The sequence below is a fragment of the Mustela nivalis genome (genome assembly GCF_964662115.1).
Source record: "Mustela nivalis genome assembly, chromosome: 2".
In the NCBI taxonomy this organism is placed as follows: Eukaryota; Metazoa; Chordata; class Mammalia; order Carnivora; family Mustelidae; genus Mustela; species Mustela nivalis.
The window spans coordinates 37,981,121-38,125,299 of NC_139021.1; the positions used below are offsets into that span (position 1 = coordinate 37,981,121).

At 40.6% G+C, this 144,179-nt stretch overlaps 2 protein-coding genes across 11 annotated transcripts; one reads left to right on the forward strand and one right to left on the reverse strand.

Annotated features, from left to right (window-relative positions):
- Positions 1 to 18,746: 18,746 nt before the first annotated feature.
- MTDH (metadherin) lies at positions 18,747 to 77,035 on the reverse strand. Of its 5 annotated transcripts, XM_082722799.1 has the most exons (13): positions 75,752 to 76,506; positions 63,936 to 64,037; positions 51,691 to 51,775; positions 50,821 to 50,997; positions 49,347 to 49,412; positions 47,750 to 47,986; positions 45,092 to 45,178; positions 42,818 to 42,916; positions 36,158 to 36,282; positions 28,595 to 28,702; positions 24,994 to 25,131; positions 22,536 to 22,692; positions 18,747 to 21,878 (listed from the first exon to the last, which is right to left on the reverse strand). In XM_082722799.1, exons 1-13 carry the CDS (start codon positions 76,130 to 76,132, stop codon positions 21,808 to 21,810), a joined length of 1,833 nt encoding a protein of 610 aa, XP_082578925.1. In that variant the 5' UTR covers positions 76,133 to 76,506; the 3' UTR covers positions 18,747 to 21,807. The 5 variants fall into 5 exon arrangements, with proteins under 5 accessions (XP_082578925.1, XP_082578926.1, XP_082578927.1 ...); XM_082722800.1 differs by lacking the exon at positions 45,092 to 45,178 and having other exon boundaries at positions 75,752 to 77,035; XM_082722801.1 differs by lacking the exon at positions 24,994 to 25,131 and having other exon boundaries at positions 20,138 to 21,878.
- A 37,807-nt stretch (positions 77,036 to 114,842) lies between these two features.
- On the forward strand, positions 114,843 to 125,572 carry LOC309858166 (uncharacterized protein). Of its 6 annotated transcripts, none has more exons than XM_082718952.1 (4): positions 114,843 to 114,989; positions 118,839 to 118,898; positions 119,460 to 119,650; positions 125,285 to 125,572. In XM_082718952.1, the coding sequence occupies exons 1-4, from the start codon at positions 114,927 to 114,929 to the stop codon at positions 125,454 to 125,456; spliced, it is 486 nt and encodes a 161-aa protein (XP_082575078.1). In that variant the 5' UTR covers positions 114,843 to 114,926; the 3' UTR covers positions 125,457 to 125,572. The 6 variants fall into 6 exon arrangements, 3 of the variants coding, with proteins under 3 accessions (XP_082575078.1, XP_082575079.1, XP_082575080.1); XM_082718953.1 differs by lacking the exon at positions 125,285 to 125,572 and adding an exon at positions 124,973 to 125,275 and having other exon boundaries at positions 119,460 to 119,672; XM_082718954.1 differs by lacking the exon at positions 125,285 to 125,572 and adding an exon at positions 124,973 to 125,275.
- The last annotated feature ends 18,607 nt before the right edge of the window (positions 125,573 to 144,179 follow it).

Below are 144,179 nucleotides of genomic sequence, written 5' to 3' on the forward strand. Positions count from 1 at the left end.
AATCTGGTCGTGTCGCTCCCTTGCTGGAAACCCTTAGAGGGCCCCCTAGCGTCTTTAAAGCTAAGTCACTCCACAGGGCATACAAGGTTCCTATGAGTCAGTCCCTGCTGCCCCCTGGCTCCATCATTCATGGACACTCTTTGTCTTCCCACCTGGTGGACCCCCCTACCGCCCCGCCCCAGCAAGCTGCACTGTGGGCTTCCTCCATACGAGCTTTCTTTGGCCCATGCTTGAGGCTCCCTTCTCGTCCCCAGGCCTTCTTCATTCACGCGGGTCCCTCTAACCAAATGCACTTCTTCACTTCAGTGATCCGTCTGCCCTGGTCTCGCCCTGCCATCGCCTCCCGAGGCCAGTCTTCTCTGACTTACCCTAATTTCGTTAGGTGCCTTTATCCATTGGCATGCTGTGGGCTCCCCATGACAGAACCGCGGTCACCGTGGCTTTACAGGGTGGAAATCCAATTTCTCTCTCATGTGGAATGGACACAGAGCTGGACGGCCCGGGGCGTGTGGTCCCTGGAGACCCAGGCTCCTTCCTCTCCACAGCTCCGTCCTAGCCTGGAGTAGTACCTCATTGGCCAGGCTGAGATTCTGTTTGAGATTCTGTATTTGCCTGATTGGCCGCTATTCATCCTAAGACCAAGCTAACAGTCAAGGTCATTGGCATCTCCCAGTGAACCAGGGCCCATTTCCTGAACTGTCTCCTTTACCTGACGGTTGCTCACTAGGCTGGTGGTGCCCCTGACCTACATCACCCCAGGGCCAGGGACCATACAACCGGGGACAGCCCCTGCCCCAGAGGCAGCTGGAATTATTCCAACCCTCCAACCCCAAACTTGCCTGGCCCTCAGAGGACACGATCAAGGCTGTGGCTGGTGCTTCCCCTGACACCTGCTTCAGCCTGCCGACTAAAGATGGTGGCTCCCCGTGTGGCCCCGTGCGGTGTGGGTGCCCCTTCTTCTTATCACTGCAAGTCATACAAGTCATAGATTCTTCTGCCCGCGGCATTAGCCTCTCCATGCCACTACTCATCCCCTTTATAAATGAAACCCCAGGCACAGATCAGAAAGTGACTCCCGTCCTTTCAAGCAGCCTTCCCACCTGCGGCACACACAGCGTCCGGCCTCAACCTGTCTCCTCCCGCAACTAGCCCCAGAGGAGGCTGGAGGGTGCAGCATCCTTCCCAGAGCATCAGGGTTCTGCCCCCGTGACCTTACGGTTGGCTCCCCTGACGCTCTGCGTTACTCCGGCGGGGGCTGTTATTCCCTTGCCCTCCGCCACCTGCCTGTTGTTTGTCATCTAGGTTGGTGGGACGAACAATTGATCTGTCATGATGCCGTGGTGACTGCGACATCCCTGTCCCTAACGCAGGACCCTGAGCCGTGGTGACACTTCGAGCCACAGAAGGAAAGCGCCACTTCTTAACTGTTAGCTTGGGAGCACAGGGGACACACAGCGACACTGTTCAGTCCAGCCCACCTTTTTTAGAAAACGGACAACATGCTGAACAAGGATCCATTTATTTATTCATGTGGTCATTGAACAAATACTTTTTTGAGCCACAGAGTCAGGCTTGTTGTAGTTCCAGGAGCCCAAGTGAGCTAACCAGACACGGTCTCTTACTCAGGGCTGTGTCTAGAGCAAATTCCGCCGGCACTTCGAAGCCTTTCTGGGCGCACCTTCCTTTTCCCTTCAGACCTGTTTAACGCTGTGCTTTTTATGGTAAGTATTCAATAAATCTCAATGGAGCCGCGAGTTGGAACAAGAAGGACAGAGTGGGAGATTTTTAATGTCCTCATTATCATCCCAATTTCCTCCTTAAAAATGTTACTCCGTCATTCTTCCCTTTTAAGTTTTATAGCCCCAAAGGAATGAACAATTGGATAATAAGGGCTAGATATAAATTCTAATTCCCTTTCCTGGAATGTGTCTTTGTAACACTCTGTACTGTTTTCCTTTGAACTGTAATATTGTAGAAATTGATGGAGGTTTTTGAAGTGAGCTGAGCCCCACGGTGTCACACAGTGTTATCTTTTCCAGTGCCAGGTTCTTATGTTTAAGGTCTGGTGTGGCGGGAAAGCGCCCAGCTACCATCATCTCTCTATACAGATTCTTTTTCTTTCTTCTTGAGTGTGAGAGCGCTTGGGGTGGGGAGGGGCGCGGGGGCAGAGGGGAAGGCTAGAGGGAGAGAGAATCTTTTTTTTAAAGATTTCATTTATTTATTTATTTACATTTTTTTCCTTTCTTTTCTTTTAAACAAAGAGAGAGCACAAGCAGAGGGAGAGAGAGAAGCAGACATCCCGCTGAGCAGGGAGCTGGATGTGGGGCTCCATCCCAGGACCCTGAGATCATGACCTGAGTCAAAAGCAGATACCTAACCTGAGCCACCCAGGTGCCCCAGGGAGAGAGAATCTTACGCAGGCTCCATGATCAGTGCGGAATCCAACTCGGGGCTCGATCTCAGGACCCTGAGATCATGACCAGAGCCGAAACCAAGAGCTGGATGCTTAATCGACTGAGCCACCCAGGCGCCCCTCTCTGTACAGATTCTTACAGATTTTTTCCCCCTAGAACTGATATCTGAGAAAATAAGTTCACTTCTAATCAGTTATTCAAATAACAGTATTTTTCTACTTTTAATCATATATATATGCACATATATATTTCTTTCTTTCTTTCTTTTTTTTAAACCATCAGAAGGGACTAATAGCTTCTTCTTTTTTTTTCTTTTAAGATTTTATTTATTTATTTGACAGACAGAGATTATAAGTAGGCAGAGAGGCAGGCAGAGAAGGGAGGAAGCGGGCTCCCTGCTGAGCAGAGAGCCCATGCGGGGCTTCATCCCAGGATCCTGGGATCATGACCTGAACCAAAGGCAGAGGCTTTAACCCACTGAGCCACCCAGGTGCCCCCACATATATATTTCTTAAATCTTTGTTCACCTGCCTTTCTTACAGTGGTGGTGATAGAAATGAATTAAAGAACTGTGTCCTAACTTGAAGGTCTCTCAAACAATATGTCACTAGTTGATTAGTGTCTGTGCAATGGGGCATAGAACATGAAATAGGGTCTCCCAAACAAGATAACACCATTTTAATTAATTAATAATAGGGCTGTAGGTTCTAAACACAAAGTGGTTTCATTCGTTCCCTCTGTGCCTTCTGTCATCTGTTTTCTGTTGCTTCCTGCTTTTCTGTCCTGTAGAGACATCCAGAAGATTCCATCATTTCCCAGCCATTTCCAGTCCTTAAAGCTTAAGTTTAAAGTCTCTGTATAGCTCCAATTTAAACTTCATCCCACTCCCTCTTCCCCTTTCCTGCCCTCAGCAGGCTAACAATGGCTGAGGGGTGCGGAGGTAGACAGAACTTGTCTCTGCTTTTATTTCTTTCTTGCTCCCTCCTGGAGGGGCGGAGGGGGCTTGTGATCGAGCTTGGGGCCTCCCCACCAACCATGCTCCAGTTTCTCCAATGTGTTAGGGTGTCAGCTGTGAGGAAAGACAGGCTCTGAGCCTTTTTCCTACTGCTGATCTTCTCTTGGGGGCTGTGATGGTTAATTAAAACGAACCATGGTCTCTCGCCTGGGCTACAGCGCCTGGTTCTTTGGCCAGACACAAGTCTAGATGTTGCTGTGATGGCATTTTTTAAGACGTGATTAACATTTAAATCAGCAGATTTTGAGTAAAGGAGATTATTCTCCATCACGTGGATTGGCCTCATCTCATCAGTTGAAGGCCTTAAGAGAAAAGCCCAGATCCTCACAAGAGAAGGAATTGTGCTTCCAGACCGCCTTTGGACTCAAGACGGCAACATGGATTCCTGCTGATTCCTGCTGGGATTTCCAGGCCGCCCACCCGCCCGCCTGCCACGCACTTTGCAGACTTGCCACCTCCCACCACCACATGAGCCAGCTCCTTAAAATAAATCTCTCTCTCAGAAATGAGCTATCCAGCCAGGAAAAGACACGGAGGAACTTAAATGCGTATCACTAAGTGAAAGGAACCAATCAGAAAAGGCTACATATGGTATGATTCCTACAATAGGACATTCTGAAAAAGGCGAAACTATGGAGACCGTGAAAGGATTGGTGGTTGTCAGGGTTTGGGGTGAAGGGAGAGACGGACAGGTAGGTGGAGGACAGAGGATTTTTAGGGCAGTGAAAATAATCTGCGTGAAACCATGATGATAGGTACATGTCATTATACATTTGTCCGAAAACATACAAGGTCCATGGCTAGAATGAACCCGAAGGTGAGCTAAGGACTTTCAGATGATGATCATGTGTCCCTTGTCCTCCCCCCGCAAGCATACTGCCCTGGTGGGAGACGTTGATAATAGGGGAGTCCGTTCATGTGTGGGCACAGGTAGATGGGACATTTTTATAGCTTCTGCTCAATTTTGCTGTGAACCAAAACTGCTCTAAAAAAAAAAATAAAGTCTGTTTTAAAATCATTTTATAAAATTTTTAAAAGTTTTTTTTGTTTGACAGACAGAAATCACAAGTAGGCAGCAAAGCAGGCAGAGAGAGAGGGCGACGCAAGCTCCCTGCTGAGCAGAGAGCCCGATGTGGAGCTCAATCCCAGGATCCTGGGATCATGACCTGAGCCGAAGGCCGAAGTTTTAACCCACTGAGCCACACAGGTGCCCCTCAAAATCATTTTAAAATCTCATATATGTGTGTGTGTTTCCTCTTAGGACCTTCAACTGATTGGATGAGCCCACCCACATTGTGTGAGTGTGTGTGCGTGTTGTGCAAGCACACACATTTTATTGGTTCCATCTCTTTGGAGAATCCTAAGAAGGTTTTCTCTGCTTCTCTGCCAACCCCAGCTGGTCTGTGCCAATGGCTTCTGTGTGTAGTGCAGGCACCCTAATCTTCAGAAGAGTTTCTCTTAGAATACCTCTTTCTTTGGCTGGGGTGGTGGGGGAGAATGCCTCCTCCTTCCTCCTTACCGAGACGGTAAAGAAAGCCACAGTGCACTGCTCGAAGCCGACAACATTCCACTCTTGTGACTCTCTTCCCATCTCCCCTCCACAGTCTTTTTGGGTGGGAATCAAGTATTGACAACATGGGAGGGCATGGACCAGAATGGTGTCCAGTGGTAGCAGTTCTCTTCAGAATGTGCTTTTTTTTTTTTTTAAAGATTTTATGTATTTATTTTTCAGAGAGAGAGAGCACAAGTAGGGGGAGCAGCAGGTAGAGGGAGAAGCAGGCTCCCTGCTGAGCAAAGAGCCGGAGATGGTGGACTCGATCTCAGAATCCAGGGACCCGAGCCAGTCAGACGCTTAACTGACTGAGCCACCCAGCCACCCCAGAATGTGGGGTTCTTGGTGCTCCTCAGTCCTCAGCTATAGACCTCAGTGGTCAGTTCCAGGACAATGGGAAAACTTTAACTCAGCTTCTGTTACAGTAAGTTTTCAGGATCTGCTACCAGGCATTCTTTGAAAAAAAAAAAAAAAAGTTCCAAGTTCTCAATATATATTTGGGGTAACTAAGTGAAATAGAGTTAAACACTTTAACACAAGGCTTCTCTGAAGCTTCACCACGCTGATGTGAATGGTAAGCTCCTTCAAGAGGAAACAACATGCTGGAATTCCTGAACCTTCACTCTGGAACTCAACTTTGAGACTTAACTAGAAATAACTCCCAGAAGCGTTTCACAGGACACCGGGTTGGGAAATAGGGAGTTAGTGAGGCAGCTGAGACCCTGGTTCTCCTTGCTCCTTTCCAACTGTGCAGCCTCTCTGGGATTTGGGACTAATTACTCGACTTCCTGAGATTTGTGAGCATCTGAGGACAAAGCACAAAGCACATACCAGAGAATCAGTGTTCCCTAAGTGATAGCTATTACTGTGAATAAGATCTGGTGTTCATGGGTATGGGATCAACTCATAACCTGTCCTACCATCAATAGGTATATTTCACCAATGACTCTTCTGTTGTAAGAACAATTGAATGTGAGATGTACTCTTTTTTTTTTTTTAAGATTTTATTTATTTATTTTACAGAGATCACAAATAGAGAGGTAGATAGCGGGTAGGGGAAGCAGGCTCCCTGCTGAGCAGAGAGCCCAATGCGGGGCTCAATCCCAGGGCCCTGAGATCATGACCTGAGCCGAAGGAAGAGGCTTTAACCCACTGAGCCACCCAGGCACCCCAAATGAGTGATATACTCTTAAGGGGTCTAAATTATGAACTGTGGGTTTTTTATTTTCTTTTTAAGATTTATTTATTTAGGGGTGCCTGGGTGGCTCAGTGGGTTAAGCCTCTGCCTTCGGCTCAGATCATAATCCCAGGGTCCTGGGATTGAGCCCCGCATCGGGCTCTCTGCTCGGCAGAAAGCTTGCTTCCTCCTCTCTCTCTGCCTGCCTCTCTGCCTACTTGTGATAACTGTTAAATAAATAAATAAAATCTTTAAAAAAAAAAAAGGATTTATTTATTTATTTGAGAGAGAGAGAGAGAACTCGTGAGTTGGGCTTGGAGCAGAGGGAGAGAATCCTCAAGCTGACTCCCCACTGAGCATGGAGCCTAAGGTCAGCTCATTCTCACGAATCCCCAGGGATCATGACCGAGTCGAAACCAAGAGTTGGCTGCTTAACCGGCTGCACCATCCAGGCACCCTTGAATTGTGTGTTAAGCACATCTCTGCTATCATCACTCTTTATTTTTCTCTGTTTCAAAACTGGACATTGAGGAAATCGGAGCATTTTTCCTAACTCCAAGCTCTGGATAGTTTTTCTACTGGCCAGGTTAACTTTATTTATTTATTTTCAAACTTATTTATTTGAATAAATTGGAAGGGGAAAGGGTAGGGGAGAGAGAATCTCAAGCAGACTCTGAACTGAGCACAGAGTCCAACCAAGGGCTCAATCCCACAACCTTGAGATCCCAACCTGAGCCAGAAGCCCTACCAACCATGCCTCCCAAGGGCCCGGAAAGGCGGGGTTTATTTATTTATTTATATTTTTATCTTTTATTTTTATTTTTTTTTTAAAGATTTATTTATTTATTTATTTGACAGACGGAGATCACAAGCAGGCAGAGGTAGGCAGAGAGAGAGAGAAGCAGGCTCTCCGCTGAACAGGGAGTCCGAGGGGGGGCTTGATTCCAGGACCCCGAGATCATGACTGGAGCCGCAAGCAGAGGCTCAACCTACTGAGCCACCCAGGCGCCCCTCAGGTTAACTTGAAAGAGATCAGTGAAGTCACAGAGAATGGGTTAACTGTTAGAAAACTTGATTTGCTACTACAAACATGCAATGAGTAAATACGATTTCCTACAACAAACAAACCGGTGAAGGCGACAGGACATCCAGAGATAAGAGGGGTTGGGATACAATTACACTGTTCCCATCCTCGGCTCAGCCCCCCTCTCAGGGGCAAGAGGGGGCTCTGAAGGGGAGATCTCAGCCCAGGCTTTGGTCAGATATGTGAAAGTCCCATTATCTTTACTTTTGTGCTCTTTGATGTATACAGATTGGCTGAAAACTAGTGTTTTTTTGTTAGTTTGCAAAAATACCGCCACCTCATCTTTTATGTGATTTATGTGATGAAATATTTGTGGAGTCCACACATCCGTTATTCCTGTATTACACAGCATCGAAGTTAAAAGCTATATAACATTTAATCATTAAAGGTCTCAGAAAGAGAGCTCCTTGTACATAAAATATTTACATTTATGAGGATAGTATACAGAGTACCATACATTTTCCAGGAAAGACTTTTACCCCCAACTGACTACTGCTTATATCCTTGATGTCTTCAAGGCATGTGACTCGTCATATCCTCCAGCCTCTTATCCTCCTTGTATAAGAAAAGGCAACGGCCGGGGCTGTACTTTCTGTTCAGGAGTCTAAGTTTCTCCATCTCTCAGACTCTGTCAGAGACAATCTCATGTTCTCGATTTTCATCAAGGTTGTCTTATTTTTTTTTTTTTAAAGATTTTATTTATTTATTTGACAGACAGAGATCACAAGTAGGCAGAGAGGCAGGCAGAGAGAGGAGAAAGCAGGCTCCCTGCAGAGCAGAAAGCCCGATGCGGGGCTCGATCCCAGGACCCTGGGATCATGACCTGAGCTGAGGGCAGAGGCTTAACCCACTGAGCCACCCAGGCACCCCTCATCAAGGTTGTCTTAAAGATGTATTTATTTATTATTGTGGTAAGAATACAACATGAGATCTACCCTCCTAACAGAATTTTTAAACATTTTATTTTTAAGTAATCTCTATGCCCAACGTGAGGCTCAAAGTCACCACCTCAAGATCAAGAGCCGCATGCCCCCCTGACTGAGCCAGCCAGGGACCCCTACCCTCTGAACAAATTTTTATTTATTTTTTATTATTTTATTTTTATTTTTTTAAGATTTTATATATTTATTTGACAGAGAGAGAGGCAACAAGAGAGGAAATACAAGCAGGGGGAGCAGCAGAGGGAAAGGGAGAAGCAGGCTCCCTGCTGAGCAGAGAGACCAACGCGGGGCTGGATTTAAAGACGCTGAGATCATGACCTGAGCCGAAGGCAGATGCTTAATGACTGAACCACCCAGGCATCCCTGAATTTTTAAGTACACAGTATAGTATTGTGGATTATAGGCACAACACTCTACAGTGGATCTCTAGAACATACTTGTTTGGCATAACCAAACCTGTGTACTTTTCGCCCTCTACCCGCAAGGACGACAAGAACCCTGGTTGGGATGCATCTTCTCTCTCCTTATTTCCGCAAGTCTACACACTTATATACGCTTACATGACCAATCAGCGAGCAGGGTACAAGAGGGAGCGAATCAGGCTGTGCACCTAAACGAACAACTTCACTAGCAACCAATGCTGTTTACTTCCTCTTTGGGCGTTCTGCTTAGTCTCACGAGACAATCCTAACCTGGCAACTAGCCAGGCACCATCTTTTAATGGCGGAGGCCGCCCTGGCCAGGGGCCTGCCTCCGACATGTACTCATTGAACAGTCATTTCTCCCTTCCCCCAGCCTCTGGCAACTACCTTTCTGCTCTCTGTTTCTAGGAGTCTGACCCTTTTTTGTATCTTCTGTAAGTGGAATCAGTATTTGCCGTTCTGGGGTAGGCAGCATTAAATTCAATTTAACATTTCGGCCTGAAAAATATCTTTCTTATTTTGCTAATGTATCTCCAACGCCCACTGTCAGCCCAGAACTGCCTGGCCTCACCACATTTTTTAATCAGTGACCCGTAGGTTGCCTAAGGAGATGACTATTCAGAACTCAGAACGTAACATTCACTTCAGTTATTCTGACACAATCCAGCTTTAGGTGATAACAAGCCAACCAGCTGTCCCTGAGGGGATTTTATGGCCTGTTATGCAGCAGCAGAATCTGTGGAAACTGGAGCGAACCGTAGTCTAAAGTCTTACCTTGGTCGAATTTACTTGAAGACGACACCTGATTGTCAACAGAACTTGAACTTACTTTCAGATTGGCCTTTGTTTTGAAAGCTTTGCTGTTGGGAAATGTAATATAGGACCTCCACTTTGGAAAAAGAGTTGAACAGTTTCTTAATAAAACGAAACAAGCAATTACCGTGTAATATAGTTAGCAATTTCCCTCCTGAGCGTTTAGCGTAGAGGAATGGAAACCTATGTTCACACAAAAATATGGACACAAATGTTTATTGCAGCTTATTCATAATAGCCAGAATCTAGAAACAATCCAACTGTTCCTCAGTGGATGAACAGTTAAAGGACCTTGGTACATATATACCATGGAATGCGGAATGAACTATTTAAAAAAGAAATTTTTTTTTAAAAGATTTTATTTATTTATTTGACAGAGAGATATCACAAGCAGGCAGAGAGGCAGGCAGAGAGAGAGGAGGAAGCAGGCTTCCCGCTGAGCAGAGAGCCCGATGTGGGGCTCGATCCCAGGACGCTGCGATCATGACCTGAGCTGAAGGCAGAGGCTTTAACCCACTGAGCCACCCAGGTGCCCCGAACTATTTTTTTTTTTTTAAATATTTTATTTATTTGGCAGAGAGAGAGAGCAGGAGAGCATAGCAGGGGGAGCGGCAGGCAGGAGAAGCAGGCTCCATGCTGAGCAGAGAGCCGGATGAGAGACTGGATCCCAGGATCCTGGGATCATGACCTGAGCCAAAGGCAGATGTTTAACCGACTGGGCCACGCAGGCACCCCAGGAATGGGCTATTTTTGATACAGTAATTTGGACTGATCCCAAGTGAATTATGCGGGGTGGAAAATGTTACTCCCCAAAGGTACATACCATGTGATTCCATTTATATAACATTTTTCAAATGACAACATTATAAAGAACAGAGCCCGTGTTGCCATGGGTGAGGAACAGGGGTGGGGCTGGGAAAGAGGGTGTGGTTATGGGAGGGGTCGCACGGTGAGGGGCTATTGTGTACCTTGACCGCTGCTGATTTCATGAACCTTACACAAGATAAACTTGCACCGTCATAAATACCCACCGAGAAGAGTGCCTAACACCGAGGGAATCTGAATAAGATGGTGGAGTGTATCAGTGTCCGTTTCCTGTTTGCAATATTGTCACTACAGTTTTTTTGCAAGATGCTCTCTTGGAGGGAGACTGGGTCAAGGGTTCGGTCTGATTTCTTAGGAAATCTTTGCACACAAATCTACATTTGTCTCACAGTAAAGAAGTTTAATTGAAATAAGCCTTTGCTTATTGTCGAAGACCGTGCAGGGAAAGCAATCCCTTAAATTTGATAGACCGTTACAGGGCAAAGGAAAGTTTTCCTCTGTTCTTCCTGAGGAACAGCATGCATTGCAGAACAGAACCATAGGCGTCAGAAAGTCAGAAGCCACTTCTGTTACCTCAAAAGCAATGTGGTATCAGCCTCCTCCAGAAGTCAGTGCAAGGAGAACAGCAAGAGAGGAGAGTGACCTCAAGAAATTCTCAATGAACTCCGAAGATGAACTTCTCAATTACCTTTCTTACTCTTTAAGCTCAGAATGGGACTCTGTACTTGAGCAGGCCCAGACTTCAGACGGCACATCGCCCGGTCTCAGTGTTTGGGCATTAACCAGTATTCTTGCCACTTAGGAACAGTCTATGCAACGGATGGTTCTTCAATTCCTGCCGTGTGGAAGGCACTGCTGGGGGCCAGGGGTGAGGCAGAAAGATGGTGGACAAGGAAGTCTCCAGGAATTTACAGGAATCCACTGAGGAAGATAGGGCAGCAGTGACAAGGAGCGTAATGAGAACACCTCTGGCCAGGTAGAGATGCGGTCCAGGGCTGTGTAGAGGGGGCTGTGGGGTGTGTGTGTGTGTGTGTGCACACTCATGCGCGTGAGAGAGGGAGAGAGTTAGAGATGAGGACTGAGACAAGGGAAGGATTACTGGAGACAGTATTTAAACTGACCTTGAGGAGTGCCTGGGTGGCTCAGTGGGTTAAGCCTCTGTCTTCGGCTCAGGTCATGATCTCAGGGTCCTGGGATCGAGCCCCGCGTTGGGCCCTCTGCTCAGCAGGGAGCCTGCTTCCCCCCCCCCCACCTCTCTGCCTACTTGTGATCTCTATCTCTGTCAAATAAATAAATAAAAATATTTCTTTAAAAAATGACCTTGAAGTGATTGCCTGTGCGGGTCTTGAAACATAACACAACACAACTGAATTAGAAATTCAGTTCCTCAGCAGCAATGGCCCCCTGTTCAGTGTTCATCAGCCCCATGGGGCTTGTGGCTCCTGTGTGTGACAACACAGATACAGGACCTTTCTGTCACTGAGGAAGTTCTGGAGGGCTGTGCCTGCCTCCAGTTTGGCTCTGTGGCGATGGGAAGACAACTCTGGAGGAGGCCGCGAGAAGAGGCAGAAGGGTGGGAGGATAGTGCAGCAGTCTGAGGTAACAGGGGAGGGGAAATTGGAATCCATTTCTGAAGGACCCAAGGGTACACTCAGGGGTACGAAGAACAGGACCTCTCTTTCTTCGTTTGACAAATAGATCCTGGGGATCATACCCGTAGATTGGGACTCTCCTTATTCTTTTCCACAGCTGTGTAGAACTCCACCCCTGAGCGTGGTTTACTCCAGGAGCACCTCTTGATGCGGACCTGGGCTGATTTCCAGAGTCTCACTGCTACCAGCAAATGCTTAATGTAAAAGATACTTTGTATTTTTGGTATTGTCCTCTTGAACCCGGTGCTTCCAGGGGTGGCGCCTGGGGGCCAGCCTAGAACCCACTTCTCTAGCCCTTTCTCATTTAAATAGCAGGGGTGGGGTGGGGGTCGAGAATGCCCTGTGTTCAAACCGTCATCTTGTGGTGGTTTCAGATTCCTTCTGAAGGTTGTTTGTTTTTTTTAAGATTTTATTTATTTATTTGACAGAGAGCGGGAGAGGGAACACAGCTGGGGGAGTGGGAGAGGGAGAAACAGACACCCCCCGACCCCAGCAGGGAGACTGATGCGGGGCTCAATCCCAGGACCCTGGGATCATGACCTGAGCCAAAGGCCCCTCCTCCTGAAGGTTTTAAAATCTGCCCTGATGGGGCACCTGGGTGGCTCAGTGGGTTAAAGCCTCTGCCTTCAGCTTAGGTCATGATCTCAGGGTCCTGGGATTGAGCCCCGCATTGGGCTCTCTGCTCAGCAGGGAGCTTGCTTTCCCCCACCCCTTCTCTGCCTGCCTCTCTGCCTACTTGTGATCTCTGCCTGTCAAATAAATAAAATCTTATAAATAAATAAATAAATCTGCCCTGAGGTGGGCAGTGGCTGAGCCAGGGCTGGAGGCCAGGAGGCCAGCCATGAGCACTTACCAGCAAAACTGCTTGGAGTCAAAGATGTCCTCGGTATCTGTCAGCACCATGGTCTTCTTTAGCTCTGATGAGGGAGCAGAAGGCTGGCTGAAAACAAAGCAAAAGCTGGCACCTTGGGGCACCTGGGTGGCTCAGTGGGTTAAAGCCTCTGCTTTCGGCTCAGGTCATGGTCCCAGGGTCCTGGGATCGAGCCCCGCATCGGGCTCTCTGTTCAGCGGGGAGCCTGCTTCCTTCTCTCTCTCTCTCTCTGCCTGCCTCTCTGCCTGCTTGTGATCTCTCTGTCAAATAAATAAATAAAATCTTAAAAAAAAAAAAAAAAAAAAAAAAAAAGCTGGCACCTTGCACCCCCTCTCCACTGTCCTTGGTAATATGTGTGACATTCCTCAGGCACCTCTGGCTGCCCTAAAAGAAAAACAAATAGTTAACTTGCAGAGATCACAATCCTACTAGGCAGGAGTCTTCCTTGGTTTACAAATGTCCTTGAGATTTACAACAAAGACGTTACCTTATCAATAGCCCAATTTCCAAAGGCACATAACTCAGTTCCTCAAGCCCTAATGTACCCTCCCCTCCATAAACAAAACTGAAGGAGGCTGAGTTAGAAGCAAAAGTAAATAAAGTTAAATTTCTTCTAAACCCAAATCTCACTAACAAGGACGCTTGATAGCAGGAATGTAACATTCAACCAGGAGACTCCCAATTGTCTTTATGTTAGTGCCTCATTAGAGGGAAAGTGGCCTTGGCTTGACAGCAACCAGGCCTTTAACACCCTGACAGTCTTCTTTACCCCAATAGCCCTTCTGAACACCCCTTTGTCCTCACCTACCCAACTCCTGTGTATATAACTAGCCACTCCTCACATCCCCTGGGCAGCATCTCCGTCTGCCCTCAGATCCTGTCCCTGTGCTCTAATAAACCACCTTTTTGCACCAAAGACGTCTTAAGAATTCTTTCTTAGCCATCGGCTCTGAACCTCACCCCACCAAACCTCAACTAGGTTCTAGAACCAGCTCTTAGGTTGGACATGATATCCCACCTGCCCCTCAGCTCTGGGTTTGCATTCAAGCCCAGCGAAGGGATAGCGTGGCCCATATTGGAGCTTAGCGTCTCAGCCGAAGCCTGTCTTTGGCTTTTCTCTCCTGCATCATCCTCAGTTGGATTTCCCTTTGCTTCCTGCCGTGAAGGCACATAAGACGCCCCCCTTCTAACAAGATGAGAGGACACGGTCTTGGTCCCACTCTACAGTTCTCAGGGCACTTTATTCTTCATATCCCCCAAATCACACTTATAAGTACTTTGAGTTGATACATGATGCTATTTGTAATTTACTTTAAAAGACTTTTAGAAGTCCTTCCCTATAGCCACATCATATAGGAATTTGTCCATGTTTTCCTTAGTACTTGAACAGTCTGGTGTCTTACGTTTGGATTGTTGATCTGCTGGGGTTTATTCCTGTGCATGGGATGAGCAGTGGTTTGCAATGTCTATTCATGTGCGCATTAAATACAGAGGACTTGGGGGTGCCTGGGTGGCTCAGCCGTTAAGCTTAAGTGTCTTCCTTTGGCTCAGGTCATGATCCTGGGGTCCTGGGATCGAGCCCTGTGTCTTGAGCTCTCTGATCAGCAGGGAGCCTGCTTCTCTCTCTCCCAGTACCCCTGCTTATGTTCCCTCTCTCTCTCTCTGTCAAATATAAAAATCTTTAAAAAATAAATAAATAAATTTATTCAGCAGGGAGCCTGCTTCCTCGCTCATTCTGCCTGCTTTTCTGCCTACTTGTGATCTCTCTCTGTCCAAAATAAATAAATAAAAATAAATAAATAAATAAATAAAATAAAAAATCCAGTAGTCAAAACATACCACCCAACGAGAAAACAAGCAAATCAACAGACATTTCACCAAAGAAGATTGTATGGATGGCCAATGAGCAGGAGAAAAGATGTTCAATATTATTAGCCATCAGGGAAATGCAAATTAAAGCCACGATGGGGTATTACCACAGCCTTATTACAATGTGTAAAAAAACGACACTATCAAATGGTGTTGCTGGGACGCCTGGGTGGCTGAGTCCGTTATGGGTTTGCCTTTAGCACAGGTCCTGGCATAGAGTCCTGCATCGAGCTCCTTGCTCAGCGGGGAGTCTGGCATCTCCCTCCAGCCGCTGCTCCCTCTGCTACTGTGGGAATGTAAAATGGTACAGACACTCTGGAAAAGGATTTGGCGGTTTCTTTTCCAACTAAACCTGGGCTTACTGTTGGCTCCCCTGGCGCTGTGCGCTTCTCCGGTGGGGGCCGCTGTCCCCTTGCCCACCATCACCTGCCTGTTGTTTGTCATCCAGGTTGGGACGAGCAATTATCTGTCGCGAAGCTCAGGTGACTGTGGCATCCATGCTCCTAACACAGGACCCTGAGCCTTTGAGACACTTTGTGCCGCAGGAGGAAAGTGCTGCTTCTTGACTATTCGCGGGAGCACGGGAACACGCGGCGACACTCTTCAGTTCAGCCCACTTCTTTAGAAAACGGGCAACACGCTAAACACGGATCCGTTTATTCACGTGGTCATTGGACAAATATATATATATTATTTTTTTTTAAGATTTTATTTATTTATTTGCCAGAGAGAAATTACAAGTACACTGAGAGGCAGGCAGAGAGAGAGAGAGAAGGAAGCAGGCTCCCTGCTGAGCAGAGAGCCCGATGCGGGACTCGATCCCAGGACCCTGAGATCATGACCTGAGCCGAAGGCAGCGGCTTAACCCACTGAGCCACCCAGGCGCCCACAAATATATATTTTTAAAGATTTTATTTATTTATTTGACAGAGAGAGATCACAAGTAGGCAGAGAGGCAGGCAGAGAGAGAGGAGGAAGCAGGCTCCCCGCTGAGCAGAGGCTTTAACCCGCTGAGCCACCCAGGCGCCCCTGGACAAATATATTTTTTGAGCAGCCATGTCAGGCTTGTTGTAGTTCCAGGAATCCCAGTGAACTAACCGGACATGGTCTTATTCAGTACTGTTCTAGAACAAATTCTGCTGATACATAGAAGTCTTGCTGGGCCCTCCTTCCTTTTTCCTTCAGACCCATTTAATACTGTTTTTCATTTGTTAGATTATCTGTCTTTTTTTAAAAGGCTTTATAGTTTCCATTTGGTCTTATATCTTTCTTGAAAATTTTGTTAAATATGATGCTTCTAGATGTGATGTAATTGAATTTTTTTCCCACTCTTTTCTCTTGATGCTTAGTCTAGTACAGAAAATTCTATTGGTTTTTGTATATCTGCAGTTTGAGTGTACTCTTTTCCTAGTGGTTATAGCTTTTTATTAAAATCTCTTGAGCTTTGTCAATGTACAATCAGGAATAAATACTTTTTCTCTTCTGACGTTAGGCCAGATTTAAAATTTTCTGTTAATAATTTTGTTAATAGGGACACCTGGGTGGCTCAGTGGGTTGAGCCTCTGCCTTCGGCTCAGGCGATGGTCCCAGGGTCCTGGGATTGAGGGCCACATTGGGCTCGCTGCTCAGCAGGGAGTCTGCCCCCCCTCCCCCGCCTGCCCCCCTGCCCACTTGTGATCTCTGTCAAATAAATAAATAATATTAAAAAATAATTTTGTTAATAATCTTTTAATACCGCTCAAGACAATCTTGGCTAGCAGGTAACCCTGCTTTGCTCTGATTTCAATTTAGAGGACTTTAGTATTTCCCTTTTGTTTTTGTTTCTTAAATCTAAATTGGGAATGGCTATTGGATTTTGTGAAAATATTTCTTCAGCAGTGTCATGATCATAGGCCTTTTCTGCTCTAGGTTTGTGATGGAATGAAATGTGTCACTGGATTTCCTGATATCAGCTCACATCTGGCATCTTTCACACACTAGCAGTGTGTCATTCTGTTGATAAATTATTGGCTTTTGTTTGCTAGTAACAGAAATGCCCCCAAGGTTTTGGCATTTGGGTGACCCCCTTTCCACTTCCAGTACTAAGGTGGGTTTTCTTCCATCTTATGTTACTGCAATCATTTCAATTTTGATGAGAAACGGGAATAGTTGCAGTATCTCCAGGTAATCCTGTATTTTAGGAAGTTATTACACAGTTGCAAAGACAAATCATTCATTATTACACTATCTTAAGTTACTCACAGCTCCTGTGTTGCCAGAAACCCCTTTTGTGGTGTTTGTCAGAATCTGGCAGTGCCTCAAGAAACTTCATAAGGAATTTGCGCTCTGAATGGGGTCACATGCTGCTCTTCTGACTTCCGGGTGGGATGGGGGTGGGATGGGGAGGGGAGGGGGAGCTCCTGCTATCTAGAGCCTTGCTACCCTCCTTCCCCATGGAAGGCTGCTGTGGAGCATGCGCACAACACAGCTCTGGGGGCGCCATTCACATTCAGACATTGTGCCTGCATGTATTTACTGTAACAATTTCCCTGCAGATGGCCGTGGAACGACTTGAGGAAGGGGCGCCAGTGAGGCCTTGACTCCCTTCCCAGACAGGCTAGAAGTTACCTGGACCCGCAGCTAGTTTGGGCTCGAGAAAGGACCAGGGCCAGCTTAGGGCACCGGGGAGCGCCCATCTTCGTCAATGCCTTGTCTTGCCCCCCCACCCTTGAGCCTGTTAAGTGAACAGCAAAAGTCAGGCTCACCCCCCCCAATATCCCCTCTGCTGGTAAGGTTCTAGTTCTTAAGCAGAATGGTGGTTTCAGAGGTGTTCATTTTATTATGCTTTATAACTTATGTACATGTTACATATATTCATTTAGAATGTTTTGATACAATAAATAAAAAAAAGCATACATATACAAGTAAGAATGCCATTATCATGGGGAAGACCTTGAATCTGCTGAATTTTTTCTTCAGTTAGCCTATTTATAAATCTCAGTACTGTAACTATTAATAGCAAACATGTCACAATGTACTTCCTGTCTTGATGCTGAGTTAGAAATCCTTCTCCTATTAAGAGCATTTAGAAAGAATCGTAAGGCTTATTTTTTAAAGATTACTTTATACAGCAGGGCAATTTTTCTAAGGAAACTTGTAACTGATACTTGCAGGACAGGCATGACAGCAGGCTATAGAGTTTCTGTCAGCCTGTCTCTAGAGGACGGCAGGAATTTCTTCCAGAAGGCTATATTACATCTAAGTCTGAACATTCCTTGCTGCTGCTCTTGAGCAGTATCTTGAGATTTCAAAATTTCCGCTTTGTTGGGAACACTACAACCTGACCTCAGAAAGGACGCCTGGGTGCAGGGTAAACGAAGCGAATGTCCAACCCTGTGAAGGGGACCGCCAGCTGGGCTCACTGTCCACCCCACTGCTTCCTCCAGACCGAATCCTGGTTTCAGGACTCACTGGCCCACGACAGCCAGAATGAAGACTAGGACTTCCTGTTCTCTTTGTAGTTAGTAAGATCGCGTGACTAAGTTTGAGTTGATAAGCTTACATGGCGGAACTTTTGAAAAGTGTTCTTAGAGGCAGGGGCCAGAAATGCCAACAGATTTCCCGCTGAGCAGCTAGCTATCTGCAACCTCGGCATAGAAGCCGTGTGTTGACCGTGGGGAGGGCGGGCTGCGGTCCAGGGGACCTGGATTCCCGACCCTGTGGTATTAGAGCAGCCCCAGACCACCTTCCCGACTTTTACCTGCACAAGAAATAAAACTTCTATCTTGTTTAAGTCACTACTGTTTGGGGACACTAATAAATAGTGCCAGATTTGAGTCTCATTTCTTTAACCTAAAAAGCTGATGCAAGTTAAACACTGCACCTGGTGGCGGTTCTGTCCGCTGCTAAGATGACGTCAAGTGGAAGCAGGTTCCCACGGAGAACATCATGCGTCACAAATGGCTATTGTACGAGGTGCTGAACTCCAAATGACTTCCCACTGGTAAAGCCTGCAAATGCATCTATGGTTTTCGAAAGAAGCATCAAGAACATCACAAACTAATTGCCTTTTGACTAGCTTAAGATGCAAAATGACTTAAGTCCCTTCCCATAAGAGAACTATAACGAGCAATTTAAACAAAACAGAAATGATTTTTTTATTTACAATACTCAATGCATTTTACAAATAACATATTTGCATTCCCTAAGTCTTTTGGAAAGTAATTCCAGTTTGTGCAAGGAGTTTACAGAAAAGTCTTAAGACATCTCTTAGACATCTTACACCTAAATTCTCAATTTTGAAAGATATTTCACACGTTAATAGAAGACTGTTTTTAATTAAGAAAAACTAAACTCTGTAGTTAAATATTGCCCTTCAATTATTTTTAACCCAAATACAAACTGGATTAGCTTGTGAAATAATACCATTAGATTTGGATAAATTATTTCCATTGCTCCCCCCACCCCCAAAATGCATGCACAAAGTAAACATGGTAAATTACATTAACGACATTTTATTTCAACACTTTTTTTTTTTTTTGGACTCTCTCAACTATTGTTTTGCTCAGTCTGGGGTACATAGGTAGGATTCTAGTCTAGGGAAATCCTAAACCCCCGCTCCAGGATAGGGAAGGATTTTCAGTAAGCATGCCAGACAGGTCAGGATTAGGGAGATTTCTAAGCAGGTTCTCTAAGGAGGCCTCCTTTGCTAATCAGTACAAGGTTCCCCTTCAGGCCTGACAAAGCGCAAAGGGATCAGTTACCTCCTTACTGAAGGTGTGGGGAGCATCTAATGTAAGTCACCAAAGGACAATAGGCTCCTCCCTTTCCCCCTCCTCCCTGAATCGCTACCTTCATTTTGGTGCCCTTTGAGGTGGACGATGGAGAACAGTTCCTGTGTTCAGACCCAGAAACTGATTTAATGCCATATAAAGATCTGGAACAGGTAAAGAGCAATGAACAATGATACTTTAATTGTGCAAGAGTTTTCATCTCATGCACGTGAAAGAAAATTCCTTTTATCACTCATAGCTGCCATCTCTTAAAACATAAAATTCTTGTCCTCGCTCTGGAGCAGGAGAGGAGAGTCAGCGGCATCTCCACATGGATGTACCCGTTTGGCCACGCCCTCCTCCATCTCCACACCAGCTCTCTCCTCACAAGACAGCATCTCTAACACCCGCTATAGGTAGGTGGCTGTCGGGGAGATACGAAGCCAGAGAAAGGAAGTCCAATGTCTGACACAGCCAACAAAATTCTAAGACAAAGAAATGGTGAGGTAGAGTTGAGAGAGTTCAACTGATTTTTCTGAGCATAGATCTTTTGGCACATTCTAAAATTATACAGACTCCTTCTCAAATTCTCCTCTGTGACACCTTTACAAAGTGCTGGCAACTTCAGGAATCCTTGGATCTAGTTAGGAAGTATCTACGTAAAGCTCACAGAATAAAGTCATTTGAAGAAATGCATTCCTGGCAGTTGAGCTTATTTACCCCAATATTGAAGCAAATAAACACAATGCTATCCGTTTGCTGAATTTATTTAAACAAATCAATTTAGAAATCTCATAGAATGAAACAAGACTTCTGACATGTAAACATACTGCCCTGTTCCTGAAACAGATGGTAACACCTGATAGAAGTTACTAATCGCTTGTTAGGAAAGCTGTCCGTTAATAAGGCCAGTCTTCAGCAGTTACTAAAACCATTGTGTTTCTTCAGCTTTCCTAGTGTGATGATGCAATACTATCAAACCACAATCAGATCTAATAAAGACAAGATTGGATGGACAGATCAGTACCATTGGTTACAGCTGTTCAACAGTTTCATTCTTGGCGCCACGTAAAAACAAGCCAATCACATCAAATAAATCATGGCTTTTTTTCTTTATCACAATTCACTAAGTGATGTTAATTATGGTCCTTGTCAAACACGTTTGGTAAAGACTATTTACAGTGTACATGGCTGAGCATGCACTATTTATAGTTACAAAGATACCTGCCAGTTTATTACAATAGAATTACACAGTGCCTGAAAATGGTGAAACATCTCACACGTCATTTAAATCAATAGTTTCAAGCAGAAAACGTTCCTTATTTGACCACGATTGCAATAATTACATGAAAATTCTTATAAAAACACGAATCCCCCTCAAGAAATTGATGCATATTCTACGCACTATAGGTTAAGGCAGTAAAAAAATGTATTCCTGATAACTGGAGGTCTTGACAATGTCAATTAAAGCTGTCTGACTCTAGTTTTTCATTCTCCATCATATACTCAAAGTTCTGTCTGTATGACTAATTTGTGAAAGGTTTCATTTTTAAAGTCGAAGAAGTATTAGCAATGAAGAGAAGAGTTGACGCTGGAAAAAAGAAACTGCTAGGGAAAGGGAGAAATGTTAAGTTGGACTTGGCCTGGAAGTTTCCAAATTCTAAACAAGAGCATTATTTGTGAGTCTGAACCTTCAAAGTATAAAACAAATACATATAGTTTACCTTTCTTAATTTAAAATATACTGAACTTTGAACAATTCAAGTAATGTAAGACTATCAAAAATAACTTCATAAGCCATACAAGCATCAACTGCATGTTCAATGTTTTAATTAAGAACTTTTTAAAAATTGTAAACTAAACCATGAGTTTAGTTAACAAATGATAAATGACCTTTTATTTGCACTTGTGATTCCTTTAATACAAATCGCTACCAACATATATGTAAAGATATGGCAGATTATGCACTTGATCAAAGCACTTTGATTTAAGCATAAAACAGATTCAAATGGTTTAAGTTCCGTGCATAAGATTGCAGATGCTGCCTACGCACCCGTAGGCAGCTCTCTCTCTAATCAGAATCCTTTATTCCTCAGCTGCAGATGAGACAGGGCACAAGCTGTTGTAAACAGGGCACTGCTGTAAAACCAGGATAGTATTTTTAAATTAAGATCGTTCTTGTTCAATTGAAAAGACTTTCCCCAAGTGTCTTCTAGCACTGGAGTATATTCTGCTGACCTCTGAATTTCATAAATTAACTTTCCTTTGATTCCATTTTTACGGTGGTTGTGTTCACAGTTTTGTTTTAAAAATTGGTTTAAATTTATATAAAACTCTGTACATGTTCACAAATTATTGCATAAACAGCATAATCTTCCAGACAGTGTTTGTAAACACATGTCCAATTCAGGAAAAATATATTCACGTTTCCCGTCTGGCTTTTTTCTTCTTTTTTATTTGTTTGGGAGATTCCCAGCTAGTTTCAGACTTGGCTAAAAGGACAAAAACAAAGAAAAAACAGTAGTAAATACTATTATGTCTCAAAAATACAAAAGCAGCATCAATGAAAACGTGCTTTGAAATCCACTAAGAATGCTTCAACCTTTATGTTTAAGTTTTCAAGTTCCAGAGACATGTTTTGTAGATTACTCTATGGCTGCCATCCTCTCTTCCTTTGAATCCCAATGTATTGTACTGGTTTATCACATGGAAGATATCTCACTGGTTTTGATCTAAAAAACCCATCATTAATACGGCTCAATCTAAGTAATGAAAACGAAAAATGGGCAAAATGGACACTGCAGGTAGCTGAAGGGAGAAAAGGAGGGGAAAAAGGGGCACAGAACCATTCACAGTCCCAAGAACATGCGCATGGAGAAAGGGAGGGACCAGATGGACAAAGGATCTAGCCAATCCTCTGCCATCTCTGTCCCTGGCCACCCCCTCTTGCTTAGAGTGATTTCAGTCCCCTGGCCCTCACAGCTGAGGTCCATAAGGTTCCAGGGAATCTAGCCTTTGCCAAAGGAGGACGGACTACTAATCGATCAGACTTCTAAGATCAGAAATCTAAATATTTCAGACTTCTAAGATATTAAGACTTACAAACAGTACAAAAACATACAAAAGAACCAGAAGTGAGGATTACTTACTCTGTGAAGGAGGCACACTATTTTGCTTAGTATTTGACTTGGATTTATCTGTCTCTTGTAGTATTGGTGGCACTTGGGAAGAGCTCTTGTCAGAATCACTTTTTGATAAAATAACAGATGGCTCGGTAGGAATAGCAGGTGGAAGAGTCTTGATAGGCTATTTTGGAATAATATTATCTTCAGTTCTTTTGTAAAAAGTTTCAAATAAAATTAAATAACACAGGAACAAGTAAACACTAAACGGTTTCCAAATTCACCAGCCGAAGCACTACAACTCATGCCTGCCCTCTAGTGGCATAAACAAACAAATCTTTACCTACAGTAGCCATCAATGTAAGTTGCGATAAAAATGGATGAAAGCATAAAATTAAAAATGTTACAGAATCTCAAACAGGAATGAATAATTCCATTTTCATGAACCTTTACATTTTTCTTTTTCATTACAAATAGAACAATTTTATATTATTTTCGTGATTCAATGTTTTGTGCACTTCTTACCAACTCTTAATTCCTCAAAACTTTTTCATGTGGAAGACAAAAAGAAAAAAAGCTAATTTCTGAACTACCAGTAGATGATGCTTCCTTCTCTGCTTTTAGAAAGGTAAGGCAAACTCAAACAGGGCAGCAATTGCTTCCATTTCCTACCCTTGGAAAGTGATGGGTCTCAGACAAAACTAGGGCTACTACCATTAAAAGAAGCAGTAAAACTTGGGTCCAGATTTTCAGAGTTTTATCCAGTCTGGTAGTGAAATCATAATGCAGAGGGCCTAGACTCTTATGCTCTGCTTCTCCTCTCCAACCTGGAAGCAGAAAGGCCTCCATGAGGCCTGTGCATGGTCAGGAGAGGTAAGGATGGAAACTCTAGTCTTTGGAGTGCCTTGAGGTAGTAACAGAAGAGGAGATCAATTCATCCTTAGCCTTACTTACCATCATGATTGAATATGTAAACAAGGGTAAGTCATGTTTCTCTTGCCCTTTGTTCTTCAGGCTCTCTGGTGTTAAGAAAGCTCAATTGGAAAAGGAACTGAGAGGAGGAAGCTGTGTGCACGCAGGTAATTACAAGGATTCCTTCCTTCTATTTCAGGTACCCCGAAGCTCCATGTGTCTAGCTCGGTTCAGCTTTCTTAGTGCTCTCTATATTTATTTCATACCCAAAAGTTTTAGTATTTATTTCCAGTATTCTCCCCTCTATTCTTTCACTTAATCTATGTTAAATCACAGAAGGACTCAAAACAGTCTTTACAAAATGGCTTCTGAAAATGACTTACTTTGATAAATAAAACATCAAAATGTCAAATTACTCTTTGTAGCCCTACAATTAAACCTATGCATGTACTGAGACCTCATCCTTACATCTCAAAAGGGAACTCTTCTCTTAGGGAATTAAAAGCATAAAAAACAAATAGGAAGTATGGTTAAGATTTTATTTTAGCACAAGACTGTTACCAATTACTTCATTTAGTAACTCAGGTTCTTTTTATTATTATTATTTTTAAAGATTTTATTTTTAAGTAAACTCCACACCCCCCCATGGGGCTTGAACTCACAATCCTGAGATCAAGAGTCATATGGTTTACCAACTGAGTTAGCCAGATGCCCCTGTAACTCAGGGGCCGGTCTGAAGCTGTTTCATTAAATATGTATACTCCACAAAGGCAGAGACTGTTTTCATCTGCTTTGATCTCTGATACATCCTCAAAACCTCAATTACTGTGTGGCATGTAGTGGGTTCTCTACATTTTTTTGAATGAGCATATAAATGAACCATGCAACTCTAGCAGGATTTCATAGATTTCTGTGCAATTCACCTTTTTAGAAATTAGATTTTTTTTTTCCCAAAGACTTTATTTATTTATTTGGCAGAAAGATCATAAGTAGAGAGGCAGGCAGAGAGAGAGAGAGAGAGGGAAGCAGATGCGGGACTTGATCCAGGACTCTGAGATCACGACCCAAGCCGAAGGCAGTGGCTTAACCCACTGAGCCACCCAGGCACCCCTAAATTTTAAAGAACTATGTGTCACTGGCCTAGACCTTTTGTAAAATGGTCCTTTCGGACACATCAAAATTTTTTACCAATGGCACATATTTCAAGAACCTGTTAAACAAATGTTACATTTGAGAGGATGGATTTCAGGAAAATGCAACCAGTGACATTTTCTCTAAGCAATCTATCCCCTGTATGTTTAGGTATTTAGTAGGAGAAAATACACTCTAGTAGTTCTGGTTTCACCACTGATAGTTACGCAGCTTGGGACAAGTTATTTAAGTTCTGCAACCTCATTTATATGATAGATCTTACTTTTCTCATGGGGTTGTTATGAGGGTTAAGTTAGTGTATTTAAAATGCTCAGCACTTTATTAGTGATTAGCAATGCTTAGCATTTAGCGCTCTGATAAAATAGAAGAGTTAGGGCACAATTCTCATCAAAATTTTATTCCTTAAATACCAAAAAATCACCTGGCTATTTTTGATGAGTGCTTCAGCTGGATCACTAGTGCTTATGGTCTTCAAAGAAAAAGTCTTTTCCTGTTTTGGACGGACTTTAGAGGTATTCATTGGAAGCTCTTCTCTAATCTCTTTTTCTAATTCTGTGTCCTACGGAGAAAAGTAGTCTATTATATGATATAAATCACTCTTTTTTTTACTAATTAAAAATCGATTTGGTTTGTAGTATTAATGTGCAGAAGATATTTCAAGAAACTAATTTCACTTCAGTAACTGTCTAAACAGTTTAACAGAGCATATAGCAAACAATCATTAAAGATTTAAAATATACAGGCACATCTGGAACAACAGTGATCATCCCTGCTCTCCCCAGGGACTTAAATCAATTGGAAATTAAAAACCAATACACTCCCATCCCCAAATGTAAACCATTCTAATTTACAAACCAATTCAAACAAAATAAACGAGAATTTTTTTCTTTTAGACAAAATATACAGTGAATTAGGTGATACTTGAACTAAGACTTTAGAAATAACATTTCACTTAATGACTTCTTCAAGGAACAAAATATTTGTACATAAGTATAATCTGTAGATAAATGAGGCTGACATAGCAGAAAGTACATCTCAGTTCTGGGCTGCTGTAGCCTAGCTGTGTACTGTCAAGGACAAATCATTTCATTTTCCTGAACCTTAATTTCTTCGCTCAACTATAAAATAAAATGTGCCTAGATAATTTCTAAGGTCCTATCCAAGCTTTACCATTTCCATTCTTAGGCCTTCAGACTTTATTTTTAAAAATATTTTATTTATTTAACACCGAGAGAGAGAGAGACAGACAGACACAGAGAACACAAGCAGGGGGAGTGGCAGAGAGAGAGGGAGAAGTAGGCTCCCATCCCAGGACCTTAGGATCATGACCTGAGCTGCAGCCAGACTCTTAACCTACTTAGCCACCCAGGTGTCCCAAGGCCTTCGGACTTAAGTTTCAACAAAGCAATTATAAAGCATGTTACATGCTTAGGTATGTGAAACAAATATGAACTAGAATACATTAAACAGGACCATCATTGCTCGTTGTATTGTTCTTTAGTCAACACACACACATGAACAAATGGCTAGGATGAGCTTGAAAGTCTTTAACCAGTACTGGTAGTTTATAAAACTTCTTCAGGATGGTAGTGGGTTTAAACAGTAATGGAAATTTTATTGTGAATTTAAATGGAATGAGTAGCTCTGGAAGCACATATGTAAGATTTGCAATCTGAAAAAAATTAATGTGAGGACATCAGTTAGTTTTAAACTAAGCTATACTTGAACAGTAAAGACGCCCACCAAACATGCATACTCAACTAAAAAGAACAAATTCCCGGGCGCCTGGGGGCTCAGTTTAAGCCTCTGCCTTCGGCTAGGGTCATGATCTCAAGGTCCAGGTTTCTAGGCCTGCATCAGCCTCTCTGCTCAGTGGGGAACCTGCTCACCAACCCCCGCCAACGCCCCGGGCCTACCTCTCTGCCTATCTGTGATTACTCTCTCTCTGTCAAATAAATAAATATAATCTTAAAAAAAGTAAAATAAAAAATAAAAAGAACAAATTCCCAAATGTATTACAGATAGGATACTATGTTCTATGAACCTGACAACAGAATTTCAAGATGTCTCATTTAATTCTCTAAGCAACCTCCACAGTTAAGCCACTGGTGCAAAGAAAAACAAACGAACAAAAACTAGTAAATGGCAAAACTGAAATTTGAATGGAGATCCGACTCCAAAGCCTGTATATCTACTGTTATTTATTTATTTAAAAGATTTATTGATTTGAGAGAGAGAGAGAGAGAGAGAGACGGAGGGAGGGGGAGAGGAAGAGAGAGTTTCCAAGCAGACTCGGCAGAGAGCCGGATGCGGAGCTCAATCTCTCGACCTGAGATTATGACAGAAGCCAAAACCAAGAGTCAGATGCTTAACCAGCTGTGCCACTCAGGCACCCCCATATTCACTGTTATTTTTTTAAGGTTTTATTATTTTATTTAGACAGAGAGAGACACAGCGAGAGAGAGAACAGAAGCCGGGGGAGTGGGAGAGGGAGAAGTGGGCCCCCCGCGAAGCAGGCAGCCTGATGTGGCGCTCCATCCCAGGACCTTGGGATCATGACCTAAGTCGAAGGCAGACGCTTAATGACTGAGCCACCCATGTGCCCCCTCACCGTTATTTTTAAAGACATATCAAACATTTTAAAAAGGAGTATCAGAATACTGAAAGAACTTCCACAAGTTAATGACCTTTGCCAGTAAGTTGAAATATATAGATGACATCTATCCCACAAAATTGCTTTTAAAAGGAACTCACCTAATCCACAAACCAGAAAGTAGTCTTAGTAAAGGCTGTAATTTAAGTCACAGAAGTCCAGGAAGAGTTTGGCTAAACAGAGCTCAGACAGCGCCCTTATTACATACATAGTTTTAGATTTTCACATCCATTGGTCTCAGTTACGTTAACCTTAACACTCAACTATTACTGTGAGAAACAACTAGTACTGAAAATGGATTAGTGTCACTTACGAGGGGCTGTGCTTCCCTCAACAAAAAAATGAATGCAATGTGTATTTCCTTAAAAAGTCTTATGCAGCAACTTTTCCTGAAAAGAACAATAAATAGGAAAACTACTCTGTAGACTATCCTCTAGGAATTCTGGCTATCTCCTACATTTATTTATTTTTTTATTTTTTAAAAGATTTTATTTATTTATTTGACAGAGAGAGATCACAAGTAGGCAGAGAGGCAGGCAGAGAGAGAGGAGGGAAAGCAGGCTCCCTGCTGAGCAGAGAGCCCGATGTGGGACTCGATCCCAGGACCCTGGGATCATGACCTGAGCTGCAGTAAGAGGCTCTAACCCACTGAGCCACCCAGGTGCCCTATCTCCTACATTTAAAGGAATAAAAATAACTAGCCACATGGCTATAGGTAAGGAATAAGGTTTTCCTAATTTGTAATGTAATGGTGATGCTGCTTTCAAAGAGAAACCCATGCATACTTCTAGTAATCTAGTATGTTTGCAATTAAAATAACTTTGTTTCCATCTATACTGTAATTTTAAAAATTTCCGAATAGGAGAGAGCCATGAAAAAAAAAGGAAGGAAAATGGAAGAGTAACATACGTTCAAAGTTTCTGTCAGAAGCCAAACAAGCAGAAGATTCTAAGATGCTAAAAGTGGAGAGCAAACTCAGAGTAAGTGACACTCTACTTGTGACCCACATGGCTATACTGAGCTAAAATTCTAACTTGCTAAATTTGTTTTTCAAAAGGCATTTCTGTATGTGATAAGTATTGTACCTTTTTTTCCATTTCACCTTTATATAAACCAAAATGCATCTAATTTAATTTATTACTTTTGGGTCTACACCTATGGTATGATTTTTTTTAGAGCAATACAGTTATTATTACAATAGGATACAAAAAAATCTTTAAAACATTCTGTGACTTTTTGAATGCTACGCAAGTAAACCTATCTCCTATATTGTGTCTTTCATCTACACAGTCTTAGTATCTACCTATTACCTTTTCACATTTGAGCAGCAGGTGCTTAGCGAATGACATCTGTCGTTTTGATACTATACCTGTGCAGGAGAGTTATCTTCACCTTGCTTCTTCTTTTTCTTCTTTTTCTTTTTCGATTTCCCAGTTGGAAGAGCTCCCTCTCCCTTTTCTTTATCATCATCTGAAACCTGATGTTAAAAGCGAAAGTATTCAAGTGAACAAATTGGTTTAGTTTTCTTTATTCACAAATTATGGCATAATTTCATTCATTAGGCTCAGTCTTTATCTCCCAAACGCTAAATAAGAATTAGTACTGTATAATTCTTATGAATCTAATGATAAAATGAATCTAAAATTACATATTTAAAAAGAACAAAGTAGATGGAACTTCATTCTCTTATTGTCTATGATAGAACACTTTTTTCCCTTACATCTTTCATCCTTCCCTGCACAGTAAATTAGAGAGCTGTGCAAGACTTGGTTTTTAAAAACTCATTGGATAAGGGCGCCTGGGTGACTCAGTGGGTTAAGCCTCTGCCTTCAGCTCAGGTCATGATCTCAGGGTCCTGGGATCGAGCCCCGCGTCGGGCTCTCTGCTCAGTGGGGAGCCTGCTTCCCTCTCTCTCTGCCTGTCTCTCTGCCTAGTTGTGATATCTCTGTCAAATAAACAAATAAAATCTTAAAAACAAAACAAAACAAAAACTCATCGGATAAGTGACTGTTTTATTTCAGAGTTTAAATGCAGAACTATTTGCAATAAAACTGAATTTAACCCTGTTAAGAGAATGACAAGCTACCAAATGGGAGAAAATATTTGCAAACCATATATCCAACGAAGGACTTGTGTCTAAGACTACCTAGAGAACACTCAAAACTCAATAGTAAACAAACAATCCAATTAGAAAATGGGTAAAAGATATGAACAGACATTTCATGAAAAGAGGACAGACAGGTGGCAAAGGAGCACATGGAAAGATGGTTCAACCTATTCAGGCATTAAGGAAATGCAAATTAAAATCACAATGAGTTCACTACACACCTACCAACACCTCAAATAAAAAACAGCAACAACAACTGCTGGCAAGAATTCAGAGAAATAGGATCACACATTCTTTGTAAACAGGAATGTGAAGGGATAGAACCACTCTGGGAAACAGTTTGGCAGTTTTTAAATGCACTAAATATGCAGCTATTACACAACCCAGGGACTGTACTCCTAGCTACTTATCCCAGAAAAATGAACACTTAATGTTCACACCAAAACGTGTACACAAATGTATACAGCAGCTTTTTTTTTTTTAAATATTTTATTTATTTATCAGAGAGAGAGCGGGGGAGAGAGCGAGCACAGGCAGACAGAATGGCAGGCAGAGGCAGAGGGAGAAGCCCTGCCGAGCAAGGAGCCCGATGTGGGACTCGATCCCAGGACGCTGGGATCATGACCTGAGCCGAAGGCAGCTGCTTAACCAACTGAGCCACCCAGGCGTCCCTGTATACAGCAGCTTTATTCACAATAGCCCCAAGCTAAGAACAATCCTGATGTCCTTCAACAGAATGGTTAAATGAGGTGTATCCCACCACGAAGTAAAAAAGTAAAAAAAAAGTAAAAAAAGAAGTAAAAAAGAACCAACTCATGATACACAACAGTCTAGATGAGTGTCTAGAAAATTATGCTGAGTGAAAAAAGTAACAATAAGAAAAGGTTTCATGCTGTATTATTCTATTCATAGAACATTCCTGAAATGATAAAATTATACAGATGGAAACAGATTACTGGTTGCCAGGGGTTACCAGGGGGTTGGTGACAGGAGGAAAGAAAGGGTGGCTATAAAAAAGGACAACATGAGGGGTCCTTGCAAGATGGGAATGTTTTCTGTACCTTGATTGCATTAATGTCAATATCCTAGTTCTAATACTGTACTTAAGTTCTTCAAGATGTTACCAACTGGGGGACGCTGGATAAAGAGCACAGGGGATCTCTCTGTATCATTTTACACAAGTGCCTGTCACTCTACAGTTATCTCAAAATAAAAGACTTAATTTAAAAAAATTGAACTTGAGATGGAAAGGCACTGAAAGTAACACGCCGCATGACAAAGGCAGTGAATTAGACCAGTTTAATTAGTATTCATGACAGCCCTTTACACATACCATATAGTTGGACTTTTCTATGAAGAAAATGCTTTTTGTTTCTTCTGCACAGATGACAGCCAAGATTCCCAGCCTATCCTTCTAGGACAAAATAATGGGGTAACTACAATTTCTCTGCTCAGCAGCATAGTCATTAGGATGACTCTGGAGGTCTTGTGAACCACCAAATAGTTCACAGAAATTACTAGCAGATGGAAAAACAAAATCTTATATAAACTTAGCTAAGAAATGTTTAGTACAAGTTGGTTGCCAGTTGTGGAGAAACTTCCATAGAAGTTTCACCACAAGCTCATAGTGATTAAAATACCATGTGAAAAAATGCATCCTATAAGGAATATTCAGGTCACAAGGACTCTGGTCAGTCTGTTTCTCAGCTAATTAACAACCAATTGTAAAAGAAATGTAGTTCCTTATGGCAAAACACTATTTTTGCTCATGGGGAAGAAGGCTGAAATCAATTCCACACCATATTTTAACTCACACAACAGAAACTGACATTTTGCCACATATATTTTAGATTATTAAACATTAATGATAAACTTAAAATTCCTTTGCACCCCTTCCCAATTCCCATTTCCACACCATCTCCCCTAGAAATGAACCATTACCATAAACTTCTTGTGTGTCCATCCACTCAAATTTTTTTATAAATTCTTGCATGTTCGCACATACAAAATATACAAATGGTATCATACTGTACACCTCTCTGTAAACCTGAGCATCATTTCACGTTTTTGAGATTCTATTCATGTTGATATTAATGTAACTTATTTCATTGATTTTTAACATCTAATATGCGACCGTACAAACCTATCCCATTTTATTTCTCCATTCCTTTACTGATGGGCATTTAAATGGTGCCCCATTTCTGCTAAGAAAAATGAAAGAGGATCTCTGAATATGTTCTCAGAAAAAGAACTGCAATGATATGATATGTAACAGTCTTTACTCCATTCACTGATTCTACTCTATAATTCTGATGATTGGGCATAAGGAAGTTTTAATTAGAGAAACAGATTTTTGGTTGCACATTCACTAAACATTCAACAAATATCATAAAGATTATGGTGTGTTAAGATACTGTACCATGAAGCTTTTTTTTCCTAACAGACTTTATTTTTTAGAGCAATTTTAGTTTCATGGCAAAACTGAGCAGAAGGCAGAGATTTCCATATACTACCTACCCCCACACAAGCGCAGCTTCTCCCACTATCACTATCCCTCCCCAGAGTGGTACATTTGTTACAACTGATGAGTCTACACTGACACACGATTATCACTCAAAGCCTCTGGAGTTTACCCTAGGGTTCACTCTTGGTGCTGTACATTCTACAGCTTTGGGAAAAATGTGTAATGACATGCATTCATCATTACAGTGTCTATACAGAGAAGTTTAACTGCTCTAAAAACCCTCCATGCTCTACCCACTCATTCTTCTCTCTCCCTAACCCCCTCAACCTTCACATTACCTATCACATCCCCCTCTACACCTATTTACACCCTTAGTAATAAATCCCATTTCTTTTTTTTTAAGTGTTTTTAAAAAGATTTTATTTATTTATTTTATAGACAGAGATCACAAGTAGGCAGAGAGGCAGGCAGAGAGAGAGGAAGAAGCAGGCTCCCTGCTGAGCAGAGAGCCCAATGTGGGGCTCAATCCCAGGACCCTGGGATCATGACCTGAGCCAAAGGCAGAGGCTTTAACCCACTAAGCCACCCAGGTGCCCCAATAAATCCCATTTCTATCTCTTCCTTTCTCTGGTCTCTATAGATCAGAGGTACTACCATTCTATTATACTAAAGGCCAACCCCAAATCCACTCATGTCCAAGTTTCCCACACCTCTACTGTCAGGATCTTACTCTATTAACCAAATCTCCCATTTATGTTTAACCTTTACTTTATTCTAGATCCTTTCCCTCTGTGTCTACAAGTAAGTTAAAGCAGGGTTGACAAACTACAAATCTGGCCTGATGCCAGTTTTTGCAAATAAAGTTCATTTCCATATTGTCTAAGGCTGCTTTTGCACTACTGTATGGAACTTTAACAAAAAGTCTACCGACCCTGCACTAAAATCTCTATCATTAAAACACAAACACCAGGTGCCTGGGTGTTTAACCCACTGAGCCTGAACAGTGGCTCAGTGGGTTAAAGCCTCTGCCTTTGGCTCAAGTCATGATCTCAGGGTCCTGGGATAGAGCCCCACATTGGGCTCTCTGCTCAGCAGGAAGCCTGCTTCCCTCTCTCTCTCTGCCTGCCTCTCTGCCTACTTGTGATCTCTCTCTCTGTCAAATATATAAATAAAATCTTTTAAAACCAAACCACACCAAACCACATAAACACCCCCCAACAAAACCCTTCCTGATACTACAGTGTGCTCTCTCATCCACTATCTCTCCTCCATTTCTATCCAAACTTACTTTAGAAAAACCTTATAATTGTCACTATGCTTTCCTAAACATTTACTCAGCTTACTGCAATATGGTTTTTGGTCCAAGATTTCTTTCTTTCTTTTTTTTAAAAGATTTTATTTATTTATTTATTTGTCAGAAAGAGAGAGAGAGAAAGCACACAAGCAGGCAGAGGTGGAGAGGCAGGCTCCCTGCTGAGCAAGGAGCCCGATGTGGGACTCGATCCTAGGACCCTGGGATCATGACCTGAGCTGAAGGCAGCAGCTTAACCCACTGAGCCACCCAGGGGTCCCTGGTCCAAGATTTCTAATAAAACTGTTCTTAATTACCAGGGAGCAAGACTCTCAGTTTCTGTGACCCAGAACTCTCTTCTCTCAGTCTCTTTCATAGGTTTTTTTCCTCCTTAAATGTTGGGAGTTTCCCAGATCCCTATGCTCATCCCACAGCTCTCTCAAGTATGCAGATTCTTCCTAAATATTTCACCTACTCTCACAGTATTTAATAACTGGATACTGATAATGTCTCAATAGATCTTTCCCCTGAGCTTTAACCTGGCACAAAATCGACTTCTCTTAGGCATTTCAACAAAACACTCTGCATTTAACATACCCTAAATGGAACCAACTACCCTTCCCCCAATTAACTAGCCTTTGCTCCTTTATTTTTTCTGTTGGGAGGACTACTTCCACCTTCCCAGTTATCCAATCTAAAATCCTGGAAGTCTTTTTTGATGACATTCAATTCTAATCATACGTTCTGTGGATTTAATTTCAATGTATTTTTCTTTTCTTTCTTTTTTTTTTTTTAAAGATTTAATTTATTTATTTGACAGAGAGAAATCACAAGTAGATGGAGAGGCAGGCAGAGAGAGAGAGAGAGAGGGAAGCAGGCTCCCCACCGAGCAGAGAGCCCGATGTGGGACTCCATCCCAGGACCCCAAGATCACGACCTGAGCTGAAGGCAGCGGCTTTACCCACTGAGCCACCCAGGCGCCCCTCAATGCATTTTTCAAGTCTGTTCTGTTTTCCGTGTACCATTCTTACTACTACTGCCATGGACTACTAAGCAACCTCTAAACTGGTCCTCCTGCCTTTTCTCACATATGCCTCCACTCCTTTTTCTACATGGGCTGCCAGTGTAACCTATTAGAAAAAAACACTTCAGCTTAAAATCCTTTTATTACTTATAGAATAAAATCCATGGTTTTAAATATGACATTCAAGAACTTCTATCATCTGGTCCCTACCTCCCTCTCTAGTTCAATTTCTGACTATTCTTTGTTTCACATTTTGCTTTTACCTCTCGGATGCTTTTGCTAAAACTCTCAAGTGATTCCCTAACCCTCAAGACCTTCTGTAACAGGATTTTTACCTGCTAATGTGCTGGTCTCCTTCCTCTCCCCGCTAGCCAGACTGTAGGCTCCTTGAAGGCAGTAACTGTGCCTTTTTTTTTTTTTTTAAAGATTTTATTTATTTATTTGACAGAGAGAGATCACAAGTAGGCAGAGAGGCAGGCAGAGAGAGGAAGGGAAGCAGGCTCCCTGCTGAGCAGAGAGCCCGATGCGGGACTTGATCCCAGAACCCTGAGATCATGACCTGAGCCAAAGGCAGCGGCTTAAGACACTGAGCCACCCAGGCGCCCCAGCAGTAACCGTGTCTTATTTATGTTTCTCCACTAATACCTGACTCATGGCAGATGTTCAATTAGTATTTGTTGAATACTAACGGCCCTAGAATCTTCAGAGATTCTTTAACTTTTCACTCTTATTCCTATAGCCAACCAGTCACAGTCTGATCAGCAGTTTTTTTTTTTTTTTAAAGATTTTATTTCTTTATTTGATAGAGAGAGATCACAAGTAGACGGAGAGGCAGGCAGAGAGAGAGAGAGAGGGAAGCAGGCTCCCTGCTGAACAGAGAGCCCGATGTGCGGGACTCGATCCCAGAACCCTGAGATCATGACCTGAGCCGAAGGCAGCGGCTTAACCCACTGAGCCACCCAGGCGCCCTGATCAGCAGTTTTGTATCTCTAGTAAACACCACTTTCAGTTATTTTTCAAAGCTATCAATTTAGTTCATTATCTCCTACCCGATTCATGTAATTGTGTCTTTAACACTTACCCCAAAATAGTACAAAACAGCTTCCCAAGCTTTCTTTCCACTGCATCCAGCCAGATTTTCCTAACCCTACTGATAATTAGGTTATTCCTAGTTTAAAAGCTGTCGACAGGTTATCACTTATAAAATTTTACAAAAACGTGGCAAGGTATGTATCATTCCTTTTATTTATTTACTGAGTGCCAAGCATGTTGCTAAACCTCAAAAATAAAAACTTCATGGTCCCTTTCTTTAAGGAACGTATAGTCTAGAAGGAACGTACTTTTCATCAACTGATTCCACAAATGTGTATTATTTACCTTTCCACTAAATGATTTACTATTTTCCTGCCTTGATGGCTTTTTCATGGTGTTCTCAATCTTGTCTGTTGCTACGAAGCCTTCCTAAATCTTTCATTGGCCACCAATCTGTTCTTCTCTAAACACACTAAGAGTTGATATATTATAATATGTATTATTAATTCTGATGAGGAGAGGAACTGTGTTTTCTTTTCTTTTCTTTTTTTTTTAAAGATTTTATTTATTTATTTTTTTGTCAGAGAGAGAGAGAGAGAGAGAGAGTGAGAGCGAGCACAGGCAGACAGAGTGGAAGGCAGAGGCAGAGGGAGAAGCAGGCTCCCTGCGGAGCAAGGAGCCCGATGTGGGACTCGATCCCAGGACCCTGGGATCATGACCTGAGCCAAAGGCAGCTGCTTAACCAACTGAGCCACCCAGGCGTCCCGGAACTGTGTTTTCTTATCAGTGCCTAATAGTGCTTTCCATGTATCAGAAACCTTGGTAATTTGTGGAAAGAGAAAACAGTGATACAGAGAAGGCATGCAGGCATAAGGATTGAAGCAAATAATATCAGAATGGCTCGGAAACAATTCTACCACCGGATGTATTTATAATACAGAATGTAACCCCTAATAATTATAATATAGTTGGGTGCACAGAGAAATAGACATACTTGCCAATGCCTTTACTCACTTTTTGATCATCAGGAATTGGTTCCTGGGACTTTAGAAGTGAAGCTCTTTCTTCATCTACCCAATTTCCCCACTCTTCTGCTGGTGCATTCCAATCAGAGCTGGGATCAGCAGAAGACAGACCATCTAAAATTTAACAGTGTGAATTAGGTATCTATCATTTCTGCCAAAAACTAAAATGCAAAAACTAAGATTCCTTATGTTGAACTAAGCTATAATTTTAAACTATTGTTCTTCCTTCCTTTTCCCAAGCACATATTAAGAGCTAGAAGAAAACCCAGTAATATGATGGTAAAAACCTTTGCCCCACTTGTGCTAGGCACATCATATGGCTAATCAAATGGAATTCCTAAGACACTCTAGGAAACTTAAGAATTACCCATTTAATTTCACTCTAATTCCTTTGTGATCAACCTCCTGAATTTGGTCTCTTTGTACTGTTTATGTCTAACTTGGTCTGGTTCCTGGTCATTTTTTCCCTTTGGTCATTCCATTTTTGTATTTGATTTATTTTCTACGGTATACATCAGTACATATCTTTGACAGCGGTGCCAAAATTATGCCCCCCATCCGTCCTTTTACACTACACCTCCTCCCCTCTTTAGGAGCTTTTTAAGATTAGGTTCTTCTTCGAATTCATCAAGTCATGACAGAATATGTAATTTCTATTTCTAAAAATTTCCTATTTTTTTTTAAATAATTACTTTATGACTTTTAATGGCTGTAACCCCTTCTTACTTTAATATTTAATCTGTACCTTCTTACGTTTTCCAGATTATTCAATGCTACTTTGATAATTCCAAAATATTCAAGTCATATTCAGGGCTTCTATCATCTACCCTCAAGAGTAAATTTTTATTCCAGACTTTTAGATTCCTTTCTTTCACTCTAGAAGGCAAAGAATTTTACCTCCTTTGGGAAGCTATCACTTGCTTATTCTATAAAGGGTAAAATAGTCTTTGGTTTTATCGTGGTTAAGCAGCTCTCAAAGTCAATTCTTCTCTCCTCTTCCTGGATTTCAGAAATGCTTCCATATCTATTTCTGCAATCACTACTTACAGCCAGGTTTCATTTCCAGTGGTTTAAAGATGATAGGAGTTAAGCTCTATTTCTAAATGGAGAACAAGTAATTCCAGCAGTGCTTTTTTTTGAAAAATCCAAGCTTTTTCTATTAATGTCAAATGCTACTTTTATTAACTACTGAATTCTTTCACATACACTTCAGTCTGTTTCTGGAATTTCTATCCTATTTCACTGATATATTCTTGGGATGGTGTGCCTTATGTAACTCTGTATTCCATTTTAGTAACTTGAATGACATCTGCCTGATTCTTATTTTCTTTGCTATTCTTATTTCTTTATGTGAACTCTAATATTTTTATTTAAACAGGAGGTGTTATGATACCTCATGAAGGCTTTAAAAACCTGTGTTTTGGAAGAATATAATGACCTGAGAAAATGCTCACAGAAAAAAAATAGACAAAACTGTCTTTAAAACATGATCCCAAATTTATATGAGAAAGAGATTGAAGAAAATAATATAGTAACAAGAGATATATCTTAATAGTGGAATTACAGAAATTTCACCTTATTAAGCACTTAATATATACTAGAATTTGAGCTGGGTAGGTACTAGACATACAAAAATTAGTACAATATACTCCCTCACCCCCCCTCTACCAACATGGAGCTCCTGGTCTTATCTATTCAGAGATGAAAATAGGTAAGTACAAGAGACATTTACATACAGAGTGAGACTTTCTGTCACAGGTGTATGGAAAGGGAGAAGAAGGGCTAAACTAGTAGAGGATGGAGAGAGACTGAAAACATAAGAATTGATAGTCTAGTGGAGGAAAAACATGGAACAAGTGATGACAACCATGAAGTATGTTACAATAAAGGAAATCCCTTCCTAATTTTACTACCATGAGCAGGAATGCACAGGCAGAACACAGTATTAACACAGGGGTTAAGAGCATGGAGCTTGGAGTCGACCAGATCTACATCTGAATATTGATCTACCACTTTCTAACTGTGATATGGGTCAAATTTCATTATCTTCGTGGGTTATACACTTAACTCTACAGGATGGCTGAGAAGATTATACTAGATAAACCTAAAGCAGTGCTTTAGCAATGCAGTATGTGCTCAATGAACGGTAGGTGCCGCGTTTATGTAGCACTGAGGACATTAACAAGAGAGCCAGTTTCTAAGCTACCAGGCATACACAACTAAGAATTTCTTTTTTTCTTTCTTTTTTTTTTTTTTTAAAGATTTCATTTATTTATTTGACAGAGAAAGACAGTGAGAGAGGGAACACAGCAGGGGGAGTGGAAGAGGGAGAAGAAGGCTTCCCGCAGAGCAGGGAGCCCAATGTGGGGCTCAATCCTAGAACCCTAGGATCATGATTCAAGCCAAAGGCAGAAGCTTGACTGAGCCACCCCGGCACCCCGAAAAATTTCTTACAATCCCAATAAATCTCTCAGTAAGATACATTTGGTGTGTCATAATGCAGAAATCATTTTTACAAGTATAGAGACATCTAGTAGACATCTGGAACCAACTGCTCATCTTACATTAAGCATTCATTAACAATACTGTTAGGAGACCTGAATGTCACAGGTTTTGTTTAAACCTTACAAATAAGAAATGCAGATTTGGAAAACTGCTCTCCATAAGCCAGGTCTCTAAGGCTGCTGGCTGGAAACGACACTTTATTTTCTTTTATAAGAAAAAAAGTTTACATAGGTGGATGGGCAATACACTAACATAAAATATTTTCTTAATAAACATGGTGGTGTGGAGGGATAACAGGTAAATATCTAGTAAAGTATTTCATAACATTACTTTTTCAAAGGCTTAGATAACCAAAAAGGTTGGGGAATGACAGCAACCTATGGTTTAACTTCTATAAGAACATTAAGAGAAGCACAAATCTCTATTGGCTTTATAAAGGTATACGGTGATTTTTTTCCAGGTTTATTGATTTCAGGCTTGTTTGCTTGTTTTTGTATTAATTGGGATCAAATATAACTACTTCATAAATCAAGAGATCACCTTAACATAAAAGTTGTCACCAGGAGACTTCTAAACACATAATTCTTAAGATTCATGGGCCTAATATGCTAATAAAACTTCCTTTAAGGAAACTATGCAGTATAGTTTAATTCACTGGATAGTTTTCTCCATTTATAAACAGATTAACTTTTCATTTCTCAAAACTCTCCTATTGGTATGCAGATATCTTTTCAAACAGCTGTATTAGTGTCTTTTCAAAATGGTAAGGGACTTTAATGTTTTAGGTTTAAGCATCTCATAGCTAATCACTTATTTTATCTCAGTTAAAAAAAATGGCTGTCAGTCATTTTTGGTCATAACTTATTTTAGTATTAACTTTAGTTCAACAAAACAACTATGTTAGAAAGACTCTAGTGTTCAGACAGTACTACTCCACTGAGTAGACAAATGTTGCCCCAGAAGAATATCAATAGCACCATAGCACTGATTGAATATTTACTGTATAATCAGGCAGTGTTCTAGGTGCTATATATATATTTTATCATTTAATTCTCTCACAGCTGTGGGAGAAGTAGTATTCTTTTTACAAATGATGAAACTGAGGCATACAATGACCACGCTACGCACCTGTCTAAGGGTAAAGGCTAAGTATTCAAACCCAAGCAGTTGGTCCTCAAACTCTTGCTCTTAACCCCTTAACTATGCTGCAGCAAATTCATTTGCTCTGGCGTGCCAACAAAAACAAAATCCTATCAAAATCGGACTCGTTACAGGGGTTATGATGATGTTCCTTTACAAAGATCAAGACAACTAATAAAATCAACATTCTCTTTAAAAAAATGTTATCTTGGGGGCGCCTGGGTGGCTCAGTGGATTAAAGCCTCTGCCTTCGGCTCAGGTCATGATCCCAGAGTCCTGGGATCGAGCCCCGCATCGGGCTCTCTGCTCGGCAGAGAGCCTGCTTCCTCCTCTCTCTCTGCCTGCCTCTCTGCCTACTTGTGATCTCTCTCTGTCAAATAAATAAACAAAATCTTTAAAAAAAAAAAAAAAATGTTATCTTGGGGCACCTGGGTGGTTCAGTCGGTTAAGTGGCTGCTTTCGGCTCAGGTCATGATCCCAGAGTCCTGGGATCAAGACCCACGTCGGGCTCCCTGCTTGGTGGAGAGCCTGCTTCTCCCTCTCCCTCTGCCTGCTGCTCTGCCTACTTGTGCTCTCTATCTCTCCGTCAAATAAATAAATAAAATCTTAAAAAATGAATTAAAAAAATGTTATCTTCTGTAGTTTAGAATCAACTTTATATTCAAGCATTTGGGTAAATTCAATGCCTTTTTGTCAGGTAATGATGTTTATGCCTCAAACCAGATGGTCAGTATCTTAATCAGATGACACTACTATATGTAAAGCTAGCGTATGTGTGTACATTCACACACACATACACATACTCTGTGGATTAGTTATCTCAAATACTGAGTCACGCATCTTATAAATTTAGAAGGAATAATTAAGTTCATGGAGTATCAAAATTAGCCACATTAAAGATGATAACACAAAAAATAAAATTCACAGAGAAAAATGAGGTTAAAACAGAGACTTTGGACTTAAAAGACTTCCAACAGCCTAACCACTGAAAGACAGTGTTTCTGATACTTTTATTTTGCAATAGTGTCCTGTGGATATATGCTTTTTCTTCAGTCTTTTATATTAGCAGCCAATCGTGTTTTCCATGTCATTAAGAACTCTAAAATGGATAAAAGTGGAGTTACTCTGTGCAGGCAGGGAAACCTAGAGCCCTGATGGCTTGGATGTTCTCCGCCTCAGCCCCCAGTTGCCTCGCTGCTCTTCTCTAGCATTCCTATAATCGCTCTTCAATTCTATTCTGCACAAAGCTGACCATTCTTCCCAAAGTACAGACTTTTCCCCCCCATAATCGTTATCTTCACATCCTGTAATACCTTAGGGATTTACACGGTACTGTTTAATCTGCAAAAAGCTTTTTTTTTTTTTTTAAAGATTTTATTTATTTATTTGACAGAGAGAAATTACAAGTAGACGGAAAGGCAGGCAGAGAGAGAGGGAAGCAGGCTCCCCGCTGAGCAGAGAACCCGATGCGGGACTCGATCCCAGGACCCTGAGATCATGACCCGAGCCGAAGGCAGCGGCTTAACCCACTGAGCCACCCAGGCGCCCTGCAAAAAGCTTTGATGTTCATTCATTACCACATTAAAACCTCACAACGATCTACAGAAGTAGATAGGACAGATTATTTGCTCCATCTTACAGCTCAATTATCCAGATTCCAAGGTAAGTGCTGAAGTCCAAGCCATAGGAGGTACTATGTATTAAAGTAAGGACTAGAAGTAGGAAATACATTCCCAGGTAGCACGCCAACCCCACTTCCCTAATCTTTAGCCAGCAATTCAAGGCTTTTTATGGCCTCATCTACCCTTTCCAGCTCACTTCCTTTAATCTGCAAGAATTGTGCTTCAGTGAATGTGTAGAGACTAAGTAGTCTACAGACTACTTTTTTGTACTGCATTGCAAATTTACCTCCGTGATTACAATGATCACTAAGGCTGGACCATGTGGTAAGATTTTAAGAGCATAAACTCTGGTGTCAGACTACCCAAGTCTGATACCATTTCCTCCACTAGCTGTGTGTAGGTTAGGTAAGTTTCCTTTGCCTCAGTTTCTTCATCTGGAAAGTGTGGGGAAAACACAGATACCTCGTAGAACTGGTGTAACCATTAAAATAATCTAATAAAATGCACAAGACTTAGACCAGTGCCTGGTACAGTCAGCTATTTGCTTTTCTTATCATTATTACTACTGAACACCTGTGTTTTGTAAAGCACTGCACTAGGTACTGAGGCTCCAGGAGTAATGGGAAGTTCCTAGTTTTAGAGAGTTTCATTTCAACTCTACTTGAAGAAACACAAGATATTCTTCAAGAATTTCTACCCCCACACATGCTGACCAAACAGTGGAGAAGTCCACAAGGTAACAAATGCTAAATAAATAAAAGGATGGCTGTAAAAATTCTGAGAAAGGAGTACATTTTGAGGTTTGAAGTTGCAGGGGAAAAAAATCTTATCAGTTGTTTTTTTTTTTTTTTAAGGTGAAGATGGCGTAAGTTCTCTGAACATAAAATCCATCTTCTTTTCTCTTCCTTTTTTTTTTTAAAAAACAAAAACAAAAACAACAACAACAAAAAACTAACTCTTGTTTTTAACCTTCCTAAGATTCCAGTGGGAATCAGGCTAAGAAAATGATTTTATAATACGAAACTTGCATTACCTCACAAATTGAAAGCCATTCCTATATATTATATTCATTCTATTAGACTAAAGTTAAGAGAAGCAGAACATTCATTTAAAACAAAAAAATTTAAAATAAAAACTACAGAGCAACTATAAGAAAACATCATGTTTAAATATTGCCTCAATCACAAAAAGTATAAATTTAAATTCTACAGATATTCAATCATCAGTTTACAAGTAGTATACACATTTAGTATTAAATTATATTACTATGGCCTAAGAGGTGAAAATTAGGATTAAAATTAAAACATAAAGCATGAATTTAGGGTGCTAGAAAGAAAATTCTGAAAAAACAAAAACAAAAACATAATTTTAAAAGGACATACTTAACCCAGACCATTCATCATCGATATAGGGTTGATTACGGCTAACATCCCACTGATAATCAGAAGTGGTAGAATGAGAAACTGGCTCAGCAGTAGACCCTTAAATGAAAACGAATGCAATAAAATTAAAAATGGAATTTTCTAATGATGCTTTATAACAATAGTTCTATACTTTGCACACGGAGTTTAATTTTTTTTTTCCCCTAAAAGGAAAAATTCAGACATTAGAAAAAGAGTTAAGGAAAAGTAGAATTGAGGGTAATTTCAGATTAAGCATAATTCACTTGATTGAATTAACTGATTGGATAGTATATATTGTCCTTAGTATCAATCCACTAAATTTAGTCTTTTATAATACCTATTTTAAACTGATAATCTACAAATTTCAAGGTGAAAAAAAGTTCTTTTATTTTTTTCTTAATGAAAAATAAAAAAGCATAAAAGAAATCCTGAATGTTTCAGGATATGCCTATAACCTGAGAGAACCTTAAGAGAGAGCTAGAAAATACCTGGGGGTTTGCGGGAATGTTCTGCCTAAGAAAAAGCTAAAGAAACATGATTATCTAGAGAGGTGACACAGAGGGAAGGGAAGCTGGTGGTTCAGAGATCAAGTTACGTTCAGGTGCACTTAAAGAGAAGAGACTATTATCTTCTAAGTTCCTTCTGTCTTCATTTTTGGGGAGGAGGTGGGGTGAGAATGGGGTCACACCATCTTTAGAATCTGATGAAAGCTGTGACGGACTACTGTCCAGAACTTACACAAAATTTTGCAGATAATTTTGGGGGCACAGAAATTCATCGGTACCAGGTCAAAAATCCTTGTTCTACAGCTATAAATTCATTTTAGAATGCAAACATAAAAGCAGGGATTCTCCTTCAGGGATACCTATACCCCAGACCTTCTGAATCAGAATTCCCACATGTACTAAAATCCTTGGGAGACTCTGATACTCACTTTGGATTCAGAGCCACTGATACAAAGAAATGGTTAAGAAAACCAGTTACCATAAAAGACTTATATACACTTATGACCTCTTATAAAAGTCCTTCCTAACTTACACGTTTTCACCTGGTTAAAGATGATCTTACCAGCCTTCTACTAATATAATGGCTTGTTGCACACTTAAAATAGTTACATATTTTTAAATATAAATTTAAACAAGTAGAATAACACTATAAACTCATGTATTATTAGCATATTAGCTGCCTATAAGCACCAGAGTAACATTACTGCTATTTCCTTAGTAGCCCATGCTGCTTTCTCTTTCCCTGAATATATGAAGAGAAGAGCATCTGTGCTGTGCCAAGTCATCAAATGAAAGGCAATTAATTCCTATCTCTGGAACTGAAATGTAGTCTATGAGAGCAAGGGGTTGGCAAACTACGACCCACAGGCCAAATGCAAACACTCCCTTTTTGTGTGACCCATGAGCCATGATCAGTTTTTATATTTACAAATGACTTTAAAAAAATCGAAAGAATAGTATTTCAAAACCAGACACAGCCATCTGTTCATGTATTCTCTCTGGCTGCCTTCCGGCTATAGTATCAGAACTAAGTAGTTCCGCAGAGACAGCAGGGCCCACAAAGCCTAAAATACTTATTACTGTGCCCTTAGAAAAAAAGTCTGCTGACCTCTCATTCTAGTGACTCCAGACACTGTGGAGCTACCTAATTAGTAAACTGGGTCCATGAATTCCACAGTGAACAAAAGGTTACAAGCTAAACACCTCCCACATTTATGTAGTATTTGTTAAGTACATTGGACTTCTTTATGATTAATAAAAGGCACCTCCATTTAAGTAATGCTGAAATGATAACAGATTATTAGTAACACTGTATTTTCTAAATCAACAGATACTCTAAGTAGAGTTATTATGTGAGGGTCTATATAACCTAAAAGGCTTACATGTAAACTCATGATGAGTAAAGGTAAAAATAGAAATTGCAAGCAGAAGTACGGTAGAAATACGCTAGTAACAGAAAAGTATCATGAGCCTGAAGGGAAGGCCTTCTCTTTTTATTTGTCTGTGTGCCAAAGAACTTTCAGTAATGTTAGGCCACAGAATCTAACTATCTTCACAAGAGAAAGGAACCAAGCCACCTATAGTTAAGAATTTAGGTCTTCTTTTCTTCCCTTTTATTAAGGCCTCTGCTACTTTATCTATTATTTATGTTGATAGCAGTACTTGACTATTTTTCAAATAGCATGAGCTAAAAAGAATTTAAACAGAAATTCTTTTGTTAACTAAATGAAAGACTGTTTTCACATACCAGAAACAGCAGAGTTAAGTGTGAGAGATGCAAAAGAAGAATTCTGTTCAGAGGTATTCATTCCCCTATCCACACTAGACCAAGCAGCTGTTAAAATAAAGAACGTCACTTGGAACCTTCAATTTGCAAAAGAAAAGTTGAAAGATACGTACAGATTTAAACTATGATAATAATATTTAAAGATAACCTTAGAAATTAGGACAATACAGCAATAGCTTCTATTTACTGGATGTCTATTATAGGCCAAGCTCTTCATACCAAACACTAATCCTTAGTGTAAGCATGCTAGGCATAATTTCAGAGTAGTTAAGGTACTTTCTGACAGCCAAAAAACAGCTGACCCATGACTGGAACTTAAGCTGATTTCCAAAGCCTATGTCTTTCTCTACTTTAGCAAGCTACCTTATTATTTACCATAATTATGCTACAACTTGGAGCCAGGCACTGCACTTGGTACTTGACATTCATTACAGCCAATCCTCACAACTATTAAAATAGGAGGTTCATACATTGGACTTCTTTATGATTAAAAAACTAAGGTTAAAAAAGCTAAGCCTGATTTCCATAAAAGTTATTATGTGGGAAAACAGGGATTCATTCCAAATAGGTCCATTTCTACTAGTCCACACTCATTCCACTGTATTATACTATTTCCTCAACATTTTCAAGATCTTTCTTACAAACATAAATGAGTATTTTAAGCAATATATATATATATCCATGAGACCAGTCACACCAGTCTTTTCTTAGAGATTCACTATAAACCCAATTTAATATAGTTCCATTTCAATTTCAACAAAGGTACAAATCCACCCAGGAAGGAACTCTAACCTGATGCTTAATTTTATCTGTAGCAACCACTAAGCAGATACCATCTAATTTATGTCCTAATTAGGAAAATGCTACATAGCTTTTATAAGTAAATTGCAAATATCTGAAAAGGCCATAGTTTTTAACATTACTTGATAAAAATCTGATGATCTTTTGTTAAATATGACATTTCTGCTTTCCTCACTATGGAAAATGAGGCTGGGAATGAGGGACTGTCTTCTTCCAAACAAATTTTGGTATTTCTACACAATTTCTGGACATTTCAAGGAAGAACAAACTTAAAAATAATTGTCAGTAGATCTAGAGTTGGCTTCTTGGGGACAATAGTCAACTTGAGTCTTCTTAGATTTAAAAGTGATGGGAAAAGCAAATAACGCTGGGAGAAAGTTTTTTCCACTTAACCACTAAAAACCCTGTAGTGTCTATCACTCTCCCAAATAAAAGAACTAAAACAAAAGTATCTGCAACAAGCACAACAGAAAAAAGTGTACATTTAATATACAAAGAATTACAACTTGATTAAAAAAAAACAAACAAACAAGAGGCCGTTAGACAAATGGGCGAAGAACATGAATAGACAATTCATAAAATAGAAATGATCAAGAAAGTTGTGAAAAATATTCAACCTTGTTACTGATTTTAAAAAGTTAACCAGAACAATTTATGTATTTTGTATCAAGTTAGAAAAGATTTTTTAAATAAGAATACCCAGTCTTGGTCAGCACATGATAAATGGCACTCATATTGATGCTGACAATTTAGCATCACTAATTGATGCTAAATTAGAACTACTCTCTTAGAAAATACTTTGTCAACATGTCATAGAGCACTGTATGTTTATAGTCCCTTAAACCCAGTAACATCACTCCCAAGACTCTATGCTAAAGAAATAACCCAAAATATAGTCAATTCAATGTTATTTACAATGGTTAAAAAACAGAAAAAATTTTTTTGATATTGTGGGAATAGCTGAATAATTTATATGCTATGCTTATATGATATAGGGCTTTCAAATAAATAAAATACAAATAGGAAAATGTTTATGTTACTATATTAAGTGTGTGTGTGTAGGGGGGGACATAAAATTGCATATCCATTTTAGATTATGTAAAACAAAACAAAAACAAAACAAAACCCAAAAAAACTACACGGGAAAAAAAGACCATTAAAAAATAAAAAAACAGTGGTTGTCACTGGGTGGTGTGAGAACAGTGCGGTTTTCCTTCTCTTTAGTTTTCCATATTAAACATGGACTTTTCTGTAACACACACACACACACACACACACACACACACCACACACACACACACACACACTGGAATTTAAGTTGCTTTTTATTTGATAGCTTTCAACAAGAATAAACTTCTCAATTACTGTCTGTATCTTTAAAACCAAAGAGGAAAAATTAATTATAAAAAGGCATTTTGTAGACTGTGAAACAGTATAAAAGTGGATGCTGTAAACTTTTATTATTCTTATTTAAACTCAACAGAAAAACTGTTGAAATTAATTAAAAAGTCTGCTCACACATTACATTTATAACATTACCAAAAACACACAATTATACCCCTTAGTTATACTGATAATTGGATGATAATCAGATAAAAAGTATGTCAGAACACTAAGTAAAGCTACTACTGACTTTTTTAGTTCCCACTTTGCTCTATGTGAAGGATTTGAATGAGTTAGTTACTATTAGTTCTGTATAGCTTTACTCCTATTTTCTACTCATGGGTTTTTTTTTTTTTTTTTTCATTCCTCAAAAATTCAAAATGTACCAGAAAGAAGCAACTGTAAATGAACTTAAAAATTTCCAACACTTCTTACCAATGCCAGAAAATATTGAACGGTCACTCCAACTCCTTCCCCAGTCTTTTCCATTTGCATTAACATCTCCAGTGTCTTGGCCCCAGGCAGATGGCTCACTTTTCCTCTTGCCTGCAGAGGCAGGTGAAACAGAGTTCCACTTCTCCTCACCTGCACTGATCTGTGAGGAGAGTTTTACAGACTTTTCATTCCAGCCTCCTCCATTTACAGTGAGGTTTTCGTTCAATCCTGAAGAAACTTAAAGAAAAGAAAAGAAGGTTAAAAACTGATAAAACTGAGATATGTTCAAATTTCTCTGACTGCCTGGCTTATATTTATCACTCCTTTTATCTTCTACTGTCCCCTAAATAGCTTGAGCTTTAAAAATAAAAATGAAAACTCTTAAAAGTGACATGACCACCATGAATGACTTTTAATTTAAAAACTAAGAGTAGGCTTGAACTTTATATATTACTGATGCTTTCAACAGCAGAATGACTTGCTCAAAGAAAGTACAAAAGAGCAAACAGGAAAACAGCACATATTCTGCTGTACTCAGAATACTCACCCACTAAAAATATGAGCACTTCTCCTTAGTTACATGTTCTTTTCTTAAATATTTATACACACACGTATACACACACACACGAAGTATAAGGCAGTGATTCTGAAACCTGGCTGCACATTAAAATCAACTGAAAAACTTCTTAAAAGTAGACACTGGAGCCTCAGCCCAGACTAATTAAAATCAGAAGCTCTAAGGGTGCTTGGCTAGCTCAAGTCGGTAGAGCATGTAACTCTTAATCTTGGGGTTGTGAGTTCAAGACCCATGTTGGGTGCAGAGATTATTAAAAAAAATAAAAATAAAATTAAATCAGAGTATTTGTATGCTGGTACACGTATGTATGTGTGTGTGTCGGTTTTCAAAGCTTCCTAGATGACTATAATGTACAGCCAGGATTGAGAACCATGGGAATGAAAGGAAGCTGACAGGATTAAAACAAGCCTGAAACAAGAAGGTGCTTTTTCATTTCCGAGTTTATATTTTACTACCACACTTTTAGTTTTTAGGTAAGGTATACCACTCTACTTAATTCAGTCTTTACCATAAATGAGCAAATAAAATGTATTTTCTAATTGTGAAGCATGGTATAACTTCAGACTGTAGTCCCATTTATTGTAAAATATTTGATATCGTTAAGAATGCAATTTGAACAATTATAGGTTTAAGATTTTCTTCCCTTAATAAACAGGGGTAAAATATTTTATCCCATAAATGTTTACATTGAAACCAAGTCCTCCCCCACCCTAAAACTTTCTTTTCTCTATTGGCTTACACAATGCAAGCAAGAATAAAAATAGCATATAAACTATTACTAAAAAAATGTTTTTACATATGGGGAGAGGGAGAAACATACCAAAGACTGTTAGAAGTGGGAATGATTTTTCTTTTTATCCATTTTCCAAAATCTCTGGATTGTGATTATGTTACTTTAGTAATTAAAAATCATTTCTAAGCCTTTTTTTCCTTCTGTATCATTCATGTGAGGAAAGAGACATGTATACAAGTTTCTATTCTGATGGGCCTTCAATTTAAGTTACATGTAATTTCTCTCACCCTGAAGTGTAGAATCTCCTTTTCCAGACTTAAAGTTGCTAACTTGAACATTTAGATGAGAATCACCTGGTTGAAATAGAAATAAAATTTATTTAATACTAAATAGGCCACTATGCACATTAAATTAGGAGTTAACATACAAATTTATTTTCACTTATTAATTTTAAGAAATTATTTCTTCAAGTACTAAATTCTTATATTGGAAGAGAGTGTTACTCACAACATACTTGACATGTCCTTAAGGAACTATGTTCTATAGTTACCATATTCTTAGTCAACGAAAATGGCAATATAGGACCTGGAAAATCATTCAAGTATATGTGGAGTCTGCTGTTCTGTAATGTTTATGAGATTCTTTTAAATAGGAACTGGAGAACTGGGGCTTTGTAATTGGATTCAACTTTGCCACCTCTCAACAATGCCAGCTGCCTTTTCAATAATCCTGGAAGCAAATACATCCAACTTAAAAAGAACACTGCTAGTATTTGGGACCAGGACTTAGGAAATACGGCCAGGGGTACGGCAAGGGGTATGAAAACATACTGTAACAAAGATACCATTTCTCTGACACTAAAAAGCATTTAATGATTACAATGTATCAAAAAATCAGCAAGACACAGGATTGTCCTAGCAAGGAAGGCATGCACAAGACAGTGAAAAAGGGTCATCAACAGAAAGAAGCACTAAAGTATGGCTAATATGTTTAACAGTGAAAAAGCATAAATAGAAGTCATTGCTATATCAAAGCAATAAATTCCAGCAAGTCTTCAAGCAAAAAAGTAAAAGATAGCAAGACTAAGAAAGTGGCCTGGAGACAAATGCGGGGTGAGGAGGCAATTAATAAAAAGGTAAAGAAAGAAAAGTCAATGCCCAAGTTGAATGGTATCACTGCAGATGGCAATGTAAAGAGCTTTAGCTAAGAAGCCATCAGTATTGGATAGTGTGAGCACTTGAAATACTTGGGAAGAACATTAGCTCAACAACCTCGGAAGTTCCAGTCCAGCTTTATCAAACACGTATGGCATTCTCAAAAAGTCAGGGTGATAAGAAGTCCAGATAGAGCCTGCACTACCCAGAACATGCTTGCTTCATCTTGGAATGAAAGCATCCAACATGCAGGATTGGTGTCAATTTTATTTAATAAATGTCTTGTCCACTAAAAGAAACGGAGATGTAAAAGAGCTGGGGCGAAGCAACGCACACAAGAAAAAAAGGCAACATCATTTTCTCATGTGACTCAAGGCAGAAAGGCAATTTTAATTCAGCAGGCCATTCATTGGGCAGTACGGAACAATTAACACTGCTAGTTATCAAGTAAACCAGTATGTGGTCCACAGTGCTCTCACGAAGAAGGGTATATCAGCACAGTGATGTAAGCAGTTCAAAATAGTCAAATTTTGACAGAATGATATTTTGTACATCTGATTAAAAGGAGCTGGATTTGATGTATGACTCTTATGTTCCACCAATATACCTTTATTCTTCTTGGAACCAACAGGAAATGATGCAGTTGTAAGTTGCTCGGTGGTAACTGTGATGGTATTTTCTATCCCAGGGATAGTTGAATCCAATGAACCAGAATCAGTCTGCACCTTATCACGTTTACGCTGCTGTCGTTTCTCTCTGTGACTAATTTTAGTTTCCCAGGCTCCTGACATAGCCCCAGAAAAAAAAGTGTTATTCAGTAAAGGGGAAGACAAAAAGTTGTAGTTTTGAGGGGGGAAATGGGACAGGGCACATAAGATATCATGATAAATTTAGAGAGTAAGCTAAAACCCCAGAGTACTGATTATATTAATTTAATCTAAGAATTTATTCTAGTCCCAATATGTTGTGTTAGGCAGCTAACTGCCATTATTATTTATTCTGGTAATTTTTATCAACTGTCATCTATGATTTAGGAAAAATGAGAAATGTAAGTCATTCTGTATGTTTTTTTATCCTGCTGGAGAGAACGGAGAGTGTTATAAATAATTACTAGTAAGTGGGTTTATTTGGTGATGACAATAAAGGGCTTCCTAGGGATAGTGTATTTAAAAACAAGAGGGGGGAAAAGTCCAAATCAAAGAAACAAAGACAAAATAACTGCCCAAGACACTGAGCTAAACCTTAAATCTCAAGGTGGTTCCCTTCAGGAAAAGCACTATTAGATTCTTAAGTAATTTAGATTAAAAAAAAAAAAAAGTGTTTTCTAACAATGTCACAGATCTGTACATTAAAATCTGTAATTATTAAGAGAAAAGCTAGATACAAGATTAAGCGATACAAATGCAGCTCTTATATAATGTACCATGGTAAAAAAGGATTAAAAATTTTTCTATAGTCCTTTCACTTGCTCAAGTACCTTCATCAACTTCCTTTCCATCATGGCGTGAACTGTTTTGCACTGCTTTAGCATCTGATTTTGATTTCTTCTTATTTTTCTTTGACTGAAAGTAAAATAGAATGTTACTTAATACTTCATTATGTTTTTGAAAAGGTAGGAGTCAGTAAGATACATAATGAAATGTATGATGCTGACAACCAAAAAATTTAATATTTGGTTAAAAAACTTAACATTAAATGGCAATAATAATATGAGGTTACCATTTATTGAGTGGTTACTCTATGCTAAGTACTTTGCATTCATTTTCTTCATTCCCTAAAAAAACTCACTACAGAAGGTATTATTCCCATTTTAGAGTTGAGGAAATGGAGACTTAGGCTGTCTGGGGTCACATTAAGAGTTAGTAAATGGTAGCGTCAAATTAGGAAATAGGTCTATCTGGCTCCAAAGTCTGTGCCCTTAGATACATGCTGCCCTAACTTACATTATAAATAAGGTACTATAATACAATGTGTTCAGAACAATAAAATAAAGACCTACTGTTAATGTTTAGAAAGAAAATGATGCACTGATTATTGGTTTTTGGATTTCATGAAGCACATTGTTGGAATACCCTATTATATAGCAAATTAGCGAGTCAACTGTACAAAGAAGGTAGTATCTTGTCGGTTTCAGAGCAATGTGAAAATACCTAGGATTTGCATGTGGTAGATGGTTAGTAATTCATTAGAGAAAATACCTTTACACACACAAGATACAGATATTTTGAAATAGCCTTCCAATTCCCTTCTGCTAATATTTTCTCCTCTCAAGAGCTCATTAAAACTTTATAAAGCCATGATTTCTATACTTAGATTAGTGCTTCGAGAAGAATACTAACATTCATGAAATAGTGACTTTATTTATAATTTGCATTCACTCATTTAACTATTTGTTGAGACTGGCTACATATATGTATTATTGTACACTATCTGGAAGTTAAGTTTACCACACAAAAAGATTGTATCTAGATAGTAAGTCTTTTTCATGGGTAAAGCAGTAAATGAGAGTCTGACTAAGCAATAAATGACAGCTCTTAACAGTGAATAAAAATTCTTTGACAACAGGGGTATATAATAAACTATTCAAAACCATGTATTTTATTTCCCATAGTTGATTTGTACCTGTTTCTTGGCATGGTCTTATGAACATGTAACACATCTCAGGTACTGCTTTATTACACACACCTACCAAACCAGGCTCATATCCACTTATAAAAATTGAGATATCATCTACATATCGTATTTATCCTTCTTAAGATACAATTTGGTGGTTTTTAGTATATTTGAGGCTATACATTTATCATCATTATCTAATTCCAGAATGCTTTCATCATTCCGAGAAAGAAACCTGGTACCTATTATTAGTCACTCTCCACTACCTTCTTCCCACCTGCAATCACCAGCAGTCATCTTCCTGTCTGTCTCTCACAGCCACTCTTAAGTAAACACAATACATGGAGCACTGGTTAATTACAGCCTAAAGTAGGGGTCAGCAAACTTCTATAAAGGATCAAATAGTAAATATTTTAGTCTATGCAAGGCATACATATTTCTACATGTAGCAACTGAGAAACTCTGCTGCTACAGCACAGAAGTAGCCACATACAATATATAATCGAATAGGTATAACTGTGTTCCAACAAAATTTTATTTACAAAAATAGGTACCTGGCTGGATTTCGGGGGCCAGAGTTTGCCAACCCCTGGTCTACAGCAGTACTGTCCAATAGAAATATACTGTGAGTCATGCTTGTAATTTAAAATTTTCTAGCACACAGGTTAAAAAGCTAAAAGAAATAGGTAACATTAATTTTAACAATATATGTAAATCAACACTTTCAAAATACTATTTCAAAATGTAATTAATATAAAAAATTATTGATAAAACCACATAACAAAGAGTGCTAAATAGCCATCCATGGAAGTAGTTACTACATTGGACAGTACAGACCTACAGGAACTAACTAAAGTTAGTTAACTTTAACTAACTTATGAAGTGTCTCTGCTTCATTATTTTTTAATAATCTTCTAAATTCATGCATTTAATACCTTAAACCTCAAACCTGACAAAGGTACAGAGATCCATTTAAATGAAGGCCATGCTTTCTAAAACATGCCATTAATTCTTCCACCTCATCTTTTAAGTAGGCAACGATTTTTGTGGAATTTTAACTAGTAAAATTCCTCAGTACCAGTTGTTCCTGCAATTGAATCTGATGGTTCTACTTTATTCTGGCATTTTTAACAAATGGATTCACTAAAAACATTTAAGCTTAAAAAAAAAAAAAAGTGACTGTATTGCTATCACTTACAGATCTTTTTAATTAACCCAGTTAAGTCTCAAAATAACTCTATAAGGGGCGCCTGGATGGCTCAGTGGGTTAAGTGTCTGACTTCAGCTCAGGTCATGATCTCAGGGTCCTGGGATCCAGCCCCGAATCAGTCTCTCTGCTCAGCAGGGAGTCCGCTTCCTCCTCTCTCTCTGCCTGCCTCTCTGCCTACTTGTGATCTCTGTCAAAAAAAAAAAAAAAAAAAAAAAAAAAAAAGTATTGAATCTTAAAAAAAAAAAAAAAAAAAAAAAAAGACCTCTATGAGACAGATGCTATTATTCCCACTTTACAGATGAGAAAAGGGAGGCACTCAGTGGTTAACTAGCCAACCCCAAGATCACATAATTATTAAGTGTCAGAGTTGGGATTTGATAAGCATGCTCCAAACCTGGGCTGCCACGCTATTTTTGTTAGAAACAGCTCCTGAGCTGTTAAAATTATGGAGATATGATAATTTTCACAAGTAATAGACAATTTTAATAACAAAATCACACAATGATGTAAACGTCTCAGAATACCCTTCGTTGCATGAATTTCTTAAAAAAAAAATCAGCTACTTTCTGACACATTAGCAGAAAAACTTTAATAAATTTTCTTAACACTGATGGGACAGGTTAACTACAAATTTTTCCACAAAAGATCTGCTAAGTAGACAACCATTTGTCATTATCAAAAAGGTCAACATATTTGAAACACTTGAATTTTAGTAAAAGAAAAATGTGTGGCTTGCTTTTTAAGTTGGTCAGCTTTATAAAAGTATTTTGACATATATAATCAATCAATCTCTTCTTTGTAGAATAAAGAATGATTCCCACCTTGCCCTTACTATAAATTAAGGGCATTTTCCAATTTATAGTCTGGCTTTATACCTCTTTTGCCATCATAGATTTCTAGAAATAATGTAGTGAATGAATTTCATGCATGGTGCTACAACTAAAACTTCATCTCCCTACTCCTCAAATTTTATATTTTTAAATTAAATTTCAGTTCATGTGGGCTCTCCATCAGTGGCTTTTATTTAGTTTTTCACACCAAAAAATTTAAATTAAGTCATCTTTTCTTGAGAATGTATCTTTGTAGGTATTTTTAAATCTTCAGTTGCTCACAAAAGTAGTTCTTCATGCATTTCATTATTGAAATCTAATATACCAAGTTCCCTAGGTGTAATGTCAAAATCATCTGTGCATTTTTCCAATTTGCAATTTGCCTTGCTACTGATTTACTTAATTCACCAGCAACATTTTTATGCTACACCCAACAGTATATGCTGATGAAAGAATGTGTTCTGGTTGACTGTCATACTGTTTTCTACGAATTTTACCATGGCAGAAAGAACAAGTATTTCTCCACATACGTCTTTTCCCCTTTAAATCAGAAACCTCAAGAGTGGCTTCTAAGCATTTGTAACTATATTTAGTGAAATTCTGTCCGACTGGGTACTGAATAAACAATCATCTTTTTAAAAAACTGCAGAGGGACGCCTGGGTGGCTTAGGCTAAGCGGCTGACTTCTTGACCCAGAGTCCTGGGATCAAGTCCCGCTTTGGGCTCTTTGTTCAGCAGGGAGCCTGCTTCTTCTGCTGCTGCCTCTGCCTGCCTCTCTGCCTGCTTGTGCTTGCTTGCTCTGACAAATAAATAAACAAACAAACAAATAAATAAATCTTAAAAATAAATAAATAAAACTGCAGAGGTCCAATCTTCACATTTGGAATGCTTAGATAACCTGCTAATTGAGACAGTTTCAGAATATAATTAGCTAAAATCTCAAGTCACAGTATACATGGTCAAGGTTTCTATTTCAAAAATCTTCCTTGATGATTTCAATTTTTCTGACCAATTTCTTATCAGGTCTGATTAAATCATCTTAACCTCATGATGATGTGGTTGACAGAGGTCTTAGTAGGAATAGCAATGCTCATTTTATCTAATTGTTTATTTGCATTATCATCAACTACAATCTATAGCTTCTTTGCAGCCTGTTCACTGAAGGTTAGTCTAGTTTAAGCTGGGTGACACAATCAAGAAGCCCACCGAGCTGAGCACGTATCAACTGCAATCCGTCAAAATATGTTATGAGAAAAGAACCAATGAGGGCAGTCTTTCCATTGCCGCTTCCCGTTCTCAGGATCTGGCCCGTGTAGCATCTTACTACCCTCTAATATTCCAAATGAGGATGCCAATGACTAGCCATATATTGATACGAATAAAGATTAAAAAACTAAGTATAAATAGAAAGTCTAATATTTTCTTCCTTTATCCCAATGGCTTTTCCTGTGTACTTCACTTTGGAGACAATGGTCTTAAAAAGCACATGTTGAAGTAGTTCTAGGACTACAAGTAATATGCTTCTGAATTCACAGAACTTAAAATACCAAAAAAATTACAGGCTGCTTATAAAAAAAAAAAAAAGACAAAAAAATGACTTCTATAAATAAGCTCATCCTTTACTTTTACCTTCCTGACATGAACGAATATTTTTAGTACAACACCCAAAGTGAACATTTATTAGAGCAGCAAAAAGTATATATTGGCAGCAAAAGTAGATCTACTGAAATGGCCTACTGCTTCTTAGCAGATTTTGTTTAAGGAACTGTGAAATATTAAAAAAAAAAAAAAAGGAGTGTTCAATTCAACTCAACTTAGGGAGCCTAATTTAATATTTGTATGGAGACAAAAACTATTAAGAGAGATACTGTACAAATTTTAACTTAAAAGATAATTTATTTTGCAATTAATTCTTTACACCAAGGTAGGAAGCCAGTTTCTAAATATAATCCTTACTCAATTTCTTAATTGTCCTTAAATACTGGTCCTTAAAATTTTGGTGAACTGACATAACATAACATAAAAGCCCTATAATTATCTAAAGCCACAGTTGACAAAGTCAGGACTGATAAAGGAAATGAAGCCTGAAAAAGAGGAATGCTGAGTATTTCCTAAAGGTTGTAAGTGGATACTATGATGCTTTTGTCTGTGGATGAGTGGCTAGTATGTTAAGATTTTCCACTAATTCGGGGTGCCTGGATGGCTCAGTCGTTTAAGTGTCTGCCTTCAGCTCAGGTCATGATCCCAGGGTCCTGGGGTCCACCCCGCACCTGGCTTCCTGCTGAGCAGGAAGCCTGCTTCTCCTTCTCCCACTCCCACTGCCCTTGCTTGTGTTCCCTCTCTCCCTGTGTCTCTGTCAAATACATAAATAAAATCTTAAAAGAAAAAAAAAAAAAAAAAGCTTTTCCACTAATTTATGGCAAAAACTACTCTGTTTTCCGAGATTTTTGTTTTTTCTCTTTCCACCATGTCAAAACTGCCTTTTTTTTTTTTTTGGTTAATGGTGACGGTGGTTTTATTACTTATTTTTTTTTTTTAAAGGCTGTGATTTTTCTAACATCTCTACAACATAAACTGATAGAACTTTTTTTCTTTTTTAAGATTTTATTTATTATTTATTTGACAGAGCAGAGAGCCCGATGCGGAACTCGATCCCAGTACTCTGAGATCATGACCTGAGCCAAAGGCAGAGGCTTTAACCACTGAGCCACCCAGGCGCCCCGGTGGTTTTAAAAATGTACATACCTGACAAAATTAAAAACCTCTTGGTTGGTGAAATTTGTTTTGAAAACTTCCAACGACTGCCACTTGGAAAATCTGAAAACTACTGCTTCAGATCAATTCCATCCACTTTCTGCCTAAGCAAATATGGCAAGTCCCTATTTTACATTGCTCCGTGTTTAGCACTATTTATTTTTCTCAGTTGTCTCAAACATATAAATAAGCTGGGCATGGTTAAATGGCAAAGGATGGATGGTCCAAAGAGCGTATTACTTACATTTTTCTATACCTGCAATTCTTTTTTTAAAGATTTTATTTATTTGACAGAGATCACGAGTAGGCAGAGAGCAGCAGGCAGAGAGAGAGGAGGAAGCAGGTTCCCCGCCGAGCAGAGAGCCAGATGTGGCTAGATCCCAGGACCCTGGTATCATGGCCTGAGCTGAAGACAGAGGCTTTAACCCACTGAGCCACTCAGGCGCCCCTATACCAGCAATTCTTTTTTTTTTTTTTTTAAGATTTTATTTATTAATTTGACAGAGAGAAATCACAAGTAGACAGAGAGGCAGCCAGAGAGAGAGAGAGGAAAGCAGGCTCCCTGCCGAGCAGAGAGCCCTATGTGGGACTCGATCCCAGGACCCTGAGATCATGACCTGAGCTGAAGGCAGCGGTTTAACCCACTGAGCCACCCAGGCGCCCCAAAATTTCTGCTACTTGTCGGGAGTTTAGGAGCAGAAGTGAGGTTTCTCTGGTAAGATAGTCCCTCTTTTACAGAAAATACTGTGGTCACCTTAAAGGGGACACTGAAAACTAATTCCTTGGATGGGAACTCAAGACTCGAAGCTATAGATTTTGTGGCCCAAGGAGCCTGAAAGGTCAAGAGTCCAAGACCTATACAATCAGACGCAAAGCATTCCAGATAACAAAACATTTTAATGAACCCAAAAGACTATATTAGGAGTTTAAAACAGGGTTTCAGTAAAAAAAAAAAGTCAGGGAGTAAACATTTTAGGCTCTGCAGACTATAAAACCTCTGTTACAACCACTAAACTTTGCTGCTGGAGTACAAAAGCAGCCATAGACAATAAATAAGTAAATAAATATGGGTGCATGTTCCAATAAACTTTCAAAAATAGGCAGAGAGCTAGACATAGCAAATAGGTCATGGTTTGCCAATCCCTGGTTTTAAATTAGTTTCTAAGATGTATTATGGAGGGTAAAACACAAATGTATATTAAGCTCACTGGGCATGCTGGTGTTCTCTGTTTTACTAAGAGCTGCTATACTACACTTGTTTAAAACCTATGATGCCTTGGAACAAGTTTGCCTTTGGTTCTAAACATTGATCACTCCTAGAGTAGTGGTTCTCAAACGTCTTGGATATAGGGTACTCTTAAAACAGACTGAGGATGTCAAAGAGCCTTTGATTATGTGGATTATACCTACTGATATCTACCATATTATCAATTAAAAGTGAGATATTATTTGGATATATATTATTTCAAAACAATAATAGACTAATTACATATTGCATAATTACACCTATACGAACAATAGCAAAAACATTTTACTGAGAAGAGTGGTATGCTTTACATTTTGTAAGTATCTTTAGTGTCTGGCTTCATAAAAGACAGACTGCATACCTGCTTTTGCATTTAATTTTACTGTGTGATACACAATTTGAAGCATATGAAGACAATCTGGCTACATACACATAGAAATGTAACTGGAAAAAGAAGGATTGTCTTCAGAGTTTTTTCAGATAATTGCATTCTTCTTTGCTATTACACCAAAGATTTGTGGTCGACAGGGGCTGGGGCTAAGAGGAAAAGGGGAAAATGAGGCATGACTGGTAATGAGCAGAAGATTTCTTTTTGGGAAGAGAAAGAAGTTAAAAAATTACATGGTGAGAGCTGTACAACTCTGCAGAAACACTGAAATCTTACACTTTCAAAAAAATAAATTTTACAGTATATCCAGGATAAAGCTGTTTAACAAAAACGAAAGACAAAAAACCAACATGTGTGGGCTTAGGTAGGCTCAGGAGTAAGATGAGAGACGGGCAGGGCTTTTAGGTTATGTTCAAGGCTGTGGAGTAAAAGCAATGGGAAGTAGTGAGCAGCTTTAAGCAGAGGAAGGAAAAAATGTTACGCCAAAACTTCTCAAGTGGTAGTTTCTTAAAAATTGTTGCAACATGAAATCTGTATCAATGAGCTTTCCCATACTCTATTGGTCTATCTTGCACTTTGAATGAATCTTTTACACTTGCTTTGTAACATGCAAATGTCGGTCATTTGGAAAATATGGGTTCAGTGAGTTATACACATCTAAAATGTTAAAATATTCCATTATATACAGTATTTTTAAAAATCACATTTATTAACATCACAACTGATCTCATCAGAAAGTCTTTAGGCACTGGGATGCTGTCAAGCTCGTGGTGGCAGATACAACTTTTCCAAATTTCTAATTTTCACTTGGAAATAAATCATTGTGTCATTTGCAATAAATAATAAATATAGTTTTCCTTGAAGTGACAGGATCATCTTGACTGTTTTTGAGAAAATGTCTGCCAATACCCAAGTCTAAATCACCATGGCCTCTCTATCAGCTCTTCTTTCAAGTTAAAATGGATGAAGTGACTAGTCCAGACTACAGCTCAACTGTATGGGTGTTTTTCCTCAGGACAACCCCTGTTCTTCACTACACAGCACACTGTATGTATACTTCCCATTTCATCATATAAAATAATTAAAAGGCAAGTGTGCAAAGGTCATGATTTAATAAAACTAATAATGATCATTTTTACAGCTTAAGGATACTCTTAAGTGAAACTAGCGTTCTTTTTCTTTTTAATTGTGAGTGGACTGCAATAAAGAATCAGCTACTAGTGGTTTGGTGTCACCGTCATGATTTGTGCTAGCAATACCTGCTATTGTTTTTGTACCATTAATGCAAATTCAACACAGCAAAAAAGGCAAATAATGTCTCTATTACTTTGAAAACAGTTTTGTCTTCCAGGACCCAACAAAAGGTCCCTGATACCAGGGGTCCATGAACCACACTTTGAGAAATGTTGCCTGCACAAAATTGAGGGATCGTTGTTTACTAGCTATGTATTGCTGGGCAATCCACTGAACTCTTTAATGAGCTGGATTTGAAGAAATGATTATATTCTCCTCCATCCCCAACCAAGAGTTATTCAACAGGATTAAGAGATGTGCAAATATTTGTATTATTGTAGCATCATAAAATGCAAGAGCTTATTATCACTTATGAGTGACACTACTATTTCAGCAGGACTCCACTGACTTTGTCCTGAAAAACCTGACAGTGACCAAATTTCACACATTTTTGTTTCTATTGTCTCTCTTACTGACAATCTTTTAACCTTCTATCTTAATTCAGACCCTTATAATCACTGATGCAAGCCTGATTTGTTTTCACAAATGTTGCTGCCAGCTGAACACATCTATTTTTATCATACCTCCGCCCATCCTGACCAAACTTGTCTAGGGTTTTCTGTTGAGTATGTCTGAATATGTTCTTTTGCTCCAGCTGAAGTGTGTGATTGTTGTTCATTTGTTCCTCTCACCTGCCAGAAATGGCCTCCTCACTTCCAGTTACTGAAATACCACCCCCAACCTTGAAAGTCCTATTAAATCAATCTTTTCTAGCCTCCCAAATAGGATACTCTTATTCCTCTGAATATCTGGCACTCAGAGACTTGTTACTATCTTTTCTTGTGCTTGCATTTCCTAACTAGACTGCAATCTCTCTGAAGGTTAAGTATGTCTTCCATTCTTATTCCCTTCAGCATCTAGTAGCACAATGCATTCAGCCTAGCTAACGGTACTGTATAGATTCTGCTAGAGACCAGTATCAATGAAGCACTGACCTTCACAGCCGAATAAAGACCTAGAAAACTACTGTACTTTAACTTGCTTTATAGACCCAAGGTCTGTAACCCTTGTCATATATGGTTTTTAGCAATGTTTTTCTCTGTGAGGTTTACTCAAGTGACAGGGCAAGATATTCAATATCACAGCTGAGAGGGCAATTATTCTATAGGCAAACTGTACCTCTCAAATTGCCCAAGATACGGCTCTGAGAGGAAAACAAATACACAACAATGCGTATAAAGGTTTATAAGTAGCTCTACGACAAGCATCTTACAATTAACAATAATCGCGCCTCGGATAAACCTCATTGGCTACGATACTGTCACTGCGCAAAGCTTACGACAAGCATCTTACAAAAAAATAGAAAGTCTTAAATATATTTAAAACACACAAAAACATACACAGTGCAAGAGCATAAAAAATTAACCGAAATGAGGTCTCTTGGACTGAAACAAGTTAAAAAGTGTAAATTCCAAGATGCAGATGGCAAAAAGAAACACTAGCCATGAGTTGCAGCATTTACTATTATGCAAAAAGTCAAATCAAAAAGGCAGCAAACCAAAGGCAGAAGCTCTGTCCTGAAAAAAGCAACAGCAACTGAAAGGAGGCGGTACCATCAAGTGATTCACAAGTGCACGGGCTTTGGCACCAGAATGAGCTGGATTCAAATCCTACTTCACAAACTATGAAATGAGTGAAACTGTAAAATCCCTCTATGCCTCAGAGCCCTTATCAGCCTTGCAGAGTTTATGAAAGGATCAGAAATCATACAGAGCAGTAAAAATCACAGACTTTGAAGTCAGATGGGTGGAAGATAGAACTTTTTTTAGTAACTTTGGTTAAGTTATGCCTCAGGTTTCTTATTTGTAAGATAGGTATAATACCACCTCCTCAGTGCTCTTGTGAGCATAAAGGAGCATATAAATTTTCTGTAAGTCTTAAAAGTACACCCAGTGGGTACTGAGTAACTTATCTCTACTAGATACATGTAAATATACTCATACACATACCTCACCTTGCATAGTGCCTGCCATATCACAGATACTAACAAATATCCATTACTGTAATTATTTTCTATCACTAATTTCAGAATGATTATAAACTCTAAACTGTAGTTTTATATCCTCATACACCCAGTCACTATATGATTCATTAATCAGAAATGGATGGTAATTCATCTATCATTCTAACTACAAATTTTTCAGGGTAATTCAGGAACTAGAAGCAAGAACAAGCATAAAATGCTCGCTAGTAGAGAGAAAACCCAGAAATAAAGAAACTTTAGATGGAAGAAGTATAAATCCATATTAGACATATGAACTACTCATCCTGTAAATTCACAATCTTGAAACTGTATCCTTATTTGCTAATATAAGTCACTTACTATTTATTTTTCAGCCAAAGGCAAAATCAGGCATAAATTTAACTCTTTTCTACAAATATCCTTCATTTTAAGCCATCCTACGTGCAGCTATCGTGGCCCTAGACCAACTGTATCGGATTAAAGGGGAGAAGTGATCTTGCCAGTTTTTTAGACATTTTGAAACTGCAAGCATTAAGAAACTGTAGCAACCATTTCATACTACTATTCCATAGGACTGGAATGTTGCATGCTAATTCCTAGAAATCATTTACCTACCTCTGATTATTTTTTGTTTTGTCTTTCTTGAAAAGGAGTATGCATGTGTAGGGTTTTAAAAGGGAAAGGGGGGTGGGCAAGTAATTAATATACCAAAAGGACTTAAATCAAAGTTCCTCCCCCATAGCAGAACAACCCACTGTTAACAGTTTTTTATATTTTGCCTACTTGCAAACTAAACTGAGTCAAATAAAAACTGGGTCAGTTCTAACACTGAAAACTGAAAACTGAATAAAATCCCAGGAATGTACCATTTATGGGGTATGATAGATTGTCTTATTTGAAAACTTAAGAGTGCACATCTAAACCTTTTACTAATTATAATAATAATGAATATAGAACATTCTCTTTTGTTAAACAAAGTCAAACTGCCTAATAAGAATTGTATCTCCATCAGAACAGAAATTTGTTTCAACCCTTAACACCACAGAACATTTTGGTAAGCTCTTCATGTTAGAAGTGCACTGTTAAGAAAGATAACGCAATTTGGTTTTCAAATAAGAGGGATGTTACATACCTGGAATCTTACTCATAAAAGATGTTCAACACATGAGTAAATTATTTTGGCAAAATGAATTTAATAATGCCACAGCATGTTTAAAATACTTGGTGATATCCTTCCTTTTAAAAGTAAAAAAATAAAACAACTTACTTAGACCTGCGCCACCTATCTGCTATGACAAATTCAGATTATCAGTTGTCCTTAAATGGGGAGTATATGTACACTTTAGTGAAACAGAAAATCATCATTTTTATATGTTACTCTCTTTATAGAGCTTTGCATATAATTTCATATGTTCTCAAGCTTACCTTTTCATTTTTCTTATCTGCCTCTAAGGGCTGCTTTGTTGTAATACTTCGAGGAGTTCGGACAACTTCCTCGTCAGCCACTTCAACAGTCCGTCCATTAGGCTGCACAGGCAACAGAAAGAATCTTGTTATCAAACTACTCGATAGGTCAAACCAAAGATTTATACTCAGGAAACAGAATATACTACAATCAAATTCTACCCTGACCCAAATCTAAAAGGTTTCTGTATAGGCATGTTATGTAAGACCTGGCCTACTGTTCATAGTAACTGTGTTTCATAATAGAATTAATAATGAACCTACAAACAAAACTCTGTACCATAATATATTTTCTGTCCAACAAAAAATAATGGACTGAAAGCAGGAAAACAGGGGACTAACTTGTACTTGCACTCTGCCAATTAGTTATGTCATCTCCGAATGTTTCATTTTCTTTGAATCTTATTTCTACATATATAGAATGACAGATCTGATCTACTCAATATTCGGCACACTTTGTCAGTAAAGGAACAGGAAATATTTTAGGCTTGGTGGGCCATACTGTCTCTGCCGCAACTACAAAACTCTGCTACTGTAGTACAAAGGCAGACATAGATGAATAAATGAATGAGTTTGGCTGTGTTCCAATAAAGCTTTATTTACAAACACAGGTAGAGGACCAGATCTGGTCCATGGACCATAGTTTGTTGGCCTCTGTATTAGATTATCTCTAATGTCCCTTGTAATTCTAATTACTGTAATTTTCTAATGGATCTACTGTTCTGGGGTTAAGAAATTTACCAGTCCATCCCTATAGCTTAAGAAAGGCTACCTCAACTTTGACACTCCTCTAAAATAATGATAGTTCTTACAGGTGCCCATGAATAAGATTAAGTCTGTGAATTCCAAATCTGGCTTTTAATTAGAGTCACTCATTTTGGGGCTAAACCCCACCTACCCCCCAAAAAAACATTTCTGAGCTCTATCACCAGAAATATATTTAGAATGGAGTCGAGGTATCTGTATTCTAACCTCTTCTTTATGGATCCTACTACTACTTTTTACTTGGCTAGTCCCCTCATATTCCAACAGTGAGTTAGTGAATCAATATACATTCGTTTCAGTTGTCTTATTTCCCATTCTTACAGAACAGACTTCCATCAACCAGATTACTCACTATAGCCAAGCCAAACTCAAGAAAACAACACAAATGTTCAATTTTCTACAGCTTGACTTTCCCTGAGTTTGTTCAAAATTATCAGGGACATACAGTTAGAGAAAGAGACCATTAATATTCTAAAACCCAATTTGTAGGCTTCCCAAAGATTTATGGCAGAAAAACCGAAACAAAAGCTGTCTTTTAGCTGATGAAATTTCCAATTAATCCCAATTTAATCAGCTGGCTCTTAAGCAACTTATTGAAGTCAGATGCCAAAACCAGGTCTCTTCATTCTTCATTCAGTTTTCTTTCTCCTGTGCTGTTTTGTCACTTTCCTGCTGCTTCCTCTAATCCGCCTTCCTGTGTATGTATATGTGTATGTTTGGGGTGGAGGGGCAGGGGTACTACAAAGAGAAAGGTAAGAAAATCCTGAAAGGAATTTGGACTTAGAGCCATAACAACAAAAGGAATAGGGGCACCTGGGTGGCTCAGTGGGTTAAAGCTTCTATCTTCAGCTCACATCATGATCTCATGATCCCAGGGTCCATCGGGCTCTCTGCTCAGCAGGGAGCCTGCTTCCCCTCTCCTCTCTCTGCCTGCCTCTCTGCCTACTTGTGATTTCTGTATGTCAAATAAATAAATAAAATCTTAAAAACAATAACAACAACAGGAATATAAAACTGTTTATTTCTACTTTCTTTTTTTTTTTTTTTTAAGGATTTTTTATTTATTCATTTGACAGACAGAGATCACAGGTAGGCAGAGAGGCAGGCAGAGAGAGAGAGGAGGAAGCAGGCTCCCTGCCAAGCGGAGAGCCCAATGCGGGGCTCGATCCCAGGATCCTGGGATCTTGACCTGAGCTGAAGGCAGAGGCTTTAACCCACTGTGCCACCCAGGCGCCCCTTATTTCTACTTTCTAATATCACCATCTTACTTGTCAATTCTCATATGCTAGTTCTTAGTTCTATTCTCTTTAGCCAGACCTTTTCTGATTTCCCATGGTTGGCTTTACCTTTCTATACAAGCCTGAGCCATCCTGCAGCTCCAACTCCAGTTTCCCACCTCTAACTGGCAGCTCGCAAGCTTACATTTCTTTTCTTTCTTTCTTTCTTTTTTTTTTTTTTTTTAAAGATTTTATTTATTTATTTGACAGACAGAGATCACAAGTAGGCAGAGAGGCAGGCAGAGAGAGAGAGAGAGATAGGAGGAAGCAGGCTCTCACTAAGCAGAGAGCCTGATGCGGGGCTTGATCCCAGGACCCTGAGATCATGACCTGCGCTGAAGGCAGAGGCTTAACCCTCTGAGCCACCCAGGCACCCCGCATGCTTACATTTCTAAACACTTCACTTAACTAATCCCTCCAGGAAACTTTCCATCAAAGTCACTCAGACAGCACTTCCATTTTACTCATGTAAATGACTATACTAACTCATTTGAGCTTATCTATTAACTGCTAAAAGGTGAGAAATTAAGTGATTAAAAATACCTAAAAAGTTCAATGCAATTGCTTTGAGATCAACTGCAAACATTGCTGATACAGCTTCCCAAATGAAAGATGAAACATTTTCTCTTAACTAGGAAGTCTGAAGTCCTTTGTCAATGACTTACAAAGGGAACACTCAGTTTCCATTTCATAGATTCTGAAATGACCACCACGCAGAGATGTTGGTCCCACATGGCAGACCTGTGCCAATTTTACTTCCTTCTCTGCAACAGAATAAACTTAAGCAATGGCTGTGACTGTAGCTGTTCCTCTGTCTATGCAGATTTCCCAATGTTACACTAACCCCCCCGCTTTAAATCGCTCTCGCTACTACCAGGAGCAACACCCCCCCCCCCCAAAAGCCTGATATTATGAAACAATAAGCCTCCTTTCCCAAGAATAGAGTCAAAGAGCTCTTGGGCAGCAGGAGAAAAGGATACACTATGGTGGCTATGCCTCTTCTATGCATCAGAAACACTAATATGTCCTCTTACTCCACTAGCTGGAGAAGGCCGCATCCTGGAAAATTGTTAACCATATTTAAATCAGCAAATCCAATAATGGAAGCATATCACGTAAATCTGCTCACATGAAAAATAACTAACTGCAAACCAACACTTTATTTATTTATTTATTTTTAAGATTTTATTTATTTGTCAGAGAGAGAGAGCGCGAGCGAAAGTGAGCACAGGCAGACAGAGTGGAAGGCAGAGTCAGAGGGAGAAGCAGGCTCCCTGCGGAGCAAGGAGCCCGATGTGGGACTCGATCCCAGGACGCTGGGATCATGACCTGAGCCGAAGGCAGCTGCTTAACCAACTGAGCCACCCAGGCGTCCCCAAACCAACACTTTAAATACAACCTGACTTCCAATCTGGGTTTTACACAAAAGTATTATCTTCTCTCATCACGAAGCCTTAATATATATGGTGTGTTTCCACAGATTAGCAACTACATGGGCCTCTTATTGCATGCTAGTATAAAATTTTCTGGAACACTCTGAGGGTTCCTTCCAGGGCCAACCAAGGTTAATTTCATATATAGCATACAATCTATATTTTAAATTAGACAAGAGCATCCTCCAAATCTGAAGAAAATCAACCAGTAACAGAAGAATGACATAATTATTTCGTACACGGATAAACTCCAAGTAGGCATCGCTGTGTCTGTCTTATTATTATATATTCCCCAACTCCCACGCCAGATTCTTTCAAAAAGAACATTGTGTATGTGTGTGTGTTGGGAAGGGTGGGGATAAACCAGAATGAAAATACCTAGCTGACAAGAAAATAAAATGCAGAAGGGGGACACATAGAGGAATAGGGTCTCTTATTTAATAATGCCTGATTTAAAGGAAAGAAAATTCTTCATGTCAGTCAACCTTCAAATTATTAAGTCCATACAATTCCATAAACGTTTATTAAGTACTTAAGTACCAGGCACTGGGCTAGGGACCCCAGGAACAAGGACAAATGAAAGGAATTTGCCCTCCAGGCATGTTGAAGTTCAGAATAAGAAGATATGCTGAACAGACATCTACGCCATTTGAGCAGCCTGCACATATTTGTGGAACTGATTCTAAATTGCAAAAGAATCTACCTCTAAGAGAAGCATATATGAAGTCTAACATTTGACTTTTAAAATGAAATCATTTAGAATCCCATTTTCACTTAGCTATGTAAATTTTATTTCTAGACATAAAATATAAAAACCATGACTTCACATTACTTGGAAACGCCTTAAGTTTAGAAACTAGAAGGGTAGTCTACCAACTACCAAAAAAAAAAAAAAAAAAAGGAATATGAAAAGACCATGGGCTTTGGAACTGGACAAAACTGGGATCAAGACTCAATCTCTGCATTTACTCCTTGTGGTTATAAGCATTTTCCTTGACTTAACACTGGATTTCATCATCTGTAATATTAAAAAAAAAAAAAAAAGTATGTACTTGTCTTATACAAGTTTCTTATTAAAATGACAATAAAGGAGAGAACACGGCTATGATGGCTCAAATACCCATCCCCATGTTCTAGCATTCAGGTCACTTTTCAAACCAGTGAGCTCAAAATAAATGTTAGGTCTTGGTGGTTAAGAGGGCCAACAAACAGTACACGTGTTCAGTACTCCAGACACAAATTCTTTTGGGAAGTTAACAGAATACAAATGATAAGTAAATGTATCCTCTCAGAGGTCAGAAATAGTCCAGACTTGCTCTAGAGACAGCAATGTAATATTATCTTTCTTTAAAAAAATCCAAGAAACTGCTTATAGTTTCACCATTTTCTAAGAAAAGAAAATTGTATCATATTCACTTATGTTCATTAACTCAACATCCAGTAAGTGAACACAGTAGAGTAATATGTAGAACCCTTAAAACCTTGAAACAAAGGTAAGTGAGGCCCAAAAGCTGCCTTCAAAAAGCTTAGAACCTAACAAAGGAAGAAGGTAACATCACATATTAAAATACAAGACAAAAGGTGGGGCGCCTGGGTGGCTCAGTGGGTTAAAGCCTCTACCTTCGGCTTGGGTCATGATCCCGGGGTGCTGGGATCGAGCCCCGCATCAGGGCTCTCTGCTCAGCAGGGAGCCTGCTTCCTCCTCTCTCTCTCTGCCTGCTTCTCTGCCTACTTGTGATCTCTGTCTGCCAAATAAATAAATAAAATCTTAAATAAAATAAAATAAAATAAAATAAAATAAAATAAAATAAAATACAAGACAAAAGGTATATTCTACCCCCTTCTCCCTACCTCTCTAACCCCACCCGTTAAAGGCAAACAGTATGGGTTCTGAAGGCAAGCCGAAACCAGAGTTGAATTCTCAAATGAGTACCACCCTAGAGAAGTTACACTTCACTGGAATTTCAATTTTCTTGGCTTAAAGTTATACTGAACATACAAGAAGCACAAGTGTATATATTACACCCTTCCTAAAGAAGATAAAAGGCAAGATGTTACAGAAATTCAAGGTGCATCATCTTTAGCTGACAGATTAGACTAGAATATAGCCTGACAATAACTGGTAATTTCCAAGTATGTGCCATGTGCCAAGTACCTTGCCAGATGCTTTATACACATCAACTTATCTGATGAACAAGACCTTGCCTCAGTCAGTTTTGGTCTGAAGAGTTCTGATAGAAATTCATGATAGAACAATTCCTTGTCATTTACTTGAAAGCACGAATTTTGTGTCTTTCCTCTGTCTAATGTGAATGTATCAATCACATACACTAAATACACAATAAACTACAGCTTCAGTCATAGTAACTTACGAAATTATTTTTAAATTCAACTCCAGGGCGCCTGGGTGGCTCAGTGGGTTAAGCCTTTGCCTTCGGCTCAGGTCATGGTCTCAGGGTCCTGGGATCGAGTCCCACATCGGGGGTGGGAAGTGATATAATTTACCTTTACTAATACCTGGGGATTGATATAGAAAAACCACTACTTAAGAATAAAAAAAAGTTGGGGCGCCTGGGTGGCTCAGTTAAAGCCTCTGCCTTCGGCTCAGGTCATGATCTCAGGGTCCTGGGATCCAGCCCTGCATTGGGCTCTCTGCTTGGCAGGGAGCCTGCTTCCTCCTCTCTCTGCCTACTTGTGATCTGTCTCTGCCAAAGAAATAAATAAAATCTTAAAAAAAAAAAAAAAAGAATAAAAAAAAGTAATTCTGTTGGAGTATCTTAAAAGATTAATTTATTTAGCCAAATAAACTATCCAATTAAACTGTGAGATATCATTATAGTTACTCTGTTCAGAATTCAGTTCAACAAATAATTATTAAAGGCTCTTACATGGGCTGGGCACTGTTTGCCACTGCATTTCGAGGCCAGCGAGGCTTTCCCCACTGGAGGCAGAGGATCCCCCCCAAAAAATTACTGGATGAGTAAATAATAAGCAAACTGTGATACTTACAATTAAAAAAATACCCACATATCAAAAATTGAGACAGAAAATAGAATGGGATGCCTATGTCAAATAGGGTAATCAGAAAATGATTATCTAGGAAGGTGGGTTTTAAGGTAAGATCTACGGGCTGATTAGAATAGTGGGGGAAAAGATTACTCCAGAAGTGTTCATAATAGTTCACATACAGGCACTGGGTTGTGAAGGAATTTGCGGAACTGAAAAAAGATCACTATAGCTAGAGGTAATAATGAGAGGAAATTAACTTAAAATCAACGTAGAAAGAAACGCAGGTGCTGGGCCACATATGAAAGAAGTTGAGGTTTAAAATGCAAAAGCCCTTGAAGTGTTGGTTTTAGACAAGTGTTGTGTTGGCTTTAGGATTGGAGGCAGCCTGCAGAAGCTATTGCTACAAAAGTGAGCTAAGGAGCCAGACAACAGAACTGAGAGTAAGTAGTCAGACTGAATACACATCTTAGGTGATAAAGTGGATGGTATTTGCTCAAAGATCAGACATAAGGTAGGGAAGATACAAGGTGAGAGAAAGGGAAGAATCGAGAATGATTCTTAGATTTGGGACTTGAATAACTGAATGGGTGGTACTCATTTACCATTTATAGAAATGAGGAAGACCTGGAGAAAGCAAGGAATCATGAATTCTTTTGGAGATGTTAAAATTTGAGACAAATGCCAGATTTCCAACTGGAGAAGTCAAGCAGATACCTAGATATGAGGAGGTGAAAGGAAGGGTCCAATTACAGATACAGACTAGTACAAAGTTGATCCCCATTATTCAGGGATTCCTTATTGGCAAGTTCACCTACTCACTAAAATTAATTTCTAATCCCAAAATCAATTTTGCTTCCCTGATCACTCATGGATGTTGCACAGAGCTGGGGAAAAAATCTCAGTTGCCCTACAGTTACATTCCTAGGCAATGCTCTGTTGTCTTTAGATATTATAATAAAATACAAAATAGATATATAAAAAAGAGACTAACTCTACCTGGGGAGCTAGAGAAGGCTTTATAGTGGAGAGAGAACCACAGCTAGGCCTTCCTTGAAAGATAGGTTGAAACCTTACAGATACAGAAAGACAGACTTTCTAATGGAACAAAATAGTATGAATAAAGAGATAAGGCAGCCTAGCTAATGGTAATGCATTTGGGATAATGGTTAAGAGATAAATCTAAGATGGGGTTACATCATGGCCACCTCATAGATTGGATTTTACTCAACATGTGATGGGGAAACAACTGACAAGGTGTGAACATGAAAGTCATGATCAGAGCTAGGCTTTAAAAGATTTAACTAGCAGGAGTGGGTAGAAAGGAAAGGCAACAGAGACAGGAAGCAGGAAAACCAGTTAGGATGCTGTTAGTATAGTCGAAGCAAAAGGTAATGAAGTCCAAAAGTAGGGCAATGGCAATGAAACTGGAACAGAAGTAAGAACTACAAAAGACACGGCATACTATTAGAATGATTTATTGGCTGTAGAATGATGGACCTCACAAAATTTCAGTCTGAAGAAGCAAACACAGCCATCATCCACTGTAAAAATAAAAAGATGGCTCAGATGGCTGTTTACCAGGCATAAAGAATGGGAATGAGTTGTATAAATACACTGGCAGGACATCTTACTACTTCATGCATTCCGAAATTATTTATTGAGTGTCAAGCACCATGCAAGGTTACACAGCAGCAAACAAGACAAAACACTATTCATTGAGTTTACTAATATCAACAACTGCACTACGGCAAATCTTTATGAGAAATCCTACACTAATATAAAAATAACCTTTTCACTGAAATAAATTTTTTTTTTTTGAAATAAATTTTTATTGAAGTTGATCCTGGGTTATAGGCTTCCAGTTGAAATTCAAAACAATGATTGTTAAAGACCAGTTATCTGAGATCTCATATCTATCTAAAGCACTGCTCAGAGTAAGTCAAGTTAAAAACATTTACTGATTGCCTATTTAATACTCACATTGTACTACATGTCATGGAATCTACATAACAATAATTTCCAAAAATCTCAAGCAATAAGCCCAGAGAAAAGTGCCACTCCCTCCACTTTAAATAGGGAAATAAACTGCATTCATACCTTAAAAAAACCTATGCCAAGGTATTATTAGGGGACAAAAAACAAAGTGATATAAAAATGTCAAAAAGTCTTTATAGGGAGATATTAAAGAGCTAAATAACACCTATTCTACAGATGAAAATAAGTTATTAGAAACAAATTTTAAAAACTTGACTTGCAAAATTTGAAATGGCTTCAGAGAGAACTAAAAATCATGGGATAAAATGATGAACATAAAATATTTAAGTATATATGTAATATCCTTTCACAAACCCATAGTAGTTTAGTTGGATCAGAGTAAGGTATATCCTAAAGTGTGTATCAGAATGATGTAGTAATGAAGAGACGGATTATAAAATTAAACACGATTCCACTTAGAAACCTCTCCTCCTCTGTGGATCTTATGATCCTACACCAATGAGTGACTTTTAAACTAACAGCAAGGATTTACCAAGGCAGTTCATTAAAAATGCAGCTTCACTGGACTCTGTTCCAGAGATCTTGAATTGATAAGATCTTTTTGATGCTCAGGAATACATAAATTTTAATAAACATTCTAAGTAACTCTACTGCAAGTAGTCAGAGATAACATTTTGAGGAATTCTGCAGTATTTTAACTCAAGATTCTCAATTTATATACAAGACAAGCTAAAACAGAGCAAGGTTAAATGCCTTACTTAAGTTTAGTCCCCATTCCTACCAGGCTGACAGAGTGTCTTCCTCTAATGGGCCTTTTCTGTTGCTTCAGCCTCTTCCACTACCTTGCTCCTACTCACATTCAAAGCCAGATTATATGATAAATCCGTTCACAGCATCCTGGGCCCATAATGGGTCTGCACTGTTAATTTTTTTTTTTAGTGTCTCTTTTTCCACAACTGGAATAAAAAGCTCCCTGGGGAGTAAGTAACTGAGCTTTTACTTTTGTATCCCCTTCACAATGAGACATATGAATATTGTATTCCTTTATACTGCCTTCGATTTGCAAGCAGTATGCTGCTTTTCTCCAAGTAAATACTTAGCACAGTGCAAAGCGTTTGAGTACTGCACAAATGGATACTTTCACTTTTCAATCCCATAGAGCAGTAATTTTCTGTGGGTCATACCTTGCAATGAAATGTGAAGCCAATCTGATGGGTCACAAATATCATTAAAGAAAAACAGAATGGTTTGGTTTGTTTGTAGGGGAAGGGTAGAGACAGGTACTACAATGTAAAATGTGTTTCTTACTGTAAGCTGCAGTCAAAAAAAGTTTGAAAACTAGAATTCTGTTAATGTTGACAAGCTTGTCCAACACCTCTATACCATGAAGTAGGCAAAGATATTTTCTCACCCAATTAACATTCAACCATTTGATCAGTCGTCCCATTCTCCACTCCCCAAAAATATTAGATTTATTTATTCACTCACTTCCCCATTCCTTAACTAAAATGAAAAAGAGAAGCATTAAGTCCTAAGTTTGATGAGTCTTTTTCACAGGACAAGTTTCACAGAAGCCTGTTCCTTCTTCAGACAGGTCATCTGAATGTTATGATGCACTTCAGATGGGATCCCGGGGCACCTGTCTCTGCACTCAAGTCTATCTGAAATTCTAGACATCCCAAACAGGGCTTTGCAATGTTCACAACCTGCTTCATCCACACAGGGTTTAGGCTTACTAATGTATGTGGTTTTTTCAAGATCACCTTCTTTGCTTATTTTGGAGCCAATTTCTCTGTGTTCACCATACATTACTTTCTGGTAACATTTGATGTGCTCAACAAATTTAATTACATATGTTCCAAATCAGTTCTATTTCCTCTTCTAACTTAAGGCAGACTTCATACTGACAAAGCTGTACCTTGCCCAGATTTTGTATGTATTTTACATCCTCTTAATCAGCAGACAAAATGTGATCATTTACCTAGGTCTAATAATGCACTAGCCCTGTCACTGCTCCAATACTGACTTATTCTTTGTACTGGTACCAACAATACTCTCATTGCTTTAGTTTGAACTCAAATCCCACTTCTTCCAATCCCTTCAACAGAACTGGTCTCCCACATTCCAGACCTCATTAACACCACTTGGGCTCCTACAGCACCTGTTTATGTACTACAGGCATGACTTATGAATCCGTCTCCTACACTAGTCTCCAGGATTGACTCCAACTCCTGTGTGGGTACCTCCCACTCCCCAACACAGACCACAGTGCATTTCACAAAGTATGGCCTTGGTTACATTTATTGTACTGAAAGGCAAAGAACTTAATTCAGTGTATATAAAAATGGGCTAAGAGCGGTTTCTAATCCTGCACATCCTCCAAACTCTGCTCAACTATGTTTAAAAAACAAAACAAAACAAAACTATAAAAGATATCATGGGGAAACGGCAATAAAAAAAATAAATAAAAGAGAAAGGCATGATAAAATGGACGTGATGCTCTCATTTCCACACGTGGTCCGGTAAATGGGTGCCTAAATCTCTCTTTCAGACTGCACCATTCTGCTCTGTCATCCCCTTTTACTCTATTTCAAAACCTGAATGCGGTTTCACACCGCTGAATGGGCCTGAGCTCGCTCTCATGGGGCCACGTACCCCAAAGTATATACGGCAACCGACTCCCTCCTGCCTTGCCTCCATCGGCCACATTCACAAGAACAGGAGTGGGCAACCATTTCCCTTAAACAGTCTAACTAAAATGGAAGCGCGTCTAGACCTGGGTACTTTTAATCCTCCGTAAGCCCCAGATTTTTTAGGTCATCGTATTTCCTCCACTGGCTACCGTCTCCATGTGACTTGACGCTGTCTTCCAGGCGCAGTCTTTCCACAACTTCCCAACACCACCTTAAGGTCCCATTACTCTCTACACACGCAGCCTACCCCGTAGGCCCCGAGAAGGGCTGGTATGTATATCCGGCCGTCCAGGTCCCCGCAAGCTGCTTGACCTCTGGGCGCTTCAATTTAAACGTACCCCCACGCCGTCTAACTTCCCTCCTCGAAGCTGGTCTTCCCCACCCGTCCTACACTTCCCCAGTCTCCACGATTCCCCAGTAACGTGTCCAGATCACCTCCTCTGGCTAGAGAGATCAGAGTCCCAGCTCTGGACTAACCTCACTCTTTCCTTTTCCACTCCCGGCTGGGGGCGGCTGGGGCTCGGCCGGGGTCGGCCTCCCGCTCTCTCGAGGCTTTCCACGCCGGCCCCTGGCCCCTCGTCTACCGCCGCTCCAACCCTACTCACTTTGGGCTTCTCGGGCAATTTCTTCCGGTTCTTCTTCTTCTGCTCCTCGCTCCTGAGATTCTTCAACAGGGCTAGATCGTCAGGGGCCGAGGCCGGCACTGCCGCCGCCTCCTCCCGCTTGCGGGGCGGGCTCCTCCGCTTTTTCCGGGCGCCGGCGCAAGCCGCGGCCCAGCCGTAGCAGAGCAGGACGAGCAGCAGTAGCCCCAGCGCGCCGGTGCCCACCAGAATCACCCAGCCCGGGTACCGCTTCGGCTCCAGCCCCAGGTCGAGGCCCAGCTCGGTGCGCAGAAAGCCCAGGCCAACCGAAAGCATTTCCCGCAGCCGAGCCGAGCCTTCCTCGGCCTGTCGGGCCAGCTCGTCCTGCCAGCTCTGTGCAGCCATCTTCCCTCCGTCAGCGAGACTCGCAGGATGACGCCGGGGCGCACGGACGCTGTACAAGAGTCAGGGGAGGCGAAGAAGGGCCGGGCCGGACTGCCTCAGGCTGAGCGCATCGCGGCCGCCCCTCGCGCCGGAGCCGGGGATCGGCAGCAGCCGCCGCCAGGAGAGGGGGCTCCCAGGTCCCCCTAGTCAGCCTCGCTCCGCCGCCGCCAAGAGGAGGGGGGCGGCGGGAGGGAGTGTCTCCAGTGGCGGCCGCTAAGCGGCGTCTCGGCGCCAGTGCCAGGCCCCGCTGTCGTCCCTCGGCGGAACAATGGCGGCTCCGGCCGCGATCCACGCCGCGCGCGGGGATGGCCGCGGGTCACGTGGGCGCCATGGGCGGGTCGTGGGTGTCACGTGGGCCCGGGCGGGGCGCGGCGGGGCGGGAGCCGTTGGGTCGAGGGCGCGGCTCCTGCAGTTGGCAGTGACCCGTCGTGGCCTAGGGGAGGCTCGGAGCCTGGGGATCGCAGACCTGGGGCGGGAGTCTGGGAGGGGTTAACGGCAGGAAGCCTCCGCGGGGTAGCTGGTGCTTCGGCGTTAGGAGACGTGGCGCTTTGGCTGAGTCCAGGGGAGGGGCTTTCGAGGAAGTCGGGGGTGGGGGGGGAGGGGAGAGGGTGAAGAGCGTGAAAGCGGGTCGGGCGGGTGTTTAGGTCTAAGGCGTCCTAGTAGGTGTAGGTTTTCTCCATTCTTTTTCTGGGAGTGGTGTAAATGGAGTCAGCGTTTTCTCCCTGGGTCACACGGCTAGGTTCTTCCAGAGTGGGCTTAACCGAGTATGAAGCTGGACGTTCCTCTTCCAAGCCCCAGGTTTCATTCACAAACTGGCTTTTTCTCTTCAGGGCCAACCAGCACGCCGCGTGCCTATCATTCGCTGGCCTGGCTGGGGCGGTTCGCATCAATTTCGCTCATTCACTCCTGCTCTGGGTGTTCCCCGGAATTCAAAACTTGCGAAGCCCGTGGGCGGCACTATTTTCCTACTAATTTGTAGCTTTAATGAGAAATAACAAGAGAAGCACATTGGACTGTGTTTACGCGTCCTTGTTTTATTTTAAGCTTTCATTCAGGACCACAAAAGGAGTTTGACAAAATTCTATTTTTAGAATCTGTGTTGACCATTTCTGGGTAGAGTTAGGAAGAAATGAATTGCCCTTTCGGATTTTGATTACAAAGATGATGTTTGCGGGGTGCCTTAGGGTTTCTTTCCATGTTGCTGTAAGGAAGCTGTTTAATCATTAAATAATTAGCGTGTAAACAAGTGTCTTAAGTGGACTCAATACTGTTGACCCTTGAACAACTGAGGGGTTAGGGGCACTGTCTCCTGGACAGTGGAATGTAACTTTTGACTTCCTCAAAACTTAATAGTCTATTGTTGACCGGAATTCTTACCAAGAACAGTCACCTAACATATTTTTGTATATGTATTGTGTATTATATTCTTACTGTAAAGTAAACTAGAGAAAAAATGTTTAAAAAAATCTTAAGGAAAATATTTAGGGTACTGTACCGTGTTTACTGAAAGAAATTCACGCGTTGGTGGACTCAGGCAGTTGAAACGAGTCAATTGTCAAGGGTCAATTGTACAGACTGTTTCTCAAAGACTAGAAAAGAGGGTAAGAGCAATAAGCACCTAATACTCAAAATGTATTAAAGATTATTTTGACCTACTTTCAGTAGTGTTGTAATGCATGTTGATTAGTGGGTGGAAGGGAGTTTTGTAAATAAACAGTAAAAACGAACTACTACTCTTGCTAAGCTTTATATAGACTAATAATTAAAGACAATGTAAGTTACAAGGCCAAAAACTTGATGATAACATTAGATCTTCTTTAGCCCTAAAAGTTTCCAAATTCCATTTGTATTTATGAAATTAGATTTTTATGGGGCACCTGGGTGTCTCAGTGGGTTCAAGCCTCTGCCTTTGGCTCGGGTCATGATCCCAGGGTCCTGGGATGGAGCCCTGAATCAGGCTCTCTGCTCAGCAGGGAGCCTGCTTCTCTTCTTCTCTTCCTCTCTCTCTCTCTCTCTGCCTGCCTCCTCTGCCTACCTGTGATCTCTGTCAGATAAATAAAAAATCTTAATTTTTTAAAAAAATTTATTTACTTGACAGACAGAGATCACAAATAGGCAGAGAGGCAGGCAGAGAGGAAGAGAAGCAGGCTTCCCACTGAGCAGAGAGCCCGATGTGGGGCTTGATCTCAGGATCCTGGGATCATGACCTGAGCCGAAGGCAGAGGCTTTAACCCACTGAGCCACCCAGGTGCCCCAAAAAATCTTAAAAAAAAAAAAAAAAGAAATTAGATTTTTAATCTCACATTTAACATTTTATTTCCAGAGATGGGAAAAATGATTACTTTCTTAAAAAGTTCAACTGCCCATTCTAGGATCACACCTATGGATTTATGAATTAAACTATTATACGGTAGTAGTAACACAATGTGTCTGTTCCTTTGGCAGCCTAGCAAGTATTGATTATGTAAAATAATTTCACCTTTTTTTTCCTGACTGTCCCTAAAAATGCCTTTTAAAAAACCTTAAAAATATAGTAAGGTGTATTTATAATACAAATACCATTTTTCATATATAACTATATAATCATCCAAGTATTTATATATATATATTTATTTATTTAAAGATTTTATTTATTTATTTAACAGAGAGAGATCACAAGTAAGCAGAGAGGCAGGCAGAGAGAGAGGGGGAAGCAGGCTCCCCGCTGAGAAGAGAGCCAGATGCCAGGACCCTGATCATAACCTGAGCCGAAGGCAGAGGCTCAACCCCCTGAGCCACCCAGGCACCCCCCCCCCAAGTATTTATATTTTAAAAACAGAAATAAGGTCATATGCTATTTACCGTTTTGCACTTAATGTGGTCATAAACATTAATGTCCATTGATAAAGACCATTTAAAACCAGGAACACACCTGTGGTACCACAAAGTTGGGTTTATTAATTTGTTGCAGAATGATGTGTATGTAAAGCTTAAACGAAGCAATGCTTTGAAAGACTCTAAGCAAAGCAGGCACACTGTGTAAGAAGTTACCAGGCCTGGCCCAAGTAGATGCAGAACCCTAATTCCTCAGAAATGGCAAGATTAAGGTAAGTGTGAAATGTTTTTGAAAACTCTTACCTGAAACTGGGTTGGAACTAAAGACTGCTTTTTCTAGGTGTCAAAGTGACTCATACAACGGAATACCACTCAGAAAGAAAAAGGAATGAATTATAAACATATGCAACAACATAGACAAATGTCAACATAATTATGCTGAGTGAAAGTAGCCAGGCCAAAAAAAAAAAAAATACATACAGTATGATTCCATTTATATAAAACTAGGAAATGCAAACTATGGTGACAGTAAATCTAGAGTTACTTGGGGAAAGGGGGAGGGAGGGATTCAAGGGGTACCAGGAAACTTCAGGGAGTTATGGATAGGTTCATTATCTTCATTGTTGTGTTGGTTATATGGCTATGTATGTATGTGAGAACTTAACAAGTTGTGTACTTTAAATATTGTAGTTTAAATTGCTACACCTCAAAAAAGCAGTTCAAAGAAGTTTTAAAAAAGTGATCTGCATGGCTCAGATTCTTATAAGAGTAGGATGTTCCGTGCTTACTGAAGGGGTTTCTTTTTTTCTTTTGTTAAGACTATTTATTTGAGAGAAAGAACACAAGTGTGGAGAGGGGTGGGGGAGAGAGAGAAGCAGGCTCCCTACTGAGCAGGGAGCCCCACATGGGGCTTCATCCTAGGACCCCAGGATGATGACCTGAGCCAAAGGCAGACATTTAACTGACCGAGTCACCCAGGCACCCCACTGAGGGAATATCTAGCAAAATTTTTGCCAATCTATGATTTTAAAAAAGGTTTCTCAATACTATATCCTTGATGTTTATTATTATTGTTTTAAAGTAGGCTCCATGCCCAGTATGTAGCCCTGTTCAGGGATTGAACTCACGACCCTGAGATCAAGACCTGAGCTGATGGGGCGCCTGGGTGGCTCAGTGGATTAAAGCCTCCACTTTCGGTTCAGGTCATGGTCTCAGGATCCTGGGATAGAGCCCCGCATCGGGCTCTCTGCTCAGCAGGGAGTCTGCTTTCTCCGGTCTCTCTCTCTGCTTGCCTTTCTACCTACTTGTGGTCTCTGTCTGTCAAATAAATAAATAAAATCTTAAAAAAAAAAAGACCTGAGCTGAGATCAAGAGTCAGATGCTTAACTGAATGAGCCACCCAGGTGTCCCTATACTTGATTTTATTAACAAAGGCAGTTTCTATAGGTTTGCATAATAAATATTCCCTTATTCTATTGTCTGGTTCTACTGTAATTTAACATCATTGTTGGATAGTTAGATTACAGGGTTTATTGTCTTTTAGGTTTTTTTTTCCTATTGATTGCAATTTTGGCATGAACATGCTTACAACTAAATCTTTGTGACTATCCATAATTACTTCTTAAGGATAGAATCCTGGCAATGCAATTGCCTGAGTCATAGCCCACAATGTGTAATCTAACCCTTTTAATTAGGAAGTTTTAAGGGACCCGAAAAAGTTAAGTCTCTCATTTCATAGAAGAGAAAAAGGAGGCTTCAGAGGGTTGTCATACCCTAGAGTCAGAATGGCCAAGCTCAAGAGTAGAACGCAGTCTTCCCATTGCTATGGCCCGTTGGCTGCCCCTCTTTTTCAGTATCCTGTGTGATTTGTTCTTGGGATTAGAATATGTGTTTGTCTGCTCAGGCTGCCATAATAAGATTCCATAGACTAGGGAGCTAAAACAAAAGATTTGTTTTCTCACAATTCTGGAGGCTGGAAATCCAGGATCAAGGTGTTGTCATGGTCAGTTTCTGGTAAGGACTCTCTTTCTTGCTTGCTAATGGTCACCTTCCTGCTATGTCCCGAGAGGTGGGTAAAAAGCTGGTGAACTCTCTCCTGTCTCATAAGGATACTAATCAGATCAGAGCCCTACCCTATAACTTCACTTAACCTTCAATTATTTCTTTAAAAGCCCTATCTCCAATTACAGTCACATTGTGGGTTAGGCTTCAACATATGAATTCGAAGGGAGGACACAAACCTTCAGTCCATAACAGTACAGGAAGCTTCCTCTCAAGTAACTTATCTTTAAGGGCTGATGAAAGAAAGATATAGACTTGGGTCTTCAAAATATAGACTATTACTGGGGTGCCTGGGTGGCTCAGTGGGTTAAAGCCTCTGCCTTTGGCTCGGGTCATGATCCCAGGGTCCTCGGGATAGAGCCCTGCCTCTGGCTCTCTGCTCAGCGGGGAGCCTGCTTCCTCCTCTCTCTCTGCCTACTTGAGATCTTGGTCTGTCAAATAAATAAAAATCTTAAAAAAATATATAGACTATTATCATTATAAACTCCTGGGCCACGGGATCATATACCTAGAAGGGTGATTTTACGGTAAAGCAGGAAACTACAGTTGAGTGTGAGAAGACTTTGGAACTATGGTCAGGAAAGGATCATCCTCAAATCAGAATTAGTAAATAATGAAATATCTACAGAAGTATCCCAAACTGAAAAATAATTTATAAATGTGTTGCTGAAAGGGCCAGGATATTTCTAAGTCTCTTTAAAAGATCAGAGGATATGCTAAGAATCTGTATGAAGGTAAAAACTGGTTTGGGCATGAATGGAGTGGCCCAGGGAAGCAGAGAAGACTGAATGTGATAACAAAAGATTTGCTCAGTGGAATGCCATGCCACAATAAACATGGCAAAGGAAATTTACATTCTGATATCATGTATATAAAGTTTAAAAAGCAGGTTTATAAATAAAAATGTAAAACGATGCAGGGGAATAATGAACACCAAATTCAGGATAGTGGTTATTCCTAAGGAGAGAGAGAGAAATGAGACTGGAGTGAGGTATACAGGAGGGGAAGAGGCTACAAATTTATCTATAATGCTTTATCTCAAACTAGATTATGGGTACAGGAGTCTCATATTATTTCTACTGTTTATATGTCAGAAATACCTTGTAATTAAATATAAATGACAAAAACTAAATGACTAAAGCAATAGTTTGCACAGAATAATGGAGGCTCCCTTGAAAACTCAACTCTTGGGTCACTATCATTTTAGAATGAGGAAAAGGGTCTCAGACCATCAGCTGCTCAACAAGGAGCTGCTAAGGTCATTTAACCACCTTTGCATGGATTCCATGCTCAGCATGGCACACCCATGTGGCCTTTCATGTAGACTCTACTACATAACAGAGAATGGGCTGAAGAGCGGACTTAAGTACTTTGATCCTCTTTTCTTTTTTTAAAAGATTTTATTTGACAGTATTCACAAGTAGGCAGAGAAGCAGGCAGAGAGGGAGAGGGAGAAGTAAGCTCCCTGCTGAGCAGAGAGCACTGGGCTTGATCCCAGGACCCTGAGATCATGACCTGGGTGGAAGGTAGAGACTTAACCCACTGAGCAGCCACCCAGGTGCCCCTACTCTGATCCTCTTAACAGTTACATTTATTGATCTAAATCATGCATTCTTAACGGACCAATGTTGCTCCCATGGGGATGAAAATTACTGGTTCTCGGGGCGCCTGTGCGTTAAGCCTCTGCCTTTACTTTAGCTCAGGTCATGATCTCCGGGTCTTGGGATCGAGCCCCGCTTCAGGTTCTCTGCTCAGCAGGGAGCCTGTTTCCCACCCCCGTCTCTCTGCCTGCCTCTCTGCCTACTTGTGATCTCTGTGAAATAAAATAAAGGAAATTACTGGTTCTGAGGGCAAAAAACACTTTTAAAAATGTATAACATACAGATAAAATATACTAGATGCACAGATATGCAATATACTTGTGGCACTAAAATTTCATAGGTGGTAATTAGGGAAAAATATCTAAAAAGGCACTGAAAGGGGTGATAATTAAAAAGTGGTTGGGAAATCCTGGTGTAAAGGAAGAAATTAGCATTTGGTTTCATCGACTAGGCGCTCATGTTTTGGTTAATCAGTCTCTTTTGGTCATTTCTTTAACCATTTCTTTAATCATTTATTCACTGTACTTCCATGAAATCATAACTCTGAAATACCTACTGTCCTCAGAAATCTCAGAACCTAGTGAATATGATGGTCCCTTTATTAAATAGCCTTAATACAAGAGAGTATTGCTATAGTAAGTTGATTTGAGCAGGGGGATTAGACTGGACGCTGTAAGGCATCTCCTAGATGCCACTTCAGTAATGAGAGATTTATTCCCCCACTCTGTACTCTGAGAGTATTAGCAGAAAACATCCATTAGGTGTCAGACTTTTGGGGTGATTAACGAGGAAAACCTCCTCAGCCAAGGTCATGTCTCCTTCCAGGGATAGCCCATATCCAGTCACTCAATAGCCTGGCCTGCTTGCCCTAATGTGGGACAATTTTAAAGGACCATCTCAGCCCCCGGGCACCACGTAGGCTTGGTTGAGAATTGCTAGCACTGCGTGACAGCTCAGTTTTTCCTCTGCCCAGTCCTGCTTCCTTCTCTCCCTTCCACAGACATTGTTTCCAAGAGCACTTCCTTTATGCTGATCTATCTTAAAGCCTGCTTCCCAGAGAACTCAACCTATAACAGGGTTGATGAGGTATATACAGTGTTTGGTATCATCAAGGAGGGAGAGATTATTTCTGCATGGGGTAGCGAAACGTCAGTGTGGTATGTTTAGGTTAAGTCTTGAAGAATGAGTAGGATGTTGCTAAGAAGAGAAGGGAGGGGGTGGAGACAAATTTCTAAGCATGGAGACCAGAGAAAGTAAAGGCTTGGGACATGAGAAAATAGGGTATATCTGGATTATGGTGAACTCTGCTGTAACTAGTGATAAAGTCCTTAAGATTTTGGTGAGATGTTGAGGAAGATGGAATTGTCAAGAATGACTCCTAGGTTTCTCACTACCAGCTGGACAGATGGCGGTGCCATTCACTGAACTAGAGAATACTGGGAAAGAACTAAGCTTGGCAAGCCAAAATCAGTAGCGTGGTTTTATAGGCATTGATTTGAGGAGTATAAAATACCCAACTGAATATCAAATAAGCAGGTGAATATATAGGTGTAGAGTCTAAAGGACAGATGAGAATTTGAAGGTAACTCTTTGTTTCTTTGCTCTAATCACACTTTTCATTTCTCAATCATTTGATGCTTTCTGCTCTTACAAGCCCTTTATATTTGTTCTTCCTTAGGTCTTTCCCTGGTTAATTCCTGTTCATTCTTTGTACCTCAAATGAGACATCCTCCCACAGGCTGTGCCTAACCACCAGATCAGGTCACTTCCTCATGTTGCAACCACCAGATCAGGTCACTTCCTCATGTTGCATATTTTCAAAGTACCACAAATTTTCATAGCATGTGTCAAAATTGTAATTTCACATTTATTCATAGAAATATTTTTTCTCTCCCTCTGACTATAATTTCCATGAGAACAGGAACTGTGTCTGGATTTGCTCATCATTGAACTTCAACCTGTACCTAGTATAATGCCTAGCACATAATCAATGTTCAGGACATATTTAAAAGAATAGTTGATACTCATAGTTTTGTTTGTTTATTTTGAGAGACAGAGATCAAGAGCATGTGGGCATGCATGTGGGTGGCGGGAGTAGGGAGCCTGGGGGCAGAGGGAGAGGGCAAGAGAGAATCTTAAGCAAGATTCATACACAACATGGAGCACAATGGGGGCTGGATCTCACCACGTTGAGATCATCACTTGAGCTGAAATCAAGAGTCAGACACTTAACTGAACCACCAGGCACCCTCATACTCATGTTAATGTGAATAAAAACCCAATAGCCATTTATACACAAGGCAAATGTAGATACATCCCCAATTGAAGGCATCAATATTTTGTGGATGAAAGACAAAATATTGGGATGCCCACCAAGTCATCTTGACTCCTGGTATTATTCATATCTTTGTGCAATCTCTTCCCCTTGAACATGGAAGAAACCTGTGACTTACTTCTAACCAATAGAATATGGCAAATGATGATTATATCACATAAGATGTAGCTGCCATTTTGCTAGAAGATACTATTTTCTCTTTGCTTGCTTGTTTGGTGAAGTGAGCTTCCCTGAGGAAGCTCTTCCCAGGGGGCAAGAAACTAAGTTTGGCCTCTTCCCAGCAGCGGCCAAGAAAGCAAGCAAGACTCTCAGTCTGAAGAACCAGAAAGAACTAAATCCTGCCAACAACCACATGAATCTGGAATCAGAATCTTCCCTGGTTGAGTATCAGGTAAGACTCCAGTCCTGACCAATACCAGTCTAAGGGCACCAAGGCAGAGTAGCCAGTTAAGCTGCATTCATATTTTTGACTTTGCAGGAACAGTGGGATAATATATGGGTATTGTTTTAAGTTATTAAATTTGTGGTAATGTTGTTTTATAGTCATAGATAACTAATTGTGGTATTTGGGTACCTGGTAGAGGAGTACCCTTGTAATAAATACCTGAAAATGTGGGAGTGGCTTTGAAACTAAGTAGTGGTCAGAAGCTGGAAAAATTATGAGGAGCATGAAAGAGAAAGCTCAAATGCATTGGCCAGTTTGTGAGAAGAAATATGGACTTCAAAGATAACGCCAGTGAGGCTTAAAAGGAAATGAGGGGTGTGTTTCTGGAATGGACATCTTTGGAGGAAGGGGCATCTTTGTTTTGTAATGGTAGAAAAGTTAGCTAAATGTTGCTAAGGAATAAACTTTGATATATAGTCATGAAAAATTTCAAGGAAAACGTTGAAGGTGCCACTGGGTTTCTTTTTAATATTTACAGTAAAATGCAAGAGGAGAAATATGAGAGAAAAACTGTGAAATAAAAAAAAGCCAGGACTTGATGATTTTGAAAAATTTCAGCCTCTTCAGATGGAAAAAGACGCTAAGGCAGAGGAATGGCTTCTGAGCCCTTACTGGGAAAGTGGCATAGAGAAAAAGCTGAGAGTGTGACTATACAATCTTTTGTTAAAACCTCAGAAAGATCAAAGGATAAGACTATTCAGTCACACAAAGGAGCTTGAAAGAGATTAAAGGTAGGCTGTAAGAAACCTCTCAATTAACCCACAGGCCTTTTAGGGAGTTTAAGGGCATTTTTAACTCAGCAAAATCAACAGGGGCCCAAAGTGGAGAAGGTCTTACCCAGAAGAGATTTTGGATTGGCTTTTGTCCAATGGACTCAACCCCAGTGAAATTCATAGTTGACCCACCAAGTTTGTAAGAAAATCACATCACCCTAGGGGCACCTGGGTGGCTCAGTGGGTTAAAGCCTCTGCCTTCCGCTCGGGTAATGATCCCAGGGTCCTGGAATCAAGCCCCGCATTGGGCTTTCTGCTCAGCAGGGAGCCTGCTTCCTCCTCTCTCTCTCTCTGCCTGCCTCTCTGCCTACTTGTGATTTTTCTCTCTCTGTCAAATAAATAAAATCTTTAAAAAAAAAAATAAGAAAATCACATCACCCAAAACACTGCCACTTTGGACTGACTGGGACAGAGGAGTACAAAATGACAAGAAGGTGTTGGGCTTCCAAAATTCTATCGGCAGGACGCAGGGTGAGAAAAATATGTATACTGCCCTTTATGAAATAAAATATGTATACTACCCTTTATGAAAAGAAACAGAGATTCAGAATACGGAACCAAGAATCTAGAGGGTGGAGCTAGGAACCCCAGAGAATTAGACCTTGAAGCTTCCTCAAAGAGCGTTCAGCATTTGCTGAGATGTATTTCTGAGTCTCTGGACCGTGGCTTTGTACCTGCCATTTTCCCCACACTGATTGGGAATGCCCATGCCTGTTTTTCTGTGACTGTCACATCATTGTACATTAGGTGCCTAGGAAGAAAACAACTTCTCTCACAGTCTCCCCAAACTAAAAACAATTGTGTTCCAGGAGATATACCTAGCAGAACTGCAGCTGAGGAGTTCGTCTGTAGCTGGACTTGATTTAGATGATGGGATTCTGTTCCTTGAGCAGATGCTATAATGGAATGAAACTCTTCAGGGAAGATGATGTATTGTGCATGTGGAAGTGATGTGAATCATCGGGGCCAGAGGGTGGACTGTGGTGGGCATCTTCCAAGATGGTTCCTAACAATCTCTGCCTTCTGGTATTTATGGCTTTGTATAATCTCATCTCCTTAAATCACTTGCTTCTAAGAACCAGTAGACTACCTCAACATTGAGGAAATGTCATTTTTCTTCTTTCTCTCTCTCTCTTTCTTTCTTTCATAGAGGAGAAGGAGACGGAGATGGAGAAAAGAATCTCAAGCAAGCTCCACACCCAGCATGGAGCCTGACTAGGGGCTCAATCTCACAACCCTGAGATCATGACCTGAGCCAAAATCATGAGTCTGATGCTTAACCCACTGAGCCACCCAGGCACCCCAATGAAATATCATTTCTGTGATCAGATTACAAAAGATCTGAGTTCCATCTAGCAAGCTGACTTACTCCTTTGATGGTTTTGATGAAGCAATTTGCCATGCTGGAGTGACACGTGTGGCAAGGAAATGAGGGCAGCCTCTGGCCAATAGCTGCAAACCGCAGCCCTCAGTCCAACAACCCAAAAGGATCTGAATCCTACCAACAACCACAACAACTTCTAACAGTGAAGTTAGAAGCAAATTTTTCATCATCAGAATGGTAAGACCCCAGATAAGACTCAGATGATATCCTAGCCCTGGTACATGCCTTGATTGCCGCAAAAATTGTGAGGGAACTTAGCAGACCCAGTGAAACCGTGACCAAACTCCCAGTTCACAGACCCTGAGAGATAATGTATGTTTTAAGTTTTTAAGTTTATGGTAGTTTGTTACACAGAAATAGAACAAATACACTTACTGTATTTCCAAAGTTGGACAAGATGGACAAAACTCAGTGTTTGCAAGGCTGCAGGGGAACAAATATTCTCACACAGTGTTGGTAAGAGTACAACGTTCCTGAAGGCAATTCAGCAATATAGATTTAAGAAAAATCAAGAGCTCAAATGGTAGATATTTTTGATCGAGCAGACTTCATTGCTAGGAAATTGTCTGAAAGAAATATTTGGACAGATCCATAAGAGTGAAATCACAGAGTTATTACCTTGTAGTTTATTCTCTCAAAAAATTTGAAAAAAACCCAAAGAGGGATTATTTGAATACATTGTGACATATACAAGGATAGGAATATTGTGCATTAAAGAATATGACATGTATCTATGCATATCAATTATCCACTCATGTAGAAAGCCACACTGCTAAGTGAAAAAAATCAGGTTGCAAAATAGCATGCTTACTGTTAGGTCATTAATATTTTAGAATGTGTGTATGTGTATACATGAAGAGAAAGACATCTGGAAATATATTCCCCCAAAATCTTTATAATAGTTTATAACAGTCATATTTAGGAACTAGAGTTTTTAGGTGTTTCTCCCCCACCCCTTTTTTTTTTTAAGATTTTATTTATTTATTTGTCAGAGAGAGAGCAAGCGAGAGCTAGCACAGGCAGACAGAGTGGAAGGCAGAGTCAGAGGGAGAAGCAGGCTCCCTGCGGAGCAAGGAGCCCGATGTGGGACTCGATCCCAGGACGCTGGGATCACGACCTGAGCCGAAGGCAACTGCTTAACCAACTGAGCCACCCAGGCGTCCCTCCCCCACCCCTTTTTAAAAAGATTTTATTTATTTGAGAGAAAGAGTGAGTGAAAGAGAGAGACAAGGAGCAGGGGGAGGGGACAGAGAGAGAGGGAGAAGTGGACTCCCAGCCCGGTGGGGAGCCTGATGTGGGGCTGGAATCCTGGTCCTCTGGGATCATGGTGTGAACTGAAGGCAGGCAGTTAACCAGCTGAGCCATCTAGGTGCCCTGTTCTTACTTTTTTCTATATAATCTTTAGAACTGTTTGAATATTTTATACAAACATACATTATCCTTCTAATCAGAATAAAATAAGTTTTTTTTTTTTTTGCTTTGTTGAAGCTTAACCTACAGAATGATTGTGCATCACATCATATAAACAACGTCAAAAATTATAGACCCAGAATGGCATAGCTACGTCTATATGCTCCAAGAAGCCATTGAGTTTTTAAAATCTGAACCGTGACTAAGAATGGACACACACTCTGAATCACACAAAATTATTCATTGTCTCTCTACCAGATATAGCTGAAGCAGAGGGAACTATTTTATATGGTACACGTTTGGGCTTCACACATGAGTGGGGTCCCTGAAGGAACCTGTTCAGAGAAGCCAACCTCTTTTCTTCCTTCTTCCTAAAAGAAGTTTTCATTCGCCTTTTAAAAATCGGAAAGAAGCTTATTATTGATGCATAGAAAAATTTCTCCCAAGAAGATAATCATTTTCTGGGTAATATATATTAGGCCGTGTAATTTAAATTTAAAATGCCTTCTTGGGAAATGCTTCCTAAGAGTTATAATATTTATTTAAGTATTATATTTCATTGAGGCCCACTTTGCTGAATAATGCCAGTACTAAATTTGAAGATATGCCAGGCCATGTCATTTATTAATATAGCCAGTGGCTGCTAAAGTTCCAGTTAAATTTCAAGATTTATTTCTGAACCTGTGAAACGTTTATTACCTAAAGGAAAACTTCTTTAGAAGGTGATAAGTAGCCTTTGCTGGAAGAGAGAAAGAAAATAATACTTCAAACCTCCTTTAAGACCTCGTGTCCTTAAAAGGGAGTAGCTATTTCGGTAGCTGAGCAGAAAGGAAAGGCGCAGGTGCGCTTCCTGGGAAAGACCAAAGTGTTTATGTAAATGAGGAATCTCAGATACTCAAAAGCTCACAAAGGAACCGATATTGTAATCTAAGAAAACCCCAACACCCATAAAACAAAAAACTTGGGCAGTTTGTAAGTTTATTACTCCAATGCGGTCTGAACTACATCTAAAAAGTCCTCAATTTGATGACTAATTTGAAGTCAGTGTGTGTATGTGTTTGTATGTTTTGTTAAAGCTTAGAATATGGTGGAGGTGAATTGCAAATATGAAGTATGGTTGCTGTTTGGAGAAATTCCTTTTGTCCATCTCGTGACCCCTAATCCTGAGGAGTCATGTTGTGAACGTATGTGACAACTTCAAAAGGATACATTATTTTTTAATTTTTTAAAAAAGATTTTATTTATTTATTTGACAGACAGAGATCACAAGTAGGCAGAGAGGCAGGCAGAGAGAGAGAGGAGGAAGCAGGCTCCCCACTGAGCAGAGAGCCCAATGCGGGGCTCAATCCCAGGACCCTGAGATCATGACCTGAGCTGAAGGCAGAGGCTTTCACCCACTGAGCCACGCAGGCGTCCCAAAAGAATACTTTTGATAAATAACAAATCTTTTTCAGATAAATATGTTATGACATGTTTTCTTGGAAAAATAAAAACAAAAAGCTGTAAGAGGGAATACCTAATTACTTTAAAATACGACTTCATGGCTGTATCTACTTTGGCTAGTTATCAGCCTCTTACTCTTCTATTGGCATCGAATGAAATCTATGTTTGTGAAAGGGATGGACATATGCAAATTTCCCAAGGAGGCAATTACTTTATGATTCCTGCCCTTTACAGGTTCTTTAGTTCCCCATGTTCTTTTTCCTATTAGTAAGAAATTCCTATTAGTGCTTGAGTTATGGCTTCTTCCAAATAGACTTCAGTCACTGGCAGGAAGAACCAAGAGAGAGATTAATGAACTTGGCCTACGACTGTGCCTTAAGAAATAGGGAAGTCTTTATTACAACAGTCGGGTAGAGTGATGATGAGGAGTTACATGAACAAAGGTTTAGGATAGAAAAATGGGGTGTCTTTGGAGAATTTTACATAACTGGAGCTGAGGACTGGCATTTGAGATCAGTGCCTGTGTGGTGGGAACAAGGGTAATAGGATGTTTTTGGTCAGCTCAGGCTGCTATAAAAGAATGCCACAGGCTGGGTGGCTTAAACAACAGAAATTGATTTCCTCACAGTTCCGGTGACTGGAAGTCTCTGATCAAGGTGCTGGCATGGTTGGTTTGTCTTGAGGCCTCTCTCCTTGGCTTGTAGATGGCTGCCTTTTCCTTGTGTCTTTGCATGACCTTTTGTCTCTGTGTGAATGGAGGGAGAGAGAGCTCTGATCTCTTCCTCTTTTTATTCTTTATTTTATTCATTCATTCATTCATTTAATGTAAGCTCTATGCTCAATGTGGGGTTTCAACTCACTACCCTGAGATCAAGAGTTGCACACTCTACCAAGTGAGCCAGCTAGGCGCCGCCTTCCTCTTTCTATAAACCTACCAGTTCTACAGAATCCTGGTCACCCTTATGACCTCATTTAACCTCAGTTATCTCCTTAAAGGCCCTAGCTCCAAATGCAGTCACACTGGGGGTTAGAGCTTCAAAATATGAATTTGGAATGGGGTGGGGGGTGGGGGATAAAACATTCAGTGCATAACACAAAAGATCTGGGATTGTTCTAGAGAATCTTGGAGGACAAGATATCATAAAATTGATATCTGATATCATAAAATTGATACGCTGTCTTCCTTTGCTAGAACATAAGCCTCACGAGGGCTGGAAGAATGTTTGGCTTGTGTACTGTGGTACCCTTAGCATTTACAGCAGTGCCTGTTAGTAGAAATGTTCCATAATGAATTAATGGACATAGTGACTAGAGAGTAGGGTGGAAGGGAGGCTGTTTCAGTGGTCTGGTACCCAGTGCCAGAACTTAGTGGTGGTGGAAATTAAGTGAAAGGATGACAATGAGTGGCAATAAGCAGTGACAGTAAGAAGATGGGATAAAAGGGAGGGAAGACTCATAGATGACTGACATCCTGTGATTAAGTGACATGGTGATGATTATCCGATTACTGAAAATAGAGGCATTGAGAGACTTTATTATTATGAATCCTCATTTTGAAATGAGCTGCCTCTTAGGACTTGCACACGGTTTATGAAACTGAAAGTTCTCCTCGTTTCTCCCAGATGTCCCCTAAGGTTTCCCTGAGGGCCATGTGATTCCTTTCTCTTCCAGCAACATTTATGGCTTCTATTTTCTGACTTAGCACTCTCACCCCATTTTGGTAGCCCAAAGAGAATCAAAAAGACTGGAAACACACATTTCTTCTCTTTTTATTAACACTACTTTTCCCTTTATTGCCTTTTATTTGTGGTAGCCACAAAGAAATAGGACTTATAGTCATACTGGGCATCACAGTGAAATAAAATTTCTAGTCCTAAGTGCTCTTTATTTTAAGATGACTCCTCTTTTCCTGACTGCTTCCTTCCTTGTCTGCATAATTCTAATAGAAATTACTCATAACCTTCTTTCTCACCTAGTTCCCTAGCTGAGTTATTTGAGAGTAGAAATCTGTATCGAATAGCAATCTACTTTCTGAAATTTCTGGTAGTTACAACAGCCTCAGTTTACATCAGAAACGTTTTGAACTCGCCCGTTACCTCTTCTGAACCAAGGAATCTTAGCCAACTTCACAACTGAAACTCAACAGGTTGTTAAATATAGAATTAGAGTAATTTGTTTACGTGGGCTAAGAGGATTTAGCAACAGGAAATTGTTTATCTCGAATAATCGAAACCCATTCTTCTAGCTTTTGCCCTAATTGCACCGAGTAAAACATGAGGGTGCACACCCCTACCAGCCTGTGTTCATTGCCCTCATGAATAAACAACACTGTGCATAACTTTTAGAATAGGGTTTGTTCCCTAGATATGGACTTTTTAAAAAGATTATATTATTTATTTGAAAGAGAGAGTAAGAGAGAGCACGAGAGGGGAGAAGGTCAGAGGAAGAAGCATACTCCCCACTGTGTTGGGAGCCCAATGCGGAAAGGGGACTTGATCCCAGGACTCTGTGATCATGACCTGAGCCGCAGGCAGTCGCTTAGTCCACTGAACCACTCAGGCACCCTGGATATAAGCTTTTATAATCAGCCAATAAAATGACCTTATGAACTGTTACATGATGTCAATGTCCATCAATTTTAACAAATTATCAGCCTTCTTTGTATAGAACTTTGTGTAATTCTCTGAATGTTTCATTGCTCTTTGTCATACTTTTAACCATTAGTGAACATGAAAGAACAACGAGTCTCCAAAACCAAAAATTCTAAATGTAATATAATTGAATAATATTCAATATATTCAATCGAATATATTCATTCAATATTCAATATATAACATTCCTTATAATTGAATAATATTTTGAATGTAATATAATTGAAATTGAAACTGTAAGGTGTTTCAATTAGGATACAGATTAATCTGCTTTAACAAGGACCCACAGAGATTTAAACAATATAGAAGTTTATTTTCATTTAATAGTCTGATTTCTCACATTATATTGATTCTATCCTGCAATGTTCCTTACATATTAGCCCCATCTGCTTGTTCTTAGGTGGCTTCCCACCATGTCCAGACACTAGGATAGCAGAAGAAGAGATAGACTAAAAAGACACATTTTCCATTTAAGGAGCACAACTCAGAAATTGTCACTTCTGCTTACATTCTATTGGTCAGAAATTAGTCATATAACCACATTTAGCTTCAAGGGAGCGTGGGAAAGAGGCCCAGCCAAAACTTGGGATTCTATCTCTTAAGGGAGTATGGGAAGACAGCTGTGACATGCCAACCTTTGCGACCCTTCAGTCTCAAATAAATGCTCTTTGGATTAAGCTGGCTGGCTGTGGATTCAATTGTGAAGGAAAAAACTGGGATAAAGGTATGCATCATTAGGAAATGTTGAAAATATGTTGTCTAGGGGCGCCTGGGTGGCTCAGTGGGTTAAGCCGCTGCCTTCGGCTCAGGTCATGATCTCAGGGTCCTGGGATCGAGTCCCGCATCGGGCTCTCTGCTCAGCAGGGAGCCTGCTTCCTTCTCTCTCTCTCTCTCTCTGCCTGCCTCTCAGTGTACTTGTGATTTCTCTCTGTCAAATAAATAAATAAAATCTTTAAAAAAAAAAAAAAAAAAAAAAAGAAAATATGTTGTCTAAAACCAAGTCTAAAAGATGTAGTATAAAAGGACGCCTGGGTGGCTCAGTTGGTTAAGCAGCTGCCTTCGGCTCAGGTCATGATCCCAGCGTCCTGGGATCGAGTCCCACATCGGGCTCCTTGCTTGGCAGGGAGCCTGCTTCTCCCTCTGCCTGCCATTCTGTCTGCCTGTGCTTGCTCTCTCCCCATCTCTCTCTCTGATAAAAAAAAAAAAAAAAAAGATGTAGTATAAAAAAACACGTTATAAAACTTGTGGGTCTCAGCAGTAGAAGCTCTCCTTATAATTTGCAAGTTTATTGTTTGACTTAAAAAAATTTGGCCTTTGAATTTATTTAGAGTAACACACTTTGTATGAAAACTAAGAGCAACATATCTGCATGAACATTTCTGGCTGATCCCTTGTTTGGAAGTTTTAGGGTAGAATCGATGTTACTGAGAAAGCTAGATGCCTTGAGCATCCAAGTTTTCAGTCAGGAGTATAATGTGGTGGGTGTCAAGACCTTCTAGATGAAGCTTCTCTATTGAGCCTTAGTGCTTTTGAGTTTGTGTACAAGGAAGACTTGGTCATCAGGCATTATCAGGGTCCATCTTAACCAGAGCTGCTTTGGAGGGAAGCAGTGTTTCCTAGTATCCTGCCCGGGGTTCTGGAGGGCATTGTGGGCCTGCCTGGGGAAGGGAAGAGGAGCTGAGCCTGAGAACAAGTGAAGCGTCAGGAAGCGTGGAGGCCAGTGTGCCAGCCTGGGCTCCAGTGTCCTGGAGAAAAAGATCACAGGAAAGGTCAGGGGTCCCACCTTCATACAGAGAAGAGTCACATGATACTTTTCTGCTCTGGTCCATTTGAGAGCCTTGGAACCTTAGCCTGTGGTGAGGGAATGACCTGGGTGGCCATCTTGTTTGACACCAGAGCCACGATGGCTTGAGGTGTTTCATACCAGACTAGGCCTAAATAACCATCTGTGTGGGGTTATTTGAGAAGTCCTCCAAGTGTCCCCCAGCCATTTCACACTTCATTTAGTAGTCTACCACAGCCCTTAAGGTCTCTAACAAATAGGAGATGCCTTAGCTTCCTTCTGGCTCTAGAGGCATGAATTCTCTACCACTGAAAGCAATCCTTCAGGTTAAGCCATAGTAGTGAAGACATCGTCTCTGAAAGCCACAGTCTGTTATATTTCTGGGAGGGCCAGGGAGTGGATGTTGCATCTCTCGTTTTCTTCAGTTCATAATCATTCATAACTGACCTGTTTATCTGATTAACTGGTTGCCACATTGGGAGTAAGAGAAGTTTAAATAAGTATGTCTCCGACTCTACAGTCTGACTGGGCAGGGGCTGTTTAGGGGCAAGGGGACAAGCTAAGGAGGGCAGGGTCTGGGAATTGCTTTGTTCAGAGGTGGGTACCTTGTGACTATGGACCAGAAAAGTAGGAGTGGCACACACGTTTCATCCAGGGAAACATATCCTCCAAAGCTGCGCCTGCTCTGACTTCTAGGCTTAGAATGTCTGGATTGGAAGCAACATACATTATTACGGTTGTCCAATTCACTGTGGTTTAGTAAGTGGAATATTTTTTCCTCCAAAGATTCATACATTTTTTTAGCTAGTTGTGCCACTGCATTTTCAATACTGTGATCTTTAAATAGATATGTTATGATGAATTATGAATTTGGGTTAAATTTTTTCTTACTATGAGCTTAGTGTGTCTCAATGTGATCTGTATCTTAGGAATAGTACAGATCTTTAATGATATTATGTCTCTTCATCTAAGTCAAACAAGTTAAAAATAACTACATTTCTTCATGTATAAATATTTTTATAAGCCTTTATGGGATTAAAGATCATTCTTTGATAATGGAAGAGAGACTGTCAACAAGGGAAAGCGCACCACAGCCAGAGTCACAGACCCTAGGCTGTTGCCACAGGTCCTGCCGAAACGATTTTGTTGTGTTTTGATCAACCAGATCCCTCGTTAATAACTTACAATGAGAGATACATCTTCCCCATGATCAGAACAGTCATGTCAGCATCTATGACCAATGACCAAGGGTCTAATCCTAGTATTAGTGTATTGAGAAATAGGTATCATATTATTTCTGATGTCATTTCTCATGTTCTTAATTTATCTTCTCTGATGTTAGAGGTTTGGATAAGATGACCTTTAAAGTTCCTTTCAATTCTAAAAATTCCTGTTGCCTGGTCCGCATCATGGATAAGGGAAGCCACACACATAGCATGGCCAGTTGATGGGTTCAGTGCCAGGCACTGTGGTAAACACTTACTGGACATGATTTCATTTCATCCTCACAATTCATGAGGTAGGTATTATTATCATCCCCTTTTTACAGATGAAGACACTGAGATCTATAGGCATTAGGGAACTTGCTTAATATCCTACAACTGGTGAGGGGTTGAGTTGAGATTTTGAACACAGGCATGTGTGGCTCTTGGATTTGGAAGCTGAAGACTGGGCTTCTTCACTCTCATGTAGTAGCAGTTTTGAGGAATGTTTAACTACCCAAGAATAATAAATAGTCCCATTAACAATTTTAACTTTTTTTAAAAAAATAATTTTTTATTAGACAGAGAGAGAGAGAGAGAGAGAGAGATCACAAGTAAGCAGAGAGAGCACAAGCAGGCAGAGAGAGAGAGGGGGAAGGCACCTCCCTACTGAACAGAGAGCCTGATGTGGGGCTCAATCTCAGGACCCAGAGACCATGACCTGAGCCCAAGGCAGAGGCTTAACCCACAAGCCACCCAGGCACCCCAACAATTTTTACTTTTTAACAAATTATGGAGCGGAGTGGCAATATTTCTCCAAATGTTTTCTATATGCCTATTATTATAAGTTCATAAGATCGGAAAATCGAAAAGTCAAAGTGACCTCTAAATACAAATGGCAAAACAAAGCCTGAATAAAGCTAATGAAATGAACAGAAGCAGTGAAAAAAAAAATAAAAAAGGCAACAATTCATGAATGAACGAAGAACAACTTTACATTTTACTATAAACTTCAAAAAGTGATGGCTAAGGAAAGTAACAGCAGCTTTGCTGTTGCCCCTTTCTTCACACCCACTTACCAGGAGAATATTGAGAACTCTGATCATTTTTATCAATGTCATCCACTTTGGACAGAAGCAGTCTGAGGGAGAGAACTGGGAGCTGTGGCTACTTTAGTTGTGTAGCTGACTCTACTTTTCCCTAGGGGGACCTGGCCAGAGGCAGGAAGGGCTTCTGGGGGAGCCTGAGTGGCTCAGTGGGTTAAAGCCTCTGCCTTTGGCTCAGGTCATAATCCCAGGGTTCTAGGATCGAACCCCTCCCCCCCAAATTTGGGCTCTCTGCTCAGCAGGGAGCCTGCTTTCCCCTCTCTCTCTGCCTGCCTCTCTGCCTACTCATGATCTCTGTCTGTCAAATAAATAAATAAATAAAATCTTAAAAAAAAAAAAAAAAAGGCAAGGGCTTTTGATCTTCCAAGTCCCTGAGTGGGGTTGAGGGGAGGGCTAGGATGAATGAGAGGGGTATCCCCACAGCTGGCTGGGGTGGGGCAAGTTGCTTCACTGGACTTCAAAGGGGAAATCAGAGGTTCCCCTGACCTACTGTGGGCCTGCCCTCACTCACATGCCTCCCACGGTGCCCTCCGTGGATAACCAGATTGAAAGCTTCTCCAACACACTGAATTAGCTCCAAATGGGGCAGACAGACTGGTCCTAGATAAAGTGGAAGCACTATATCAGACCAAATAAGAAGTCAGGACAGAGCTATCTAATGAAAAATGAAAAGAAATGGCATGGTGATAAGCAAAACCCCTTAGGACAAGACGGAGAAATAGGAGGAAAAGAAAAATGAGAACAAGAAAGAAAGAATATGGTACAAAAAGGCAGATGTTTTAAAGGGGAGAATGTGTTTTAAAATAATAAAAATGTAGCTTCTCCAAGCAAACAAGATTCCCCGAGAGAGCTTTAAGGCACAGAATAGCTTTATGAGACTGCTCTATAAAACTTGGGCCCTAAAATGAGATAATAAAAAAACAGAATAAAATGAACAAGGAAATTTCAGAGCTAAGAAAAGTAGTTGCGACTCCAAAGAGCACCATTACAGATCTAGTAAATTATTTAGAAAGAGCAAGGAACAAGAGAGACAGTGGTTGGAAATAAAATTAGTGGAATGGAGGAAATGCTTGTAATAATCAGCTTAATGCAGAGAAAAAGGGACAAAGAAATGAAAACATGTAGAAGGCAGTCAGTACGGAGAACAAAGATCAGTCAACATAGACAACAAATGGAACAGGAAAAGTAGTTGGATATGTAATAAAAGAAACTTTCCCTGAAATTAACAAACTAAATCTTTAGCTATAATGGCAGTCCCCATGCTAGAAAAATTGATACAGCGCAGTAAACATGCAGACATATTTTGGTTATGTTATTGAAATTAAAGGATAAGAAAATTCTTTAGCTGTTCAGGAAGAAAAAGTAAGTCACCTATAAGGAGGAAAATTAGGGTTGCCTTAGATTTTTAAGCAAAATTCAAAGCCAGAACACAATGGAACAATTATTACAAACTTCTGAGGATGAGAAAGTGTGACCCAGTCAAAATTTGTTTAGTTATAAAGTCATCAAGCAGGCTTTTTCAAATATGAAAACACAGGGAAAATAATGTTTAGAATCTGGTGTATAAGAGATACAAAACCTGAGAGCCTTTCGTGCGGGGAAAAAACCCCCAAAAAACAAAAACACATTTGACCTTAGAATTCTGCCAAAGAAATGAATGAAGATCAAGAATTTAGGAGTGGTAAAAGAATCAGAAATAAGCCCTGATTCCATTTTTAAAAAAGAACAAAGATTAAATAACTATGAGTATCCCAATTATAGAACACAATATGATGGTTTATAACCTAGCAAAGTAAAAAATATAAGCAATGAAAAAAAGCAGGAAACGTGTAGGTAGGAGGAATAACAAAATTGTATCACTTCATCTTTCATAGCCCAGAGTCAGTTCATGCTATCTAAAATTAAACCACAGGGGTGTCTGGGTGGCTCAGTGGGTTAAGTCTGGGCCTTCAGCTCAGGTCATGATCTCAGGGTCCTGGGATTGAGGCTTGCATCAGGTTCTCTGCTTGGCGGGGAGCCTGCTTCCCCCTCTCTCTGCCTGCCTCTCTGCCTACTTGTGACCTCTGTCAAAAAAATAAATAAAATCTTAAAAAAAAAAAATTAAACCACATAGTTAAACACACACACACACACACACACACACACACACACACACACACACTAAAACAAAACAAAACAAACAAAACAACCAGCAAACGAGCAGCAGCATTTCCAAGGCTTTGATGATTTTTATAATCTCTTTGCTAACCTAAGAGCTGGCAAGGCAAGGCAGCCTATGTGAGCCAGATTTGCATGCAGCTGTGTTTGGGGTTTGCAAGGCCAGTTCAGGGTTTTAAAATATTTTTAAATCTGCATGTTTTTAGGTGGTGGTGAACTTGACAGTCAACCCCCTTAGTTTTCAACTTATTTCACACTCCTAGGGGTTGGTCTGGCTCTGCGTTTGGATGACTCTTGAGGAACTAAGGTCTCTTGTGAAGAATCCTAGTATCAGAACTTCAATTCCTAGGGTAAGACGAAGTAATGATTGATCAGTAGATACACTCCTCCCATTTGTTTTGAAAAGCAATGCATTTTCCTCTGGCATAACAAATGGCATTTTCCCATAGGTGATAATGACCGAAATCTGTCTCCTGGCAAACAGAGGCAGGGCTGCCCACTGTTTGCTTAATTTGGCTGCCACCAGGCATGGACTCCTATATAGTCATCAGTGATTAACAGAGTGACTTTCCTGAAAGATCCCTTTGACCACGGAGGTACACTCCAGGGAAGCTTTTCCAGAGGCGGTGCCTTCTTCTATTTAAAGCCTCAGGGGCTTAGCTGCTGTCACCTGCTAGCTATTTCTTTAGGTCCGTTTTAACTTTCAGCCCTTTAAATAGAGTACAGACTGGGACTGAAACAGAGCCAGAAGAAACAGCTGATTCGCTGGGAAGGCACTGTGGGAGGTTCTGACACTGGCCTTAGAGGCTGAGCGGGCCATTCTAAGAAAAACTGCGTGGGCAGCCCCCAGGGTCTACTCTGATGGTTAGAGGAGGGTCGTCTGATGGGCATTGGTTGGAAGGACTAGTACTCCGGCAGGAGACCAGCCATGCGGCTCAGCAAAAAGAACTGCAGAATTCGTAAATTACTATTTCCACCTTCACTGACCACATTTGTTCTTCAAAAATTTGCTGATGACAAAAGATGCTAGCTTAGAAAGGCAAAACTAGGGGTGCCTGGGTGGCTCAGTGGGTTAAACCTCTGCCTTCAGCTCAGGCTTCAAGTCCTGGGATCCAAAAGTCCTGGGATCGAGCCCCTCATCGGGCTCTCTGCTCAGCGGGGAGCCTGCTTCCTTTCCTCTCTCTCTGCCTGCCTCTCTGCCTACTTGTGATCTCTGCCTGTCAAATAAATAAATAAAATCTTAAAAAAAAAAAAAAGAAAAAAGAAAGGCAAAATCAGACTTTTATTTAAATAAAATCCTGCAATAATCAAGAGAGAGATGCCTCTGGCAATTAGGTTTTGCATTTGTCAATATTTCCCTCTTCTGCAGGAGAGAACAAAGGCTGGGCTATATGGGCGTGGCGGTGAGAATGGGGGTAGGCTCATGGGAAGGGCTCACACTGACCTCCTCCACTCCCATGCTCATGGCCACCATCATACAGTCAGGCCACAGGAAGGGGAGAATGAAGTTTGTTTCCTGATTGAATACCGGCACGGGGAAGAAATCAAGGTCTATTTCTTGAATGGTAGGTAACATGAACCATGGACAAGTGGAGGGTTTTACACACTTTCTGCAAGGTGTACTCACTTCCACACTGATCGTTTTGGCAGGTACTACCAGTGTCAGAGTGTATCCTCTCGTAAGATGACTGTCCTCTGTCTTTGCAGCACTTACCATGACAATTCTCTTAGGACAACCTCTGAAAGTACCATGACAAATTACCTGGGGCAGATGGACTCCTTGTACAGAATATTTTTGTCATGGAAAAAAGTTCATAAAAAAATTGTGTACAGCTGATCACAATTAACCCGTGGACTGACTTCGAAGTTCAGTACGGAGAAAAGTAAATTGCTTGCTGCTATAATATATCAGGTAAATATAAAGCCAAGGGTAGATATTTTTTAACCTTTTGGATGGAGACTCTTACTCTCAGTCTGCAGGCTGTCCTGTGATGTCCTTTGAGTTTGTTGTATTTTGTGGTGTCTGGTTGTCCCCAAGGGCAGTTGTACTAGGAAAAAAAAGCAAACAGTCCTTTTCCTCTGTGTTTCCTTTACTACTCACACATAGTACTTTACTTCTGACCCTCTGAGACCAATGTGTGGGGGCTTTCTCCCATCAAGCAATTCTCTGTAACACCAGCTAGGTGTCCCGCAATTTAATTTAATTCTGGCACTATTTTCCTGGAAATAGCATTGGCTCCCACTGTTTAGTCCCACTGCTGCTCCCCACTTCAGATGGTCCCCAGGTCACCCATAACTTCAGCTGGATGTGGTACAAGTTGGAGGTTTCCATGATCTCTTTCTCCTTCTTGGGTTTGACTATTTGCTAGAGTAGTTCACAGAGCTCAGGGGAATGCTTAACTTACCATTTACCAGTTTATTAAGGAATATGATGGATGGAGATGAACAGCCAGATGCCGAAACACATCAGGCGAAGTCTGGGAGTGTCCCGAGCACAGGGGATTCTGTCCTCGTGGAGTTAGAGCGTGTCACCCTCCTGGCACATGGATTTATTCATCAATCTAGAAGCTCGCTGAATCCCATACTTTCGTGATATATTGAGGCCCCATCAGTGAAGCATCGTCAGTCATTAACTCCATTTCCAGCCCTTCTCCTCTCACTAGAGAAGTGTGTGTAGGGGAGTAGAGCTGAAAATTTCAAGCTTCTAATCATGGCTTGGTCTTTCTGGTGACCAGCGCCTATCCAGGAGCTGCCCAGGGTCACCTCATTAGAACAAAAGATGCTCCTAGTGTTCTTATCGCTTAGGAATTTACAAGGATTTCAGGAGCTCTGTGTCAGGAACTGGAGTCAGGGACCAAATATTATAAGAGGTGCTCCTAGTGCTTTTATCACAGAGGAAATTACAAGGGTTTTAGGAGCTCTGTGCCAGGAACTGGGAGGCAGAGACCAATATACATATTTTTATTATCTGATAGTGGTATTGTGCATGGAAAGGACCGCCCACATTTGTTGCATGGAATTAACGTCCAGTTAATTAGAATTATAAATAGGAAATATTTGTTTTTCTTAAGTCCCTATGTCTAACTTGTTATTTTATTAATAAATCTTGTGAATTTTTATAAAGGTTAAGAAAAATTGTTTTCGTTTGCTTTTGAAATCAATGTTCCATTAATTAATAAATTCAACAGATTAAACTCCCCTAAATAAAACTAGTTTATTGAGTTTCCTTGAACGTTTTAAGCTAATATCCTAGCATCAAATCTAAGATGCCATCAGTAGTAAGATACACCATTATTTTATGTTCTGCCATGGAAGGGAGAACACTGCCAACAGTATCTTATCCCACTGACTGTAAGACACACTCAGGTTGCAGATTTATCAGAATGAGAAAAAAAAAATGTGCATCTTGGAATTGATAAACCACTGTATATACACGTGAATATTTCAAACAGCCCAAATGCGGGGCATTTTCTTTTGTTAGTTTTATATCAAGCAGAATCTTTTAGGCATTTAAGCAACTCTTGTAAATCTAAACACATTTAAATTAATACACGTGCTATGGAATGATTATTTGTATCCCCCTCGTAACTCATTATGTTGAATCCTAAATCCCAAGGTGATGGTAGTAGTTGGGCCTTTGTTAGCTGATTAGGTGAATGGGATTGAACGAATGGGATGGGTGCTTTAATGAAAGAGGCTAGAGAGAGAGAGACCCCTTACCTCTTCATGTAAGGACACAGCAACAAGATAGCTATCTATGAGCAGGAAGTGGGTTTTCACCAGACGCTGAATTTGCTGGTGACTTGATCCTGGACTTCCCAGCCTCTGGAACCGCGAAAAATACATTTTGTTGTCTCTGCGCTATCCAGTGCATGGTATTTTTGGGTTAGCAGCCTGAATGGACTAAGACAATACAGATTTCTAAATGTAGGATATCTTAAGTGTTTAAATACTGTTTACGAATGTAATCAAATGCAGTTACCCATTCTAAAATAAGGGAAAAAAATGAAAATTTCAATAAATCATAGGGTTCTAGAGGTAATATGTCAGATTCTCCTAAACATTTCAAACACCTTAAATTTAAGCACACAAAGATTTTCTTGATGCTTATAAAATGTATTCCCAAACCTCACACAAAATAATAATGGGTTTGGTTACTTTACCATCCTTGTTCTTCTTTTAACGTCTTTGTGTTATGGTCACTTATCCCCGAGCAGATTTACCACCTCATTTGGGCTGGGGTTACTGGTTCTCAACCCTCAACCCGCAATTGGATTACGCATTAAGATCAGTGGTTCTCACACTTACTGGTGTCAGGATCCTTTTATACTTCTAAAAATTATGGAGAACTACAGAAAGCTTTTGCTAATGCCCTTATACCAATTGACATTTACTGTGATAGAAGTTAAATCCAAGAAATTTAAAAAATATTTTCATTGATTCATTTAAAAATAACAATAGTAAACCCATTACATTTTAACATAAATAATACATTTTTATGGGAGAAAACCCTATTTTCTCTAAAACAAAAGAAACTTTAAAAAATTAAGATGGTATTATTTTACAATGTTGCAGAGCCCTTCCTGGCAAATTCCACTTTATATTAGTGAGAGAATGGGAAAGAAAAAGGCCAATAATTTGTTAGCATTAGTATGAAAATAGGTTGACCATTGAAAGGGTCTGAGATGCTCCCAGGAGTCCCCGGACCACATTTTGAAAACCACTGTGTTGGATAATAATGAGTTAGAGAATCAGGTCAGGACCTGAGTGCTACACACCAGGATGATTCTACCACAGCCACAGGTTAACTTGCTGAACTTCCTCTCACAGCTGATTGTCACTTGTGTCAATGGGGTGGGGGGTGAAGGGCAGGTCAATGTCTTTCATCATGTGTCCCCCCCCCCCCATACAACTTCTAGATTTCATCCTTCCTTAGTTTTTTTTTCAACTTTTTAATCATCTGATTTAGGAAGATGGAAATCTTTTTACTGCATAATTGGGACTCACTCAACTCTGCACTATCTCACCTAGGTCATAATATTCACCTTCGTTGTCCACTTGGACCGTGCGTTGTTTTTTATATTTTTCATTTCTGGCTCTTGACCATAGTTCTCTAGGCAATTTGTTGCTAGGCCTCCTGGCCCAGTTTCTGTGCATGTAAGAGTGAAGCATCTGGACACTGCTTACGTTGTCTGTTTTCACAGAAGCTGGATGACCATTTGTGAGGGAAGCTGTAGACGTGGCTCCTTCATTAGGCAGGAAATCAGACTAGATCCATGATCTCAAATTTCTTTCCATTTGAAGATTCTCTGAGACTTCTGCTTTCCCCTTGCAACCATGAAAAACTAGGCTGCTCTGAGGCTCACTGGAGGTCACGATTCTGTTTGCTTATTTCATGTTCAGTCTCTCCTCTTTCCTTCATTGTAAAGACTCAGCGGTGTTAGAGCATTACTGTGTCCAGTTGGAGAGACATAATTTTCTGGATTCTTTGCAACCAGGGATGGCCTCGTGACCTGGAGACCCCCAGCTGCAAATGATCCAGAGAATCAGAATGGAATATATGGAATGACATGCAAGTAAAATATACGGAATGAATGAATTGTCTGCCTCCTTCTGGACTTCCTGGTACCCGAGAAAAAGAATCCTTCTATAGGCCACTGTAATTGAGTTACATGCAGACTAAATTTAATCTCAGCTAGCCAGTACATGGGTAGTCGTGGCAGCCAGTGCCTGGGTCTGTCATCCTACCACCTGGGCATTCTTTTTTTTTTTTTTTTTAATAAATAATCTTTTTTTTAAAGATTTTATTTACTTATTTGACACAGAGAGAGAGAGAGAGATCACAAGTAGGCAGAGAGAGGGGAAGGGAAGCAGGCTCCCCGCCGAGCAGAGGGCCCGATGTGGGGCTCGATCCCAGGACCCCGAGATCATGACCTGAGCCAAAGGCAGAGGCTTTAACCCACTGAGCCACCCAGGTGCCCCCCACCTGGGCATTCTTGACGAGGTTAACACATGGTATAATGCAGAGAACGCTAGCTTTGTATCACTAGCTATGTGACCTCGGGCAGGTTCCTTAATCTCTTTGAGCCTTAGTTTTCTCATCATTGACTTGAGACTAAGACATGGCATAGGAGTCAAAGTACGTCTTCAACAAATACAGGCTCCCTTTCTCTTTCCCTATTGCTGAAGAAAATTGGTTCTATTCATGCTCAATGGCAAATATTCCAGACCCATCTCCCACTCGTCTGAAGTGGAATAACAAAGATAGAACAAGATTTTGGTATGCTGATGCTGAGGTCATTTATTGTACAATAAGCCAGTAGGTAAGGGGTTGCCTGGGACAACTGGCAGGAGGAGTGGGTGGGAAAGGTGGTGTGCTGATCATCTACCCAAGCATTGAATGGCGACAATGAAGGGAGATTAACAAAGATGATGATGATGATGATGATGATGATGATGATAGTAGCTAATAATTTTTTTTGGAGGGGGGGAGGGGTACAGGGAGGGAGAGAATCTTAAGCAGGTCCACACCCAGCAGAGCCCTACTCGGGGCTCGATCTTAACACACTGAGATCATGACCTGAGCTGAAACAGGAGTCTGACCCTTACCCGACAGAACCACCCAGACACTCCAGTAGCTAATACACCAGTCTGTAATATACAAGCACCTACTATGTGCTAGTCACTATGGTGAGCACTTTATACACATTACCTACTTTGCAACACTCAAGAACTATAAGGTAGCTACTGTTATTCTCTCCAGCTTATGGAAAAAGAAGTGGAAGCTTAGAGAGGTTAAATAAGTTGTCCAAAGTCACCCAGTGCTAGAGCTGGGGAGAGATTCCAGCTCTGTCCAACACCAAGGTCATGCTGATGACAGTGGCCTACTGATGAGTCCTAAAACCAATGGTGAGCTGAAGTTGGTGGTGAGAGCCCATTATGTACATTTCTTCTCAACTCTGAGCTCAGTGAAGTCACACTGGTGGCTTGAAATCAGCCACAGAGAGAGTATTTACGCCACAGAAATTGGCAAATGCTAGACATCAGGTCTCTCCCCTCCTTTTCTGCCCTGAGACCTGGCTGTTAACCATTTCCCAGTACACCACCGGATGGACTATACCCGCTTTAGAAAAGCTATGGATCAGGAAACAGTGAATCCGGTGGATGGCAGCTATCAAAGTATTGAGTAAATGAGGGCAGTTTGGAAAGCCTCTTGAACATTTGTCTTGAGTTGTTTGCCAGGCAAGACAGATTCCTGTGAACAGAGGAATAGAGGACCATTGGGGCTACAGAAAGGGGAGTCAAGCTGGAGTGAGGGTCTGAGCATCTCACAAAAAGGATATAATGTACATTTCCCCATTATTCCAAGACCCTTTTTTCAAGCCCCATCTCTGTGTAGGTACTTCTGTGTGTCACATAAATAAAATAGTATCTCTTCTCTTGGTGAAGCCAACAGGTATACAAATAATTACAACGTAATGTGAGAAAATGTAACAAAAATCTGGGCACATACATTTTAGTGAGGTGGTGATTTGTCATAACTACTGCAAATAACCCTCTTGGTGCTTCACGGATCTTCTGAGACAAACCTCTTTTATTATGGATTACGTTAATAAATAAAGACGCGTGTTGTACAACATTGTCACGGTGTTATCTCAAGCCATGGTGTAAGCATGAATGACTATCGGCACCAAAAACACCCTCATAACATCTATTAGTCCAGGTGAGGTGATAAACAAAGGGCCAATTCTAGCCCTTTGAGGTTGATCTACTGCCCCTCCTCAGCAGCCTTCATGTTTCCCAGGGTTCTTTTCCGCTCATCAAAGAGGGAAAGGATCAGGAATGTCACTTAAATGTTTATTGATGCCCTGCATGCTTATCCCTACTGTGGACTGTTTCCATCACCGTGTTACTTTTATGCATTTTTAGTCTTTTCCTTCATGATGTATAATTGCCATAATGTTATGTTAGTTTCAGGGGACAACATAATGACTCGGCATTTGTACATATTGCAAAATGATCACCACTGTAAGCCCAGTTCACGTCCCACACCGCACAGTTTCGATATTTTTTTCTTGTGATGAGAACTTTTAAGATTTACTCTCTCAGAAACTTTCAAATATGCAATACAGTATTATTAGCTGTAGTCATCGTGCTGTATATTACATCCCCAGGACTTATTTTATAACCGGAAATTTGTACCTTTTGACTCTCTTCACCCAATTTGTCCACCATCCACCCCTCACCTCTGACAAGCACCAGTCTGTTCTCAGTATCTATGAATTTTGTTTTATTCCTTCGAGCATTTCAACAGCTATTATTCCTCGGACTGCATACAAAATACTGACATATTCTCTGTAGTGGAAAAAATGATTAAAATGGAAAATCTACTGCAACAATTTTAGATTTCCTAATTTACCTACATTTATATTACTCTATATTATCTCAATTTTTGTTGTTCTTTCTTTTTAACACCCTTTTGGGGTTTATTATAGATCTATAATCTTGTTACAAGATAATATATATATAAACTTATTATAAGAGAATTTTTTTTCATTTTTAATTGAGGTTTTGTATTTTTTTAAAGATTTTATATTTATTTATTTGACAGAGGGAGACATAAGAGGAGTGAAAGAGGGAACACAAGTAGGGGGTGTGGGAGAGGGAGAAGCCAGGATTCCCGTGGAGCAGGGAGCCCGATGCAGGGCTTGATCCCAGGAACCTAGGATCATGACACCGGCCGAAAGCAGATGCTTAACGACTAAGTCACCCAGGTGCCTCTTATAAGAGAATCTATGTGGGGGGTTTTCCCCCTAAGGTTTTTATTCTTTACCAGAGGATTTGCATTAAACAGTGATTGATTCTGAATTTTCTCTACGCTCTCTCTCTTTTTAAAAACCTCTTATTACCATGTGACAGCCTGGAAATTCAGTAACAGTTTGATAAAACAACTCTGGTTGTATATCTTTCAAGATGGGGAAAAGGCTATTGAAAATCTATTCCACACTCACTTCTCCCTCGGATCTTGTAAGATTTAAAACTCACCTTTTTCTTTAATGATCAAGTATTTTATCTCTGGTGTCTGAAGGATCCTTGTGAATATTGTATCATTGTTTCTCAGAAAAGAGTAAAGCATTAGGCTGGTGTCTTGCTGTATAAAAAGTGATTTCCTCCCAGGACAGAAGGTTTAGGGGAGATAACGTTTCTCAACCTCAAAGCTATATATTCATGTCAGAGACTTAATGTCTGGGTTGTTAGATACAAGCAGAATGATAAAGATAGCTTTCCTGAGTTACATTCGGGGGAAAAGATAATACTGGCCTTAAATTAGACCAGGGATGCTCTCCAGGCAAATTTTTAAAAACTTGGTAATAAGTCACTCTCAGTTGGACTCATTCTGTTGCTGAAAAGTCCTCTTTACTATCGCAATGAGACCCTTAAATTTCTTTGAAGTTGTGGGTGAGTTGGAGTGGTGTCGCTCCTCTTTAACCTCACGTCACGGTTCTGCAGGTCCTGTGAAAATGAACAGACAAGCCAGGGCTGGGATCAGCCCAGGCAGTATGTGGCCAGCACGTCCCTGTCCTCCAGATGGTCTTCCAGGTGGGCCAGCTGGCCACTGCCGGCATCTTTTGATTGCTACTGGAAATGGACCAACCTTCAGACATCGGGGGATCTAAGGGACAGGCTACTGCTCTCCATCATTCAGATTTTCATATTCAAATTCATACTCCCTTAAGGACCATAAGTCTTTTTGCCTGTCTTTTTCATTCCTTGAAAGCTCAGTAAATACTTTTCTGGGGATAATGTATTGGTTTAAATAGGCTTTTGATTACCAACAGAGGTGGGGATGCATTTTTCCTTGACATGGCTTAGACAAGCTGTTGTTATCCCTAATGACTCTGGTTATGTATTTCGGAGATTTAACATTTTTTTTAGTGACTGATACCCAGATGTCAGCTGTCCCCAAGGATAGCCTCTGTTTTCGGTTCATGTAAACCCAGACCCAGGACTCAGCACCATTATGAAGCAGAAAACACACTTACAGGATGGTGGTTAATATGGTGAATTTGAACCTTTGTCTTGGCTGTGGAATCTTCAATATCTTCGTTAACCTCTCTGCCTCAGTTTCCTTATCGCTAATAGTACCTACCTCACAAAGTTGTTGCCTGGGTCAAATAAAAAAACTCATATTAAGTGTTCAATAAATAAGAGTTGTTTATTGGTGCACAATATAGATTTAAAAAAACTTTTTATTAAAGAATATTTCAGCGGCGCCTGGGTGGCTCAGCGGGTTAAGCCGCTGCCTTCGGCTCAGGTCATGATCTCAGGGTCCTGGGATCGAGCCCCACATCGGGGGGCTCTCTGCTCGGCAGGGAGCCTGCTTCCTCCTCTCTCTCTCTGCCTGCCTCTCTGCCTGCTTGTGATCTCTCTCAAATAAATAAATAAAATCTTAAAAAAAAAAAAGAATATTTCAAACATGTAAAAATACAGAGAGAAAGTGCGTGAACCCCTCCTGTGCTCATTTCCCAGCTTCACTGATGATCACTTTACGGCCAATCTGAAGTAATTTTATATTTTACATCTCTCCCTAGATTTCATTTGAAGCAAATCTCAGATTTTGTATGTTCTGAGCATAAATATCTTAGTATATGTACCTAAAAGATAAAGAGAAGCCTCATGTTTTTAAATAACTATAATACCACTGTCACATATTAAACTTAATGAAAATATGGTAATGTCAACTATCAAACCACCATTCAATTTCCTAATTTTCTCATAAAGATCACAATTTTTAAAAAATCCATTTACTTGTTTGAATCTGGATCCAAATAAAGTCCATAATTGTGATTATTAGTATGTGTCTTAAATCCTTTTTAATCCAGTCATTTTCATTCTACCTTTGTTTTTTTCCTTTTGCCAATATGGGAAAAAATGGTCATCTGAATTTTGCTAGTGGTTCACTGAGACTATGGAGCATTTTTCCTTCATCTCCTATGGTTCTTGGGAACAGGTAGCTGGATCTTTCTCCGAAGCAGCTTTGAGTTTTCAGCAGGACCCCTTTGTGGGTCACGTCCTTCCATCTGGAAGTACCTGATGTCTAGTTGTCTCTCTTTGTAATGTCAGCAGCCACTGAAGGTGCATGCCTAGATCCATTAATTTATTCGGGGTTGCAGAATAGTGATCTTCTAATTCTGTTATTCACTCTTCATTTCTTAGCGGGACTACTATTTGGTTACATAGTGTACAGTTTATACAGGAAAGGCAGGATAAATGTTTGATTATCTCCCTTTATCAATTTTCCAAATAATAAGTTGTCTCACTAATATCCTTCAATAGTGATTAATAGTTTAATTTTGCTTCACTATCTTTATAAAATTATGAAATAAATGTAGTTGATGTATTTAAATTTTTTGCTGTTCTAATTCATATTGATGAATTATATTATTAATATTAATTATATGGTATGTTCATATAGATGCTCATCTTTGGTCAGTGGGAGCCCCTTTAAATTGTCTCCAGAGTCGTTTTGATATGATTCTGTAGTCTTTGATAGCTTCTCTGTCGTCTGATATAACAAAATGTTCAAGCTCATCTTGTATTTCTCCTGCCCCTAGAATTAGTTCTTTATAAGAACCCCTTATCTCTTTTAGGGAAGTAGTATTTCAACTACGTGATCTAGTATTTCAAGATCACAATTTGGGCACTACCATGCTCATTGCTACGTTTTTCGCCATTGTTTCTAGAACATTCCATCAGACAAAACTAAGAAATACAGTTTTTATTTTGGTTTTGTAGCTAAAATGCATCATTTTCAAATTCACGACTACAGGATTTTTACTCATTTGCTTTATCTCAGGTTATACACATGACAATCTCAGATACCAACCGTATAAACTTCAACATTTGAAAGAGTTCCTTATTAGTTTTTATGTTTTTGTTTTTGTTTTGTTTTTCACAGCTTCTTTCATCTTTATCCGGAGGCTGTATCTCACAGAGGATGTCAAGGAAATCACTCTGTTTTTAAGTCACTTAGAATGGTTTCTCTCTGGTGGTTTTGCCACCAACTGGACACACATTTACTTTGATTTGTTTCCTTTCATTTTTTTGATTTGTTTCCTTTCATTTTTTTGCCTTATAAATTATTTAAACATCTACACGATCCCAAAGTTAAATCTACCAAACAAGGCCCATCTTAAGAAGTCTAGTTTCGGGGCATCTGGGTGGCCCAGTCAGTTAAGCGTCTGTCTTCGTCTCGTCTCGTCTTCGTCTCGGGTCGTCTTCATCTCGGGTTGTCTTCGTCTCGGGTCATGATCCCGGAGTCCTGGAATCGAGCCCCATATGAGCTTTCTGCTCAGCAGGGAGCCTGCTTCTCCCTCTCCAGCTCCTCTGTGCTTGTGTTCCTTCTCTCGCTATCTCTCTGTCATAAATAAATAAAAACCTTTCAAAAAAAAAAAAAGTCTAGTTTCTGTTTGTTTCTTCTCCCCAGGTAGATATTGTTATTTTTACTTTGTGGTTGTTCTTCTGTTGTTTGAAAATACATTCATATATATTTATTTAGTAAAAGCAAATATATTTGTATCCTTTGTTCTCATATAAGCTGCGGCATGGTATACAACTTTTCTAAATGTTGCTTTCTTCACTTAACCATACATTCTGGAGCTTGTCTCCCTGCCCCGCCAAAGATTTTATTTATTTATTTGACAGAAGGACACAGCGAGAGAGGGAACACAAGCAGGGGAAGTGGGAGAGGGAGAAGCAGGCTTCCTGCTGAGCTGGGAGCCCAATGTGGGGCTTGATCCCAGAACCTTGGGATCATGACCTGAGCTGAAGGCAGATGCTTAACTGACTGAGCCACCCAGGTGCCCCCATTCTAGAGCTTTTAATAGATTTTTAGAAAAGGAATTGATAGGTACAAGAATTTTATGTTTGAAAGTGGAAGGACAAGAGGTTTTTTCCCAATATTTCTCTTCTCCCCAGACTTGTTTCCCTACACCAATGAGTACACTGCAGGCTCCAGTCTTTCTACTCCCTAGCTTGCTCTTTTTATTATACAGATCTCTTTAGGACTCATCCCTCTCCTCCCTCTACCCTGCCAACCCTCACACAACAACTCTCCCCCCCACCCCCAAATCCTACTCTTGGAAGCCAATGGGATCTGTTTAAAAAAAGGAAACAGGTCCAAAATGGAATGATATATGCTAAGCTCCATGTCACCAAACTGAGACTTAATTATAGTTTCGGTTGTCCCAGAAATGGAATCTTAAACCAGTCATTCAGGAATGGCCTGGTCGGTGCTGGTTAGGTAATCTGCCCAATAGATAAATCCCTGCCATTTCCTAAGGGAAAGTAATCTTGATGAACCACACATGCTTTTTCCACTTAGTATAGCTTCCTTGTTGCTTCTTTCTGGCCATACAAGTCTTTCTCGTTTTGTATAGAATCCTTGAGGGTCTTTCCATCTGCTAGATTGGATGCTGCCTGATTCGTGGTTCCTTGATCTTTAGAATGTACTCAATTGAGTCTTGTTTTAACAAACCATATATATATATATATATATATATATATAAAATTATATATATATATTTATATATATATAAAATTATATATATTAAATATATGCAATATGTATATGCAATATGTAATATACATGTTATATATATGTATGTAATTCAAAGACATTTTTGATCTTTGAGATATGTATCAGCAAAATGCAAATTGTAACACCCCTGTTAAAAAAAAAAAGTTCTCATTGATTGGGAAGTATAAATACTGTTCTTTAAACAAACTCCATAGAAAGAAATCCAGTTAAGAATGGATCCACTCGGGGCACCTGGGTGGCTCAATGGGTTAGACCTCTGCCTTCAGCTCAGGTCAGGATCTCAGGGTCCTGGGATCGAGCCCTGCATCGGGCTCTCTTCTTAGAGGGGAGCCTGCTTCCTCCAGCCCCCTCTCTGCCTACTTGTGATCTCTGTTTGTCAAATAAATAAAGTCTTAAAAAAAAAAAAAAAAGAATGGACCCCCTCGCACCAGTGGTTTTCAGTGTTCTCGTTCATCTTGAAACTATCTTTTCTGCTAAGCTAATCTGGTTACCATCCTAACCAGGAATTACTTGCTCATCTCTATTTCAGTGCCATGAGCATGCACTTCCCACATTTGGAATGTCTTCTGTTTCCATCCACTGCTTCCGTCAGCAGTTGGCTAAAAACTCACATTCTGTAGGAAGCTTATCTGACCAACTGCACTCTGTTAGGATCCTCTCTGTGGCCCACATACCTCAAGTTCAGTGTTGCCAGTCTTGGCAAGCAGTAATACAATAATAAAGGATGCCCGCTTAACTTGAATTTCAGACAAATAACAGATGCCTTTTCCTCTTCTTTTTAGCATGGGCCCTGTTTAACTAAAAGTTATCTGTTGTTTGTGAAATTCAAATTTTACTGGTGGTCTTGTATTTTATCTGGTGGCTCATGTTTAAAGGTCTTGGGAAAAAAAAAACAAAAAACACCTCCCCAACATCATTACACTTAATTGTGTTGCTTTCAAATTTTTCCATGAGTTATTTTATGTGCATAGTTTGCTCTCTAAGTAAATTATAAAGTCCTTGACAGTGGAAACTGTATCTTCTGCTTTTGTAGCCTCCTCCTCCCTCTCCCTGCCCTGCTCCCCCCACTATTCTGGTCATTAGTTCTTTTTTTTTTTTTTTTTTTAATTTTTAAAAGATTTTATTTATTTATTTGACAGAGAGACTCAGTAAGAGGGAACACAAGCAGGGGGAGTGGGAGAAAGAGAAGCAGGCTTCCCACTAAGCAGGGAGCCCGATGTGATATCTTGGCTTGATTCCAGGACCCTGGGATCATGCATGACCTGAGCTGAAGGCCTACGAAGGCACACTGAGCCAGCTAGGCGCCCCAGTGGCCATCAGTTCTGAGCTGATGTTTGATGAATGAATACACCCAGTGAGCTTTGAGTTAAAGACAAAGCAACCTTGAACCTTGAGACAAATTTTTGATTTAAACATGAAACACAATAAAGCTGATTTTAGGGGTGCCTGGGTGGCTCAGTTGGTTAAAGTCTCTGCCTTCTGCTCAGGTCAGGATCCCAGGGTATTGGGATTGAGCCCCGCATCAGGCTCTCTGCTCAGCTCTCTGCTCCTCTCTCTCTGCCTGCCTCTCTGACTACTTGTGATCTCTGTCTGTCAAATAAATAAATAAAATCTAAAAAAAAAAAGCTGTTTCTAAAATCACTTTATAAAACCAGTCACAATTGTTAAGGCTGGTTAGAGTACAATCAGAAGTTATTTACTGCATTTTCTTCTTACAAAATTGTACCATAATCTGACCTGCAATATATATTTTTGTTAATTAAATTTTGTAGCTGCTTTTTGCGTCATATAAAAAAAATTGTAGTAGTAGTTGCTTCCGGTCATTTTAATCACAAAGCCACTGCAGACAATTGCCTTATGCCAGAATCACCATCTGCCGCGTCATATTCTGTGTCAGCAAAATGTGGGCCGTTTCGAATCATCAGAGGGAGCGAACTTCAGTTTGGACTTCTCTTTGCGGCTAAGAATGAGCTGACTTCTAAAGGTTCAGATGGAGACGCTACTCTCTGAAGGCCATTTAGTTGTTTTTAGTATGGACGATGTGGGCTTAGAGGTAAGACGCTAACGAATTCAATCACCAGTGTCAGGTGTTATGTTAACAATGGAGTGGTGTGCAATGAAAGCCAGTACCACAAATTGTGGTTATGAAAGCAGTTTAATTTGCTCTTAATTCTTCAAACAGAATGTTCTGGTATACATCCGGGTTTTGACATTTTAATCTTGGGTTTTGAAAGAATTGGCAAGGTTGCCAAGAAAAAACCCCAAGGGGCAAGGGGCTGAGAAGTGCTTCCTCCTTGGGATGAGGACACTGGGCAAAGAGACCAAAAAAAAAAAAAAAAAAAAGAAAAGAAAAGAAAAAAAGGAAGGTGGTTTGAAGAATGGGCAGGCAAAGGAGGAGGAGGAGCTGTTCTTTTTATCTAAAAGGAGCCAAAAGGGAAGTGGTGGTAAAAGGGGGGAGAAATGGTGTGACTGGCGGGAACCTAACTGGGGGACTTCTCAAATGAGGAGTAGCTTGGGGCCTATGGTAGGAAGAAAAGCAGTAGGAACAGAGCTGGAGGAACCCTGTGTAGCCCAGCTGGAGGGCTGGAAGGGGTGCGGAGAAGAAAGAAGTGTAGCTGCTGGTTCTGGAGTCATCCTGGCTAGAAGGGAGGGCCCAACAGTGACAAGCTAGAATTAAGAGTAGGTATATGGGGCGCCTGGGTGGCTCAGTGGGTTAAAGCTTCTGTCTTGGGCTTAGGTCATGATCCCAGGACTCTGCTTCCCTTCTTCTCTCTCTCTGCCTGCCTCTCTGCCTACTTGTGATCTCTGTCTGTCAAATAAATAAAGAAGATCTTTTAAAAAAAAAAAAGTTTTTTATTTATTTGTTTTTTTTTTTTTTAAATTTTTTATTTATTTATTTGACAGAGAGAAATCACAAGTAGATGGAGAGGCAGGCAGAGAGAGAGAGGGAAGCAGGCTCTCTGCTGAGCAGAGAGCCCGATGCGGGACTCGATCCCAGGACTCTGAGATCATGACCTGAGCCGAAGGCAGCGGCTTAACCCACTGAGCCACCCAGGCGCCCCTATTTGTTTTTTTTAATTTGACAGACCGAGCTCACAAGTAGGCAGAGAGGCAGGCAGAGAGAGAGGAAGGGAAGCAGGCTCCCCGCCGAGCAGAGAGCCCTATTCGAGGCTTGATTCCCAGACCCTAGGATCATAAGCTGAGCCGAAGGCGGAAGCTTAACCCACTGAGCCACCCAGGCGCCCCCCCCCCCACAAAAAATCTAAAAAAAAAAAAAAAAAGAGTGGGTATGAAGAAACTGTCAACAAAAGCTCTGATAAGAGGAAAGGTGGGATCAAATTTTAGTAAAACAAGAACAGGAAATTTTTAGAGGGTTACCTTGTAGCATCTATTTTAAAACAGTGATTTACTTGTTACTAAATGAAAAAAATTAAAAAAACTTTCAGTTTGTTTTAGAAATATGGTATGGGAGGTTGTCATTTGAGATCTCTTGTATTTGAGCATAGAGAGCCACCATCAGATATAATGGACATGTAAAAAGGCAGTGGGACCACTGTAATTAATAATAGTCACAAACACCTGCCAGGAGCTTAGTATATGCCAGGTCCTGTTCTCAGGGCTTTCCCTGTCCTGCTGAATTTAATCCTCACAAAAACTCAGCGAGGTAGTACTATCATTCCCACTTGACAAATGAAGTCCAGGAGGCTGAGAAACTTGCTCAGGATCACACAGCTAATAGCTGGGATCCGACCCCAGACCATCTGACTCTAGATGTGCTTCTATTTAAAATAATTTTTTAAAAGATAATTTATGTATTTATTTGAGAAAGAGAGCAAGAGAGCATGAGTGGGGGTGGAGGGACAGAGGAAGAGGAAGCAGACTCCCCACCGAGCAGGGAACCCAATGTGGGGCTCCATCCCAGGACCCCAAGAGCATGATCCCAGCCAAAGGCAGATGCCCAACCAACTGAGCCACCCAGGCACCCCTCTAGATGTGTTTTTATAACAAATTATCATTCATATTAGTGCTCTGCAGTCTGCTTTCTTTTCATTTAAAAATGATTTGTAATGAACATCCTTCCATGTCAATGCAGATTTTCACCATTAATATCAAATATATGTAACCAACCCCCTTCAGATGGACTTTTGGGTTGTTTCACATTTTTTGCTACTGTGTACATACATCTTTGCTCTTTTACTTTTTAAAATGATTTATTTCAGGGCACCTGGGTGGCTCAGTGGGTTAAGCCTCTGCCTTCGGCCCGGATCATGATCTCAGGGTCCTGGGACAGAGCCCCGCATCAGGATCTCTGCTCAATGGGGAGCCTGCTTTCCCCTCTCTCTTTGCTTGCCTCTCTACTTGTGATTTCTCTCTCTGTCAAATAAATAAAATCTTTTAAAAAAATGACTTATTTTTAAAAGTGGGTTTTGGTTTTGTTTTTGTTTTTTTACAGGGCTGGGGAGGGGTAACATTGTGACTTCACTGTGAGGAAGATTCTCAATGACCCTTCCACCAGCACTGGCCTCTGAAGACTTGCCTAGTAATCTTGGGAGTTGAACTCACAAGTTAGAGATTCCCTAGTGCCACCTAGTGGTTCTATCTCTAAATTGTAGTAGCTGCATTTTGAGATCATTCAAGAACACTCCAGGAAGGATTTTAAACAAATGTTGCCCATTTTCCACTATTATAATAATACTGTAATTATCAAAATTTATTCATATTTAAGATCACTTCTTTAGCGAATGTGGTCATAAAAACTCTCTATACATTGTCAAAAGGTATAAACATTAATTTTTTTGGTCTCACTAACATACAATTTCACTTATATGTGGAATCTAAAAAACAAATCAAACAGAACGAAACCAGACTCATAATACAGGAAATAGATTGGTGTTTGCCAGAGAGGAGGGGCCTTTGGGGGGTGTGGGCAAAATGGACGAAGGAGATCAAGAAGCACAAACTTTCAGTTTTAAAACAAGTCATGGGGATGTAATGTGCAGCTGGGAGAACATGGTCGATAAGATTGTATTAACTTTGCACGGGGATAGATAGCAACTAGACTTACTGAGGTGATCATTTTGCAATGTATACGAAGGTTGAATCACTGTGTTGTATGCTTGAAAATAATAATGTTTCTCGATTATATAAATGAATGAATGAATAAAATAAATAAATAAGCAAAGGTATGGCCAAAAATCAGAGAATGGTTTGTTAGTGATGTAAATAAGAAAGTTTAAAACAAAAAAATTTTGTCTCATAAATATAATATGTATTACAAATACACTAAAGAATGAAAATTACATTAAAATCTGAGAAAAATAGAGGGACCTACAATTTTATTAGCCAGTGAAATCACTTTTTAGGGATGACTTAGGTGAATTTCACTGCAATATCTTTAAAAACAAAATTAATGACACAGGTATACACAGTTTAATAGCCTGCTTTCTTTATTTCTTTTTTTTCTTAAAAAGATTTTTATTTGTTTACTTGACACATCACAAGTAGGAAGAGAGGCAGAGAGAGAGAGAGAGAGAGAGAGGAGGAGGAGGAGGCAGGCTCCCCGCTGAGCAGAGAGCCCTATGCGGGGCCCAATCCCAGGACCCTGGGATCATGACCCGAGCCAAAGGCAGAGGCCTTAACCACAGAGCCACCCGGGCGCCCCAATAGCCTGCTTTCTTAAAAAAAATACTTTTTTGTTGTTCTGTTCTACAATCTGACTTTCTCAAGGGGCCCTTAAGATTAGAAGCTTTGCCTTATTTATTGCTATATCATTAACATACCCAACAGTGTCGGACAAATACCGGTTGACCAAGCAAAATTTTGCAAGAGCTGAATTGCAATTGCATGCTTTTTTTTTTTTTTTTTTTCCCTTTCAATCGTTCCTCTCTCCGTTTCTACAAAGCGATGTCTCCTGGACTATGCAACTCCTGGTTCTACCTTAAGGGGAAATAGTTTCAATACGGTAATTTGCTGATTGATTAAGACTATTTTTATCTCTGGGCTTCTTTTCCCTTAGTTCTTTGTGTAGTCGGGTGCAGTGAGACAAAAGGAACCCCCTAGATGGGTTTAATTAGAAAACTTGCTGGAAGAGAGGAGTAAGGGGCTCCCTTAAGGGAGTAGTAAGGGGCAGAAAAACAAGGCGCAATCCGTATGTCCCTGTGGTCATCCCTTAGCCAACCTCTTGGTTTCTTGGGGTGGAAAACGGAGTGCCTGGCCTCTAGGGTCTTCTGCAGCCCAATCATCCTGGAGTTTAGAGTCCTAATAATGTCCGTATGGGGGAGATCGGGGGAAGTGCCATCTCCAAGAGAGAGACAGATGCATGAGAAATGAGGCACCGGCAGAGAGGGAGAGACAGGGGGCGCTTTGTGCATGGGGGACCCCATGAAGGGGCACCTGGTCCCACGGCTCTCACGAAGGCCCCGCGCTTGGTTCAGTGCTCTACTTTTGCCATCTTGAACATTTTCAGTAATTTTTGTTGAACAATTTCTGATCTCACATTTTCCCTTTGCCCGGGGTGCCACAGGATTCAGCGGTCCTGGAGGACGGGAGGACGGAAGTGGCGCAGATGGAAGAAAGAGCAGGCTGTGAAGAGAAGGGGGCTCCGTGCCTCTCTTACCTCGTGCTTTTGGGCCCCCAAGTCCCCGCTGAATGCTCCACCCACTCCCTGAGTGCCGGGGTCCCTCCCCATCAGAGCCTCCTTCACATAGCTCACAGGTGCAAAATGGACACACTTCCGGTATCTACTGCTCTCCCCCCTCACAGATAATTTATCTAGTCGGCTTAGTTTTTTTTTTTTTCTTTTTTCTGTGAATTCAGTAAAAGTTTCACCTTAATACGCTGAGTATTTCCAGAGGCAGGCTCATGTCTAATTTGCCCTGACCCTTCTGCAGTGACCTGCTGATTAAGACAGAACGAGAGAGATCATCTGTCCAGGGTGTGCCCCTTGGGCGAGAGTCGTGAGTGGCCACCCTTACCCAGCTCGGGTTTTCCTCTGTCTTCCCCGACAAAAAAAGCCATGAGAATCCAAATACATTTTTTTTTTTTTTAAGATTTATTTATTTTAGAGAGAGTGCATGCGTGGGTGGGGAGAGGGGCAGAAAGAGAGGGAGAGAGGCAGACTCCCTGCTCATCCTGGAGCCGGGTGTGGGCTCAATCCCAGGACCCTGAGATCATGACCCTAGATGAAACCAAGAGCCCCACGCTCAGCCGGTTGAGCCATCCAGGCACCCCTCTGAAGGCATTCTTTCCAGAGTCTGCGGCAGCCCCTCCTTTGATGGGGAGGGAGGCCATGGAGGTCAGGCTACAGTAGTAAAAGCAAGCCTCTAGTGAAATACAATATAATTGATAAGTGTAGGCAGTTGCCTCTACCAGAATCCCAGACCTTGAACCCTCCTAGCTGAATGGACAGCTTACCTGTTAGCATGAGAAAGAACTGAGCGCCAAGGTACCAGGAGGGAATTTAATACGGATTTATCTATCTTAAACAGCATGCCAGGTGCCCCGAGAGGAGCTTTAAATGTACTATTTCATGTAACACCCACGACAACCCAGGGTGGTAAGCACAGATTACTCCTCTCAGTTTACACATGAGGAAACTCAAATATAAAGACTGAAAAATATGTCTTAGGCTTCGGTAGTGGAATCAATATGCAGAGAGGTTTTTGAGGGTGATCTGTAAGGGCACAGAGAGACAGCTAACGTCCCCTTACTTGACTCCTTCCTGGACGTAAACAAAATGACTCGGGAGACTTCAAGGTCCTCCTCTATCCAGAGCTGCCCTGCGACACTAAGCGTCCTGTCTGGAGTTGGGGGCCTGGGACTTAAACTTCTGAGGCTTCTCATCAGAGACTTTTCATCTTGAAAGGGAACAGGCAGAGCAACAGGGTCTATGCAACAGGAATTTTTCATTCTGTTTTTCTTTTCACTAACCTCTAACTGAAATTTAGTATTTCCCTCAATTATAAACAGAAGCAATAAACCACAGTCTTGTTTGCAGTATCTGTGACTTTCTTTCTTTCTTTTTTTTTTTTTTTAAAGATTTTATTTATTTATTTGACAGACAAAGATAACAAGTAGGCAGAGAGGTAGGCAGAGAGACTGAAAGAGGGGGAAGCAGGCTCCCTGCTGAGCAGGGAGCCTGATGTGGGGCTTGATCCCAGGACCCTGGGATCACGACCTGAGCCTAAGGCAGAAGCGTTTTTTTTTTTTTTTTAATTAATTAATTTATTTTCAGCATAACAATATTCATTATTTTTTCACCACACCCAGTGCTCCATGCAATCCGTGCCCTCTGTAATACCCACCACTTGGTACCCCAACCTCCTATCCCCCCACCACTTCAAGCCCCTCAGATTGTTTTTCAAAGTCCATAGTCTCTCATGATTCATCTCCCCTTCCAATTTACCCCAACTCCCTTCTCCTCTCCATCTCCCCACGTCCTCCATGCTATTTGTTATGCTCCACAAATAAGTGAAACCGTATGATAATTGACTCTCTCTGCTTGACTTATTTCACTCAGCATAATCTCTTCCAGTCCCGTCCATGTTGCTACAAAAGTTGGGAATTCATCCTTTCTGATGGAGGCATAATACTCCGTAGTGTATATGGACCACATTTTCCTTATCCATTCATCTGTTGAAGGGCATCTTGGTTCTTTCCATAGTTTGGCGACCGTGGCCATTCTAAGGCAGAAGCTTTAACCCACTGAGCCACCGAGGCACCCCTATCTGTGACTTTCTTATCAATGGAAATCGCAGGTATTTTCATTTCACATGATGGGAGTTATAGATATTTCCAAATACCACTTATCCCCTTTACTGCTTTGAAATTATAGTAAAGAGACTCATGGCTAGATCTTGTTATTTATTTATTTATTTATTTTTAAAGATTTTATTTATTTATTTGACAGAGAGAAATCACAAGTAGATGGAGAGGCAGGCAGAGAGAGAGAGAGGGAAGCAGGCTCCCTGCTGAGCAGAGAGCCCGATGCGGGACTCGATCCCAGGACCCTGAGATCATGACCTGAGCCGAAGGCAGCGGCTTAACCCACTGAGCCACCCAGGCGCCCTAGATCTTGTTATTTAATGCATATTACTACATCACAGAATTCACAGTATTTTGTTATCATGCTAAAAATATAGAGCACAGAAGTTGCCATTTTAAACCATTTTTAAGTGTACAATTTAGTGGCGTTAATTACGTTTACACTGTTTCACACCCGTCACCGGGTTTTAGAAATAGCTTGATAGCTACATACCAATGTCCTAGGTTTCCCTGTGATTCTGCTTTTTTCGATTATACCTTTAAAAGCATGAGTCTCAGAAGGGGTTTTTATGCTTCATCAGACTTCTAAAGGGCTCCGGGACACATAAAGATTAAGAGCCCTTGATTTATAAGGTCCACTTTTAATATTCTGTGATTATATGATTCTAAGCCAATCAAACTTTCTATTAATAAATGGGGATTTTAACATTTTTCTGCTGGAGAGATCTAACCTAGGGAATGGCCACTTAATGAGCTTTCTTGAAGTATTATGGAACACCAAAGTGGGCAGGTAGGCGCTGAAGGGTTCCCTCAGTACAGCATGAATGTTCTTGGCAAGACTTTGGCATGTCCAAGACTCTCCAGAGACCCAGGTCCTAAGATCATGGGGGATGGTCTGGGGCCCGTTCTGAGGGCATCTGTGAGGAGCCACCGTCAGCAAGGGGACATTGCTTCACTTCTGGGGCTCAGTATCAGGCTGGGGAACCAGAGACCAGTAGGCAGCCTGATCCCCCTGGGGTGGGGGACTCTTAAGACAGACCCTGTTAGCTGGAAAGTAGGGCTTAGTCACCAAGTGCTATCAGACATTGGGTATAGTTGGGAAAGTATCCATTCATTCACTTTATTTATTTGTTCAGTGATGTCATACGTTTTTACAGAGTGCCTACTTCTGTGCTAGGATTATTTCCATGAAAAACACACACACAAGTTTTTGCCCTAATGGAGCTTACACTCTAGAGGAATGAAGGCACAGACAATAACCAAAATTTAAAAGTACATTATATAGCGTATGGTGATGACAAATTTTGGGAAGTAGTAGAGAGAATCCTTTGGGAAAGGCAGGGTGTGGGCTGGATGTACTAATTGCTACTGTGTCTAGGGAGGGCATTACTGAGAAGGTGACATTTGGTTAAAGGCTTGAAAGGTTTAGAGAGTGAGCAGTGCAGACATTTGAGGCTGGATATGCCAGGCAAAGGAGTAGTGCAAAGGTCCTGAGGCAGAAGCACACATGGCATGTTTAAGAAACACCAAGGAGGCCAGTGTTGCTGGAGCAGAGGTGTGAGGTGGAGATGACAGACTGGTTATAGGAACCTGGAGGGTCCTTCTGGGCACCGGGCTTTTCCTTTGAGAAAAGATGCTATTGGACTGTTTTGAGTAGCTAATAAAAACATCTGCTGTAAGTTTTTACAGGATCAGTGGGAGGACAAGGCCTGAAAGTGCAGAGACCAGCAGAGGCTGTTGTCATCATTCAGGAGAGGCAACAGTGGCTCAGATCAGGGTGGTGATGGTGGAAGGGGCAAGAAGTAGTCAGATTCTGCATATGTTTAAAGGTCAAACTGATGGGATTTTGCTAAAAATGGATGGGATGTGGGATGTGATAGGAAGAGAGGAACAAAGGAGGATTCCAAGGTTTTTAACTTGAGCGACATGAAAAATGGAGGGAGTTATTTGGTGGGTGTCTCTTTTATGGTAGGCCAGGGTTAAACTCCAAGGGACAACAGTGAATGGAGCACAGTCCCTGCCTTTAAGCAGGTTTGAGTCCAGGGGACCAGGTGGCAGGGGCGAAGGCAGAAACACAGGAAGCCTGGGAGGGTTCTCCCTGTACCATCTCAACAAGGTATTGGGTGTCCCTACAGCCTTTGTCCTCATCTGTAAAATGTAGGTCATAATAGTACTTATAATGGGCTTCCAGGGTTCCTAGATGACTCAGTGGGTTAAGCCTCTGCCTTCAGCTCAGTCATGATCTCAGGGTCCTGGGATCGAGCCCCACATCGGGCTCTCTGCTCAGCAGGGAACCTGCTCCCCCCGCCCACCTCTCTCCGCCTGCCTCTCTGCCTATTTGTGATCTCTGTCTGTCAGAAAAATAAATAAATAAATAAATCTTTATAATGCGTTTCCCTACTGAATAAACAAAATAAAGCGTGCAAAGCACTTAGCACAGTGCTTGGGACATAGTAAGTGCTCAGTTAATGTTAGCCAATATTCATCACCATTGTACATTAGCAACCTCTGGTATACATTTTATTTGGTGCAGAAAGGGCAACCATATTTCCTATTTTTTGGTTGGGGTTTTATCAGTTGAACAGGAAATTTCTTGCCCGTCAATGGATGTCAATATGGTAAAATAGAAGCAGCTTCAGAAATGAGAACTGATTTGTATTTTCCTTGTGACTCAAGCAAATATGAGGAATGGAAGGGCAGTGGGAAAAATACCATGCAATGTATACAATCAGTTAAAAATGGATTCATGCCACACAGTATTCCCTTCCACCTCTTCTCCTTGGGGCTCTTTCGTGGTGTTATTTCACAGGGTTCAAACTTCTGGATTTGATAGCTGAGTAAATTATCTGTTGATTTCTTTGGTAAAGGGGAGTTGGATTTGTAAATATTAATTCAGATAAATAAAGCTCATGAGGGACGTTCGATTATTCTATTACCATCTTCGAAAGACATAGCTGTGTACCCCAGACAGAATCTGCCCTCAGCCTGGCAATTCCTCATGGGGCTACTGAAGAAATAAGGGAGAGAAATGAGAAAGGATTTCCTACCAGAGGCCCGGAGCTGCAAAAGTCCTTATTTCTTCTATAAACCCAAAGATCAGCCAACAAATAGAGCAGCTGGTATGGTTTTGTTTGCACAGGGTCTGCTCTTAATTGCCTCCTGGATGAGTGACAGAGTGAGTTTGAAGGCTGACTTGGGCAGGGACAGATATAAATATACTTTACAGAAAAATAAGGACCTCTGGGAATTTCAGAGCAGCTTTCCTTTTGCCAGGTTCTTTCACGAACATCACATGCTGCCAATCCTGACACTGGTACAACAGGTGGCTCGATGGGTATCCTCAATGTCATTTGACAGAAAAGACAACTGAAACCCAGTCACCTGCCCAACATCAAACTTCGAGAAAGTGGCGAGTCCTTGAGTCCTCATGGGATTCTCTGCCAGCACCGCAGAGCGGGTTTATGAAATGCGGACAGCAACACTCGGATTCTGAGATTCCAACCCAACGGAGACAGTCTTACAGAGCACGTGGTGGCTCCCCTACGAGGTCAGGTCAGGTCAGCCCAAATCTTCTATTCTTTCCAGAAACCTCTGGCTGCTTTCACTCCACACCCAGAGCCGCAGCTTCTCTGCGTCACCTGAACCCAGATGCCACTTGGGGAAGTCGGGACAAGGACTCTCAGGCCCTGAGCTCCTGACCTTGGCATCAAGTCACCTTGCTGTTGGCACGGCCCTGACCCTGGTGGCCCCATCTTGAGGGCATGTTTCTGTCCCAGGTAACCCAGTCTGGGAACCCTGATTTTGAGCAGTTGAGTTCTTCTCTTGTTAGTCGCCCACCCTCTTTGTTATTGGTCTGTGTTCAGGCTATCTGGATCTGGGGTGTTTCTAAAAATTAAAAAAAATTCAAATTTAAAATTAAAAAAATTTGCATTGAAATTTTATTTTTGGTTAATGAGGGTTTTGGGCACCCCCTTAAATTCTGAGCTTCAGGCTGATGCTTCAGTCGCTTTTGTCCTATTCCCAGCCCTGTCCGTCACTTGCAGCTGGGCCTCTCTTCTCTGTGGTCCTTTAACGCCTTCAAAGCCAAACTCACCTCCTCCCCTCACTGCGGTGCACCTCTGCTTTCTTGACTTCCCTGCCCTATCTCCTTGTTCTGTGCCTGCTCAGCCCTGGGTCCTCCCGCACTGGTCCTCCTAACTGGCACACACTTCACGGGGTTTAATTCGTCGTGCAAACTCTTTGACATCTCATGTGTTTTCAGACTTGTTGTTCCGAGTCCTGGTCCTCATGAAAATCTGGCTCAGTGCCCAAAGAGGCTGCTTCTGCCATCCTCACCGTCTCCCACCTGAGGACCACTGGTGGGGGAGGGGCGGGAGGACTACTGGCTTCCTCTTGACTCCACGGGCCAATCCTTGGTTGCTGGTTTCCTGTTGTCATGTGAAAGGACGTTTCCCTTTGAGGCTCAGGTATCCAGATGGGCCTCCCTCTCCTTCTCAGAGTGACCCACTCACTGGTCAGCTGGAGCCCACCCGCCCTACTTACTGGAGACTGAAATGGAGCTTACTCCTCCTGTTAAAGAAGCAGCCCAGCACAATCAGGGATATTTTGAGGTCTTGTAGCTTTCCTGTCCCAAACTTGGCCTTGCTCCTGAACTTCCCCTGACTTTCCCTTCTAGTCCTTTGTAGCCATCTGCTTCCTGGGTCATATCTTCAATTGTTTGTTGCTGGAAACAGCTCCTATATTTAGTCTTGGTTTTCTACCCTTCCCCCCTGTCCCAAAAAACCTCTGTCATTTTCTCTTTCCCATGGCCTCCCTCCCATTCAGCTTCTGTCTCCCCCTCTTCTCCACTTTTCTGACCCTTGATGCTTCATTCACTACTGGCCATTTCATGCATCTTCCCCTGAACTGCTCTACCAGTTCCTCTGCCCACTGACCCCTCCATCATTCACCCACATAATTCAAACCCTAAACCAATTGGCCTCCTCTCTTTCTATAGACTTATGGTTGGAAATTGTTGGAGAAGGACATAGAACAGTGTGACCTCTTGCTTTGGCATTAGCGTGCTCCTCTGCTGGGACTTCCTCCCCATAGTGTAATCACAACCCCCCCAGTGCCAGGGGTAGAGGGAGGAGTAGCTAAGCGCACTCTGAGGGTTTGTAAATCATAACTTGCCCCCATTTGCAAGGACTTCTCCTCAGTGGTCCTAGTGGTGACCTTCTTTTCTTCTGGGTTCTCTATATTCTGTGGCATTTCACATCTACAGAATTCCTCAGACAGATCTTGGGACCAAAGCATCACTTTGAACCTTAGACCTCTTTAAGTCCAATAAACCAAAAATATCATAAATATTAAACCTTCAGCTGGGAATATACCTAAGTATATGTCACTTAAAAAGAACATTAGAACCTTCTCTGAATTCTTAGAACTTAGCGCTGTCCAGTAGAACATTCTGCAACAGTGGAAATATTCTGTATTTACACTGTCTTGTATGGTAGCCATTAGCCACATATGACTTTAGAGCACTGGAAATGTGGTTAAGGGAGTGAATTTTAAATTTTAGTTAATTTTAATTAATATAAATTTAAGTAGCCATATGTGGTTAATGGCTACCATATTGGGTGGTGCAACTCAATATTGTTGTGGGTACCTCTTTTTGTGTTCATTCAGTATATTTCGTATTGCTTTAACTTTTCATTTACCCTGTTATGTCACATTTGTTGTTTTTCTTTGCCTGCCTCTCCCCACTAGATGTTGCCCTTACTGAGGGAAAGGAATAGGCTTATAACATGGCAGACCTCAATAAACACCACTGAATGTGTGAATATGCTGGATCTTTCCAGCACCAGTGTCTGCCTCTTAGCCCTCTCCCTGGAGACTTGGTTGCTTGAATGGCCCTTTACCTGCAGACCACCAACTAGAGTTGGGGTTCTTCTAGACTCACGTCATTCCTGTTAAATTTCTACTGATGTAGTTGGCTTTTCTGGAATATCCACTCACTTTCTACTTTCCTGTCTCTCCCTAGATTCACATCTAAGGCTTAATGGACCATTACTTAAGGTAGTCATCTCTCTGTCTTTGGGCTGATATGTTGGTTTATCTTCTGGCTCATGCTTCTATATGCTGACCTTTATAGTTATATCTTCTGACTTCATGTACATATAGCACTATTTTAACCTATATCGAAAGTGTACCTACATGTGGCCTGAATCTTGCCTTCTCTCAATCTTTTCAAACCTGCCACCTCTGGAGAATTGGTTTTTCCTCACTGATTTATAAGATATACATATTTTCTTTAATGATCATTATCATTACTCTTGATATAGCTATGCCCATTAAAGAGGTTCCTCCAGGCCCTTTAAACTGGATCCTATAATTACTGTAAGCCTCTCTTCTGCCCTGGTTATTTGGCCTAAGTATAAGATTTTAAATAAGCCAGGTAATTAGCCAAGTGGAAATTAATATTTCCACTTTTTAGTATTGCACATTCTTTGCACTTTTTCAAAATATCCAAACTGAATATTAAATAACATTTTTTATAAATGGTTATATAATTTTCTCCTTTGTTCTGTGGGATGAATTACATGGATTGATTTTCAAATATAAACCAGTCTTGTATTCCTGGAATAAACCCAACTTGGATGTGATATATTATCCTCTTAGAGCTAGATGTGGTTACTAATATTTTGTTTTGGATTTTGGTGTCTATGTTCATAAGAAAGGTTGGTCTATAATTTTTCTTTCTTGTAATATTATTGTCTGCTGTGGATATTATGTTCATAAAGGCCTGAAAAACTCCAGTTGGAGTATACATACCCCAGTGCTCTTGCTGTTTGGGTGAGAGATCTTGGAGACATGAGGTAGACCAGATTTCTGCTGTGGACTCAGGCTTTGGGTAATCACAATGGCAAATTGTGTTATAACGAGTTCTTTTTTGGCTGCCTTCCCTTCCTTGTCTCACTTCCTCACTATCCTACTAATGTTTCCTCTAATCATCTCCTTAGACTCAAATTATTCTCTTCGAATCTGCCTCTGGAAGAAACATAAACTAAGGATTGTGGGCTCTCAATTCCTGATTGTTTTGGAAGCTTTTGAATGTCTTAAAACAAATGCGTGGTGAATTCTTTCTTTCTTTCATTCTTTCTTTCTTTTTTTTTTTTTTAAGATTTTATTTATTTGACAGATTCACAGTGAGAGAGGGAACACAAGCGGAGGGAGTGGGAGAGGGAGGAGCAGGCTTCCCATCAAGCAGGGAGCCAGATGTGGGGCTGGATCCCCGGACCCCAGGATCATGCCCTGAGCCAAAGGTAGATGATTAATGACTGAACCACCCAGGTGCCCCTGCATGGCGAATTCTATCCAACTTTTCTAGTTGTTTTTGGTAAAAGAGTTGGTTGAGTAGTCCATCATGGCTGAAAGCAGAAATGCTTACTGATCTTCCATTTACACATCATATATCCATCATAAAAAAGAAAATGCTTATGTACAATTGGGTACTTTTCCTAATAGTTGAGTTCAGTCTTTAATCTAGGAGTTCTGATTTAAAGTAACTCTGAAACTAATAATACACTATATATTAATTAATTCAATTTAAATAAAAAAATAAAAAAATAAAATGCAATATCTTTTTGGAAGGCAAGCCTCCCCCCAACCCCCTCAACACCAAGTAACCTTGGTAACATAGCCAGTCTTTATCTTTATTATTCACTCTGAAGGTTTATCTTGGAGTCAGAGCCCTCCTGAGAAAGGTTCACACTTCTGGGACTCAGGCCAGTTGGGGGCTCCTCTGCTTTTCCCAGTCACCCACGTTCCCACCTGGATGTGGCATTACTCAGGTAATTAAAGGTGAGCCTCAGTTTATCCTTCTAGCTTCCTTATTGCCTTAGAAGTTTGCTGCACTCCCTGCCCCCTGATTCCCCTACATCTTTTTAAAGCAGAAAAGGAGATAGTAGACAATGAACCTCACATTCACTATGACAATGACAAAAGCTCATTTTCCTGAACAACAAGAACTCAATTTCCACTTTCTCTAAAAAGAGGGAAACATTTCTGCTCTCAGCCACTACTGCATCTCGAGCTTCTCACATATTGCTCAATTTTCATAGGAGAGCATTTCGCTTAATATTTGAGCTGTCTCCACTCATCTATAGCTTGTAAAATGACACTTCTTGAAAAGGACACCTACTTTCCCACAGAATATTTTTAGAAACAGCATTGAAACATTATTGAGCATTTTCAGAAGCAAAGCAAAAGCCATGAGGCAGGGCTGGGCAGGCCAGTGATCTCGTTTCAGGAGGAGGTGTCCATGACCCAAGGAGGGGAACCTGAAGGAGTTAAGGTAGGTGTGCATGCCAGGAGGCAGACCAGCTTGATTCTCTTTTTCTCCCTCACAATTCAGTCAGTCTGTTAGAGTCATTCTTGCTCTCCAATGTCACAACCCTGGTTCAAGACCTCTAGTAACATCCTCTCAACTAGTCTTCTGGCCTGCCATCTTTGTGTACACAGTGGCCAGCACATAATCTAGAAAATATCATTCCTCTACTTAACACTCCCAAGACTTCCCACAGCAACCAGAATAAAAGCCAGCTCTATTCTGACCTAAAAGGGCCTACATAATTGGGCCTTTAGCACAATGCCCTTGTTCATATGGACTGTATTAGTTTCCTATTGCTGCTGGAACAAATTACCATGAGGTTTCAAGGCCCAAACAATACACATCTATTCTACAGTTCTGGAGGTCAGAAGTCCTAAAGTCAAGGTGCTGGCAGGGCCGCATTCTGGCTGGAAGCAGCTCCAAGTAAGAATCTGTTTCTCTGTCTATTTTCCAGAGGCCATTTATATTCCTTGGGCCATGATTCCATCTTCAAAGTGAGCAGTGTGGTGGCATTTTCCATTGTCTGACTCTCTCACCCTTCTGCCTCCCTCTTCTAAGAACTCCTGTGATTACACTGGGCCCAGCTGGATCATTCAGGATACTCTCCCTAGTTCAAGAGCCTTCAATTAATCACACCTACAAAGTCCCTATTGCCATTAAGGTCATATGTTCACAGATTTCAGGGATTAGGATATGGGCATCTCTGGCAGAAGGCATTATTCATTATTCATCTTACCTCACAACTCTGAACCCATTGGCTTTCCTTTCTTTTTTCTTCTTTTCTTCCTCCTCTCCCTTCCCTTTCTCTTCCTTTCCCTTTTCTTCTCTTATTGAGAGCCAGAGAGCTCACATGTGAGCAGAGGGATTGGCAGAGGGGAAGAGCGAGAATCTCAAGCAGATTCTAAGCTGAGAGCAGAGCCCAACTTGGGGCTTGATCCCAGGACCCTGAGATCATGACCTGAGCTGAAACCAAGAGTCAGAACTTCAGATGACTGAGCCACACAGGTGCCGCTCCCTGGCCTTCCTTCTGTCCCTGGTTCCACCCAATTTATGCCTATCTCAGGGCCTTTGCCCTTGCCACTCCTTCTGCTTAGACGTCCTCCCAGTTGGTTGAGTCCAACTCAGTTCTTGGAGAGGCCTTCCCTGAACATCCCAGGTAGAGAAGGTTCTTCCCCTACTGCCCTTTCTTATATTGTCCTATGTTATGTTCTCCATAGTTTTACTTGTTCCCGAAAGTATCTGACTCATTGCTAAAGGGAAACTCTTTTTCTCTGCTCTTCTGACTTTCAGGTGGAAGCCATTTCCCCCAACACTCCTGGGTTTTTGCTTCACTCGCTTCTCCTCCCTACAAATGGGAAGCAGTTGTCTGAGAAGTAAATCTGAGGAGGAACAGGACAGGAGTAACAGGGACCCTTACACTGCCTTCTCTTTTTGGGATCTGCCTGACTGCTGAGAGTACTTGTTCCCATATTCAGCCCTGTAGAAACAGTAAGGGCTTATGATGTGGGGAGTTCTGCCTGTGGTGTCCCAGCACTTCTGTGACTTCTGTGGATAAGTCTCCAGGGGCACTGGGCATTGAAAGCTCACATGGCTACTGCATCCAATGCCAAGCTGTCTGTGTCAGTTGTGTCAGTATTAAAAGTGATATTTTGGTCTCTACATGCAGATGCTCTTCTTATTTCTTAACTGGCTCAGAATGCTATTTATTGGTATCAACTCCTTCAACATTACTGTGTTTGAGTTTTTGGTGCTTCTTTTCCCTTCTGGATGTGAATCCTCCAGGATTAGAAAGGTGTTGGCCTTTTTCTCTGCATACGATATCCCTATCACCTCAGGTAGGACTTGGCACAAAAATAGACCCAGTAAATCTTTATTTACTAGACAATTTTCATGTTAAAATACAATAGCCTGTGAACTCTGAGGGGATTCCTCAGAGATTCACTGTGCTGTAGGTCAAACAAATGATAAGAGCAAATGCACGTTTGTTATTGTTGGTGTTGAAGTTACCCATTAACTTACACCTTATTTAAAGGAATAACGGTAGTTTTCATGGAACATAAAACAACCCTTTAGACATTATTAAATCTCTAAAGAGCAAGATATTAGGTGAATTTTGTTCTATACAACTCACGTTAACTTGACAGCTTCCACAATTAGCATTAATATCACAATTTACTTGTTAAACCTAAGATGAGTCAGTATTTAAGATTTCTACCATCACAGCACTTAATCTAGCCTGAATAATACAATAATAAAATAGTCCCGTGATATTTCAAGATCTTCAGTTATCTGACAGCCAATATTAGCAGACATCTTACGACTACCGTATGGGACCTATTGTGCTTGGTATGGGCTTACAGAGGGGAAAAGCACACCCTCAACCACTTAACTACTTCGAGATAGGGCTATGAAATAATAATAGGGCTTACTCTGTGCCTAGCCTTATCCTAAAAGCTTTCTTTCTTTCTTTTTTTTTTTAAAACACAATATTCATGACCACTTCATAGGTTAGCTACTATAACCAACATACCCTGCATTTTATTGAACATATAAGCAAAGGACCTTGGGAGATGTATCGTCTCCCTTTGGAACAAAAAGCAGTTTCCCTAAACCCAGAGTTGCTTTCCTGTAACCAGGCTCCATGTGCAGATGCCATCTGGCCCTTTCTGCCTCTCCCTGTGGGAAACAGGATTCCAGGAATCAGAGCAATAAATGCTGATACTCTGGCTACTATGATTGTTGTCAGTAATAAACTGTCCTTCATCTCTGACCCAGGGTTTTTTTATCTTCTACCAGCATCCATGGAATGAAAGCAAATGAGCTTGCTTGTTTGCAAGTTAGTAGATAACATCTCAGACTTTTCATACTTCTTCAGGCTCATGAGCAAGTAAATGGAAAGACAAAATGGCTCAATAACTTGCTCAGAGTCATTTGGCCAGTAAGTGCTGGAGGTGGGACCCAAACTTTATTATAGTCTAGATAAGTCCATGAGTTCAGTTTTTGGCATATGAGGTTTGAGGTGTCTTGGTAATATATACAGTAGGTCTTTGATCACATATGAAGGAACCTAGGGCATAGATTCATATTTGGTAACCAATTATGTTAGTGTTGTTGCTGAGATGATGAAGTGGTAATAGAATGGGTCAATTCCTCATTCTAGAGGCATGGCTATGGAGAGACAGAGACAAAGAACCACTAGGAAAGATGAGAATAAAGATGAAGAAGAGAGGTCTGCTGCCTGCCCAGTGCTTTTCCTGCTCTTCTTACCTTTACTCCTCGGCCTCTGGCTGCTTTTCCTTCCTCCCCTGGGTCCTGCCCCATCTAGCCTGGGCTGCCTGCAGGCCGCCCCTACCCTCCCCACACACCCTCCACCTCCCCTGCCACCCACGTTCCTATGGACAGACCCACAGACACCTGCAAGGGGAGGAGCAAGATGGCAGAGGAGGAGGAGACCTAAATATCATCAGGTCCTAGGAGATAGGCTAGGTAGTTATCAAACCATTCTGAACACCTACAAACTCAACAGAAGATTGAAGAGAAGGAGAGCAGCAATTCTAGGAACAGAAAATCGACCACTTTCTGGAAGGTAGGAAGTGCGGAGAAGTGAATCTGAAGCAATATATGGGAAGAGAGACCACGCGGGGAGAGGCAGGCTCCCAATAAGCAGTGGAGTAGCAGAGCACAAAATTGGAACTTCTAGAAGTCTGCTCCACTGAAGGACATCGCCCCAGAGGCTAAGTGGGGTGGGGTGGGGGGATAGTGGAGCCCTTGGGGGGACAGTGTTGTCTCAGGTCCTGTGGAGTCACAGAAGGATTGGGGGCGTCTGAGTGCAGCAGAGCTGCCAGGTATTGGAGCAGGGAAGCTGGCTGCAGAGATGGAGCTGAGAAGTGCGCTCTCAGCTCAGGGTTACCTTAAACTGTGATCTGAGGCACAGTTGGGCCACTGCTCTTTGAGCTGGGACGCCACAGGTGGCAGATCTGGGGAGATGCTCTTTTTCCTTTTCTGGGAGGAGCAGCACTGGAGCATGCAGCAGGAATCTGCTGGGTTTGGAGGCTCCAAATGGGGCTGAGCACCAGAGAGAGAAATGCTTGGTCACAGGCCAGGTGAGCTGGGAACATGGCTGGAGACCAGGGAGTCAGGAGGGATTGATTGCTTGTCTCTGAGGGTGCACTGAGCAGTGGGGCCCTGAGCTCTTGACTCCTCCAGACTGGATCTTAGGAGGCTGCAATTTTCATTCCCATCCTCCAAAACTGTACAGGGAGTGTTCAGGGAACAAAAGGTACTGAGAGCAAATGCCAGCAGATTGCTTAGCCTGGCCCCAGCAAGGGCAGTGCAGTTCCACCTTGGGCAGACATTTGAGAATAACTGCAGCAGGCCTCTTCCCCAGAAGATTAGCAAGAACATCCAGCCAAGACCAAGTTTATTACTGATCAATGAGAACTGCAAGACTTTAGAGCTCTGGGAATACAGCATATAGAATTCATGGCTTTCCCCTTATGATTCTTTAGTCGTTCGAAGTTAAAATTTCTTGAAAAGATTTTATTTATTAATTTGACAGACAGAGATCACAAGTAGACAGAGAGGCAGTCGGGGGAGGGGGAGCAGGCTCCCTGCTGAGCAGAGAGCCTGATGTAAGGCTCAATCCCAGGATCCTGGGATCATGACCAGAGCTGAAGGCAGAGGATTTAATCCCCCGAGTCACACAGGTGCCCCTCAAAGTTAAATATTTTAAATTTTATTTTTTCGTATTCTATTTTAAAAATTTTCCTCTTTCCTATTTTAATGTTTTTTTTTAAACATTTTATCTTATCAACATTTAAAAAAAATCTTTTAAAATTTTCATTGTTATAGTCATATTCTATCCCCTCATTGTATTTATTATTTTTTGTATACATATAGGTATTTTTTCTTTAAAATTTTGGGATACAATTTCTTCTAATAGATCAAAATATACCCTAAATCTAGTGCATGGCTTTTTTCTAGTCTTCAGTCTGATCACATTCTTTCCTCTTTTTTCAACCAACTTCTTATCAATTCTTTTTTTTTTTTTGATTTTCATCTTTACAGTTATATTCCATCCCTTCATCATGTTTACCCTTATTTTTGTATATATATATTTTTTCTTTAACATTTTGGGAGGTAGTTTCTTTTAACAGACCAAAATACACCCAAAATCAAGTGTGTGGCTTTGTTCTACCAGTCATATATATATATATATATATATTTTTTTTTTCCCCCCCCAGTTTCAGGTCTCTTTTGATTTGGTTAGTGTATATTTTTCTGGGGTCGATGCTACCCTTTTAGTATTTTGTTCTCTCATTCATCTATTCTTTTTTTTTTTTTTTTAAAGATTTTATTTATTTATTTGACAGAGAGAAATCACAAGTAGATGGAGAGGCAGGCAGAGAGAGAGAGAGAGGGAAGCAGGCTCCCTGCCAAGCAGAGAGCCTGATGCGGGACTCGATCCCAGGACCCTGAGATCATGACCTGAGCCGAAGGCAGCGGCTTAACCCACTGAGCCACCCAGGCGCCCCTCATTCATCTATTCTTATTTGGATAAAATGACAAGGTGGAAAAACTCACCACAGAAAAGAAGAATAAGAGGCAGTACCAGCAGTTAGGGACCTAATCAATACGGACATCAGTAATATGTCAGAACTGGAGTTCAGAATGTTGATTATCAAGGTGCTAGCTGGAAGATAGTAGAGAATCTAGTATATTTCTTTCTGGAGAAATAAAATATCTTTTTGGAGAAACAAAAGAACCAAAATCTAAACAAGTTGAAATAAAAAAAAAAAAGCTATTAATGAGGGGCAATCAAAAAGGGAGGCTCTTACTGCTAGGATAAATGAGGCAGAAGAGAGAATTAGTGATATAGAAGACCAAATGACAGAGAATAAAGAAGCTGAGCAAAAGAGAGACAAACAACTACTGGACCACAGGGGAGAATTCGACAAATAAGTGATAACACAAGATGAAATAATATTAGAATAATTGGGATCCCAGAAGAAGAAGAAAGAGAGAGGGGCAGAAGGTATATTGGAGCAAATTATAGTAGAGAATTTCCCTAATTTGGCAAAGGGAACAAGCATCAAAATCCAGAAAGCACAGAGAAGCCCCCTCAAAATCAATAAAAATAGGTCCACACCTTTTCATCTAATAGTAAAACTTATAAGTCTCAGTGACAAACAGAAAATCCTGAAAGCAGCTTGGGACAAGAGGTGTGTAACATACAATGATAGAAATATTATATTGACAGTAGACCTGTCCACAGAGACCTGACAGGCCAGAAAGGACTGGCATGATATATTCAGAGCACTAAACGAGAAAAATATGCAGCCAAGAATATTATATCCAGCTAGGCTGTCATTGAAAATAGAAGGAGAGATAAAAAGCTTTCAGGACAAACAAAAACTGAAGGAATTTACAAACACAAAACCAGCCCTACAGGAAATGTTGAAAAGGGTCCTCTAAGCAAAGAGAGAGCCTAAAAGTAACAGACTCAAAAGGAACAGAGACAATATACAGTAACAATCACCTTACAACCTTATAGGCAACACAATGCAAAAAATTCATATCTTTCGATCGTTACCCTGAATGTAAATGGGTTAAATGTCCCAATCAAAAGACACAGGGCATAATAATGGATAAAAAAACAAAACCCATCAATATGTTGTATGTAAGAAACCCATTTTAGACCCAAAGACACCTCCAGATTTAAAGTGAGGGGCTGGAGAACAATTTACCATGCTAATGGACATCAAAAGAAAGCTGGGGTGGCAATCCTTATATCAGATAAATTAGATTTTTAAGCCAAAGACTATAATAAGAGATGAGGAAGGATGCCATATCATACTTAAAGGGTCTGTCCAACAAGAATATCTAACAATTTTAAATATCTAGTCCCCTAACATGGGAGCAGCAAATTATATAAACCAATTAATAACAAAATCAAAGAAACACATCAACAATAGTATAATAATAGTAGGGGACTTTAACATCCTTCTCACCAAAATGGACAGATCATCTCAGCAAAAGATCAACAAGGAAATAAAGACTTTAAATGACACACTGGATCAGTTGGGCATCACAGATATATTCAGAACATTCCATCCCAGATCAACAGAATACACATTCTTCTCTAGTGCACATGAACAGTCTCCAGAATGGATCACATCCTGGTTCACAAATCAGGTCTCAAACAGTACCAAAAGATTCAGATCATTCCCTGCATATTTTCAGACCACAATGTTCTGGAAGCCAGAACTCAAATTACAAGAGGAAAGTTGGAAAGAACTCAAATACATGGAAGCTAAACAGCATTCTATTAAAGAATGAATGGGTCAACCAGAAAATTAAAGAAGAATTAAAAGAATTCATGGAAACATGTGAAAACAAAAACACAACGGTTCAAAATCTGTGGGATACAGCAAAGGTAGTCCTAAGAGGAAAATATATAGTGATACAAGCCTTTCTCAAGGAACAAGAAAGGTCTCAAGTATACAACCTAACCCTACACCTAAGACCTGGAGAAAGAACAGCAAAGAAAACCTAAACCCAGCAGGAGAAGAGAAATGATAAAGATCAGAGCAAAAATCAATGAAATAGAAACCAAAAGAACAGTAGAACAAGTCAATGAAACTAGGAGCTGGTTCTTTGAAAGAATTAATAAGATTGGTAAACCCCTGACTAGACTTATCAAAAAGACAAAAGAAAGGACCCAAATTATTAAAATCATGAATGAAAGAGGAGAGATCACAACCAACACCAAAGAAATACAAATAATTACAAGAACATATTATGAACAACTATACACCAGCAAATTTGACAATCTGGAAGAAATGGATGCACTCCTAGAGACATATAAACTACTAAAAATGAACCAGAAAAAAAGAAAACCTAAACAGAACCATAACCAGTAGGTGATTGAAGCAGTTATCAAAATCTCCCAAAAAACAAGAGCCCAGAGCCAGACAGCTTTCCAGGGGAATTCTACCAAACATTTAAAGACTATTTATTTATTTATTTATTTGACAGAGATCACAAATAGGCAGAAAGGCAGGCAGAAGAGAGGAGGAAGCAGGCTCCCTGCCGAGCAGAGCGCCCGATGTGGGGCTTGATCCCAGGACCCTGGGATCATAACCTGGGCTGAAGGCAGAGGCTTTAACCCACTGAGCCACCCAGGCGCCCCTCTATCAAACATTTAAAGAAGAATTAATTCCTATTCTCCCGAAATTGTTCCAAAAAATAGAAATGGAAGGTAAATTTCCAAACTCATATATGAGGCCAGCATTACCTTGATCCCAAAACTAGACAAAGACTTCATCAAAAAGGAGAATTATCGACCAATATCCTTGATGAACATGGATGCAAAAATTCTCACCAAAATACTAGCAAATAGGATCCAACAGTACATTAAAAGGATTATTCACCACAACCAAGTGGGATTTATTCCTGGGCTTCAAGGTTGGTACGACATCTGCAAGTCAATCAATATGATACAATACATTAATAAAAGAAAGCACAAGAGCCATATGATACTCTCAATAGGTGCTGAAAAAGCATTTGACAAAGTACAATATCATTTCTTGATCGAAACTCTTTACAGTGTAGGGATAGAGGGTACATACCTCAATATCATCAAGGCTACCTATGAAAAACCTACAGCAAATATCATTCTGAATGGGGAAAAACTGAGAGCTTTCCCCCTAAGGTCAGGAACACCATATGGATGTCCACTGATCACCACTGCTATTCAACACAATACTAGATGTCCTAGCCTCAGCAATCAGACAATAAAACAAAAAAACAAACAAACAAATAAAAGGCATCTGAACTGGCAAAGAAGAAGTCAAACTCTCACTCTTTGCAGATGATATGATACTTTATGTAAAATACCCAGAAGACTCCACCCCAAAACTGCTAGAACTCATATAAGAATTCAGTAAAGTGTCAGGATTATAAAATCAATGCACAGAAATCAGTTGCATTTCTATACACCAACAGCAAGACAGAAGAAAGAGAAATTAATGAGTCAATCCCATTTACAATTGCACCTAAAACAATAAAATACCTAGGAATAAACCTAACCAAAGAGGCAAAGAATCTGTACTCAGAAAACTATAAAATACTCATGAAAGAAATTAAGGAAGACACAAAGAAGTGGAAAAACGTTCCATGCTCATGGATTGGTACAACAAATATTGTGAAAATGTCTAGGCTACCTAAAGCAATCTACACATTTAATGCAATCCCTATCAAAATACCATCAATGTTTTTTCAAAGAACTGGAACAAATAATCCTAAAATCTATATGGAATGAGAAAAGACCCCAAATAGCCAGAGGAATGTTGAAAAGGAAAACCAAAGTTGGTGGCATCACTATTCCAGACTTCAAGCTCTATTACAATCATCAAGACAGTATGTTACTGGCACAAAAACAGACACATAGATCAATGGAACAGAATAGATGGCCCAGAACTAGACCCTCAACTCTATGGCCAACTCATCTTCGACAAAGCAGGAAAGAATGTCCAATGGAAAAAAGACAGTCTCTTCAACAAATAATGTTGGGAAAATTGGCTAGTCACATGCAGAAGAATGAAATGAAGGAATTGGACCATTTCTTTACATCACACACAAAAATAGACTCAAAATGGATGAAAGACCTCAATGTGAGACAGGAATCCATCGAAGTTTTTGAGGAGAACACAGGCAGCAACCTCTTCAACCTCAGCCGTAGCAACTTCTTCCTAGAAACATTGCCAAAGACAAGGGAAACAAGGGCAAAAATGAACTATTAGGATTTCATCAAGATCAAAAGATTTGGCACAGCAAAGGAAACAGTTAACAAAACTGAAAGACAACTGACAGAATGGGAGAAGATATTAGCAAATGACATATCAGATAAAGGGCTAGCATCCAAAATCTCTAAAGAACTTATCAAACTCAACACCCAAAGAACAAATAATCCAATCAAGAAATGGGCAGAGGACATGGACAGACATTTCTGCAAAGAAGATATCCAGATGGCCAACAGACACATGAAAAAGTGCTCCACATCACTCGGCATCAGGGAAATATAAATCAAAACCACAGTGAGATACCACCACACACCAGTCAGAATGGCTAAAATTAATAAGTCATGAAACAACAGATTTGGCGAGGATGCAGAGAAAGGGGAACCCTCCTATACTGTTGGTGGGATTGCAAGCTGGTACAGTCACTCTGCAAAACAGCATGGAGGTTCCTCAAAAAGTTGAAAATAGAGCTACCCTATGACCCAGCAATTCAACTCCTGCATATTTACCCTAAAGATACAAATGTAGTGACCCGAATATCCACAATAGCCAAACTATGGAAAGAACCTAGATGTCCATCAACAGATGAATGGATAAAGAAAAGGTGATACACACACACACACACACACACACCCCGGAATACTATGCAGCCATCAAAATAAATGAAATCTTGCTATTTGCAACAACATGGATGGAACTAGAGGGTATTATGCTAAGCAAAATAAGTCAATCGAGGAAAGACAATTATCATATGATCTCCCTGATATGAGGAACCTGAGAGGCAGGGCTGTGGTGTGTGTGGGGTGGGGAGGGAAAAAATGAAACAAGATGGGGCTGGGGAGGGAGACAAACCGAAAGAGACTCTTAATCTCAGGAAACAAACTGAGGGTTGCTGGGGGGTCGAGGGAGGGATAGGATGGCTGGGTGATGGACACTGGAGAGGGTATGTTCTACGGTGAGTGCTGTGAAATGTGTAAGACTGATGATTCACAGACCTGTACCCCTGAAGCAAATAATATATTATATGTTAATAAAAAAATAAAATAAGAAAAAAAATGAAGATGAGAGAAGGGAAAGTTGATGAAGCAAGACCCCGAAGGAAATAGAAACTGGTGGAACCATGTCATACTTTTTCCACTGAGGTGGGAAGAAGGGAAGGGAAGGATAGATAAGGGACTGATATGTATTTAGAGGTCAGGATGGTGTGGAAAGTTGAGAGAGTCCTTCTCTAAAATTGGCTAGGTCAGTGCTAAAAGGAATGAGTGAAGTGTTGTGGCTGGAGGCTCCAGGAGAACAGCCTAGGTTAGAAATAGCTGCAGGAGGAACAGAAGATGGAACTGTCAGTAGACATTGATTCTCTTGTGTCTGGCCCAATGTTTTGTATATAGTAGGTGCTCAGTAAAATAAGTTGAATTAATGAATGGACACATTAGGAAGATTCTTGAGTAACACTGAAGTGTCAGTTGAGGTTGGGATGTTGAGTTATATGATGTTATGGGCAGAGAGGAGTATCCTATTTGGTGACTCCTTGTAGACACTAGCTGGGTAGTGTTCAGCCCACCTCCTAAGAGATGGCAGGATGGTTTATCCTGAAACACAGGCAGAGCCAAAGTTCAGATCAGCTAGGATGAGGAGGGAATAGTACAACTTGAGTGCTCCCTTCTGATCACTATGAATGCCAAGAAGTTGAAGATGGCCACATCTGAATTCTAATCATATTATAGAGCAAACAAGAATTGTTTAAGTTATGATGGGATATGAGAATAAATTCAATGACATGATATCATTCCAAATAGGATCATTTTTTATTTCTAATGTATTTGTGGAATTGAGGTTCAGCCTTCCAAGGGAATGAGAGAAAAGGACAGAGGTCAATAAAGGGTGGGGGGGCTTAGAAAAGTAGCTCAAAATGAGCCACGGGGCATTCCATTTAAAAAGAAATGTTTGTGGCCAGCCAGAAAATTCTCATAATGGTTAGAAACAGGCAACAGTCATAAGAGAAAGATTTAAGTAACTTTCCATAGCTTGGCAATGTTTTTAATTTGGTTGTACCTGACACTAACAAGCAAGGGATAAAGCCAGCCCATAATTCTAAAACTAAATTAAAACTGGTCTTGAGGCATCTGAAGAGTTTGATCTTGGAGAATAATTGGTTTTTGTTTCAGTTCATAGAAGTCAGCAGGCAGGGCGGAAAAAGCACTGACCTGCAACAAAGCATTAGCCTTCCCAGCATGGGTCTTGGCTTCCATAAGTGCAGTTCAGGAAACCACTCTACAAACCTTCTGCATCTAAACTGAAAAGCAAAAAAAAAAAAAAAAAAAAAAAAAAAAAAAAATCTCAACAGTGTTGTACAATTTTAGTGTACAGGAAACTCCCCCCATATGCATTTGGCAGGTGTCCAAGGATACCAGCGGCTCGTAGTCTTGACTTATAGGAAAAGACAGAGTGATGGTACATCCCAGGAGAGCTGTTTACAGGACACTAGTCATTTTCTTTAACTATCGTCTAATTGATCTTGATGTTTTGGGGCTCTGCCATTTATTTCAACATTAAATTATAGGTTTTTAAAAGAGGACCATAGTGCCTGGCCACCCAGCAGTTTCCTATTACTCACCTGCCACTGCTTGGGAAAGTCATCTGAGGAAATGTAATGAGATCACTGGGGCAACCCCTTTTCAAGGCTAATTATTCCAGCACACTCTGTATTGCATTGTTATTTTTAACTTACTAACATTAGCTTTTTTTTCTTCCTAAGACGAGTTGAGTCCACTCAATTTCCCTGTCAAAAATGCAGATTGCAATTTTATTTTTTTCTTATTTCCTGGAAAACTATACTCTCATGTCCAGCTCCATTTCCTCATCTTTCCATTTTGATATTCTCACACAGCAGGGATTAAAACTGATCACTGCAAGGTGACATTGTAAGGCAGGCTGGATGCATTTTGAAGTGGCCTGAGCTTTGGAGGTGAAGGTATTGGGAAGAGTAGCTTCCAACCACAAGGCAGCAGCTCTTAATTCGTTTTCCTGTTTTTCCCTGACCCCTTTCAATCTGTTCTCCGTCCAGTGGCCAGGTGATCCTGGGAAGACCTCAGTGGGTCAGATCAGTCCTCTACCCCAAACTCTACCCAATCTACCCTCCCACTCAGTCCCCAACACCTGCTACTTTGGCCTCACTCAGGCCGTTTGCCCCAGAGACTTCCTTACTCTCCCTCGGACACACCAGGCATGTTCCTGTCTCGAGATGCTTGTTGTCCCTGCTATTTTCTTAGAATGCTCTTTCCCCAGCTACGTTATCATGTTCTCTCTCAGGTCCTTAACCGCATTTGGTGAGGCCATCCTTGACCATCCTATTTTAAGTCACAAGCTCCTTCCCCAGTTCCCACCTGGAATTCCCTCTTCCCTGTTCCTGTGCTACTTTTCTCCATAGCATGCATCAACCCTCTGTCTTCCAAGGTACATTTCTGTTTTATTTTTTCATGTCTTGTTTTTCCCTACTGGCAGCTGAACTCCAAGACGACAAGACATGTTGTGCATTTTGTTTATTGCTGTATCCCTACCGCTTGGAAGAATGCCTTGAATCAATTAGTAAGTATGTTCCTAACCCATGGCTCATTTCAGGAAGCCTATCGATATTTTATCATGTCATCCCTATAAATTACCTCGAGTCTCCCTTATCCAGAGGTGTACTGGTGGAATCCTTCCATAAATCGAAACCATAAATACCCATAACCACCCGAGAAAAGAAATACAGGAAGATGCAATGGGTTTTTAATGTATCCTTCCATTTTTGAACACTTGAAAAATAGGTCATTCATGGTCGTTCCCATATAATTAAGAACTCCATTAGCACTATTAGCAAGTTATTAGCAGTGACTTGGAATTAAGTATGTGTGCCATAATCCTTCCCCAAATAAAGAAAATAACTTTAATAGCTCTGAAAGATATCTTCAATGGAATTAGTTCAACTTGGTTTTATTTTTCACAAAAATGATTTCTCTACATTGGGGATCAAATTTTTGACTTGCTAAATGTTTATTAAGCGCCTTCTATATTCCAAGCGACAACATCGTGCACCGTATTGTAGTTATTTCATTTATTAACTTCTGTTAGCAGTTTTTAATTGGGGTTCTTAGTTTTTGCTGAGCCAGGCTACTGGTAAAAACATTAATTGTTTTCCCTTTCCAGAATCCCCAGGAGGTTACAGCCTTTGAGAGACACCCCGTTCAGTCTCTTGGGGGGAGTGGCTGGCTTTGATAAGTTCCAATCTTGGTCTCAGAGGTCTTTCTCAGTTTCACCTAATTCCCAAAGT

What these genes read in the sequence shown, in the direction of transcription:
- MTDH (XM_082722799.1), bottom strand. Translation starts at nt 76,132, where the DNA reads ATGGCTGCACAGAGCTGGCAGGACGAGCTGGCCCGACAGGCCGAGGAA. An exon ending in AGGAGATTCTACACTTCAGG is followed by an intron (nt 47,987 to 49,346) that starts GTGAGAGAAATT and finishes CTTTTCTTTAAG; the next exon opens with TTTCTTCAGGATTGAACGAA. An exon ending in ACTTAACTCTGCTGTTTCTG is followed by an intron (nt 42,917 to 45,091) that starts GTATGTGAAAAC and finishes TTTTCATTTAAG; the next exon opens with GGTCTACTGCTGAGCCAGTT.
- LOC309858166 (XM_082718952.1), top strand. Translation starts at nt 114,927, where the DNA reads ATGGAGACGCTACTCTCTGAAGGCCATTTAGTTGTTTTTAGTATGGAC. An exon ending in TGGACGATGTGGGCTTAGAG is followed by an intron (nt 114,990 to 118,838) that starts GTAAGACGCTAA and finishes GTTTCTACAAAG; the next exon opens with CGATGTCTCCTGGACTATGC. An exon ending in GGGGAAATAGTTTCAATACG is followed by an intron (nt 118,899 to 119,459) that starts GTAATTTGCTGA and finishes GGGGTGCCACAG; the next exon opens with GATTCAGCGGTCCTGGAGGA.